A 123,473-nucleotide genomic window follows, 5' to 3' on the forward strand; every position below is an offset into this window, starting at 1 on the left:
GTGGATGGACCTTGAGGGTGTCATGCTGAGTGAAGTAAGCCAGGCAGAGAAGGACAGAAACCATATGTTTGCACTCATAGGTCTAGCAGGAAAACAAGAGAGACCTAATGGAGAATCAGGGGGAACGGAGGAGGGAGAGAGAGTTGGGGAGAGAGAGGGATGCAGACCTTGAGAGACTATTGAAAGCTGAGAATGAACTGAGGGTTGGGGGGGAGGGGGGAAGACAGGTGGTGGTGATGGTGGAGGGCACTTGAGGTGAAGAGCACTGGGTGTTGTATGGAAAACAATTTGACAATAAAATATTATGGAAAAAAAAAAAGAAAAAAAATAATGATTGGACCCCTGTACCTGCGTCACAATTTCCTGTAACTCCCCCTTCCCAAACCCATAAAGGCCCTACCCCCACTTTGTTCGGGGCTCTCTGCATGGATCCACTGCGTTGGTGAAGTCTGTGAGCCCGAGCTTAGGCCCGGCCAGCCTAAACTTGTAATAAAGCCCTTTGCTTTTGCAAAAAAAAAAAAAAAAAAAAAAAGTGAACAATGGAATTGGCTTCTGTCCCATCTTCCTTCACCTCTTCCTGTCTTTTCCTCCCCAGTTTTAGTCAATAATATTGTTCTTCTTAGTGTTTACATTTATATTAAAACAGCCTTAAATTTGGACAATGTGATTCATCAACATTAAAGGCAAGGCACCCACGAGCTTATTCAATCTGATTTGTATGTGGCCAGGGCATACAACAATTATATTACGTGCCATTTAGCTTTCTCTGTTTAACAAAACACCTCAGAGCAGAGTGGCTTAAAGCAAGGAACATTCATTATTTGTCATCGTCTGGTGGGTTGGCCAAGCAGCTGGCTCCCCTGGGACAGCTTGGCTACATGGTCAAGTCATGGGGTTGGCAGCAAGACTGGTCCTGAAGGGCCTCACTCGGGGTCTGGCAGTGGCTGGATGTCAGCTGAGGCAATCCCACAGGCCCCTAGTCACCCCGCTGGCCAGCCAGGCTGGCTCAGCTGGCCTCAGAAGGGCTTCAGCGGTGAAAGAGGGCAAGCCCCAACACACCAGGCACTTTTCAGGGTTCCACTCCCACTACCTCTGTTGCTCCGCCGACCAAACAGGTCACGTGGCCAAGCCTAGTGTAGTGTGGAAGAAAGGCCATTTTGCATGGTTGACCCCACACTCTGTCCCCTTCTTTACTTTTGCCCGATGTCTCTTATCAAGTATTTCCAACATTCAATCCTTTTGGGAAGTTTCCTCTGCCCTCTGCCGTCCCTCAGTTGGTTGGAGTTCATCCTCTCATGTTTTCCTGAAGGGAGGCTCGTGAGGGCAGGGGCGGGGTGTGGGGACCCCCACCTTCTAATCTGCTCAAAGGCACTGTATGCGCTACTGCAGCCAGGGCCCGAGTCTCAGATGGAGGAGGATGTAGCTGGAATATACAAAGGCTGGGGAATGAGGCTGATCATCTGGCCCAACTTCTGTTCCAAAGTCAGCTGCCCACCCTCGGGTCTCCCTGGTACAGACTTCCTCATACCCGCCGGCCAGACCTGAGGTCTCAGATGCCCTGAGTGGAATTGACATTCCTGAAGGGGAACCAGCATCATCACCCCATGGTCCTAGAGGAGGCCCTTCCCACAATGCGTCAGACCCATTACGGTTCCAGCTATTTACTTGCACCCCAGTCACAAAAGTAGACATCCACACCCACTGCCTTTGTAACTTCCACCCGACAGGAGCGAGCTATACTTTGCTATCCTTTGACATGCTTCAGTCGAGGGGACATTAGCAGAGGAGATGCAAACAGAGGTCTTGAAAGTGCTTACATGGTTGAGCTTGCTCTCACATCCATGAGAGGGGCATTCTTAGTGAGTCTGTTGGCCCAAATAAGATGAGAGACCTGTGAGCAGAGATACTCCATGAACTCATGGACCAGAAGCAGGAGGCAGAGCTGCCCCTGACACCCCAACCTGAAGCAGGGCCACCTGCTGAGCCTAGATCAGATGAACCCAAGCCAACCTGTGATAGCAACTAAATACTGCTTCAAGCAACTGAGTTTTGAGGTGATTTGTTATATAGCAGTATTATTGCCACAGACTGGTGATACATGTCAGAATTTTGTTTGTAGATGTCGGTGCCTTTACCAGAACCCCTCAAGGGCCCCAATGAATAGGTGACCTACTTTCTGGCCTGAGCCACTGTCCCTCTCAGGCTCCAGCTGGAACTTCTCCTCCCAAAGCCACTGAAAGCTGATGACAGAGTTCTGCCCAAGGACTAGCTGGGAGCCACACCAATATGGGTTTCTTGTACCCCCAACTCTCTTATCCTTTCCCACTCCCAGCCTCTAAAGTATCTCTCCTCCTGCTCCTCTCTCTCAGCATAATACTAAAGATCCAGAGTCCTTTAATACCTGTTATTTGAATAAATTATTCAGTGACTACATTAGAAGGTCATTTTCTAAAGGTGTCATGTGAGTTAAAAGGTCCACCATTTATTCTATCTGACATACTTAAATATATCACTGATCTTATGAATAAATGAGCAAAGTTATATTCTGGTAGAATTTGATTTTGATTGCATTTCATTTAAAATCTAGCTCTAGTATTCAGGCACATTTTAGCGGGCCGCTGGGACCCTCTGACAAAAAAGGGAATGAAATGCCATCAAATCGCCTTTAGATCTTCCAGAGTTGGCGTTAAGGGAAAACCAGTTGGCCTAAAAGGAAACTATCCCCTGCACTAATATACTTGCTTAATCACTCAGCAGAATTAAAACTGGACCCTTTTTCTGCCGGTACTTCTCACAACTTTTAATATGCTAATGCACATTGTAGAGCTCTGAGAGGGGAATTAGCAGGCAGCCTTTCCTAAGCCAACTTGGCCCTGGCACTCTGAGAACTTTTTGTACTTAGGGCATTTGTATGATTAATATCAGCCCATGGAACACAGTTTGAGAAATTCGGCTCTTTTGCAATGACCTACAAAGCAATAAATCATGTTGTCAGCCACACAGCTATATTTAAATCCCATCTTCCTGGCCCTAAATTGACTATCCACCCCCCCCCCCCCCCCCCCCCCCCCGCCAGCCTTGGTAACCTTTTTATGGCTACAGCACACTTGAAGGGAATAAAGGATCAAGGCAGGGGGCGGGTAGGAAGCCACCAAACAGGTCAGAAATAATTACAGTGAAAACGCTTTTTCAGTTGGACAAATTCTCGTGGGTCTCTAAAACAGTCCACGGCTGTCTCGCTATTCACCCTACAACACTGGGTCTTTGAGTGAAGCTTGCGACTGGACCTGCACTAATAAGGAAACGTTTTGAACATTCCAGGGAACGCTGGGGTTTTTTTGGCTCTGGCTGAAGCTACAGGACACCCTTAACTCTTATTGGTAAAAAAGCAGTATCTTGAATCTTACAACCTAGTGTTTGCCACAGGCACGTACACCTGGAGTATGTACATACTCCACACACAGCTGCATATCACTGGGACTATGACAGACTTGCACAGATTCACACTTGTCCTCAGCAGTCATGGGACTTCCGCAGCAAGTTCCCTGTGACCGAAGGCAAACCGCTGAGCCAATCATGGCAAGTTACATAGCACCAAAAACTACATAAGTGCAGGTGATTAGACAACCAAATACAGCACCATTTCCCTCAATTGTACTCTGTTCACAGTTATTTCGAAATATGTAAACACAAAAATAAAACCAAGAATGAACCATGCCTCTAGCCCACTTGGTCCTCTCGACGTCATTGGAACAGCACAAATGATGTGGTGTCCACAGGGGTTGGGTTCTAAAGTCTACGTGTAGGGAAGAAGGAGTGATAATCCAAACTGCCCTTGGAAGTCTTAACTTTTCTCTAAGGTGCCGGACACATAGTGTGTGCCCCTCAGCAATGCTGCAGGACTTTTTTTTTTTAACCTCAATGCCTGGGGTTGTTGTCTGACTGCTTGAAACAAGAGGTGGACACGAAATACAATGAGCAGCAGGCACAAGTTGATTAGAGCATAAGGGAAGATCAGAAAGTATGAAAGCTCTCTTTTCAGAGAGGGGGCATTCAAAAGTGAATGCCCATGACTACAGGTGAGGGTCCTTGTTTTACAAGGTTCTGGTCAGCGCCCACTCCCTTCCCCCTTGTTCCTTCTCAGGTCCTACCCTTTACTGACTGGCTGGACAACTCTAGGTGCTGGGCTGTCCATTCCTGATGGGCTCGACTCCACTGTGTGAGGAGTCAGACTGGTTACACTGTCGCTTCTAGAACATCAGTTTGATGGTCTACTCTTTTTAGTTAGCTCTTGTGACTGTCGAATTCCTGAGGAGAACCCGAGGGAGAGTAGGGTGGTGTCCGTTTGTTCTTAAGAGAGACCTGATGCCTGAGGGAGTTTGCTGAGGTCGGAAGCTCCTCAGCACTGCTCCAAAATATGTGTTCCCAGCCCCTTGCCCCGTACTTTATATAGCCTTTTCCTCTCGGTCTGTGTTATCCTATCTTTCCCTATCATAGCGAGATCCACCCAGGCCAAGAGCTAGAGGCATAGAGAAAACATAATGCTACCAAGAGATATAATGGAAGTCTTTAACGACTGGAAAGGTATGTCTGAATCTTGGACAAAATACTCAATATGATAAGATTATTTCATTTCTCCAAACAATATATTGGGGTTTTTTTTGTAATTCTAAATCAAATGACAAAGTGAATTTTCTTAGACACTTGACAAAATGATGCTAAAATTGAAGTAGAAAAGTTTATGCAAGGATGGTCAAGAAGATATTGAAAATGAAGAGAAACTTATCCTAGCATGAGTTAATGAATATTATAAAGCTATGAGGATTGAAGTATTATGTTACTGTGACAGGACAAACACATGGCCTAGAGGGGGAAAGAGTACAGAAATGGACAGAAGCAAATAAGGAAATTTGATACAGAGGTAAGTTAGAATTTTAAATCAGAGCACTCCAGATGGAGTGATCAATAAATAGAATTGGAATAACTAACTCAACACTTGGGGGAAAAAATAATAAATCTGGATGCCCACGTCATTCTTGACACCAAAATAAATCCCAAATGGGTCAAAAATTTAAGGATTTTAAATAGATAAAGCCATAAACACACTAGAAGAAAAGCTGATGCATTTTAAAAATAATCTTGGGACTGGGAAAAACATTTCTAAGCATATTGCAAAACTGAGAAAATAACAAAACTTTTTAAAATTCCAGAAAGTTGAAAGACAAGAGGGAGAGGGAAGAATATTTGTAATGCATTACAGGAAAAAAGTTAATGTTTAATATCATTTCTATCTCAAGCTTAAATGATAAATAGAAAGCAAACCCATAATAAAATAAAGCAAATAAAGCAATAGATAAAATATTAAAGTAAAGCAAACCTGTAAAGAGAAATGGGCAAAAAAATTGGACAAGAAAAGCTACAAAAGAATAAATACAATCGTATGCAAAGATGTCCAACTTTATTAAATAGTAGAAGCAAAAATAAAAACAGGATAACAGTTCTCACCTCACAGAGTAGCACAGAGGAAAGCACACAAGGGCTGGGACCGGTCAAGGCAGAGACGCCATCTCCGGTGAGACGGGAGCCGCACTCACACACCCTGTGAGCGCAGGCTGCTGGTAAAACCCTGAGTGTCAACTCTGCACACCTTCACAATATCCAATGGGAAAAGAGCAGTTTCTTCAACAAATGGTGCTGGGAAAACTGGACAACAATATGCAAAAGAAAGAAAATAGACCACTTTCTTACACCATACCCAAAAACAAATTCAAGATGGATTGAAGACCTAAATTTGATACTGGAAACCATAAAAATCCTAGAAGAGATAGGCAATAACTTCTTTGGCATTGGCCACAGCAACTTTTTCCTAGGTATGACTCCTGAGGCAAGAGAAACAAAAGCAAAAATAAATTATTGGGACTACATCAAAATAAAAGGCTTCTGCACCACGAAGGAAACCATCAATAAAACTGAAAGGAAAACTATGGAATAAGAGAAGATATTCACAAATGACATATCTGGTAAAGGGTGAGCATCCAAATCTATAAAGAACCTATACAACTCAACCTCAAAAAAAAAAAAAAACCAAATTATCCAATTTAAAAATGGACAGAAGACATGAAGAGACATTTCTTCAAAGCAGACATCCAGATCGCCAACAGACACATGAAAAGATGCTCATCATCACTCATCATCAGGGAAATGCAAATCAAAACTACAATGAGATACCACCTCACACCTATCAGAGTGGCTAAAAGTAACAACACAAGAAACGAGGTGTTTTCAAGGATGTGGAGATAAAGGAACCCTGACGCACTGTTGATAGGAATGCAAACAGGCGCAGCCACTCTGGAGGAGGTTACTGAAAAAGGTAAAAATAGAACTGCCCGACAATCCCATAATTGCACTACTGAGTGTTTACTCAAAGAATACAAAAACACTTATTCAAAGGGATACATGCACCCTGATGTGTACTACAGCATTATTTACAATATTACAATTATTTACAATATTACAATTATTATTTACAATAATGTATACACAAACACACACATATACACAACCGTAAAAAAGAATGATATCTTGCCATTTGCCCTGACATGGATGAAGCTAGAGGGTATAAGTAGGTCAGAGAAAGACAAATACCGTATGATTTCACTCATATGTGGAATTTAAAAAACAAAACAAATGAGCAAATGGGGGAGGAAGGAGAGAGAGAGAAAGAGAAACCAATGAACAGACTCTTAACTATAGAGAACTACAGAGAACAAACTGATGGTTACAAGGTTGGGAAGTGGCATCTAGTTCCATGTCCACAAAGAAGGGAAAAAGGATTTTGGTGTGTAGCCGCCTGTCACGGACCAACTGGAAGTAGAGTGCAAACTTATAAAAAGCAGGACATTAGTTCCTCCAGATGTTTGGAAAATGGAGTTCTGAGCAGCTAACACTCAGTGGGGAAGGTAGCTCTGTGCTGAATGAGGTGTCTTGGTGGTGAGAGAGGGCTACACTGCCCCAGGGATGGATAGGAGGCATCGCCTGCAGCCAGGAGAAGGAAGGAAAGGAAAATGAGAAACATTGTTTTACACGCACTATGTGCTATCATAGAATGTGGATTCAAACCCAGGCAGAAAGCAAATCCACTTTCTATCTCCAACATTAAGTCATGGAAACAGAAACTTTATTTGGTTTGATTCGGATGAAAATTGTTAGCGGCATCACAAAAGACTTTTACAACCGTGTTGGCAGTAAGAACAAAGGAGGGAAAGCTCTGGAATAAGGGAAAGGCAGTGAAAACAGATTAATAGAAGAAAGAACTAATACATGCCATTATTATTTTTCTTCAAATCTTCCTCAGAAAAGAGAATGGTTTTTCTTTTGTTTTGTTTTCATTTTTTTAACGTTTGTTCAATTTTGAGAGACAGAGCATGAACAGGGGAGGGGCAGAGAGAGAGGGAGACACAGAATCTGAAGCAGGCTCCAGGCTCTGAGCTGTGGGGCTCGAACCCACAGACTACGAGACCATGACCTGAGCCGAAGTCAGATGCTTAACCAACTGAGCCACCCAGGTGCCTCAGGAAAGGGAATGGTCTTAAAATGAAACCTATATATTGGCAAAGTATGTAACTGGAGTCTGAGCAGGAGAAAACATTAGACATACCTAAACTGAATGACTATGAAAGTACTGTCCTGAACTTTTCAAAAAGGTCAAGGTCATGAAAGGCAAAGGAAAGCTGAGGAAATGTTCTGCTTCCGCAGAAGCAGACTAAAGCAAGGAGAATAGATACGACAATAAATGCACTGTGAAAATTGTATAAAGGGCAATATAAGGGCTTAGGCATAAAGTTATACAGGTCGTAGGTACAATAAAAGTTTCATTATTGATATCAAATTTCCTGATTTTGATAATCAATCATACCATGGATATGTAAAATAATATTCCTGTTATGAAAATTATATGTGTAAGTGTTTAGGAGTAATGGGTCATAATATGTGGAGTTTATTCTTAAACATTCAGAAAAAAATATATGTGAAACAAAAGTAAAATTATATATGTATATATAAATTATAAATATATATGATACGTATATACACACATAATATATATACATAGAGAGAGAGAAAGTAAGTGTGGCAAAAAGTTAATAACTGGTAAACCTAGGTGAAAGATATATAAGAATTTACTGTAATATTCTTTTTTTATAAATGTTTATTTTTGAGAGAGAAAGAGAGAGAGACAGCATGAGCAGGGGAGGGGCAGAGAGAGGGAGACACACAGAATCTGCAGCAGGCTCCAGGCTCTGAATTATCAGCACAGAGCCCAATGTGGGGCTCGAAAACACAAACCCTGAGATCATGACCTGAGCCAGAATCGGATGCTCAACCAACTGAGCCACCCAGGCGCCCTTGTAATACTCCTGAAACTGTTTTGTATGTTTGAAATTCTTTCAACATGAGAGGAGAAAGAGAAGGACCCCCAAGACAGGAGGATGAGAGTATCCAACCACACTAGAGGGACTCAGAGTTGGTCAGTCTCCTGAGAGGCAGGTGTCGTATAGATCCAAAGTGAATTATGATCATTATGGATTGATAAACTTGAACTTGATCCTTGGGGAAATCCTAAATGTATTTCCAAATAGATGGGCTATGAACATTTAGAAAAGACTGCATGCTCTAGCAGTCAGTATGAACTCCCCCACAAAAACAAATAAGTCTATGCAAATTAGGTCAAACGAATCTCATTTTCTTTTTCAAAGTAAATTAAAGAAACGATCATCAGCACAGTGTATCCCGATGCAGGTGAAGTTTTTGACTAAGTTAACATCTTCGTGGGTAAGAAGACAGAGAACCCTGGAGGGCCCTTTTACAGCAGCCTGAACACCACTCACAGTATAGACCAAATCTGCCTGGGGGCAGGGATGGGGGATTAGTCTCCCAGGGCCGCTATAACCAAGTACCCCACACTGGTGGCTTGACCAGCAGAGATTTACCCTCTCACAGTGCTGGGGGCTTCAAGTCCAAGATTAAGGTGATGAGGGCAAGAGGGTAGGGTCCATTTAGCCCTCTTTCCTTGCCTTGTAGACGGTGGTCTTCACTTTGCATGGCTACCTCCCTGTGTGCATGTCTGTCTCCTAGTCTCCCTTTTGGATAAGGACGCCAGTCATATTGGATTAGGACCCACTCTAATGACCTCATTTTAACTTGATTACCTCTGTATAGACTCTATTGCAAATAAGGTCACATTCTGAGTTGCCAGGGAGTTAGGACTCCCACGTATGAATTAGGGAGACACAATTCAACCCATAACAGTGGATGTGGGGAGAAGGAGCTCTAGCAGAGGGCCACAAAGCCCTGCTCTGTTAAACTCTATCAAGAAAAGACAACATGAGACCCTCTTCTCACACCTGGGGGCTACCCAAAGGTGCCAAGGGGAAATAATCAATAGGATGCTGAGACAGCTGGTATAGCAGATAGGGAATTAGGGGGCGGGGTTCCGTGGCCAGCTCCCTCACCAGCAGGCAGCACCGCCCTGTCATTCCCCACGGACTCCTGGGTGGTGTGAGGATTCAGCAAGAGCCAGGCAAGAGGCGTTATGCAAAATGCAAGGCTCACAAGACTCCTAATCATGTCTCCCAACTGCAGACAGAGTCAGAGCCCCAGCATGGACATGTGTGAGCGACAGCCCTCTGTCATTTCCTTTACTGCTGTCTGTGGCAAGGCTGGGAAGTGTTGGTGTCACTTTGGTGTCCAGTTCCCTCCCCCCTCCCTGCCTTGATCCCATAACTTCCTATACTCCTCTGACGTTTGGAGTCTCCCCACTTTCCAAGGGTGTTCCTCAGTTCTTGCCTTCATATAGACATACAGCTTCTCTCTGGACATATTCTTAACTTACCCTGAGCTCCTATTTCCCAGGCGTGCCCCACAAGGTCTCAGCATGCATCATACCCAGACCCATATTCACAATGCTTAGGAAATGCCTTGCATCTCGACTGCAGGTTTCATCAGGACCTTTAATCCTGCATTCTGACTCTTCACCAAGGGATATGGAATGAAGTATTTCCCAAACTGTTCTAACTCAGAACTCCATTTTCCAAACATCTGGAGGAACTAATGTCCTGCTTTTTATAAGTTTGCACTCTACTTCCAGTTGGTCCGTGACAGGCAGCTACACACCAAAATCCTTTTTCCCTTCTTTGTGGACATGGAACTAGATGCCACTTCCCAACCTTCCTCAAAGCTAGGCATGGCCATGCACCCTCATCCTTTCCAATGGGATGTGAGCAGGTGTGAGAGTTGGGCCTGACTCTCAAACCTGCTCTGTACCCTTTTCCACATCCTTTCCCTTCTGGCTTGCCAGGAAATGAATACCCAGGAGCCCTCGGCAGTGCTGCCATCAGCCAGGGTCCTCAGCACCACGAGATGAAAGACAGCTACCTTCGTGATCTGAATACCTGCCTAGAATTTTGCCTAAGCCAAAGATAATTCCTATGTTAAGCCATAAAATGTTGAAACCTGTTTATTGCAGCCTAACACACTGTCCCATTTCCTTCTTCACTCCCTGTAATAGGCACAAAAGAAAACATAACTTGCTTCTTCTTTAGGGAACCATCATTCAACTCCTTTGTTAGAGCAGCTATAGCTTAACTTACGCAATGTATAAATAGTGATCGCTACATAATAACGCAACCAACAATAACGATTAGTCATGCTGTATTAAGAAATCACTTGGGAGTTTGCCTAAAAAGCAAGAGTTGATTATTCATATACTCAGGATGGGAGGATTTCATTGCTGGGGAAAATGAAATAATCTTGGGATACAGAGAAGGAAATGCGTCTTCCAGAAGGTTCACGACCTTTAAAAAACCCTCAGATCTATTAGGTTGAGCGCACAGTCTCGAACACCTGTGGGCTACAGGCTGCATTGTCTGAGTACTACTGCAGGCATGGGGAAGCAGGGCTTCCCCGTGCTTCCCCGTGATGCATTCTTAAAGTGCAAGACCCTCCAAAAGAAATACCATCCAGTCTCTCCCTCAAGACAGGATGCGATAAATATTAACAGGAAGAAATGCATTTCTGCCCCATTTTCAAGATCTTTGGGGAAGGGAATTTCCATTTAATAACACATACCTCATCAGGGAAAATGACGTGGAGTTACTTGGTTTGTGAAAGCCCTTGTTCACATCTGTTAGTTGTTTTCATTCCTCCCCCGAATAAAATGGGCGTGAGATCTGGTCAGAGTGGCTAAAATGAACAAATCAAGAGTCTATAGCTGCCGGCGAGGATGTGGAGAAATGGGCACCCTCCTACACTGTCGGTGGGAATGTAAACTGGTGCAGCCGCTCTGGAAAACAGTGTGGAGGTTCCTCAAAAAACTTTCACTAGAACTTCCCTATGACCTAGCAATAGCACTGTTAGGGATTTACCCAAGGGATACAGAAGGGCTGATACATAGAAGCACATGTACCCCAATGTTCATAGCAGCACTGTCAACAATAGCCAAAACATGGAAAGAGCCTAAATGTCCATCACCTGATGAATGGATCAAGAAGATGTGGTATATGTATACAATGGAGTATTACATGGCAATGAGAAAGAATGAAATCTGGCCATTTGTAGCAAAGTGGATGGACCTCGAGGGTGTCATGCTAAGTGAAATAAGTCAGGTGGAGAAGGACAGATACCATATGTTTGCACTCATAGGTCTAACAGGAGAAACCTAACAGAGGACCATAGGGAGGGGAAGGGGGAAAGAGAGTTGGGGAGAGTGAGGGACACAAATCATGAAAGACTATTGAATACTGAAAACGAACCAAGGACTGAAGGGGGCGGGGGAAGGGAGGGAAGGGGGTGATGGTCATGGAGGGGGGCACTTGTGGGGAGAGGCACTGGGTGGATATGGAAACCAATTTGACAATAAACTATTATAAATTTTTAAAAAATGGGTGTGAGGTACATGCATTATCACCTTGCTTATTATCATACTTCAAGAGTCTGCATTACATGAGGCCATGAGGCCTTCAGAAGCAGAGCCAGGTTAGCATACCAGGTGTCCCATCCCCAGCCCCACTTTCCTGTCACTTCCCAGCTTCACCCCTGGGTCACCCCTATCAGTGAATGTCCCCTGACCATCTATTCTCTGGAGGGCCTGAGGCCGGCATGTGAATGTGCCACAAAGGTGAATGGGACAGAGCCCTTGGCCTCCGAGAGCTCTGGGGCTTGATGGGAAAATATGACAGGTGTATACACCTGCAACAGTGTCAAGTTCTGTAGGGCGGCACCATGTGACAGCCATAGGCAACAATGCACTGAGCCCTTCAGACCAGAAAAGCCAGTAAGGACAATAAGATGAAGGTGTGGCAACTGCCAGGACCCACCCTCCCATGCCCACAGGTGCTGAGCCTGAAGCTGCAGGCCAGAATGTCCTGCCCTTACACTTACCTCCTGCCCTCTTGGGGGTGGTGGCTTAGATCCTCACCGCCCATAGACCTTGACCTCAGGATGAGGAGGTGTGGCAACACATGTCCCAACCCTCCAACTGTAAGAGCTGGAAAGTACACAAAAAAAATTTTTTGTACAGATAATTTATTTTGAGAGAGGAAGAGGGAGCAAGTCAGGGAGGGGCAGAGAAAGAAGGACAGAGAGAACCCCAAGCAGACTCTGTGCTGTCAGCACTGAGCCCGATGTGGGGCTTGAACTCGTAAACTGTGAGATCATGACCTGAGCTGAAACCAAGAGTCGAACTCTTAAGCGACAGAGACACCCAGGTGCTCCCCGCCCCAAATTTCTTTTTATTAAACTTCCATTTCTCAGACCATCTAGAAGTCAGGTGACCTGGTTTCTGTCAATCACAGGCATCCACAGGACACCTGGAGGTGGAGGGGGATCAAGTCACCTCAAGGTGACTCCAGGTCCTCTGGCAAGCTGGGGAGGTTTCTGAAGTCCATCCCCTCACAGTGCAGAACAGCAGATGACAGGAGCACTTCTTCTGACTGTTGCCCTGGAACACAATGCCGCCCAACCCCCCCCCCCCCCCCCCCAGCGCTCTAATATCCAAGCCTGATCCAGGGGCACTGACACACTAGCCAGATTGAATTCCACTACCTGCACCAACAGCTCTGACCCACTTACTCGTTCTTTCACTGCACAGATAAGTACCGAGGACCGATTGTGCGCCAGGCACTTTTGCAAGTACTGAGGATCCAGCAGTGAGGGAGAAGGACATACTGCCTGGCCTCAAGGGGCTAACATTCGGGGCGAGAAGGGAACCAGCCACAGACAAGACAGATGTCGATGGTGTGAAACAGTAGTGGTTTCTCTGGCTCCTGTTTCCTAGCTCTCCTTTTCAAGTTGCTCTTTGCTGCTTTTGCTAAAACTAAAGCTGAATGAACAATCTCTAGGGGCTCCTGGGCAGCTCAGTCTGGTTGAACTTGATTTCACTCAGGTCATGGTTTCAGGGTTCATGGGCTCAAGCCCTGCATTGGGCTCTGCACTGAGAGTGTGGAGCCTGCCTGGGATTCTCTCTCTCCTTCTCTATCTGCCCCTCCTCTGCTCACATGTGCTCTCTCACTCTCTCTCAAAATAAATAAACTTAAAAAGAAAACAAAGAGCAATCTCAAGGTTCTGTGCATTCCATCCCCCATAGGGTGGTGACAAACCACTTCTGCTATTGCTCATTTTTCTGCACCAGACTTTGTGTATGCCAGGCCCTCCGTTGCTACAGTCCACAAGCTACAGTGTGGGTGAAATACTACTTCAGCAATGTCAACATGTTCTAGTTGTAGTTCCCATGCCGCCAGGATGGCCAAGCCTTCCCTTTCCCCAGAGTCCCATCTAAGTTCTAGGGCACAGGGGTGTCTAACCAATGTGCTAGAGTCAGGCAAAGGGGCATGCCTCCCCCTGCTCCAAGTCTGCCACCTATCTATACTGGCCCATGGAGAGGTCTCCTGCTCCTAGGTCCTTGGTCTTGCAAGAGTCTCCATGTGCCTGTCTGCATGGGCCTCTCTGGTTCAGGGGCTTTCTTCACCACTAGGCCCTGTGGGCCATGCAGGCCTCTGGAAGGGTTACCCGAAGCTCTTGCTATCTGGCTGCCTCCCCGCAGCCCTTCTCAGGGAAGGAGACATCAGCTCCCTGTCTTCTCAGATCTTGCGAACCTCCCCACACTTTGTCTGGCCACATAGGGCATGGGTCTTCTCTAGAACTTCTCCAGAGACCTCTTTGTTCTCAGCTGGGAAAAGGGGTATGGGAAGAAGATCATTAACATCATTTAGGTTTCCTCCTAATAATTCATCCCTTTCATGAAAGAACCTAAGCTTCTGGAATCAAAAGAGAGTGTTTCTTTAATTTCCCTCCCACCAGGTTTTCTGAGGTCTTGATTCCCTCACCCCCAGAAGGCAATGAGCCTAGAGCAGTTTTAACTTGGAAATGGCATTGAGGAGCAAAGCATCATAAGGATATATGCTGAAGGAAGGAGAGTGGGAAGAAACAGGTAATATTTCAAAAATATCACTGCATGGATGGGAACATACAGCAGAAGAACTACAGCAGGAAAGTAAAAATGAAGACATGGAAAGGCAAAGAAAACTAATCCATGAATGGGTACACTCCCCATTCATCACTCGTGTGGCAGGCTGTTTTGGAGGTTGGATTAAGTCTGAAATAATCAGGTTGGCTATTCATTTTTTCACTTCAAAGAGTCGTTTCCTCCAATCAAAGAACTGATCAAGCCAAGTTATACACATAGTTCAAGATAGGAACCAGTATGCTGTGTCAGGAACAGTCGTTCAGATGTATGTACTTTTCCTGTAACAGGTGAAGAGGTCATGGGGCGCTAGTGGATATGTAGGGAGAAGAGTGACTTCTCAGGGCACCCTGGTGGCTCAGTCGGTTGAGCATCTAACTTCAGCTCAGGTCATGATCTCACAGTTTGTGAGTTCAAGCCCCACGTTGGGCTCTGTGCTGACAGCTCAGAGCCTAGACCTGCATCTGATTCTGTGTCTCCCTCTCTCTTTGCCCCTCCACCACTCATGCTCTGTCTCTGTCTCTCCAAAAAGAAAAACAGAACATTAAAAATTAAAAAAAAAAAAAAAGAAAAGTGACTTCTGTATCAAGAAAAAGCTGCCCAGAGGCAAATCACAATGAAAAGAAGCCAGTCACTGGTAGATGAACTTCAAGGAGAAATAAATTAAACCAACATCGCAAAATATACCCAAAGGAATAGGGAAAGCAACTCAGCATTGTAAGAAAGTGAAGGCTGAAAATGAAGCAGTAAGTCACTGATAAACAAATATTTATATATAATCGATTCAAAAAGCATGTTCCTTAAAATAAGTTTTTGGTTAATATATTTCATAATATGAATCCTTTCTTTTTTTTACTGTTTTTATTTATTTTAGAGAGAGAGAGAGAGACAGCATGAACAGGGGAGGGTCAGAGAGAGAGGGAGACACAGAATCTGAAGACAGGCTCCAGGCTCTGAGCCAGCTGTCAGCACAGGGCCTGATGCAGGGCTTGAACCCACGAACTGTGAGATCATGACCTGGGTCAGACACTAAAGACTGAACCACCCAGGTGCTCCTAACAATCCGTTCTTAATGGTCTGGGAAATCATCTGAAAATCAGCTAAAGTCTCTGAGAGCCCAGCTTCCAACTTAACCTCTTGATGGACCAGAAGCCCTGGCCCTTCATACCATGTTCCACTTCTCCAGAGACAAATGAAACAGGTGAAATAAAATAACCACGTAGGAAATCAAACAGGGTTTTTAGAGCAAGCTGAGAAAGATTCATTAGCTTCACATAATCATCTGGTAAACAAAACCAGAAGCAGGAATAGACTTAGGTGTAGAAGGACCTGAATGGGGCTCTCAGATCAAGAGACTGGGAGAGAGGAGTTTTATCAAAGAACTATAATATGTACATGTAACTACAAATGCATTGGAAGGATTGACATGAGCTTCTAAAATGTTTTAAGGAATTTTACTTATCAACATGAAATGTGTTTTGTTTTAAATATGGTATATGAACAGACACACACATACACAATGGAATACTCAACTTTAAAAAGAACAAAATATTCATACAGGCTATTACATCAATAAACCTTGAGGATATTATGCTAACTGAAGCAAGCCAGACTCAAAAGGACAAACACCGTGTGATTCTATTTATATGGGCTACCTGAAATAGGCAAATTCATAGACACAGAAAATGGAATAGAGGTCTTCAGCCCCTGGGGGGGGGTAGGAGAGGGAGAGAGGGGGAACAGGGAAGCAAGGTGAGAATGGGGAGTTATAGTGTAATGGGTATAGAGTTTCTGCTTGGGAAACTTTTTTTCTTTTTGATGAAAAAATTCTGAAAATGGTTAGTGGAAATGGCTGCACACCATTGTGAATGTATTTAATGCCACAGAATTATACCCTTAAAAATAGTTAAAATGGTAAATTTTATGTATATTTAACCATAACTTAAGTTAAAAAAAAAAAAAGAAGAAGAAGAAGAAGAGTAGCAAACAGTTAGTGCAAAGTGCACCCTGAGAAAGACTCAGCTCTGTTTCCTGCTTTGAAAAGGGAGGAGGGGCCATGAGCTGCAGAGAGAATGAGAACAATTAATAGACGCTGGAAAGGCAAGAAAACAGATTTCTCCCTTAGAGCCTCAAAAAAAAAAAAAAATTATAGCCCTGCGGACACTTTGCTTATAGCCCAGGGAGACCCATTTTGGACTTCTGACCTCCAGAACTACGAGAAACAAATTTGCCTAAGATTACAACTTTGTGTTACCACCACCAAAAACAAATTTTGTTTCGTTCTCAACTGGATGACCTAATACTACTGCCTAATCCACACAGTAAAATATTCAGTTAACACTTGTCAGCATGGAACATTCCTCCTCCCCGCACTAGCCCCAAACCTGGGCATAACCAAGGAGTCTTTTCTTAGGCTTCTAGGACACCTCCCATTTGAGGATGAAGGTCAGGGAGCTCCTGGTCTCCAGGCAGACTTGCCAGATGTACCAAATACAAGAACAGAACACAAAACAAGAACAACAACCAAAACCAAAACCAAACCCCAAAACTCCCACATGAAGTATTTCGGACATATACTTAAAAACCTGTTGGTTGAGAATCTAAAATTTACTTAACTGGGCATCCGGTATTTTTTCTGGCAACCCTACTCCTTAGCCATATTTGGTGAGCCCATACATAGTGGATTTGGGTCGTTTTGCATTTGTTTTTAAAGAGTAAACGGAGACGTGTCATTTCTAAAAAACCCCATTTCTAGATTCTCTTTCTCGCCTAATTCCGGAGGACCTTCAGCCACCCTGGCACGCGGATCTACGCGGGAAGACCCGCGCAGGCGCAGAGAAGCGGGGGGGTGTGGGGGGGGGGCGGCGGCGGGCAGCGGATGGCCGTTGCGGAGCCTCGCAGACAGCCCGCGCAGGCGCAGAGCGGCCCATCCCGGGCGGCCCAGGGTAAGCACCTGTCACATTAAAGGAGGTGTCAGCGCCCTCCCTCCCCCTCCGCGGGGCGCTGGCCTTCGGTCTCCGGAGCTCCCAGCGCCGTCTATTTATATCGCTGGGCCCTCACAGGTCCATATTGGGCAGTGCCTGCCGGGCAAGCCCGCCGGCCGCCCCGCCCCGGCACTGGCCACTTGGCCACAGGGCCAGGTCGCAATGACATCGCTGTGGCCTCTGCGGAGCCAGTGGGGCCGTGCCTCAAGCCAGGGGGGCAGCAGCTCATAAGTAACGGTGACAGAGGAAACAGGGGTCCCACTCGAGGCCTTCTTTCTGCTCTAAGGACCAGGCCGGAGTTGGGGTCAGCCTCCCAGTCCCTGGCACTTGCAGGGCCTTCTGCGCTTCCCTCCGGTGGCCGCGGGGCCAGCATCTGTCTTCACAGCTCAGCCCAGCATCCGCTTTCCAACAAGACCGTCTCTGCCCAGCCAGGGGTCTCTCCCCTCCTTCATGTCACAGCATCCACTGTCCTAGCATTATCGTTCTCTGAATCGTCCACGTTACCGTTTGCCTCCCTCCCTAGACTGCAAGCTCCGGAAAGGTAGGGACACTTCGGTCTCTCCCATTTCTGGTTGTCTGCCTAGAGCTATGAATAGTGCTTGGCACTTTCAAAAGCTTCTGTAAGCATCAGAAGTATCCCCAGGCAACTCTCTGAACTTGAAAGCCAGGAAAATAATTGCCCTACATCCCCCCCCCTTGTGATTCTTAAGAGGAACTAATGAGCTACTATATAATGCATATTAAAGCGCTTTGAAAAGTATAAAATGCCCAGAGAATGCAAAACAGTGTGAACTCCTCCAAGGAAAGACAAAAGGAAACTTACCTTATTTAGCTTTATCACTCGTAGGCCTGGTGGTTATTAAACATCTAGTGTGTGGGACGCATTATTGCTATTAAGTGAATCAGGTGTTTTTCCCTACTTGTGGAAGACTCAGAGCGCATTTAGTGTGGTGCAGGTATTCTGAGCCATCTTCTACCAGCCTCTGCGCCTTGTGGTGATGCTGGGGCAAAATAAGGTGTGGGGATGGAACGGGGAAAGCCAGGGGTCACAAACAGTGGCTGTAGGATAACTCTACAGCCAGAGGAGAAAGGCAACAGGGTGAGAAGAATTGTAAATGAGGACACCCAGGTCCCAGTGAAAGGATAATGGGGGCTGGGGAATGGAGGGTAGACGTGCCATCTGAGATGTGGCGATAGACTACTCAGGTCCTGTGCGTCATTGTCGCCGTGGGAATAAAGGGCCCCCTGTTGCCATCTCTTCCATTGTTTTCAGTAGATGCTCCAATGTGTCAGTTTTGCCTGTTGACCGTTAATTTGAAAAAAAAAAAAAAAAAAAAGTCTTTGAGCAGCCAATTTGTGATCTCTGGCTTCAGTTCTCTAAAAACTGGAGCCAAATTCCTGAGAGCACGTGGTCCCGGAATTCATTCTGAAAGTAGAAGTGAGAAGTGGGTGTCACAGTGCTTCAAGTTTTAGGCAAGGAAATCAAGGTAATGATTCTGGGTCATTTGCTTGACGTGGACAATAGTTTGGCAACTTGAAGAATCAAGCACAACTTTTCAATGTAGGGGAAAAAAAATCTTCAAGATCGTGGTTTATTAACAAAACCAGAAGGAAAAAAGGTTATCATGAACTTATAATTTAGGACTAAGCAAAACATTCACATAATTGCAGAGACCTTAGTTGAGCAACTCTAATATACCAGGCATCATCACCGACAGATGTTAAGAATATGGAAATGATTAAAACATGAGCCCCCTACCTCAACGTGCTCATCATTGGATAAATAAATTGCAGTAACAACACTGAAACAATTACTGTGTTCAAGGTACAAGCAAGGAAAGGCAGAGAAGGCTTCGCGGAGAAAGTGATGTCTGAGCTAAGTTTTGAAGACCACTTGCATTTTTTCAGGCGGAGCAGGGGGGAGGGGGAGGAGGATATTCCAGACAGAGAGGACACCGTGTGCAAAGGCATTTGTGTGCGTCAGAGTTGTTAGTGGGTTGGTACTCCTAAAAGATGGGAAAGTATGAGGCAGGAAAGCCAGGAGATGAGGCAGGAAAGGTTGGAAGAGGCCAGATTGTGAAGGGCCTCATGATGTTAGAAGAGGTGTGGCGGTTCTGAAAATAAGCTAAGGATAACTTTTTTATTCTTATTACTGAAGTATGTCTGATGTACAATGTTCTGGTAGTTCCAGGAGTACACATAGTGAATGGACAGTTTCAGACATGAGGCAGTGCCCACCGTGATCAGCGCAGTTCTCCAGTTTTATCCCCCCCTTTGCTCTTCCTGACGGCAACCCTCTCCTGAGTTGGGAGCTTTATACGATGACCCTTCATGTCTCTATATTCCACTTCAGTGGTATGTATATAACGTTCTTAACTTTTCATTTTGAAGTAATTCCAAACTCACAGGAAAGTTTGAAGAATGGTATAAAAAACTTCCCAAATACGCTTTCCCAGATTTACCATTTGCTTATATTTATCTTGCAGACTGTATCGTTTATATTTTCTATTTTAAACATGATTTCAGTGGGATGTCGCACATTCCTCTGCAGTCTTTCGTACATAGCACAGTGTCTGGGAGAGTCACTCATGTTGAAACATGTGGCTCTAGTTCATTCTTTGTTTACACTGTGCAGAATTCTCTTGAGTGAATATACTGCCATTCTCATGTTAATCGATACTCTGGTTATTTCCAAATGTTTACCATTTCAAGCAGTGCCACTATGAAATTTAAACTAGTTTTGACTTCAACACATGGAAGCAAGGTCATGTATCACTTGTGATTTAGGAGAAGAAAATGTACAGAGTATAAAATTAAACATTGTAAAAGCAAATCACTGGCAGTTTGAATTAACATTTTTATGCCACATTAAAATTTGTAGCAGTCCATCTCTCAAAACTAAATATACTGGACATGGGTATAACTGCATTTTGGATTTGCAGAGTAATTAGGCTTTATTCTTGTGATTTGTATTTATCTTTGCTGCTCGTTTTTTCTCTATTATTATGGGTACTATTAATATAAATGTACCAGTTCAGTCTTCTATAAATTGGAGCAGAGAATAATTTCCCATTGATATCATTGAGAACATTTATACAGTTTTGTTTTGCTGATGAAAGGAGAATGCCCTCTCTCCTCATTATAAGAAAAAGTTGCTGTCAGCTCCCTTTTATTTACAGAGCTGTGTCTGTACCCACAAGCAATTGATGTGTGGACCCAAACATCATTATTATTAGAAAATAATTTGTACAGGTGTATCCTGCTTCAGCTTTATCGAGTAGATTTTACCAAGCAAATTACGTGTTATGCATGCATGACCTTATTTAATTCTCTCAACCATTATATAATTCTCAAAGCTAATCTCCAGTTGGAAGACTGAACGAGGCTAAGAAACTTGCTCATGTTACTAGATTTAGATAGAGCAGGGATGCAAACCCAGGCCTCAGTAACCCAGCCAAAGCCCGCATTGCTAGCCTCTGAGCCACACTTTGATACACTACCATAAAATAACTATGATTTCCATTTATTGAGCCCTTGGATGCCAAGAACTAACCTAACTACCTTATTTATATACATTATACCCGTTATTGAACATACCAAGTTTTCAAAGGTTAAATAATTTTAGGATTATAGCAAGTAAGTAACTAAACAGATTCAAAGCCAGGACTGATCTCACTTCAAAGCCATCTCAGTTCAATGCCAATATCTTCTCTGCACCTTAGCCGTACAGGAAACAAAGCTGAGAATGTCTTTGAAGGATGGTGGTGAGTTTAACTGCTTGGGTATTTTTCAGTATTTCCATCAGCAAAGCATTTGGCCTATAAATCCATAGAAATTTGAGTATATTTTAGGAGGTGTATAAAAGATAAGTGGAAGGAGAGGATACTTAAATATTTACATACATCTAAAAAATGCATAAATGTTTCTTCATAGTGTTTGTAACAGTTACTTTTGTTTTAAAAGTGTTTGTTGTTGAAGCCAGTGTTTGGGGCAGATAAGCTGCATCCAAATAAAGTATTTAGGCAAGAAACTGATTTCCATTTGGGAACCTTGGGGACAACCAGATGGTCATTTTAAAATAGGGATCTGCCCGTTACCCTTCTCAGAACTCCTCAGCTGGGTTTAAACAGAGAAGTGGATATCCGGCACCCAGATGGGGTACTGTCCTAGTCATGATCTAGAAAACGGATTTATTTATAACAGGAGCAGAAGCTGTTGACCTGTGGCCTGCTTTTATATAGCCCATAAGCTAAGAATGGATTTTATAATTTTAAATAGCTTTTAAAAATCAGAAGAACGTTGGGGCGTCTGGGTGGTTCAGTTGGTTAGGCCTGGGTCATGATCTCGCCTTTCAGGAGTTGGAGCCCCATGTCAGGCTCTGAGCCTGTTTCAAATTCTGTATCCTCCCGCACCTCTCTCTCTCTGTCCCTCCCCCACTCATGCTGTGTGTCTCTCTCTCAAAAATAAACATTAAAAAAAAATTTTTTTAATCAGAAGAATGTTTCATGACACATGAAAATGTATGAAATTCGGGGCGCCTGGGTGGCTCAGTCGGTTAGGCCTCCAACTTCGGCTCAGGTCAGATCTCACGTTCGTGGGTTCGAGCCCCGCATCAGGCTCTGTGCTGACAGCTAGCTCAGAGCCTGGAGCCTGCTTCCGGTTCTGTGTCTCCTCCTCTCTCTGCCCCTCCCCCTCTCATGCTCTGTCTCTCTCTGTATAAAAAATAAATTAAAAAAATATTAAAAAAAAAAAAAGAAAATGTATGAAATTCAAGTTTCAATAGCCCTAAAACATTTTGCTGGCACACAGCCAGGCTCGTTTGTTTCTGTATTGTTTGTGGGTGCTTTTGCATTACAATGGCACAGTTAGGCCAGAGACTGCAGAGCCTACAAGAGCCTGAAATATTTACTCTCTGGCCCTCGTTTACCCGCACTTGGACTTGCACAAGAGGGAAGGGTTAAGAGTGCAGACTTTGAAGTTAGATGGAACTGGGTTCAGGCCTCCGTTCCTGCACCTCTCAAGTGTTGTGGCCATTTAATGAGAAGAGGTAAACTCAGAGGAGTGACGGAGTGATAGTTGCCTTCTATCAAGAATACATGAAGACAGCTAGAAGTTTCCATGTTTCTTTTACTTGACAGTATAATAATAGAACACATAAGAATATAACAAAAGTGAAATTTTACAAAATACATAACTGCAAGTATCTTAGGCAACCTTTTCTTGACATTTTTGCCCATGCCACTTCTACCATAAGGACCCTTGAGTGTCCGTTCCAGCAGTCCCAATTCAAACAGATTCAAACAGTACAGGAAATGGTTTGTCACTGAAACCTGAAAAATGCAGATGTAAAGCATGGTTCAAGCTGGTTGCTCCGCATTCTCAGCCTTCTTCCCTGTTAGCTTTGTCCTCGGGCTGACTTACGGAGACATGATCTAGACCTCTCATCTACATGACATGTGGACACCCCCAACCACTGAACCAGAGATGGGAGCTTCACGCTATTGAACCAACTTCAGGTTTCACACCGGCCCTGAACCAGTCACAGCAGCCCTACCCCATCGGCTCCAAGAAAAAGCAGATTGGATGCTGGGGGAAACCCAATATTGTCCCCTGTAAACGCGTTTATAAAGAAAACAAATGTACTATACCAGTTAGTCCATCTTTTAGCCCTCTCTGAAACTAACGATGCCTGTGTTTTCATTAAGGTAGTCCCACGCCACCAAGCTCAACAAGGGTGGTTTGGTTCCGGCCTTAAGGATACAAAACCCTAGGGTTGTGGCCATAATGTTTGGGTCCCTAGCATTCATTATACTAGATCTGGTGACCCTATCTGGAATCTGCTCTTGGCTTTCCAGCCCTGGTATTGATTAGCCTCAGAGTGATTCTTACGTATCAGTACAAATAGAATAGTAGAAATTTTCTAATACTTATTTCCTTCAGAGGAAACATTTCTGGTTTTTAGCTCAAAGTAACAGTTTTCATCTATAAAGTTGACTGATGTATTTATGTACAAAGAAGCCCACATAATATTATTTGGGCTCCCTATAACATGTTGTAGGAGAGCTCAGAAATGTGATGACCTCTCAATTACTGATAATTGGATTCTCTTTGTAAAATCAGAAACAAGTGAAGGTAAAAAGCAAAAATTCCCTTTCTACCTGCAAGGCCTCACAAAGGAAGTCTTAAGCTTTTATGGGAGTAAAGTGGAACCGTTAATGCTGGAAACTCTGGCAAAGAGGGTTTCGTTCCTATTTCAAGTCTGTACAGTCTCTTAGATTGGCTGATGGTTATGATTCTACACACTCCAACACAGTGATTTTTAGGTCTTATAGTTGCCACATATACTTAAACATTCCTGTCATGCCTAACACTTGTTTCCTGAAACGAACTTTCATTCAACACTGGAAAAAAGGGTCCTTTCTCATTGAGACACAGTGAGAATTGGGATGGAGAAATCTCATGGAGATTGGATAGGATTACAGAAATGTAGAAAATTTACAACCTTTGCGGCTGACAAATCATGATCCATGATGAAATAATCACCTCCCTTCCTCTCTTAACTCCTAGTACTAACTTTTCTACCATTGTTCATTCGTATTGCTTACAACATATAGCCAAGTAAGAACTGCAGAGGGTGACGGGGCCTGGAGATCTGCTGACTCTAGGACAGCCTTCTTTAAATCCAAACAACTAGTTAACTCTCTCAAAATACCCTGTTTCCATTCCTCTGGGCAAGGTAAAGACAGACAACCAGCTTAAAGAGACTTCTAATTAGGCCAGTGCTTTTTAAGAGTGGAAGTGAGTCCATCTACATATGATAAAGAAGAGAACCAAGGGAAGCTGAGCAGGCAGTGGGAATAGAGACACAGGCTAGCTTTGGGGTCCTTTCTAAGTTTAAGATGAGTCCATTGTAAGTTTCAAGTACTGTGAATTCTCAGATCAGCAGACACTGGGTTGCACTTTGCAAAGCACTGTTGTGAGTGATTTGCCTCATAGCCAAAGTTTGTGCAAAATTTTAATGGGCTTTTTTTCTCAGCCAGCCTGTTTGGTTTTGTGGCCATTAAACATTCGGGTGCGTTTCTTTGGGAGGATGCACATAACATTTTCAGTGACGCATCTCCTTGGAGAGAAGATTACCTAAGGGCCGTGCCTCCTTTGCTTGCTGGCCAGCTGTATTTGGTAACTGGAAATGTATTTGCAAAACATGCTATCTTATCACCTCTTTCCATTCACCTTGGAATGGAGGACTTTCCAGCCCTCCTAAAACAATCTCTGTTGCTGATTAGGTTAGTGTTGTTAGTTAATAATTCACTGTTTATACAATCCATGGCGTTATTTTTAGATACAAAAGTGGTTGTCTTAAAGTACTCTGTTTGGAATGGATAATATTTATTTATAAATACTTCTTAGTACTCATGCTCTGTATTTAAATTACAGGGGATTTTTTTCTTACAAGAAAACGGATTCTTCTCTCTCCCTCAGGAGTATTAAGGGACATCCCTGTTGCTTTGTGACTCATCAGACATGCAAATAGCCCCACAAGAATCAAGCTAAATTTAAAGAAGACTTAGGTAGAAACATTGAAAAGTGTACCATGGAATGCAAGGCTGCAGGAAAAGAAAAATACCAACATAGCTTGAATTTACTGAATAAAGTTAAGAACATGAGAGAATTAGTGGAAATGATTGACGTAGTGCTCATAGCAGAAGGGGAGACGTTTCCTTGCCACAGGTTGGTCCTGGCTGCGTTCAGTCCTTATTTCAAAGCCATGTTCACCTGTGGACTACTTGAATGTACTCAAAGGGAAGTCATACTTTATGATATTACAGCAGAAAGTGTGTCAGTGATATTGAACTACATGTACAATGCGGCTTTGGAGATCAATAATGCCAATGTTCAGACGGTAGCTATGGCTGCCTATTTTATGCAGATGGAAGAAATCTTTAGCGTGTGTCAAAAATACATGATGGACCACATGGATGCCTCGAATTGTGTAGGTATCTATTATTTCGCCAAGCAGATTGGCGCTGAAGATTTATCTGATCAATCGAAGAAATATTTATATCAGCACTTTGCTGAGGTGAGCTTACACGAAGAAATATTAGAAATTGAAGCACACCAATTTCTGACGCTCATTAAGTCAGATGACCTTAACATATCCAGGGAGGAGAGCATTCTGGACCTAGTCCTTAGATGGGTAAACCATGACCAAGAATTGCGCACTGAGCATCTTGTTGAGCTTCTGAAGCAGGTCAGGCTGGAACTTATAAATCCTTCTTTTTTAAGACAAGCCCTAAAAAGGAACACAATGCTTCTATGCGATGCAGCTTGCATTGACATCATTCAGAATGCATTCAAAGCCATCAAGACCCCCCAGCAGCACTCTCTAAATCTTCGCTATGGCATGGAGACCACTAGTCTCTTGCTTTGCATCGGCAACAATTCTTCCGGAATCAGGTCAAGGCACAGGAACTACGGGGATGCCAGTTTTTGTTACAACCCCGCCTCACGGAAGACCTATTTCATCTCGTCTCCCAAGTATGGAGAGGGCTTGGGAACCGTGTGTGCTGGTGTCGTCACGGAGAACAACACTATAATCGTAGCCGGAGAAGCAAGTGCCTCCAAGCTTTCCAGACAAAAGAACAAGAATGTTGAAATCTATAGGTTTGTGTCTAGCAAACTGTTGTAAATTGGTATTAATTATCGTGCTTTAATTATCTCGACTCTAGCAACAGTAGAAGGAAATACTCCCCAAAGAGGGATCCTGTCTTCAATTACATGTCGTCAAAATTACCCCATAATTACATATTTTACATATATATATATATATATATATATATAATTCATAATGAAATTGCCCACATTCTAAAATTACTTTTCTCCTTTTATTTGTTAAGAGCAAATATCCACTGCTGGATTCCCGTAAGGTAAATGTGTATATATTACGATTCCATTGTCTATTTTCATGCTTCGCCTTCATTACTAATCTATAAGAAAGGGTGTAATTGAAGGGCTCCTGGGTGGCTCAGTTGGTTAAGCGTCTGATTTCAGCTCAGGTCATGATCTCTTGGTTTGTGGGTTCTAGCCCCGCATCAGGCTCTGCGCTGACAATTCAGAGTCTGCTTTGGATTCTTTCACCCTCCCTCTCTTGCCCCTTGTTCTCTCTCTCTCTCTCTCTCTCTCAAAAATAAATAATAAACTTAAAAAAAGTTTGTAACTAGGTTTTGAAGAGCTTGATACAACTTAACAAGAAGAAAAGTTTATTAATACTAATTCCTTTGAACAGATATTTTTAGTTCATAATTCAGAGTAATAAGTAACTTTTTTCTCAACCAAAAATTACTAATTATCTGTCAGTTTTCATTCTGTATCCTTAATTTGTAGATCTTTCCTAAACCTCCAGTAGTGCAAAAGGTTTGTGGTCTAAGAATACTTCAAATCCTAGACTCATAAGAGGAATGAGTATCTGCTAAGAAGTAGCTGTTATCTAGGTGTTGTATGTGAGAAGGATACATCTGTTTACTGTTTACTCAGCAAGTATTCAGTACTCAGTGAGTATTCAGGCCTTCAGCTAACTGGGGAAGCAAGAAATATGTACTTAGAATAAATAGTAGGTAGTAAAGCTCTCCTTCAGTGTCCTCCCCCTCTCAGCTCCCTCTTACAAGGGTTTGTTCAGACTTTTCAGCGAGATAGTATTCTTGGATGGCAAAGTTGGGAGAAAGAATTAAGAAGTCTTATTTTTTTCATCTCTTAACACTCCATTATCTCGTTTAAACTGTAAGTCTGTCCCTCTTTCACTATCACCTCCCCTGGTTGTGACAGGGGAAGGCCTGCAGAGCCCTGGGTGAGTGACCTGGCCCTATGCCCATGGGTGCCAAGCACATCCCTGGGCAGCAACAACAGTCTTCCTTGGAATAATCAGGTACAGACCACAGAGCCAGGATAGCCAAGCCCTCGGTGCCCATCCTGTCATCATAGAGCCTCTGGTACAGGAACCTTGGGTTCTTTAGACTGCTACTTTTCTTCCTCCTCAATATAGTCTGCCATTCTGTCATTATGTTTTTAAGTATATTTACTTATTTTAAGAGAAACCAAGAATGAGCATGGGAGGGGCAGAGAGAGAGAGTAAGAGAGAGAATCCCAAGCAGGCTCCACACTGTCATCACAGAGCCTGATTCGGGGCTTGATCTCGTGAACCATGAGATCATGACCTGAGCCAAAATCAAGTGTCGGACGTTTAACCCACTGAACTGCCAAGGCACCCCTAGTAGGTCATTTTGTTAAAAAAAAAAAAAAAAAAAAAAAAAAAAAGGTCTGCCTTTCCATCTCCTTTAACTCTCCCTCATACTTCGAGATACAAACAGCTGAGGGTCTAAGTGCTGTCTCTACCCTGTCACCCTCTGTGAATGCTGACCCTCTTTGGTCACAATTTTCTTTTTATGTCCTATCCATTTCTCTTAATCCTGTGTCTTATAGTTTTATCTGTCCTTTTCTCCTCCCCATTTTCACTTTAAAATGTTAAAACAAAAACAGATTAGCAAGCTTGCCCAGCAAACATGCACTTCTCAACCCTCATTCTTGGCCTATTTTCCTAAACCGTGTCTCAGTAAGCCAGAACCCCATTTTTTTGGTTCTATCGATATACTTGTAAACTGGCTTTATTTCAGCATCCCCCACCCATGACACCTGATCCTCCTTCCTCTTCTAAAATCCAGTACAATCAAAATACTGGATAAAATGCCAACTGTGATTCTAGGGACTGGTGTCCTACCTAGAATTACACAGACGACACTAGCATGGCGTTTGTTAAGTTTCTGCAGTCAGATGGTGACAGACTAGACATGCGCTCCAGGAAAGGAACGCAGTCTTCCCACTTCCCCATCAAGGTCAAGCCCGAAGTAAGCAGTTATCTCTGGGGAAGAATATAAGAGTTGGCCCAGAACATCAGGGGACACTCCCGTAATCCAATTAACTGCCAAATGTTTGATACAAAGTGAGTAGTCTGTACTTTAAAACTGTACTCTGTACTGAACACTCATGGTGTCTTCATTTGTTTTCCAAACAGAACAACTTTTCTTATTTTCTTGGTTTTGTTTTAGTTTTAAATTCCAGAACACATTCTGGGATTTCCTGGGACAGATCTAATTTCACATCTCACTGTCCCCCTAAGTACTTTTGTACATCTTAGACTCTGTGTCCCAAATCATGATTGGAGAAAACAGACTTCCTATTATCAAGAGGCAAGACAAAGGACACCCACAAGATCATATATTTAGTGACTACATAATGTGCCCCCCCCCACACACAGAGCGTTAGACTCTAGGAGGCATTGCAAAACCAATATCCTGGTGTCTCTACATTCCCAAACCCTTCTCAGATTGATATGCTTATTCATGGAAGAAATTACTGAAATTGCCATACCCAGAGCATTAAGGTAGTTGCTAAATGTTATCAGACACCTACAGGCGCTCTTGACTCTGTTCTCAGCCAGTGAGAACTACAAGAAGAAGCCTTAAAATTCTATACCACATACATTGTCCCATTAAAAATCTCTGAATTGAGATAATTCAAGTTTGCTGGAAAGCTGCCTCCTTTAATGTGGGATTAAAGTGAGACTTCTACTCCACAGACCTTAGTCTTAATATTTTGGCATTTTTCATTTTTACTTATTCCTCCTTGATAGTAAAATTACAAAGGATTTGCTGAAAGATTTCCTATTCTTGATTTGCTTTCCCAGAACTAGGAAATGAAAGCGAGTCCTGGGTGACCTATACTTTGTCAGTATATAATTCCTATAATTCTACTCCTGAAACCAAGACTACCCTATATATTAACTAACTTGAATTTCAATTAAATAAATAAATAATAACAGCTACAGAAATAATCTTCTGCAGCAGAGAGATACGGTTAATTATTTCTATGCACATTGTAGTCTGTCAACCCTTGCGGGAAAAAGGAGCACAAACATCTATTAGTCTCTTAAATGAATGTTCCCTCCTCACGCCAATCGGAGGACCCAGATCGTGTTGTTTATAGCTGGAAAAGAAGCTCAAGTATGTTTCTTGAGTAAGCTGGGTTCCAGTGAACGCTGATGCCGGGTTCCCTCTCTTTATTGGCAGGTATCATGACAGAGGAAACCAGTTTTGGGAGAAGTTATGCACGGCGGAATTTCGAGAGCTCTATGCCCTGGGCTGTGTCGGTAATGACCTCTATGTCATAGGAGGACAGATGAAAGTTAAAAACCAGTATCTCATCACAAACTGTGTCGACAAGTACTCAGCAGAACGGGACAGTTGGAGAAGGGTGTCTCCCCTTCCGTTGCAGCTGGCATGCCATGCCGTAGTGACCGTAAATAATAACCTTTATGTGATCGGAGGCTGGACCCCTCAGGTTAAGGAATTTCCCGCATCCCTAACTGGCATGGCCGTGCTGCATCTGGCTGCTGTGCTGAAAGATGTAGTCATGGAACACCAAACGAGCATGGCTTACATTTGGGTAAAATGCCTTTTATTTTGTAGAATGTTCAACTTAAGAGGGTAAAGTGTTAAAGCCGTTTAGAAGAATGAGTTTTAAAGTGTGTTATTCATAGATATGACTTCATTCAGTATTCATGCTCTGCTCTTTATAATCCTGCCCATTCTTGCTAACTATGAAAGATGCTGATGCTGCGGAATTATCTGTAGGGCATCTAAGTAAGAGGCAGAGAAGCTGGATCCTCAGGCTGCTTCTGTCTGCTTAACAGTTGTGTGAGTGGAGGCCAGTAAACTCTTAGGTCTTTTGCGAGTTTAAAGTTCTTACTCTGACTGGGGAACCAGAATACCTGACCTGTGAAGGTACTATCATTGCCACTAAAGTATGTTGTCATTGTAAATACTTCCTGCCTTTGCTGGGCACCGGCAGGAACAGGGATACCGTTGGCACTAAAGTCCTGCCCGGAGATGGCAAGCCAGGATTGCAAAGTCAGTGGAGTGTGACCACAGGGGCCCTTCCTTCTGTCCCTGGCTGTCCCTTCCAGTGCTTTGAGCTCTCACCGCAGTAGCTGCCTTCTGCCCTGGCCTGCCAGTCATCCTCGTAAAATCTCCTCTCTCTAGCCTGCTGTCCATCCTCAGGACAAAACACCAACTTCTTTCGGCCTCTGTGACTCCTTGGTTTGAAAATTCCGTTCAGGATCACACTGATGCTTTCTGCATTCACTTCCTGAGCTTGGATTTTGCCGTGTATCATACATGTTTTTAAAACTTAAACCCCACATTTAACGCTTTGTGAGATGTGTCCTGCGCATCAAGCAGCAGCACAGATTTAATCACAGCGAGTAGCAGCGACCTGGCTGATTATGGGTAGTTAAGCTTTTCAGAGCGATCCATTTTATAGTTAACAACAATAGAAGCTTTCCTTTGGTTTTCTTTCGACTAAAATAGAGAACAAATACTTAACAATGAGAAGGAAAATTAAAACAATAAAGTCAGCATGTGTTACTGTGTAATGTCTTCACACAGTGGCACCAGAATATTTACTGTGCAACAGAAGCGCTGGCCTGCCCGTAGTAACACAGTGCATTAGACTGCGAGCTAGCACTGGGTTTGTGATTGCCTCACAGGGATCGTAACCCCTGGAGGAGTTAAAGTAATTAAATTAATTGCAACTTTCATAAGTACAGAAATTATTTCTGTGTCAAACACCTGCATCCAAAACAAAAGCCATTTAAGCTTCCTTAGACCGGGGCCATAAAAGTTCTTGACACATTGAAAACAAAACACATCACTTCACCTGAAGTTTATGATTAGGGAAAACCATATTGTCATGTCTAAGAATAAACAGTTCAATTTGTACTTTCTAGTCACAAAAAATATATATGTACATAAATAGATACATTAAGATAACTGCAAATAACTTATATTAATCCATAAATCTTAAAAATTGAGTTCAGGGGTGCCTGGGTGGCTCAGTCAGCTAAGCATCTGACTTCGGCTTAGTCATGATCTCACAGTTTGTGGGTTCGAGCCCCACGTTGGGCTCTGTGCTGCCAGCTCAGAGCCTGGAGCCTGTCTTCAGATTCTGTGTCTCCCCCTCTCTGACCCTCCCCTATTCATGCTGTCTTTCTCTCTCTCTCTCTCTCTCTCTCTCTCAAAGATAAATAAAAATAGGGACGCCTGGGTGGCTCAGTTGGTTAAGTGTCCGACTTTGGCTCAGGTCATGATCTCATGGTTTGTGGGTTTGAGCCCCACATCGGGCTCCGTGCTGACAGCTTAGAGCCTGGAGCCTGTCTTCGGATTCTATGTCTCCCTCTCTTTCTGACCCTCCCCTGCTCATGCTGTCTCTCACTCTCTCTCAAGAATAAATAAGACATTTAAAAAATTTTAAATAAATCAATAAAAATAAAACATTTAAAAAAATAAAGTTTAAAGAAAAACTGAGTTCAGACCATCCTCATATAGGTCATAATTATAGTGTAAAAATACTCTAATTACTAAAATACTAAAATATCTTCATAATTTTGTTCCATTTGGATTAGAAAAATATTACAAAGAAACATGCCTTATGAATTATCAAAATTAGTCTCTTGCAAATATTTTTAAATGCCAGCACACCAAAGTTTGCTGAAGTAAAATTGCACTTTAAATACTATTCAGGAGGGGCATTTGGGTGGCTCAGTTGGTTGAGCATCCAAGTTGGGCTCAGGTCATGATCTCACAGTTTGTGGGTTCAAGCCCCACATCGGGCTCTGTGCTGACAGCTCAGAGCCTGGAGCCTGCTTCCGATTCTGTGTGTCCTTCTCTCTCTGCCCCTCCCCTGCTCAGGATCTGTCTCTCTCTGTCTCGCAAAAATAAATAAATGTTTAAAAAAAAAGTTTAAATACTGTTCAGGAAAGTTTGGTTTCATTTCTAAGGGCTCTGCAGTCCCTTAATTGTCTAAAAAAGTTCGGTCTTGTCTCATTGCTAAGATCACAGATTATTCCTGTAACCAGACACCCTAGCTCCATTACTACAAAATACGAATTCCTCCAACATTGACTGAGTGCTCTTCACCCCACGCCACAGGATCTGATGTGTTTGCAAGTGTGAGTCACAACAGCTAACTTCTATTCATCTCCTTGGCTGCCTGCTTCGAAATATTGCATTCGCGTACTCACAAAGGTTCCTAAATGGCATGTTATCCCATCGGCTGTCCTATTTCACATAGGTGGATCTTCCCGATGAAGAACCAGACCGACTAAGCAACCGAGTGCTGCGGTATGACCCCAGCCAAGACCAGTGGACAGAGCGGGCGCCCATGAAGTTCTCTAAGTACCGATTCAGCACAGCCGTCGTCAACAGTGAGATTTATGTTTTGGGTAAGAAGAAGCAGATTGCTAAAAGAGTATAACTATGTTTATTTTCCTGAGCAGTTCGCCTCCGTAGAAACGACATGGTCTTCCTTGCTCTTGTATCCCCATTCAGATGTCTCTACAATAGCCAAAAATGTTCTTTTGTTTCTTGTTTTCCTAGCGCATGGTCAGATAAGACTAAATGAAAGTCCACTGACTTACCAAAAGCAAATTTATTTGTATGGAATTTTCAAGTCCCTTGGAATGCCAGAACAGTAGTGATACATCTTTATATATACTATCTACTAAGATATTTGAAATGGGAATAAGCCTTTGCCCACCTTTAGTTGATGAAACTTGGGTTTTCGCAACCAGCTGTGATTATCTGTGCTACTAGAAGATTCGGCCACTATAGGTAAGACTCCAGTTATGCCAGCCCCCTGTATTGTGGCTCTCCCATCAAATTCCTGGAAGGGTGTTACCAAATGATTCTCATCTGAATGCATTTGTTTCTTATTTCCTAAATATGTGTGCTCTTGTCCTAACCAGTAGGGATTGGTGAAAGACTGGTTCATATCCACTAAAGGGGGTAGAAATTCTAGGATATCTCCTATGTTTCCCCTATCCTTCTTCACTCCTTGTTTTTTCCTCTTTCATTATGTCCTTGGCTCTTCTAAGTACATTCCATCTCCTCCCCAGCACCCCCGCCCCCCGCTGCCCTGCTCCTGTGTGGGAAGGGGTGAGACTGGGACAAGGGAGCCAACTGGGCTGGCACCTGACTGGCATGCCAGTATTCTTTACTTCACCCCACCCACATTGACGACTAACTGGCAGAAACACAGGGAAGGTGATGGGCACCAAAAAGATGACAAAGAGAAAATATGAGATATGGGCTCAGAGCAGACCAAGTATTTGAATAACTCTTTTTTTTTTTTTTTTGCTAAAAGGAAGCCGTTATCTCTTGGCTGCGTGCACAGCATGAAGCAAAATAATTAATGCACTCAAATATTAATAGTTTTATAATTTTAATAACATTATGCAACATAATTTACAACTACCAACTTAGTTATGAGACTCATAATTATAATCAAGTTTTTCCTCTGGAAATATATTTGTTCCTTGGTTATAACCATATGCTGTGCCATAGGCCCAGAAGAGACCATCTCTAAACTAGAATAGATTGCCTAGGATCGATATGTAACTCTGGGGAGGGAAGGGCCGATCTCCTAATTATGTTAAAGTTAGAGGTAGTCAAAAGAGGGATAAAAATGATATATTAATTGAACAAAAATGAGATTTTCCCTAATGTGGAGCCACAGCTAGGCTAGATGTTGAGATAAAAATGTAAATTTTTGTTTGTTTGTTTTGGGTAAGTTAAATAGGGGAAAGGAACCTTAGAGACAAACTCTGGAGCTTACGCTTCCTGGCATGAACAAATGTCCACTAGCTGAATGAAAGGAGGTAGATGTTAAAGGACCCGTAAGATTTGGGTAGGTTAGGAGAGAAAAGAGCACACCCAGGAAGAGAGAGCATGCGGAGGGGCAGGAAAGAAAACGAGTAGAGAGAAAGCAGAAGGAGAGGTTTGGAGGCGAGAATGAAGGTTGTAAGAAGAGAGAATGAAAGGAGAGTGAGTAAATGAGCCTGTGGGGGGCAGGGAGCTGTGGGACATAGAGGGTTTACAAGTAAATTGGGAGCCAGTTACCAAGACCTATAGTAGAGAATCAAGAGACTAATAGTAAGTGGTGAGAAACTATGCAGATGCAACATGACTAAAGAATGTCTGGGGAACATTGGTGAGGCAAGGATTAGAGAACACATCAATGGTGAGAGGAAACTGGATATGGAAAAAACCAATCCGGAAGGCTTTTGGAGTAGCTTAGGATCTAGTTTCTGAATATTCAGAACAGAGAACCGGACTCATAATCACACAAACAAATGTCACCATCTTGTAAAACTCAAACCAAAAGAGTCAACATTCCCAACATTTGCTACTTAAAACCCAAATATACTTACCAGTTTTGAAATGGAATGAAAATTCAGCTGTTTCAGTTTTTCTGTGGTAGCTTTAGTTCAGATATCATTGGTCACAGGATGTGTAACTGGAATTTGGGCAAATACCATGGAGACCCCTAAAACCTTGTCAGTTTCAGTGGTTCACACAGGAGCCTCACAATCATTTGTTGTTTTAGCGAAAGCCCTGTCTGCTTTCGGGAGTCTGCATGTGCCCCACTGTGATGGGAGTCACTGCCAGTTATTATAACAATAACCCCCCCTCCTGGTACCTGTAATGGATTTAATTACTTACTATCTCCTAGGTAATAGGAAGCCACCCCAAAATAACAACCTCTGAAATCTCCTTTCCCATAGAAGCTGTGTGGTAAATTGGGGAAGGTATTGGAATTCCTTCCAGCTTTGGAATTGAGTATATCTGCATTGAGATCCTGGTCTCATCATTTATTACCTCCTTGTAATTGGCCGAGTAAATATTTTTTTCCTAATATTAAAATTAGAACGCCTACCTCTTATGAGGGTCAAGTGTAAATAAAACAAGGTATGTAAAATCCCTACAAGGTAAGTGTTCAGACATTATTATAACTACTGTATTTTTTTTTTAGCTCCTTTGTTTTAGAGACACTTCACTGAATTCTTTGCATAAAAAAGTTCACTTAATGGTCATAAAAAACTGATAGAGTATTAACTATTCTGTATGGCAGACTAGATATCCAGACTGATTCTCCCACTGAAAATACCAAAAAAAAATATTGAGAAAACATTTTTTAAATTTTCTGAGAAGCTTCTATGCTCTGTGTGGCCATAAGAATGGAGCAGGCCAACAGCAAAGGGAAAGCAGGAGGCTGCCAGCTACTGAAATGAGTTGACACCCTCTCCCCACAAAGCAATGATAAAACCAGAGTTTTCAAAACAACCATATCAGGTCTCTAGAAACCAACCAAAGACAGAAAAATGAGAAGAGCTTAGCTTCTCAAAACTGCTGAACTTGACGTGAGTCTTCAGGCCATCCTTGGCTTTCTTTCCTGAACCGCCCCAGTTCCCCACCCCACTTGATTCAGCACGGTACTTCTACCAGACTGGGCTGTCTATGGAACCTAGCAGCTTTGTTGGACAGAGGGGGCTGACACATTTGGGAGTGACGGGTGGGAAACCCACACTCACAGTGACAAATGGGGAAAGCCTACACCTTTCCTAAGCTAAGCTTTTAGTCTTGGTTGGGACAGCAGCAGATAAGAGAATTAGCCAGAAATTTAATAGGGATCGTCCATGGAAATCCTGGAAATGAGAGTCATAGAGGGGCTTGATAAATTCTCCACACATCCCTAGAGACTAGGGACAGACATGCAGCCCATAAGAGGATACAAGTTCTTCACACATTCCTGGGTGACTGGGAGGCTGAGCACATGCGCAGAGATGGGAGAAAGCCAGGCAGAAGGTAAAAGTCATGGCAGGCTTGAAAACTACCTGAGCTTTGAATGTGCTCCCAGCCTTCACATAGACCCACCGAGCAAGGCTGGAAGCCTTACCAATGATTGACTGCAAACAATTAGCCATTGACTAGACCTGAGCTCTGAAGAAATAAGAGTAACCCCAATGCTAAAGAGAGTGAGAATTTTTAAAAATGAAGCAGAGATGGAAGCAAACCACAGGGGAGGCATATTCAGTCTGAGCAAATTACTTAAAAACAAAAACAGCCACAACAGCAAAAAAAGAAAAAAAAATACCCCGGGGAGGGAAATAAAATTAAAAGTGGCGACAATATATTATTTGAAATGTCTAGTTACCAACAAAAATTTACAGCACATTCAAAGAAAAACAAACAGGGACGTGAAACCCATGCTGGAGCGGGGGCATGGGTGCATTAAAAAAAGTCTGTCTCTGAGTGGATATGGGATGTTGGATATGGGATTTCATTTATAACATTCCAAAAAATAAATCGCCAGGCTTAAAAGCTTTCACTGGCAAATTTAAGAATGAAATAACACCAATTCTTCAACCTCTTTCAGAACAGATAGGAGGAGGAAACACTCAACAACTAATTTTATGAGCCAGCTTTACCTGATATGAAACCAAAGATTACACAGAAAAAGAAAATTACAGACCAATCTTCCTCATGAACATAGACACAAAAATCCTCAAGAAAATAACATCAAGTTAAACCCAGCAATACATAAAAACAGTAACAAACCATGACCAAAAATTAGTATTATCCTGGAAAGGTGCAGTCCGTTCAGCATCCTGAATTTAATCAATGGAATCTACTGTATGAAGTCTGTAAAAGAAATCTCCCAATCATGTCAACAGATGCAGAAAAATCATTTGAAAAAATATATAACAACCATTCATGATTAGAAACTCTCAGGCACTTGGGTGGCTCAGTCAGTTGAGTGTCTGACTTCAGCTCAGGTCATGATCTCACAGCTTGTGAGTTTGAGGCCAACATGAGGTCCTGTGCGGACAGCTCAGAGCCTGGAGCCTGCTTTGGATTCTGTGTCTCCCTCTCTGTCTTTCCCTACCTTGCTTGAACTGTCTCTCTCCCTCAAAAATAAATAAACATTAAAAAAAAGTTAAAAAAAAAAACTCAGCAAACTAGAGAGAGAAGGGAACTTAATCAGCTTCTCAGAGAAATTACAGTTAACAATTATTCTAAATGGAAGAATTAAGTGCTTTTCCCCTAAGTTCATGTTTAAGGGAAGGATGTCCACTGTCACTCTCCAACATTATACCAGAAGTCTTAATGCAATGAAGAAAGAAAAACAAATAAAACATAGGCAAAGGACAAAGAAGAAAGGATAGTCTTTCAACAAATAGCATTGGTGTGCTAGTGAATGTTGAGAGATTCTGTCTTTGAAGATTGGGCATCCATTGGTCACGGAGCCAAACTAACTGCCCAAGTTTATGTCTCTCCTGCATTCTGGCTGTTGTCATTGCTTGAAAATGATATTACAAATCTCCAACCACAACTCCTAACATCTGTGTTTCTCTTCCTGCCAAATAGAGGCTATCTCTACCTAACAACTTCCTGCCATCGAGTAAAAAACAGAAGTTCTATCCATGCTTTCCCTTTACCTCTTCTTCCTCCTGACAGACCCTGGTTCTTTTCTCATCTTTGTGGCATGACATGCCTCTTTCTCTCAGGAACTGTAACTAATAAATTCTTATTTCCATGCCATTGACCTCTCTATATCATCACTCAGTTCCCACCTCTATAAATCAAAATCCTATACAATCAAGACAGTTGGAACAATTGGATATGGAAGAGAAGAACAAAGAATTTCAGTCTAAACCTCAGAACTTACCCAAAAATTAACTGAAAATAGATCGTATATATAAATGTAAAACACAAGAATTTAAAACTTCCAGGGTAATAGGGAAGAAGATCTTCATGACCTTGAGATATGCAGAGTTCTTACATCTGGCATCAAAACCTCAACTGTGAAAGAAAATACTGATATATTAGACTTTTTCACAACTTCAAAGCTTTGCTCTATGAAACACACTGTTAAGAAAATAAAGACACACTGCAGAGGGGAAATATTTATAAATCACATGTCTGACAAAAGAACTTTTGTCCAGCATATACAAAGAATTCTCAAAGCTCTGCAACAACAACTATAACAACAAAAACAACCCCCAGAGACAAAAAAAAAAAAAAAAAGAGCAAAATACATGGACATATAATTTGCCCAAAGAGGATATGAAGATGGCAAATGTATGATAAAATTTTCAGCATTATTCATTAGGAAAATGAAAATCAAAATCAAATAGGAAAATATATCATTTACAATAGTATAAAAATACAAGTGTTCAGGAATAAACCTAACAAAAGCAGTACGAGTCCTCTTTGGAGAAAATTATAAGACTTTACTGAAGACCTTGAGGAACACCCCAATATGTGGGGGAAAAAAAACACAATACTCATTAACCAAAGCGCTCAATCTTATAAATATGTTAATTCTTCCCAGAATATAGAGCACCCTCAAACTTTGAAATGATTTTTTAACTTGACAGGCTGATTCTAAAACATTAAATTATGAAGGATAATAATAGTTAAGATATCTTTAAGAAGAAGAAAGTGGTGGGCCCCTTCCCTGGGTGGCTCAGTCGGATAAGTGTCTGACTTTGCTTTGTCTCAGGTCATGATCTCGCACTTCGTGAGTTCAAGCCCCACTTTGGGCTCTGTGCTGGCACCTCAGAGCCTGGAACCTGCTTCAGATCTTGTGTCTGTCTCTCTTTCTCTCTCAGAAATAAACACAATTTTTTTTAAATGAAGAATGTGGGATGGCATCCTGTATCAAATATTAATACATATTATAAAGCTATAATATTTAGAGCAATGTAACATTTGTATAAGGATAGGAAAATACTCCAGTGGAACAGAAAAAAGCCCGAGGAACTTGACATCACAGACACAGTATTGAAGATCAGCAGAGAAAGGTTGATAAATGGTGCTAGGACAATTAGGTATATGTATGAGGGAGAGATGAAATTACAGCTCTATCTACTGCTATTCATGAAAATTATGTATATTTTAGATTGAACAAGACCTAAATCTGAAAGGCAGAATTATAAGGTGTATTACAAGTGTGTCTTTTAGACCATGTACATTTCACATAATTAGTCATGTAGTTGAATTTAAGTTAACATCTGGCAACTTGGTTTTATATGTCCTATCTTTTGTTTATTTCATTATTCCTCTTTTCTTGCCTCCTTTTGGATTATTTTTATTCTTTTAAAATTATACAGTCATATAATTTTTCAGTACTGGCCCAGGGAATTTAAGATGTATTCCAGACATTGGATTCTACCCTTACCTGAATCCTTTTACCACTTCTGTAAGAACCTAGCCATAGTTTAACTTCATCCCCTCTACCCATTGGACTTTGGTTGTCATGTGCTCCAGATACCCTTATTTTGTGGTTATTGTTGCTGCTGCTGCTGCTGCTGCTGCTGCTGCTGCTGCTGCTGCTGTTTAAACAATCTTTGGTAGCTGTTCACAAAATTGCTAGATGCAATGCTCTTCATTCCTACCTTACATTACAGGCTTCCTTCCAACCTTCCAATGAAGAGCAATTATTTCAGTCTAAAGAATTGTCTTTAATATTCCTAGTAGTGCAAGTCTGCTGGTCATGAATTCTCTTGGCTTTTGATTGTCTGCACAGAGTTTTATGTTGTCTTCATTTTTGAAGCAAATGTTTTGCTGGTTAGAGAATTCCAGGCTGGCAAGTTTCCTTTTAGCACTTTATGTCAGCATCTGACTTTCATCGTTTCTGTTTAAAAAGCCAATAGTCTTACTGTGGTTCCTTTAAAGGTAATGTATGCTTTCTGGCTTCCTTTAAGATTTTCTCTTCACTTTTGTTTTCAGGGATTTCACTGATATCTGCCTGAGTGTGATGTCTTTTTTTTTTTTTTTTCATTCTGTTTGGGGTTGACTGAACTTTTGGAATTTATAGATTGATGTTTTCATTGGTTTAGGGGAAATCTTTGGCCATTATCTTGTTGAATATGGCTTCCATTTTGTTCTCTCCCTTCTTTCCTTTTGTGAGACTCCAATTAGCTGTACGTTAGACCTTTACATGTGGGCCATGTGTCTCTGACGATCTTATCTGGATTCTCCTTTCCTACTTTTTTCTTCCTGTACTTTAATTGAATAATTTTATTGAACTATCTTCAGATTCACTTACTCCATCTTCCACTATATTCAGGCTGCTATTAACTATCCTATGAATTCTTATTTTCTGATATGATTTTTGGTTTGTTTCCAGAATGCCCACCTTATTCTTTTTCATAAATTCCAATTCTTTGGTAAATTTCTCCAGTTTTTTCATTCTCTTTGTCAAAGATCTTTTCTTCTATTTAATCTTATTAATAATTTTATTGATCTGCTGATTCCAAGATTTGGATAATTCATGAATCTGCTTCTATTATGTTTTTTTTTCTTTTATCAATCCTATTTTCCTGCCTACTCACATGTCTGGTAATTATTCATTGTATACTGAACAATGGGAAAGAACCAAAGAGGTTCCCAATGCTGTCCTCCACCAGGCAACACACTGCCCTTACAGAGCAAGGGACCAGTCACCTCAGTCCAACCAGGGGTGAGCAGGGCCAGGGCTGGGTTGCAGCCTTCGTAACACTCAGTTCACCTGTTGTTTGTCCCTGTTCCCTGGTCATGGTCCTTCCAGGCTTTGGACTGATAGCTTCATGGATCCCTGTGTCCTCTCTCCTGAAGGACTGTAGAGATTCAGCTCTTCCCTTCAGATTGTGTTAGCTTTGCTAATTTGTTGTTGTTGTTCTTGTTGCCTTTCTGAACAGTTTCAAAAGCTTGATGGCATCTCACAAGAGAGACTTCTGGCTGGTGCCGGGCACCTTGCTTCAGTCAGATTTGGTCTCCTACCCCCCATGCAGCTCCAGGAAATTTCTCTCTGACCATAGAAAGTATTTGGCCCAGAATCCCAGACTGCCTTATTAACTCCACATTTTTGAGTAAAGAAATGGCCATGTGTGGGAAATTCCTCTTTGCAGATCCTCTAATTTTCAGTCTGTCACGTGGACCCCACAAGGCTGCCCCTGCCCCCCACCTTGGTTTCTCTTTCTCTCCCTATAATCTCTCTGTGTCCATTCCAGTTCTTTGCCTCGGTCCAGAATTAGCAAGTACCCCAGGTGTAGAAAATGGCTGGAAAGGGCTCGTTCCTCTCTGGCATTTTAGTTCATCAGTCCTTGTTGTTTCCACACCTCTCTAACATCCTTAAAAATATGATTTCTTTCTGGGGCACCTGGGTGGCTCAGTCATTTAAATATCCGACATCAGCTCAGGTCATGGTCTCACCGTCTATGGGTTAGAGCCCCACGTCAGGCTCTGTGCTGACAGCTCAGAGCCTGGAGCCTGCTCCAGATTCTGTGTCTCCCTCTCCCTCTACCCCTTCCCTGCTCGCTCTCTGCCTCTCTCTCTCAAAATAAAAAATAAAGACATAAAAAAATTTTTTTAATTTAAAAAATACTATTTCTTTCAACAACTCATTTTTTACTCATTGCATTAGGATCATAACCTGCCATGACCTACTGCTACATCTCACCAGGAAATGGAAAAATTATTGCTGTGCTTCGTTTTTGTAGATGCAGTTATGTTTGTAGGAGATGTTTGTGTTGCACTTTTGCAGAAGGGAAAGAACAAGATCTCGGGTAAGTATCTTATTCCCACGTACAGCTCTCAGAAGGCATAGCAGAATCAGAACCAGTCATGTGACAGCAGAGCCTCACTTTCGGCCACTGTGCTGTTCCTTCCTTCCTTCCATCAAGGTTCCTGATTTCGATCCTGCCATTCAACTCAGGCTGCTTCAGTAGCCATCATCAGTGGTTGTCAGAGGCCCTTAGGGAAGTGCCTCGTTCTGTCTGTCCCTTGAGTCAGCTGAGGGCTCCCCAGCGAGTCATGTGTTGGACGGTGCTGGCCCTGCAACTCTCTGCTTTCAAGATTAAGGCTGTATGGTTTCAGTATTTCCTTCTCTCCTGGCAAAAATCCCAAGCTAGAGTCTCTCCACAGGAGCTGCCCTAGGAGATCTGGCTCGCCCTTGTGTAAGCATGTAAGATCTATGATATTTCTCCATACCTGGAAGAATGAGGTAAATCAGAAACTCACATGCTCTAGCCAAGATCACGACCTCTCATCTGTAAGTCCTGAATGAACAGGACCTGCAAGCGCTTCTCACAAAATCCAAGCTGAGAAACAGAATGATTGAATTTTTTCATTTTTTTTTTTTTAGAGAGAGAAAGAGTGTGTGAGCCAGAGAACAGGAGAGGAACAGAGGGATGAAGGAGAGGGGGTGGAGAGAGGGAGAGAATCTTAAGCAGGCTTCATGCTCAGTCTGGATCTTCACACAGGACTTGATCCCATGACCCCAGGATCATGACCTGAGATGAAATTAAAGTCAGATGTTCAACCAACTGAGCCACGCAGGCACCGCCAGCATGGTTGAATATTTGAAGTTAAAGTTCTAAGAGGGTCTTTTAAGGAATTCTCACTCTTTAGAGACTGAAGCCAGGGAGATCTCTGCTGCTTTTCAGCACCTGCAGTTTCATCACAACACAGTTGATGTCCAAGCCAGATGGTGAGCCAGAGAAAGGAGAGGAGCTGAAAATCAAATTATCTATTTTTGCCCTCTGACTGAATAACTTTTGTTCATGGTTTGCCAGGGTAGTCGCTACATTATAGCCTAGGTAGAATGTGGATTTTTATTCTCTGGGCTTGCTTTCCTCCCTCTTAGCATAAGAATTTAAGAATTAGCTTTATAGTTTGAGCCGCTGGGTTTGAATAAGACTATAATGTGGTTTTTTGTCACCTTTGTAGTGTTTCTAAGCCTGATAGAGTAATATTTGCAGTATGTACAAAACAAAATTATAAACTCCTTATCAGACACAGTGTTTGCTAATATTTCCTCCTGTCCCACAGGGGGCCTTTTCACTCTGTTAATTGTCTTTGTTGTACAGAAACTTTTGGCTTGATGTGGTCCCAGCTGTTTATTTTTGTTTTGGTTGCCTATGCTCCTGGTGTGGTACCCATGAAAGCGCTGTAAAACCAGTGTCACGAAGCCTTTCTCGTAACTATCCTTCTAGGAGTTTTATGGTTGGACAACTTACATTTATGTCTCTAATCCATTTTGAGTTTGGTTTGGGGTATGGTATGGATGATGGTTTAATTTCAATTTCTTGCATGCAGATAAGTATTGGCAAGGATGTGAAGTAATTGGAACACTGGCATGCTGTTATTAAGAAGGCAAGATGTGTAGCCACTATGGAAAATAGTACAGGAAGTTTTGTTCCTCAAAAAATTAAAAATAGAAATACCAGGGACACCTGGGTGTCTCAGTTGGTTGGGCATCTGACTTTGGCTCAGGTCGTGATCTCACAGTTTGTGAGTCCAAGCCCTGTGTCGGACTCTGTGATGACATCTCAGAGCCTGGAACCTGCTTCAGATTCTCTCTCTCTCTCAAAAATAACCATTAAAAATTTTTTAATAGAAATACTATGTGATCCATCAATCCCATATCTGAGTATTTATCCAAATATTTGAAATTAGAATTTCAAGGGTGCCTGGGTGGCTCAGTTGGTTGAACATCCGACTTCAGCTGGTCATGATCTCATGGTTTGTGGGTTCGAGCCCCGCATCAGGCTTTGTACTGACAGCTAGCTCAGAGCCTGGAGCCTGCTTCAGATTCTGTATCTCCCTCTCTCTCTGACCCTCCCCTGCTCGCACTGGCTCTCTCTGTCTCTCAAAAATAAATAAAAAGCATAAATTTAAAAAAAAGAAATTAGAATTTCAAAAAGATACTAGCACCCTAATGTTCATTGAAGCACTGTTCACAGTAGCCAAGATATGGAAACAACCTAAGTTTTCATTGAGAGATGAATGGATAAAATGTAGCACATACACACAATGGAATACTATGCAGCCTTTAAAAAGAAGGAAATTATGTAATATCAAAAACATGGATGAACCTTGAGGATATTATGCTAAGTGAAATAAGCCAGTCACAGAAAGATTTCACTTTTCTGAGGTCTCTAAAATGGTAAAAATCACAGAAAGAAAGAGTGGAATGGTATGACCAGAGGCCAGGGGGTGGAGAGGGGGATGGAAATGGAGGTTATTAATCAATGGGCATAGATTTTCAGTTAAGCAAGATGAATATGGTATAGAGAGCTACTGTACAGCAGTGTACCTAGAATCAGGAATACTGTGTGGCACGCTTAAAAGTGTGTTTAAAGGATAGATCTCATGGTAAGTGTTCTTACCAAAATAAAAATTTCAAAAACCAAAATTACAAAACATGCCATTGAGCTAAGAAAGATGTAAAGGGGTAGGGGAAACACACATAGTAAGGAAAGAAAATATGGTATACAAATTCAAAATTAGTACAGTGAGGGAAGTGGGGAAGAGGCAGCAAGGCCTGGGCTAAGGCGGAAGGAGAAGCCTCAAGAGACATATGAATTAAAACAGTTCTTAGGAACTAGATAAATGAAAATGAACAAACAACCAGGGGAAGGTAAGGCTTTCTAAATGACAGATAAAATTCATCTAAGTAACATTGGCATCAGCGAGACTAATAGTTTCCACTGGAGAGATACTGCATTTTCTCATCATACTGTAATTTGATTCAACAAATACTTGTTGGGCATAGAATATGTCAGACCCTGGGCTGAGTGCTGAGGATCTAGAAATGGAAGACAAACCCTATTCCCAGAAGGAACTCATGGACCAGAATTAGATACAGTCAGATTAGTCATGCATATGGTTAAGTGCACACCTATGGGGACATATGGAGGGTCAACTCAGTCTCTGTACAGGTAGGACTTAGTCAGAGAAGGAACAGGGGAAGGAGGCTTGGCACTAGGGACAACAGAAGTCAAAGCGTGGTAGAGAGAGATTTGGTTGAGTTGCTCTAATTGTTCATTTCATGAGTGCATAGTCAGTCTGTTTCTCAAATGTCAATTACTGATCACTGTTAAAGGATGAGACCAGCACTCAGTATCTTGGAATCAAAAAAGCTAAATATATTGATTACATTCCTGCAGGAACAGTTAACTGGTGGGAGAGCTTCTCAATGAACAAAGCTGACTGATAAATCATTTAGGATGGTGGGCAGGAGCCCAAAACACTATTTTGGATTAGTGTTGTTACCAAGGTGGGGACTGGTTCAGAAGGATGGTTTGTGTCCATTACAGAGGCTGTGGTGGGTGGAGTCCGTCCTGGCAGAGGAGTCCCTAGAGTGAGTCAGCTTCAGACTGGCTTCCGCTCAGAGCGCGAGGGCCCAGCTGCCTGTTTCCAGAGCACGTTCAGTGAAGCAAGTTGTCATTGACTGGTTAACCAGGTTGCAAACCACTTCCAATACTGACTTGTTACCACGGCTCTAGAGCAGCTGGGATTTTCCTCGCAGTGTGGAACTTCGATATATTGTCCCTCGTCCCTTCTAGTCTTATCAGCCTAAGCAAAAGGAGAGAGCTTCAGGGCTGTCCAGACAACCTGCACTATTGTCGATTCTTCTTGAAGAGGTTTTACTTGTGGGTCTGATTTCTAATTTGCTTGTCAATCAGCCTGAATTCGTCCTGTTTTGGTCTTCAAATCATTTGTTGAAACGTGGTAGGACAAGTGGCCGTGTAGGTTTAAGACTGGATACATAGCAAGCTATGTGATCTACAGGTATAACGAAGTATTACAAAAAGGGAGTGGAAGGCATACTCATGGCACAATCTAGACTCTTCTAGGCCTGGCCATCCAAACAAGGCCCAGCAACTCCCTGAATCTTAACAGTTCAGAACAGAAATTATTCTACGTCTCCTGTGGTGTTAATTGAGGTGCAAAATGAAGTGTTAGCAGTGGCACAGACTCTTGTTGGTTAGCAATGGAGAAACCAAAGACTGTGCTAATTTCCACAACTATTCAGCAAAGTAATTTTAACCAGCTTGTTTACTATTTTCTGTATCAGACAAAGCAAGGGAGAAATATTCAAGGGTCACTTGAGTTGAGCAGCACCTGGGGATGGGATTGTCATCCTCAGAAATCTGTCCCACCAGTGCAGGGAGGGTTCTAGCCCTTCAGAATCTTTACAAGAAGACATGGCCTCCAGAGAGTGGTACACCTGGTCTACCTAAAGGACTAATAGAACAATTGGTCCTGGTCCTGGATCAGCATCGAAGTTCCTACACAGAAAAAAGAACCTGAGTGCTGCGGTAGAGATATGATCAGAGGTTGATTGGGGCTGGAGGTAGTTTGTCTTTAGGGCTCATGATAAACAGTCACTATTCCTTCCTGTTAAGTAACAGAATTCAACCAGTAAATCTGACGATCTAACTGGCTTTATTAAACGAATCCGGCAGCACCGTATCTCCCACGTGGAGAGGCGCTAGGAGAGCGGGACTGAACGGAAACTTGTTCTAGCCCAGCATGGGGGCAAGAAAGTTATTAGCTTTCTAGGGGTGGGAAGCAAAGTGCCCGATCATGCAGATGACCTCCTCTTTCCTTGGGGGCTGGCGAGGACTTGGGTGCGGACTCACTGGCAGGGACTGAAGAATTCTTGACTGCCCAGCTAAGACTACATTTCTAGGGGAGGTTGAAACTGCAATTAGATTATGTGTTCAGCCCTGATGGGAGAACTTGGCCTAAATGACACCATTTTGGGCCTTGTGTTTTGTGTGGGTTGTTGGTTCAACAATCTCAAGAACATTGTTATCCCTCTCTCTCAGTGCAAGGACTTTTTTTTTCATTTTTTTTATCATGTCCTTATTGGTAACATCAGTTTGACATATCTGATAGGAATACCTAAAATTCTCTGCAAAAGCAGTAGTTTGGGAGAGGTAAATTAAAAAGTTAGGATGGTCATCAGCCCTTAGTAAACCAGTAAAGAGGGAAAAAAAATGTGGCGAAAGGGATAAAGAAGTGCATAAAGAAGGGCCTGACAGTGGTTTTAGTAGAGTCTGGTCCTGATGGTCTGAGTCTAAGTGATGCAGTTTTGAGTGGTGGTTGGGGGTCCAGAGCTGATGGCTGAGAAAGGATTCTTGAGACATCTTTGGTACAAGAAAGGTGATTGCATTAAAGTACGGGGACAGGACCCATGGGTAGAAAGAGCAGCACTGAGATGTGTTGGGTGACTGATTATATATAAACCTTCAGGTTGGGTGGGGGTTAGGGATAGCAAGAGTCTCTAAGGAAGTTTGGAAGCACAGTTTCCAGGACTTTGATGGGCTCGCTGTTGCTAGGGAAATGCCACTTCTTACTGTTTAGTAAAAGCTCAGTCAGATAGTTGTATGTCTGGCGGCCATAAGCTTGGAGTACGACTGCCAACATACATGGGAGGGGGGCAGGTAGAGATAAAGGAAGTTTCCAAAGGAATATTTATATGTTAAAGTAGACTTACAGGACCCCAGGGGGCCAGGATAATGTTAAGCTAAGGTTGCCTTTTGGCCTGAGCAAAGTGTCATCATCATCTAGGCAGCTGAGCTCCGAGAGGGCAGTCCCTCTGCCTGTTTCAAGGACTTGTCAATGGGCTGCAGGCAGTAAGGGAATTTTTCATTTGCCTTAGTTTCCCACATCCTAAGGAGGCCCCAAGGAGTAAATGCTTCTGGGTGTTATCTGGAGAGCCTTACTTTAAGATCCCCAGTGGCTGGCTCTCCAGTCCTCCTGCTCTTTCTCAAGCTCTTTGAAAATGGTCAGCCCATCTTAGAGATCTTCCAAATCAGCAATTTTTTTATTCCAGTTTATTTTTCTGAGACCCCTTTTTCCTGTTTGAGTCCATTCACAGAAAGAGAAGACAAGCCTTACTTTACCTTAACTAATGGATGTACTTCTGAAAATTGTTTGGAAGTTTCCTAAAAGTTTTTTTTTTAACTCTCCTATTGATTCTCCTTTATGATGTTGACCATTTTACTATTACTTATCCAGCACTATTTAGATAATTACACGGACAAAGGCCCTGTCCACAAAAAGTTTATTACCTTCCTTGTCGAGTAAAATATACCTTTAAATAAGTAGGTAATCCCCCTTGACAGCCCATGTCCTGAGCAGTGCCTGTACTGTTTCCCAGGCATTGGAAAAGGAAAGACTCTATCGAGTTACATTTTCCAAATAATTGGTGCCAGCACCTTTTCGTGCCAACATCTGATAACATTTTTAACTATACGAAAATGTTTCAAGTTATCACACTTTTCTCTGCCTCCTGAAAAACAATTTCTTTGGAGGAAAGTAATTTGTGTTGAAGAATTACTAAATGCTGGTGCCTTGCATCGTCTGAGTTCTCACAATGTCTGACAGAGGTGACATCTCTGCTTATTTTTATCATATGAATTGTGCGATTAAATCTGGGGTTCAACCCCAAATCTGCCCCATGTCAAGGTTAAAATAACTTGTATAGATAATTATTACGAGCATCAAAAACTGTACCAGTCTGTACGTGATCGGCCGTGAATCAGGTAGAGCTAGAAGGCCAGCGGTCACTGTGTTGTGACGGTCCTTCTTTCCTTCCCATGCTCAGGTGCCATTTCTTCTCCTCCCTTGTCTTCCCCAAGCTGGGTATGAAGATCGCTCGGGCAGACGATTGTGTGTTCACACGGATTGTGTGGCCGTGGGCCTTTGACAATGTCTCCAGTTTTCTTCAGAATGAAATTCAAGGCCCCTATCATATACCACCACTCACTCACTTTACTCTGTTCCACATTGGCATTTGTGTTCTGCGAGGTGACTTGAAATCTGGCTTCCGGTTAAATGAGGGGTGAGTGTGGCAGGTGGAGGTCTGGGGGCCTGAGAGTCCTAATAAGCATCTAACCACCCTGGGGAGAGATTTAGGCATGAGGCGGGCATCTGGCTCATTTTGGTTAATAATGGCCCTACCTTCACTTTTTTATAGTTTTACAAATCTGAGTTAACGCCGTCTGTAACGAGATTTTCCAGGTTTCTTCTTTACCTCACATAAGTCATAGAAAGGCAAGGTCCTTCTGCAGACACATCCTATCTCTGCAACTTACTAATGCCATGCCCTTTGGAGCAAGTTGCTTAACTGTTGGTCTGTCTTCTTCATAAAATAAGGATGATAATAATACACCATCATCTCATGCAGTTGCGAAGCTTGAGAGTGTCCTGTCAAATGAAGACTACTGGGCCTGGCACAGTGTGCAAGAAATCAGAGTTTTCATGATAGTTATTATGATTAGTTGTAATAAGTGACAAGCGGCCCAGTTACACCTCAGTCCCCCGAAAGGTCGGCCCAATCCTTGCCTAACGTCAGTGGCCTGAGCTGCCCCCGCTCCCCCCTGACAGGTCCCCGTGCTGGGCGCAGGGCCCAGCTGAGGAGCCGTCCTTGGGATGCGGTCACTCTGGCCTCACGCACTGGGGTCAGAGGTCTGTCTCTGTCCATTTTTCCCATCCCCTTCCTTTGCAAATACACACCAATGACACTGCATGTCCACACAGCCTGCTTTTCTGTGTGGAGCAGGTACACATCTTCATGTGAGAGGCTCTTGGAAAATCCTGTCCAGAATGAATTCTTTCCAGTTGAATGACTGCACATTGTGGCCAAGGCGGACCCCAGGGTTTGATATGAGCTATTGGCTTCTGTTAGCATCTGTGCCACATTTTTGCAGGAGTATCTTTGGAAAGTGTCTTACCACAGATAATGACTTGAAATTAGAGAAAATGGCTCCTGGAATTAGGGCAAATGAGCCAAGAGGCATATTAGTCAGATTCTGGAGTTTTTCCTAGAAATCTAGAAATTGTGTTCTTAAAATAAAAATACAGGAAAAGACACGGCCAGATTGTTAGCTTAAGAGATTCCACTGTCCAGTCACATGTGGATTTTATCAGTTTTGCACACTGTCTTTGGCTCTTCTGTTGAATAACTTCCTGGAGAGCTTAAAATAATTTAAAGAGTCTATAATAAGCCTTATGAGTATGTGACACCCTATTGAAAGCCCAGGTATTTAAACCTGGCTCGTTTTCATTTTGGCTTTTTCTCTGAGGGCTTTCTCTGGAATGTAACCATTTTTGTGCAGGAAGGAACAGGCACTGAGCTCAATGGCAAAACCATTTGAAACCCTCTGGAAAGAGACCAGGGGTGCTGTTTAAAGCCATGCATTTTAAAATGCTTTCTTTTTTAAGAACAATCTTTTGTCCTTTGTACTGTGAGTGCTCATTATAAGAGATAGTTAAGCTTCTTTAATCCCAAATACATCCTAATCTGCCAAAAAAAATGTTATTTAAACAGGCAGCCTAAAAAATTTAGGTTAACCTATCCCATCACTGTGAGAAAATATCAACTCCTTGTTTTCAAGGTTTAAACTCTAATTTTTATGAGCAATCAAGGAGAAGATGGATTAAATGCAGGCTCCGATTAGTAAAATTTTGAGAAAGATGGAACCTTCCAGCCTCCACCTCATTAATCCCTGGCTGTGAGGTCTCGTGGAGTGGATTTTAAATATGGTACCAGGGGTTGTCTTTGAAAAAAGAGATTTTGTGAAATAAACTAGCACACCTTTGAGCTCTCCTACTATGAATTAGGCTTCTGAATAAATTATGCTTGATTCTGAAATGACCATGGATGCTTATACATATGGATTTCTGGCAAGTGTTTTTAAAAAGTCAGTTCCTATCCAGAAGTTGTTTCAGCTTGATGGGTCAAGAAAATCAAATACAGAGTGTGAGCACCAGCATGTATTTAGGGAAAGGTTTAGACCTTTCCCGACCTGCCCCCAGCCTGCCTGTGAGGCCTCATCCCCTCTGGCCTCTCCCCTTTCAACCCCACAAAACCTAAGCCCCAGCCACGGGTCATTTCATGACCACACCTCCGCCCTGTGCCTTTGGTTCCTCTCCCCCCTCAGCTCCTACGGCCTCCTCCTCTGTTTCCCTAACTCCTATACATCCTTCAACGTCTGGCAAGAAATGCCCTTCCCCTTGGCAGTTGTGTGGCCACCAGGTCAGAGTTAATTGCGCTATTCCCTCACTGCAGGCTGTTCTGTGCCTGTCATTGCCCTTGTCACGCCACACTCAGACTAACTAGGACTCATTCATGTAGGTGTCTTTTCCAAGAGCCAGCCCGGGGCCTGGCGTCTGTGATGGCTGCTTGGCAAATATTAGCTTACTGACCTGACTTCTCTCACCTCTGTAGCCTGTCCTTGTCTTCCATCATATAAAGAGCCACACACATAACCACACGGGTGTTGTGGAGAATTGTTTCAGGTAGGACTCTTCCTGTTGCTTTCCGGGGAGCCAGAGAACAGGAAGTCTTCCCACACAGCTGATGCCCCCAGACGTCGGTGTCACTTTCTCCAGGAGACCACTCTGTCCCTCACCGGCTTACTGAGGGCAGCCACACTGTGCAGTCTCAGCTCGAGTGCCACTGAGGGTGACGCAGGGGAGTCCCACAGAAGGTTCCAGTCCCTAGAGGAAATGCACTTCAAAGATCACACTAGAGGTAAATGATTTTATGAGGTGAAAGAACTAAGTTTTATGATGGTAAGATTTTGACTTTATCTCTCTTCTGATAAAATTCAAAGCGCCTTTTTAAAAGATCGAAGTGTTTCTCAAGTTACCCCCATTGGTTGTTAAAATGGCAGATCCCCGGCCCTCACCCTCAGCAGATGCAGAGTTAGAGGTCTGAGGGGGGACTTAGGAATCCGAGTTGCCAGAAGCATCCAGGCAGCTCTGGAACGACTCATCATCGGACGACACTCTGAGAAGTACAAATATGGTGAGGGCAGTGGAGAAGCGGCATCATGTGGGTGGAGGTGTCACACACCCAGAATACTTACTGAGCTGGCTCTTGGGAGAGCTGCAGAGATGAATGGAGACATGTCCCCACCCCTGGGCAGCACTGTCTAGTCAGGCATCCTAGGGGGATGTCGAAGTTATTTGGTCAAAGCATCCTGCCATTCATGTTACCGAGCAGGCTGTCAGTGTGTCCTGATCTAATTCCAGAGTGTTCTGGACTTGGGCATTTCTGAAGTTCATGCTGGAATGAGAAGGCACTATGCTTTTACAAGGGCCACAGACATCAGACAAGGCCTTTTGAGTGCCATCTTTCTCTGAGAAAAGGCTGGCTTTAGAGATTCACCAGCTGAGGCTTTGAACTGGGACGAACAGCTCTTCTTTCTGTTGTGGGTATCTCCGAAATGTCTTTCCAGTCAATCGTGAAGGATTTTAACCAGGATTATCCGGCACCCTATCAGGGAGCCCCAGAATGAGTACTCTAAGAGACCTAAGCTTGCCTATGGCTCCCAAATTACAGCTTAGCTATAGTAATTTTTATCACTGACATCCTAAAAGTTCACAGAAAGTTGGCAGTCCCCCATTTCATTGACCATTAGTTAGAAATTATATTTTATTTAATTTAGATGTTTATAATGTTTTATTTATATATTTATTTATATATATTTATTTTATTTATTCAATCCCTGTATAATTATAATACTATAGTCTTTATGATTTTGTATTTGCCTTTGGTTTCCCAGTAGGCTGTGTCTTAAGGACAAAAAAAAAATCTTAAATGTGTTACTCTCTGATACCTAGTATAAATACAAAGTGGCTATCCAAAATATACTTATAGATTGCTTAACATTAACTAGAAACTTAAAGTGTTTTTTTTTTTAATTCTGAAGTTGAAGTTGGAAGCTTCTCCAAGTTGAAAGCCCCTGATGAGCAGTGATGATAATGTTCTTGAAAGTGAATGAGAAATATCTCTGGAGAATGTTGTCTTGGCCCCTGATTTAGCTGCATATGTTTTCAGAGAAGGATGGTGTTTCACAACCAGGGGATGTTCTATGCTTTGTTTCTCTGAAAAGAGGTAAATTGCTAAAACCCACACCAATAGCCAGGATTTGCTCATGAAAGCAGGTCTTAGGTCTGTTTTCACGCAGTTTAATGAATAGAGTCATCTTACATCTATGGGATAGTATGACAAGTCGTATTGTTACTCCTAAATCCTTGAGAAAATGTTTAATTACATTTGGTATTTTCAATCCACTAAGGCAAAGAATAACATATGTTTTAAAACGTCATAAAAGAGTAGAGTGTGTGATCTTCAACTGGCTTATCCTGATTCATATATGTGATCATTTTTTTATCACTCTGATTCTCTACTAGTTCTTCGGTAAATATGGCAATGAGCACAAATTATGGTTTTCTGCAAATCAGTTTATTTACACATGAGATAAACATGCCGCAGACTTAATATGACCTTTTTTCTTTAATAGTTATTCAACAAATATTGCCAAGATCCTTTAGGGAAAAACGTTATACTTAGCACCGCAGAGAATGTAACAATATGCATACCTTGCCTTCAAGGATTCACACCCCGTGTGTCTACACTTTTCAGCTGGGGTACATCTGATTAATAGTCCTCACCTCAGGGAAGTGTTGGTGGAGTGTGGGCTTGTGTCCTGTCAGGTCAGGTCCAGCGCAGGTTAAGAGAAGTTACCTGATGTGGGCAGGCTAACCTGAGGGCAGGGATGGGCCCACGAACGGACCCACACCCACAATTTCTCCCAAGACCTGGGTGGACATTCTTGTATCCTTAGGAAGAATGACTTTTATAAACTGGCAGGAAGTGAATTTTCAGCTCTTTGGACTCGGGGCTTGCCACATTCTGGGAAGCCAGTCATCGCTTTTTGTTTTGACAAAAATGTTCAAAAAAAAGAAAAAAGACACCTGGGATGAGTGTGAGGAGCTGCCCATTTCTGCATTTAGTTGGGTTTTCATCCCTTAACTGTCTGTAAAAAGGGTCGAGGGTACAGCTGTGAATTAGACACTCTTCTGCCCTCAAGTGAGGTACAATGTGATCTAATAGGGAGACATAGGGAAAGATAAGTTAGTGCAACGTATCTTATATACAGACTCTGATTTCTGTTCAAAGGACAGTGGAAGACTAAAGAAAGGAATGGCCAAGTTTATGTAGAGAGACATGAAAGATTTTTTTAAGTAATCTCGACACCCAACATGGGGCTCAAACTCACAACCCCAACATCAAGAGTTGTGTGCTCTACCAACTGAGCCAGCCAGGTGCTCCTAGACATGAAAGATTTACTGATGGTAACTATTGAGCTGAGCCTAAAAAGAGAAGTAGAAGTATTTGAAGTGGAGGAGAAGGAGGAGTGGGAGGAGGAAGAGGGGAAGTAGAGAGGCCATTCTAGGCAAAGATCAGCCTAAGCAAAGCCGAGAGCTCCAGAACCTCGCCTTTTTGGGGAACTGCAAACAGCCCAGCACACAGGAGGAGGTGGAGAGCGTGAGCAGAAGGCGTAGCACCAGGCAGTGGCTGGGCCATGGAAGCTTGCATACCTTACAGGGAAAGGGTAGCTAGGAGAAGAGGTAGCTAGGAGATGTGTTGAAGAGGTATGCCCAATGGAATTGGTTGATGGATGAGATACAGAGGCCGCTGAATCAAGGAAGACAGTACTGCTGTTCATCGAGGCTGAGCCCAGTCATCTCTGACCTGGCGTGACATCTCTAGGTCATCTGCTGAGCTTGCTTCTACCTAGCATTCCCAGGCTCTCCCTGGTTCTCCCTATGTGGGCTCAGTCTTCAGACCCGCCAGGCCAGCAGAACAAGCTAGTGAAGAGGTTAGGGGAAGGAAGACAGAAAGAGGGCCCCAGGGCCTGAAAGAGCTGTCCAGGTTAGGCTAGACTTGGCTCATACATTGAAATCCACCAACACCCAATACTGGATCCAGCAAAGCCCAGGGCATATCAGAATCGAGTGGGACAGCAATTTTGTAATTGCAGCTTATCTGGCACCCACAGGCTGTGCCAGAACTTACTATTCAGCTGCCCACATTTCTACTGAGAAATGTATTTCTCTTGGGGGTTTTTTGGGGGGGGAAATATTATTTTTTCATTTTTTTAAGTTTATTTATTTATTTTAAAAGAGATGGACACAGCACAAGTAGGGGAGAGGCAGAGAGAGACAGAGAGAGAGAGAGAGAAAGAGGAGAGCATCCCAAGCAGGCTCCACGCTGGCAGCACAGAGCCCAGTGTGGGGCTTGAACCCATGAACCGTGACATCATGGCCTGAGCTGAAACCAAGAGTCAGCTGCTTAACTGACTGAGCCCCCAGGGGATCACCCCTGGAAATGTATTTTTCGTTCCAGTGGAAATGTAAGACATTTCAAGCAAAATCAAGCTTTAACAAATGGAACTTTGTCTTCCTTTTCAGCTCTTTTATTTGATTTTCAAGCTAATATGTTTTGAGGAACAAATAAAATGCAGACAAATGATTGTTTTCTTAGCCTCATGAGAAAAAAGACTGGCAAAGGGCAGTAAAGGGTTAGCAGGTGAAGAGAAGGGCCTCATTACATGTGAGGATGGTCAGACCATGTTCTGGAAACCAAGACGCACTATAGGTATGCAGTGCTGGCGCCACCAGTAATTTTGTAAACAGCAGATAAGCCTGCTTTCAACCCAGTCCTCAAGGACCTTTTTCTGAAAATACCCGAGATGCCTGTGTTAGACCAAGAAAGGAACAAGATCATGTCTCCTAGGGTCTCAGGCTCCGAATTGGAAACGCTAAAATGAGTGTAGGAAAAAAACTCAGAGAGCAGACAACTCCAGTGAGAACAAAATTGTCGTAGGCATGATATCAGCAGCAAATAGACTGCACTCGACATGCAGGTCAGAAGGCAGCCTATCCACTTAGATACGTGGGCTGGCTTCACTCCTGGACACCTGCTGGCCGCAAAATCCGTTTCTGGCGCTTAGGATGCCACCTGACCGCCCCTCCCTCTCTCAGATGTTCATGACCCAATGTGTTCCTCTAAACCTGGTCAGGGAGCGTTTCTCCTCATGATGGCTGAGTTGATGGCTCAGCCTACTTGACAGCCCTTGGACCTTCAGAAGATGAAACATTTAAGAGAGATTTGACCACATAGTCCAGTCACCCACAGACCTAGCAAATAGGTCTATCAACCACAGACCTAGCAAATAGTTAACTTGAGAATAAGCAAAAATAAGATTTCAGCAACTTCGGGGATCACCGGCTTGCTCCCCCAACATTGCAGAACACGCAAGAAAAAGGATCAGCCCTGCTGAGTACCCTCTACCTGCTCCCCGCTGTGTTTACATGCAGTACATGAGACTGAAGAAAACGCCCATAGGAGTGCCTGTGAGTAGATACGCAGCCAATGTGTCTACCTCCTTACCCTTCTCCCCTTTCCATAGTTACAGAATAACTTAATCTTTGCCCCCAACTTATGAAATTGGTATTAGTATCCTTAATTTACAGATAAGAAAAATTGAGGCTTGGGGAACTTACATGGACCCAAGTCATCCAGCAAGTAAGTGGTGACACAGGCATGTGAGCCAGGGTCTGTTTCCAAAAGCCTACGTGCTTTGCCTGCGTCACAAGGGAGCTTACACTAGAGATACTTACTAAAGCTTGTTTCTAAAGCATCTTTAACAATGCAAGTAACTCTGGGAGCTCATCTGTGCCATTACACAAACCCCTTCCCCTTTTGGATCCAGCCCAGGGAAGAATAGAGGAAGCCTGACACCTGAAGGCTACTCAGCAGGGCAGACACTGGGAGCCAGCACCACTGCAGGCAGGGTGCATGGACAGTGAGTCCTCAGAGGGTGTCAGAGAAGCGCCTCTGCCCTCAGCTGCCTCCCTGCCAGGCTTTGTATGTGCACCCACAGAAGGGAAGGGACCTATTGCAGCCAAACCCAGGAAGAGTGGGTCTTCGTAGAAACAATAATGAAGAGGGGCGCCCGGGTGGCTCAGTCGGTTAAGCATCAGACTTCGGCTCATGAGTTCGAGCCCCACATCAGGCTCTATACTGATGGCTCAGAGCCTAGAACCTGCTTCGGATTCTGTGTGTATGTGTGTGTCTCTGCCCCTCCCCTACTCACACTCTGTCTCTTTTTCCCCCAAAAAATAAATAAACATTAAAAAAAAAGAATAATGAGAGGGAGGCACTGTCCTCATCTATAATTATCGCCCCACCCCCCACCCCCCACCCCCAGAAAAAACCTTAAGGTATACAGTTTGCACTTGAGGTCGATTTGGGTATGACTCACAAAGGTGATTTCTCTTCATTTGCCTGTTCTGAATAAGGAAAAGTCAGGCTGAGAGGCTCTGATAGCATATAAATTAAAGATATGTATCTCATTGAAATTCTAAAGATATGCTGATCCTACCCTAGATTCCTCTCATCAAAAGAGTTCTCGTGTGGTGCTGCTGCTGACTTATTAATAAAGATCATGCTTTTATTTGATTATTTATCTAATCAGGATTCACCTTCGGTTTAAGCCCATTAAGTCTGCTGTTACAGAGTGCCGCTCCAAGTGTGCCTGATGGCGGGATTACATCCAAGTGAGACAGAGGACACACTCACACATTGATGGTCAGGAGCAAAGACAATGCCCTGTAAGCCGTGGCACCCACGAGCCGGGCGTGAGCATAGTCTGTCAGCCAAACAGAGAGGGCACGTGTCTCAAAGAGGGGCGTAAGGACCGAGCAGGATAAGTAAATACACTCAGTACCACAATAACAAAAATGGCAAGCGCTCCAATTATTCCAAACAGCAAGAGAATGCTACCCATTCTTTATACACATGGTGTTGAGGAAGCCTTTCTAATGGGCTCTCACTGAAGCTTGTGAGTTATATTCAGGATGCTGGGTACTCCGTGTGCCCCCCGCCCGACTCCCAGGGCCTCACGCTTAACTTGTTTGCTTCCACTTGCTCATGGGTTTTCCAAAGTGGTTGGAATCTAAACCAGCCTAATAATCTCTCCCCTGGGACTTGCAGAGCTGGCGACCAAGTTGTCTCATTCTTACCTGGTGAGGAGGCACCAGGTTTAGCTGCTGGTGATAAATCCTCTTCTTTAAGGCTGGCTTGCCCTGCACACAGGAAATTCCACTTTTTGTTGGACGAAGACCCTCTAGCCACCACGGTGCCACACTCAAAGAGGGCCCGCGAACAGCAGGGCCTTGCAGTTCGCCAAGGTCAGCACGTCCCCTCCTTGGAAATGCTGCAGCCCAGACTTGGCACTGGGAAGAGCTAAATTATTTATCTGGTCAGATATGAGAGAAGCAACTAGGGGCTTCCTGAGCTGATAGTCACGGTCCCTGGATTCATACTGAGACAGGAAACAGGCCAGGCTCCATTAGGAAAGAGGGAAAAAAAGGAGGGGGGAGCCTTCCTCCAAACTTTTTTGCCATCACCTCTCCTGCCTGACATGAGTCCCAACCAGAGTGAAAATAAGCTGTTCCCATCAATCTCCTTGAATTCACTGAGCACTGTGCATGAGGCGCTGTGAGACAGAAGAGGGGCAAAGAGCAACCTTTGCCCTCAGGGAGCTTATAACACGTCCACTTGGACAGAGAAGGCAGAGGAAGAATTAGATTTCTCATTCATTCATTCATTCATTCATTTCAGGCACACATGTGTCAGACACTGTGCTAGGTATGAAGAGAGACTGAGAAAAAAAACAGGCGTTGATCAAAATACCATCTGACTAGCATAACGATGGGCAAAAAGTGTTAAATAACAGTGAAAGAAGAAATGCCATGAAATAGTATCTGATTAAATTCTCAGTGATACCTGCGGTATATGCCAGGAGATCAGAGCAGCTTGGTTTAGGGTTTTGTTGGTTTGAGGGTTTTCGCTTAGCCCCGCCCCCCATCAACTCGATGCTTCTAGGACCCTTGCAACCAAAGGAGATTGGCCATGCAGAGCTGGGCTGTCGGATTGCATCATGAGAGAAGTGTCTCTCCTTCCAGGAAATTCACCTCTGCCTCATGAGCCGTCCTGCAGGTCAGGAAATATGGCCCTGACGGCAAAGACCCTTTCACTGTGAGACTTTGGGGGAAAGAACAAAAAAAAATCACCTACAAACGTGTGTTCCTTATTACAGTGGATGGGAAATTCTTATACAATTACCGTTTCCCTGAAGGGCTGTGCTTAAAATCATAATTATGTGAGTGATATTTCTGTTACTTGTCACAGTCTCTGGACTTCTGAGTCTAATTTGTATCTCTTCTAAGTTACCTGTCACGATGTTGTCTGCTATTTATTTGCATACATGACCCTTTCTGCCTCATTAATTTCTTTTTAAATTTTTTTAAGGTTTATTTTATTTTTTAAGAGAGAGACACAGCATGAGTGCAGGGAGAGGCAGAGAGAGGGAGACACAGAATCGGAAGCAGGTTCCAGGCTCCGAGCTGTCAGCACAGAGCCCGACGCAGGGCTCAAACCCATGAACTGTGAGATCATGACCTGAGCCAAAGTCCGACACTTAACTGGCTGAGCCACTCAGATGCCCCTCCACCTCATTAATTTCTTAAGAGCAAGACATGCCTTATTTTTCCTAAACTTCTTCCATTTAGCACATTGCCTTGATAAAATAGGCAGCCAGTGAATAGCTGTTGAATGAACTGTATCATCCAAAAATGGAAGATGCACTAGGCATTTGAGTTTGGAGCCTTTCTTTGACCTTAAACTTTAAATTTATCAAAGAATGGCCCTTCCTTCATGGGGAAGAGTTGATGCTAACTTAAGAAGAGAGGAAGAGACAGACTTACAATGATGAGAAATGGAAAGGATGCATCCCTACTAGCAGATCAGTGAAATCATTGCTAACAATCAGAAAGACAGATGTCAGAGTCGAGTTACCCTCACATTCAAACCTGAAATTCTGACTCTAAGGGCGACGCTCAATGTGTGAACCAGTGTTGCAAGTTGTCAAACATAAAGCCTACGATGGCATCAGCCTCCTGCATAGCACAAACAGAACAATGTGAATAAAAATAGTATTAAATTAAATTAAATAAAAATGAGCAGACATCACTATTGCTTAGAAATTATCTGAGGGGTACTTGGGTGGCTCAGTTGAGCATCAGACTTCAGCTCAGGTCACAATCTCAAGGTTCATGAGTTCAAGCTCCAAGTTGGGCTCTGTGCTGACAGCTCAGAGCCTAGAGCCTGCTTTGGATTCTGTCTCCCTCTCTCTCTCTGCCCCTCCCCTGCTCAAGCTCTGTCTCTCTGTCAAAAATAAACGTTAAAAAAATTAAAAAACATAAAAAGATGGGGCGCCTGGGTGACTTAGTTGGTTAAGTGCTGACTTTGGCTCAAGTCATGATCTCACAGTTCATGGGTTTGAGCCCCACAGCAGGCTCTGTGCTGACAGCTCAGAGCCTGAAGCCTGCTTCGGATTCTGTGTGTCCCTCTCCTCCCCTCCCCAACTGGCTCTCTGTCTCCCTCTCTCTCTAAAATATAAATGTCAAAAGAAAGAAAGAAAGAGAGAGAGAGAGAGAGAAAGAGAGAGAGAGAGAGAGAGAGAGAGAGAGAGAGAGAGAGAGAGAGAGAGAAAGGAAGGAAGGAAGGAAGGAAGGAAGGAAGGAAGGAAGGAAGGAAGGAAGGAAGGAAGGAAGAAAAGAAAGAAATCATCTGAGAAGAAGCCCCAGGCAAAGCCAAGTCAAAGGCCTGTGAATGTGTGATAGAAACCGGAGTAGGAAGGGGGTGCTACCCACGATGAAGGTACAGTTCTTGGTCATCTCATTGCTGTGTATCATTCTCTATAGGTGGGATTGGCTGTGTTGGTCAAGACAAAGGCCAGGTTCGAAAGTGTCTCGATGTGGTGGAGATCTATAACCCTGACGGGGACTTCTGGAGAGAGGGTCCACCTATGCCAAGTCCCCTGCTCTCCCTTCGAACCAATTCTACCAATGCAGGAGCAGTGGATGGGAAGCTCTACGTCTGTGGGGGGTTCCACGGAGCAGGTACCGATCCGATTTTAAATGTTTCATAACCTCCGCCGCTGGTGTTGACTCTAAACTCCCTTAACTGACCCAGCCACCAAAGGATGATCCGGACAGCAGTGTGAGCCCTGGGCAAAAGCCTGGCCTTCAGAATTCAGTGTTCTGGAGCAGCTCACGGAAGCTCCTCTGAACTTGGGTTTTCACATCAGCAAAATGGAGCTATTTGCCACGTCCACAGGCTATTTTAAGAGTTAAATAAGATCCAGTTTATAATGTGTCTGGCCTATATCAGTCACTCAGTAAGTACTCGCTGAATACGGGGAGAGGATAAATGGGAGAAGCAACTCTCAGGCCTGATTGTGGGGTTAACATGAGATTCGAGAACGTGAAGAACAGGAAGAGCTAGAGCAGGGGGCAGACTGTTGGGTTTCATCACTGTCTTTATTGAGCAAGAGATCCTGCCCTCGGAGGACATTCTTAATCCTCCTCCTCTACTACTTCATGAAATTAATTGCTTGAAAGCATTACTAAAATAACACCTAACATACATATTTATTACCACACTTAGGTTCCCATGTACCAAATTGTATCATCACTACAATGCCCGGTATGGATTTCTGACTTTTAACGTAACAGGATTTTTAAAAAATACGCACAAATCTAATAAGCAACTGTCTCCAAAGTTATTTTGTTGCGCCAGTAAAGAAGGCAGAATGCAGTTATATTGAATGACTAACTGTTCAATTCTAACATCAGTGATAGGAGCACAAAGCCAGTGTATCTACGTGAAATGCAGGCCTCAAGAGCCCTTAAAACTTTGGAAGCCTTTTGTAAGCCCATCTTCATTTACATAACTGGCTGAACGTTAAGAGTAAAGTTTTCATTACAAACTAAAAGAGATGAATGAACCGAATATAATGAGTGGGCCTTAGTTGGCTCTTGATTCAAACAAATCTCCTGTAAAAAGATATTTTTCAGATAATCTGGAAAATTTTAATATGGACCAGAGTATTAGATGGTATTAGGGAATTGTTCATTGTTAGGTTATGATCATAATGGCCTTGTGGTTTTCTATAAAGGAGAAAGAAAAAAAAGGAAAAAACGTTAACAATTAGAGATCATCTAGAAGTATTTATGGGGGACAATGATAGGCCGTCTGAAATTGGCTTTCATCTACTCCAGCAGGAGTGAATGGGGTGATGGGGGCAAGAACAGAGTTTATAGCATTAGTAAAACATTGGTAATTGTTAAAGCTGGATAATGGATACATTGGGGAGTTATTTTACTACTTTTGTATATGCTGGAGCATTCCTATAACAAAAAGCTTTAATTTTCTTTTCTCTGGACTTGCCTTTCAGAGGACTTTCCAAAGGGGTTTCTTAAAAACTGTTTTAATATCTTTTATATTAAACATCACATGCTTGTGTAATCTATCACGATAGCCAAGAACCCTGGCTCAGCAAGGAGATGTAATAAGTGCCCCCGCATCCAAGCTCTGTGTGTGAGGAAGGATACAGGAGTCAGGAGTGAGACCCTAGCCGCTGGACCCACACCCCCACCAGGGACTCCTACAGCTAGGATCACACGCCTCCTCTCCAGCCTCTGGCTTTTGGCTTCTCCTGACCGGGAGAATACAAAGGGACGGGTGGCAATTAGCATCTAAGGACCTAGAAGACAATTCTGTCTTTTCTTTCTTCGTCTTATCATCCCTTGTATAATACTGAGTTGGAAAACTGATAGCCCTTAACTTTTCAAACCTCTTACTATGAGCCAATCTCTTTTCTTGGCACTACAGGGGACTCATAGTGCTTCCAGCCAGAGGGAAAGGGACTCACCACAGGAGCTCTCAAAGTCCATTTTAATTATTTGGTCCTAACATGGTGGATTGCCTGGGATTAGCTGAATGAATCATTCCGGGGGTTTTATGAAAAATAGAGCAACTGTATAATAGCATGCCCATTACGAACCAGAAACTTCAGCATCAGAGCTGAAAACAGGCACTGAATTTTCTCTCCTCGTATGACACAAACCGAGTCATCCCATTTATTTATTCAGAAAACCGCAGTCAAGAAATGAATGTCTCATAATCTATTTCGTTAATTCAGGGAAAAGGGAACTGAAACATAACTGTTGAAGGCATTTGGGAGGCAGTCGAGATGTCCAACATGTGATGGGAAAGACAGATACATAAACATGCGATAAATACAATAATTTGTCTTTGTTTAACACACCGGTTTGAACACCTTCATTTTCACCCCAGACCCCACTAAAATACAGTGACGAGGGAAAGGAGAAGGAGGACAAGGGCAACAAAGTTTTGGAGGCCGGGGGACAAATGAGTGGTGGCCGTCCAGACCTGAGACAGTTGAATCTGAAATAGGCCACAGGAAAAGCAAACAAACTAACAAAACCCACAGGACCCCAGGCAGCCTCAGGGACTGGCAAGAGCAGGTGCCTCAGAGGAGGAAGGGACAGTGAAGCTGAGAACACGAAGACTGGCTGGGAGGAAGGAGGAGCCCAATCTCCTGCCCCGCTCTCGGCCGGGACCCAGAGCGCCTCGCACCCCAGGGGAGACAAAGCTAAGGCGCGGAGTGGAGGGCAGGCACTAATGAAGGTGTACAGGGAATATGGTACATCCGTGCCGTGGAATAGCATTTGGCAATAAAAAGGAATGGCGTCCTGACATACTACAACGCAAATGAACCTTGAAAACACTATGGGAAGTAAAAGAAAGCCGTCACAGATGACCCTGAATGGCTCCATTTATATGAAGTGTGCAGGAAAGGCACATGCGTGAGGATAGTGGTCGTCAGGGGGAATCAGGAACAAGAAATGACTGCCAATGGGTACAGTGCACAAGTTTCTTTGTGAGGTGACAAAAATGTTTTGAAATTAGATGGTGGGGATAGTCACACAGCTCTGTGAATATGCTAAAATACATTGAATTATATATTTTTAAAGGTGAATTGTAGGGCATGTAGATTATATCTCAGTAAAGCTGTTGTTGAGGATAAAGGAGCTCCCGGCCCCCAAAGTAATGGGCTTTTGTGTTTGACGCTAATAAGGAGAATTAGCTGAATTGCCCACAGGGAGAGTGCAGTGGAGGGGAGTTCTTTGCGTGGAAGAGGCAGAAATGGCTCTCTCCAGGGACAGAAATGTCAGTTTACAGAGACAGAGAGACAGTGGTGGCAGGTGACACCTAGTGGTGGGAACCTATTCCCTGCTCATAAAAGCCTCCAGGAAGAGATTACAACACCGTGGCCTTAGGAACTTGGAAAAGATCCCTGTGTCGATGCTCAACACACAGAAATCCTGCCTTTTCGGGACAGCACCAGCAGGAGGGGGACAAAGAGAGAGGGGGACAGAGGATCTGAAGCGGGCTCTGCGCTGACAGCAGCGAGTCCAATGCGGGGCTCGAATTACGAACCCCGAGATCATGTCCCGGGCCCAAGTGGGACTCTCAACTCACTGAGCCACCCAGGAACCCCCAGGTCCCCTTTTGAGGGACCAAGTGAGCTCGAAGGGCAGGCACCTCATGCTTTCTAGCTCCAGTGAGTCCCCAGGATTCTTGACTATCCCAGGAAGAGGGGCTCCTCCCAAGGCTCAGCTGGCTTCCTGCTGACAGAGCCCCCACTTTGGCTCTTTGCGACTCAGCTGCAACTTCCTTCCAGCCTTTGGTTTTAGTGTTTCCCCCTAAGTCTCTGGTGCAGGGGCCCCTCGCCTTTTACCATGACAGCAGCCAGAGGGCACACACACTGATCTGCAGTCTGCAGCTACTCTTCCGTGCCCTCCAAGGAACACCTTGGGCCAGCTGAGGGAGCCCGCCTCCTCTCCACTTCGGCTCCACACTGGCTACGAGGGGATGAGGGGACGAGGGAGGGGACGGGGCTCTGGACAGAGAGGTTCTGCCAGAGTCCAGCTGCAAGGCCCTTCTGCTTCCAGTCCCCCTTAACCCCCCTGGCGCATTTACACCTTCTTTCCTGGATGATTCTAGGGGAGCTAGAAATCGGCCCCTCCTCCACCCAGGACCAGAGAAGCCCTCTGCCTTTTCTCTGTCCCTGGCAAGAATTTCCCTCACACCACTCCTCTGTCTTCTCTCATTCAGCCGGGGGCCCAGCCCTAAAGGTAGAAAGGCTGCAGAGGACAAACCTGAATAATCAATAAGAGGAAACACATTGGGAAGTATTTCAAAAAAAGTAATTACCTCAGTTAACAAATGTAGAATAAAATGTGCAACTCATAGTCACCTGGTGTTGACTTTGCCAGGAGCTGTTCTGAGCACTTGGCGTATGTTAATTTACACAGTCCTCACCACAACCTGGGAGGTAGACCTTGTTGTTACCCTTACAGACAACTGGAGAAACAAGCCATCTAAAGAGGTCCCACCAGGAGACATGTTGATTCTGGGATTCAAAATTCAGGTAGTCTGGCCCCAAAGTTTATATTGTGTTTTTTTAACCAGGAGTCTAAATTGTCTCTCCATGCCAGACATGTTAAATCAGAATATTTGGGGATGAGGCCCGGACATCAATATTTTATAAAAGCTCTTCAGATTGTTCTAGAATACAGTCAGCATCGAGAACCACCGCCCTGGCTGATGTCCATTTTTCGTTCATTCAACAAACCTTTATTGAATGGCTTCTAGGTAAGAAGCCTAGGCCAAGCCCTGGAGAACCAACATAGGCAGCCCCAACCCTGAAGGAGCTAAGAGAGGGCTGACTAGGAAGTTGCTACATTGGTAAAATAATGCTTTCAGCCAGAGGCTTAGGATGCAACTGTGCCCCTTAGAGAAAGAGCCGATTCCAGGTGTGGGGCACAAAACCTGTGAGCTGAGCTGAGGATACCCTGTGATGCCAGAAAGCAAGTGAACTGTCAGAGACTTAAGGGAGTCCCAGCAAAAGACAGAGAAGCTGGCAGAAAAGGGCAGTCCATGGCCAAATTTGAAATAACTTAAACATCAAAAATCGTCATTGACTATAATTGATTGAATAAATAATAAATGTAGAAGGAAAGATAGAAGAATACATAGAATCATCATGTTGCAACCCCTAACATTGGTTCCGGCAGTATCATCAGTGGATGCTAACAGCATTGACTGAAAGATTGTGAAGAACAGGATATGAACATGGCACCAAAGTATTACTCAATACTAACCACAATACTAATTAATACTAATTACAATGAGGAAAAATATATACTTTTATAGCGGCAAAATGTATGGCCATCATTGTTACCAAATAATTATCATTAAAATGGGATCATTTTATAGTACAGTTGGCCCTTAAACAATGGGGAGGTAGGGTGCCAACTCCCCATGCCGTCAAAAATCCACATATAACTTCTGACTCTTCAAAAACTTAATAGTCTACTCTTGACCAGAAGCCTTACCGACAACATAAATAGTTGATTAACACATACTTTCTATGTTATATGTATTATATGCTAAAATAATTGCATTAAAGTATGCCACAGAAAAGAAAATATTAAGAAAATCATAAGGAGAAGATACATTTATACTACTAGCTATATTTATTGAGACAAGTCTGCATATAAGTGGGCCCGTGCAATTCAAACCCAGGTTGTTCAACAATAAGTGTATTTTCTTTCTGTGTGATACGGTAGGAAGGATTCTTGCCCACCTACCACCACCATATTGATTAACTCCTGTCTAATCAGGTCTCTAAACTTCCCGTTTATAGGGAATACAAAGGAGAGGAACACATTAAATGACCCTATGAGGAAACAAATTCAGAATATAGACATTCAACAAGAAAACTGGTCTGGATATTCAAAAAAGTTAATGTTGCAGGGGGAAAAAATGGTGCCATCCTAAATGAAGAGAGATCAGAGGGACATAAAAACCAAATATAAAGTGTGAGCATTTATTGGATTCTGATCGAAAAGAACGACAATGTAGACATTTTGAGGACAACTGGGGAATATAAGAACAGGATATTATTTAACATGATAGAATTAATGTTTTCTCATACGTATGATAAGGATATTGTAATTATGCAAAGAAATATCTTTATTCTTAGAAAAAGCATGCTGAGTATTTAGGGGTGAAGTGTCATGTCTGCAACTAATTCTTAAGGGTTTCAGAAAAAGAAAGTGTGTGTTCATGTGTACACTTGAGGAAGGCAGTAAAAATATGGGGAAATGTTAATTATGATTGAATCTGGCTGTAAAGACTGCAGATATTCATTGTGCTCTTCTTTCAACTGTGTCAAATTTCTCAAGGTAAAAAGTTGAGAAAGGAATGAACAGCTTTGGTGGGGACTACAGGATCAAACTGTTTTATCCCAGGTCTATCGACCACAGAGAGAGATACAGTGCAATTGAATTTGTCTTTTACTATTGCTATTTCAGTCCTCCCTGGAGAAGTTGTACTGAATATGTACCACATATTTATACTGTATATGTCCTGTATGCCATTTGTATTTCCAAAAAGGATGGAGACAATTTAAAGAATAAGCGTAGGTGCAATGAAACTAAAAACAGGCTTAGTAGTAAGTAAGGGGGTAATTATATCAGAAACTGTAAGTTAAGAAAAATTTCCAGAATTTAGCTCAGCTTCCTGGCCTCCAAGGCAAAGATGGAAAAATGATGGTTTCTGAAGCTCCTATTGAGAGAGGCGTGCAAGTGCCTCCTTCTACTGTTTCTCATCCCAAGTCTGCTTGAATCTTGAATCTAATGGGAGTTATCTGTGCTTCTTGGATTTTGATGTCTGTGCCCTTCCCCAGATTAGGGAAGTTTTCAGCTATAATTCGCTCACATTAACCTTCTGCCCCTTTTTCTCTCTCTTCATCTTCTGGGACTCCTATGATAAAAACGTTATTCCTCTTTAATAAGTTGCTGAGTTCTCTAAGTCTTGTATCATGATCTTTTGCCTTTGTTTCCCTCTTTTTTCTGCTTCATTATTTTCCATAATTTTATCTTCTGTATCACTGACTCGCTGCTCTGCTTCATCTGTTATTGCTGTATGGATCTATTCGGATTGCATCTTGGTTATAGCATTTTAAACTTTGGCCTGACTAGATTTCAGTTCTTTTAGCTCTGCAGAAAGGGATAATCTGGTGTCTTCTCTGCTTTTTTTCAACCTCAGCTAGTATTCTTATAATCATGATTTTAAATTCTAGTTCAGACATCTTACATGTATCTGTGTTGATTGAATCCCTGGCCGTCATTTCTTCTTGTTCTTTCTTTTGGTATGAATTCCTCTGCCTTATCAGTTTGAAGGAAGAAAGAAATAATAAAATAAAATTTTAAAAATTAAAAACAAAGCAAAAAAAATCAGATAAAGAAAGCTAGATTCCAGGTGTATTTTGGTCTGCTTGATGAGGGAAGTGTGCCATGATTGACGGAGTCCTTTGTCTGACTAAGGAGGTTTCATGTCTTCTGCCAGGATCCTTCTTCTCCTCCCAGATTTACGAGATAATAAACTGCCTGCCTGATGAAATGAAGACAGGTGAATGACTCAGGCTCTGTCCTGACTTGTTTTCTTTCTCTTCCACTTGTGCCCTTCCCAGAGACCTTGCATGATACAGGGAAAGATGGTGCAACAGCCATCCATTTCACCCTGCTTTGCCTCTCCAATCATCCAGCACTGTTCTCTAGATGCTAGAGCAATGGAGTGGGCCTTGGCTCATGTGCAGGCCATCAGAAAGGTAATATCCTCCAACAGGTGGGACCTCCTGTCCCTAGAGAGTGAGAGGCTAACATGTCATCCTGAAATCTTGGGGCCACACCGCATTGGCTCCTGTCCTGACCACTAAAGGGACTAACTCCCTGTTTCACACCAGCTTTTCTTCCACACCATTTGGCTTCATTTTCTAATTAAGTTTCCAAAAGTGACAGTAATCATCTGCCATAGGTTGTGCTCCTCCAAAAATAGATGCTGAGACAGGATTTGAGTTTACATAGTTCTGGGAAGCATAACTAGAGGAGAAAGATGGGAAAGCAGGGGGCCACAAGGGAGAATTAACTGATAGGTGACTGCCTTGGACCACTGGCATTCAATCCCATTCAAAACCTCAGAGACAGTGTTGAACAGCCTTTGGGCTGTTCCCTACCAGAGGGTGCAGAATCTGAGGCATTTATTTTCAGATTGACTTCTTGGCACTCCCAACTTGCCCCTCTTGAGCTGAGAGAAGATCCTGAGGCAAAGAGTAGCAAGTGGATGTAATCAGCATGTTCTGGAACAATGATCACAGAGGGGATATGGCTGACAGCTGATATGCCAGTGATCTCACTGATGGAGTCTTCTACACCATCCTAACCACCCACCTTTAAACAAAGAGGGCTTGTTACTTTGAACTAAAAAGATGCATCTAAGCAGATTCAGCTTCTGGTGGTTTTAGCCGACTGTCACTGTTTTCATCTTGCACCAGCTTCTTCTTACCATGTAATCACTGGGTTTGCATTCTTTTTTCTAGAACACATCCAAGAATAGGAATGCAGCCTCTAGGCTCTGTGCTGAGCTGGCATACAGATCTATATATGTTTTATAAGTTTTTGCAAACTCGAAAGATTGACATTGATTCATCAGCATGACATACAATTCTCTCTACAATCTCCAGCAAGCTGGGAAAGGCTGGGGAAGTCTGCCATCAGCTGGAAGCAGGCAGCAGAAAAGGCCTGGGGTCAGTTACTGCCATTTGCAAAATAGATATCACAATGCCCATGACAGAGCAGAATTCAGGGAACCCTTTCTCCCCCCATATTTTTAGTGAAATTCAAGTTAGTTAACATATAGTGTAGTATTGGTTTCAGGAGAAGAATTTAGTGATTCATCACTTACATTTAACATCCAGTGCTCATCCCAGCAAGTGCCCAGCACCCATTTAGCCCATCCCCCACCCACCTCCCTCCATCAGCCCTATAGTTAAGAGTCTCTTATGGTTTGTTTCCCTCTCTCTTTTCTTTTTCCCTTCCCATATGTTCATCTGTTTTGTTTCTTAAATTGTACATATCTGATAAAGGGTTAATATTCCAAAATCTATAAAGGACTTGTCAAACCAATACCCAAAACGCAAATAATCCAGTTAAGAAATGGGCAGAAGATATGAATAGACATTTTTTCCAAAGAAGGGAACTCTGTCCTTTTCAAAACTCAGAGATAACTTCAAACTTACAGACTAGTTGCAAAAATAAAAACAGCACACCGAGTACACAGATTCACCTGTCACTAACACATTACCTTTTTGCTTTATTTAGCATTTGCTTAGTCACTGAATCCATCTGGCCATAGGTACGTATATATTCGTACATGCAGACAGAAGCATAACTTCATTCTAATCACATGTGAGTAAGTGCATACATCATGCCCTTTAGCCCTAAATACTGGAATGTGTGGAATAAGAAACACCACAATATAACTAACAATTTTAGGAATTTAAACATCAATTCCACCCATTTATTTATTCTCTTCTTCGTATTCTAACTTGTCAATTGACGTAATAATGTCCTTCATAGCATTGTTTCCTCTCAACACCCCTCTATAAGCAGGTATTGCATTTTGTTTATCTGTCTCTTCAGTTTCCTTAAATCTGAAATGTTTCCACATACATTTTTTGACTCTCATAACATTGCTATTTTAAAAGGATGCAATCCTCCCCCTTTTTTAAATAAAACATTCCTCTTCTGAGATCCAGCTGGTGTTTCCTTGCAAACTCAGGTTACGCATTTCTGGCTAGAATATTACATACCTGCTATGTCCTTCTCAGGACACGACATCTAGAGGCAAATTAAGTCCATTGCCTCTCCCTGAAAATGTAATTTTTATTCACCTGCTCAAGATATTATCTAATTTCTCCTCTGTACAATTCCTATTTTTCCCTCGCAACTAATAGGCAATGTGTGGGGAGGTGCTTTAAAACCGCACATTCACATTTTTTTCACTTAACAATATCTCCCAGAAATCATTCCATATCAGGTAATAGAGCTCATCCTTGCTCATTCTTACTGGATAGTGTTCTGTTGTGTAAATGTATCATAGGAACTCTGTTCTTTATTCTTTGCTAAGGCAATGCCCCAACATCTCTTTGGACCAAAAGCTAGTGCTATCTCCCTGATTTTCACAACAGGTGGTAAACTGCGTTCCCGTCAAGACGGAGTAAGCGCCTTTCACTCCGTCTCTCCCGCGGAATGTGAGCAACGCCCCTGGGCAGAGTGCTCGGAGCAGGGACCTGAAAACCCTTGAAACTAACTGGTCCTGAGCAGACTGGGGAAGTAAACCAGACCTTGCAATACCACCAAATCAGTAAGTTCCCCGTTGCTCTGCCTTGGCACCCAGTGGCCAAGACTCAAAAGCAACCTGAAACCTGAAATTTTGCTCCAAATGTGGACAGAAAGAGAAGCCCTTTACTTCCGTTTCAAGGAACAAGAAAGAGGACCCCGTGGGTTAGAGAAAGTGGGGGATTTTTTCTTCTTCGTTTTCCATTCTCGCCAATATATATTTTTTTAAATCTTTTCCTAAGCTTACTTATTTATTGAGAGAGAGAGGGAGAGAGAGAATTCTAAGCAGACCCCAGGCTGTCAGCACAGAGCCGAATGTGAGGTTTGATCCCACAAATCGTGAAATCATGACCTGAGCCAAATCCAAGGTCAGATGCTTAACCAACTCAAGTGCCCCAAGATTTTGAAATAACCAGGCAGACACGTTAAAGCAATTAGTATAATGAGGCTCCAACAAGTAAGAGTGACTACTTTTGAAAGGTTTGTAAAGGCTCAATAGAGAAATAGAAGTTATTTCTTAAAAAAAAGAACCAAATGGAAATTTTGGAACTGAAAAATAAAATAGCAAATAGATTACTGAATGGGCTCAATAGCACAAGAGAAATGACAGAAAGAAGTGAGAAGTGCACGCATTTGAAGGTAGTAAATAAAACTTACCCCATAGTTGTAATAAAGAGAAAAAATTGTAAAAGAAAAGACCTCTGGGGACCTTTGAGACACTATTAAAAGATCTAATACTCATGTCATGATCCCAGAAGGCCAGGAGAAAGAATATGGGTGAAGAAAAAATATTTAACGGAATGATGGCTGAAAACCTGCCAAATTTGGCCCACTAACTGCACTTACAGATTTAAGAAACTCAGCAAACTGAAAACAAGATAAACATGAAAAAACTCACACCCAGACACATAACCAAACTTCTAAAACCTAAAGAGAGAGAAAAGATCTTGAAGAAGCCAGAGAAGAACAAAAGATAACATATAAGGGGAAAGTATTAGAATGAGTGTGAATTTCTCAAACCAGGCCTGAAGAGAGAGTAACAAAATTTTTAAGCTCTGGGAAAAAAAAAAAAAAAAAGAATCACCTGGAATTGTATATGCAGCAAAAATATCCTTCAGGAATGAGAGCAAAATTAAGGTAAGACATTTTCTGTTGGAGAAGAACTAAGAATTTATTGCCAACAGACCTGCTCTTAAAAAGAAAGTTGAAGAAAATTCCTCAGATCGAAGGCAAATGGGATATAGAGAAAGTTAGAACTTCAGGAATCAAGGAAGAGAACAGAAATGATAAATACCTGGATAAATATAATGGACCGCTTTTCTCCTCTTCAGTTCTTTAGAATATGTTTGACAGTTGGCAGCAAAACTTTTAACATTATCTGATGGCATTTTCTTTTTTTTTAAGTTTTAATTTTAATTCCAGTTAGTCAACGTAGTGTTATATTACTTTTGGGTGTATAGTATAGGGATTCAACAATCCTATACATCGCTCAGTGCTCATCACAAGTATGCTCTTGAAGTCCCATCACCCACTGAAACCAGTTTTTTCTCTATAGTTAAGAGTCTGGTTCTTCATTTCTCTCTCTCCCTTTCCCTCTATCTCTCATATACGCACACACAAAACAAATGAGCAAATGGGGAAATATATATATTATATATTTTTATATGTAAATTCTTAAATATTTATAAATTTATATAGAGATTTTAAATTTATATATTAACTATACATGTGTACATTTCTTAAATTCCACATATGAATGAAATCATATGGTATTTGTCTTTCTCTGAATTGACTTATTTAGCATAATACTTTCTAGCTCCATCCATGTCATTGCAAATGGCAAGATTTCATTGTTTTTTATGGCTGAATAATATTCCTTTGTGTATAGACAAAAAGAAATATTATATATGTAATATCCATTCATCAATTGATGGACTTTAGGGCTGCTTCCATCTCTTGGGTATTGTAAATAATGCTGCTATAAACATAAGGGTGAATGTTTCCGTTTGAATTAGTGTTGTTGTATTTTTGGGGTAAATACCCAATAGTGTGGTTACTGGATCTTAAGGTAGTTCTAATTTTTTTAATTTTTTAAGTGTTTGTTTATTTTTGAGAGAGACAGAGAGACAGAGAAAGATCATGAGCAGGGGAGGACAGAGAGAGAGAGACAAAGCATCCAAAGCACACTCCAGGCTCTGAGCTGTCAGCGTAGAGCCTGGTGCAGGGCTCAAACTCACAAACCGCAAGATCATGACCGAAGCCAAAGTCAGACACCCAACCGACTTAGCCACGCAGGCGTCGTCCCCAATGTAGTTCTATTTTTAACATTTTGAGGAACTGCCGTCCTGCTTTCCACAGCAGCTGCCCCACTTTGCATTCCTACTAGCATTGCATGAGCATTCCTTTTTCTCTACATCCTAGCCTACACCCATTCATTCTTGTGTGTTTGATTTTAGCCATTCTGATGGGTGTGAGGTGATACATATCCCTTTGTAGTTTTGACTTGCATTCCCTGATAAACACTGATGAGCATTTTTTCATGTGTCTTTTGGCCATGTGGATGTCTTCTTTGGAGAAATGTCTGTTCATGTTTTCTGCCTATTTTTTAGTTGGATTATTTGGTTTTTGGGTTTTGGGTTTTATAAGTTCTTTATATATGTTGGATACTAACCCTTTATTGGATATGTCATTTGCAAATATCTTCTTCCATTCCATAGGTTACCTTTTAGTTTTGTTGATTGTTTCCTTCACTGTCCAGAAGCTTTTCATTTTGATGTAGTCCCAATAGTTTATTTTTGCTTTTATTTCCCTTGCCTCTGGAGACTTGTCTGATAGTGTTTTCAATGTATGTTAATGTTATAGAGAGAGGATAATCTCACCAGGGGTAGGGAGAGGAAGTACGTGGTGGTAAGATTCCTATATCTTGAAATGATAATATATTAATTAATCTGTTAAAATTTAAGGATATGTATTGTAATCCTTAGGACAACTACTCAAAAAAAACTATAAAAAAGGTGTATATAAAAACTCAAGATAAATTAAAATGGATATTAAAAATGTTCACAGATTTCAAAAAGAAGGAAAGAAGAAATCAAGGTACAAAAATAAAAGGGAATAATTAAATAGTGACCTAAATCTAAACATACCAATATTTACATTAAATATAATGATCTGTATCAGATAATTTCATCTCAGAGACTCTCCACTTGTGCTTAAAGAAAGCGTAATCTCATTAAAGAAAACAACAACAATAATATCTTCCTCTTGGGAAAATGAAACTCAAAAAATTTTCTTGGAAGAATCATTTCCTATTTTAACTCCTCCATGAAACTTCACGCATAAAATGAATTCCACATTTCTTATACATAAACCCATACTTGGTAGGAGTTCATTTACAAACCATTACATAGAAGGCCAATTTTCCCTCAGTCAAAAGGGGTTTTACATATCCATTCCTTCAACCTGGTGGAAAACATAAAATCTTTGATTAACTAATTGAATTTATAGACAGAGAAAGAACGTGACTATGCATCATGATTTTATAATTACACTGATATTTCTAGAGGGCTCTCTCCTTTACACAGACAACTCCATAGATCAGCCATTCATTTGTCTCTGTTCTGCCCATTTGAATGCACTCTTGGCCTCCCCCACTAGCGGAAGCCTGCTGGTTATGCCTATTTGTGACATTCATGACCCTCTTCCTGAGTTGGGGGCAGTTAAATGGCCCCTTTCACTGATATGTGGCCCCTTCACCACTATAGAGAGTGAATGTAAAACCCCTCAGCTGAGGACAAGCCATCTTAGCCTGGGGTCCATTACTGATTTTATGATTTATCATTTATTCACACACCTCTTCATTCAAAATGAAATTAAATTAAAGATATTAAAGAGAGAAATTAAATCAGGAAATTGAGTGGAAGGACAATAAAGATAGAGAAAGACAATCAAGAGAGAGAGGTGAAGTCAGTACATAAAGATGCCTGAAATTCTTCTGCCCTGGCTATGTCTGGACTCCAGTTTATCTCTGATCTCACGAGAGGCCCAAGCAAAAAGGAAAGCATGCCCTGTCAGATGTGCAGTGCCCTCTAGGGAAGAGAAAACCGCTACGTAGCACGTGCACATCTTGTAAACATGTGAGAAACGTCTCCCCATAGCCTCATAGAGAGCAGAGGGAACTGTCCCCAGGAATGCTCCCACAATGACAAAACGCCAGGTTAGCATTTCACTGAAGAGCAAGTCAAAAGAAACCAACTCTACAAAGGACTAAAATAGTCAGCTTTTGGTTTTCTGATAGTCGGATTAAATTCAAGGATGAAATATAGACTGAAGAGTGCTTTTCAAATTTTTCCACTGAGGCAACACCAATGACAGAGAACCCCCAAAATACATGGGGTGCAGCCCAAAGCAGTCGACCACACAGATGGAATTTGACAGCTCATTATTTACCTCAAAAAATCGTGTGAATCTTCTATTTACTTCATGTAAAATAATGTTTTACACTGGTGGGCTCAGGGGAGATCCTCTCCAGAGGTCTGAGCCTAAAATAATGTTTTAAACTGCTTACTCTTGGAGGTGTCAGGATGCAGGGAGTTTCCTGACTCCTTTAATAATTAAGTGTTTCTATTTTTGGAAAATTAGCTGAATTGAAAAGGGCTGACATTGAGTTCAATCTCCAGTTTCTTTCTCCTTATTAGCGTGATGTTTCCAGAACCCAAATTCGCATATCCAGGTAAGGACAAATGCCAACCCCTGATTCCTTGCTTTCCGAGCTCTGTTGGTAGAAATTTAGGACAGCATCCAGCATCACCCCACCAGGACGTGGGCATCTGGGGGGCAACTGTAGGGGGGGCGTCTGTGCTCTTCCTGAGAGTTCCAGCCCCCAGATGCATGCCTGTGTTCTAGAACACTAGTTCAAAGCTTTCATACTCAAGAAAGTTCACTGGCTGTCTTCTTCACTTCCTTGTCACTGATGCAGTAATCTTCACCCCACATAAATAAAGTAAGAGATTTCTAGAAAAGCTGGTAATAGGCATACATTGGTTTTTTTTAAAAATGTCTCCCCAGTTAACACTGAAATAAATGAACAGAAGGAAGCAAAATTCGTGAAGAAAACTGCCTACTTCGACATGATAAAAGGCCCCAGCCTGCATTAAGTTCAAGAAGGATGCCAGAAGTCTTCACCCAGTTAAAACAAAGCAAAACAAAAACCAGGAAACATGGTTGTGGCCATGGTAAAAGATGCATTCCAAGACAATGGCAGTAAGTAAGGTGGAAAAGGCCTTTTCATCTCAGTAGGAGTAACAAGAAAGACAGAACTCTGTAGGGCACCTGTCATGTTTTAGGTGCTGAGCGTTTCCAGCAGCCCTGCCCGCAGCCACAGCGGCCAGCCGTGGGAAGGAGCGGTGGTAGCGCTCTGCCCAACCAGGGCCTCCCGCCACGCCTCCAGAGCTCCTCAATCTGTTGAGCTGCTGTTATGCCCAGATTTTAATATCGCCCCCAAAACCAGAGACCGCCAAGGAGACCGAGTCACGCATGCAAAAGCAAAGGGCTTTATCACGGGTTTAGGCTCGCTGGGGCCTAAACTCGGGCTCACAGACCTTACCAGCGTGGTGGATCCATGCTGAGAGCCCCAAACAAAGGCGGGGCAGGGCCTTTATGGGGTTTGGGAAGGGGGAGTTACAGGAAATTGTGACATAGGTACAGTGATCCAATCATTATTATACAATATTATTGACAGCAGGTTTATCCAATTACAACATTTAGAGTGTTAACCAATTACAGAGTAGACCCAGGACCCAGGACCCAGGACCCTCACATAGGGTGTAACTAGCCTTAAGCAATAAGTGATTACCTATAGCTTCTATTTCTAGGCCTGCCCTTAGGAATGTTAAGGGTATTACAAGGGTGGTCCCTCCTGCCATGGGCAATGTGTGCCCTTCTATTGTCTAATGATTAGTCAATTTGGTTCAGACTTGCATCCTTACATTGCCTTCCTTCCAATAAATCCCCATTTTGCAAAAGCCAGCCCAGTTTGGTTTCTGCTGTTGCTACCAAGAACCTGAAATGAGGCACCTGACCCTTTTGTATATAACAACTTTGAAATATACAAAACAGAAATGTATACAAATCATAAGACAAATGGATAAATCCACAAAAGTTGATGGACTTTAAGATACATTTCTCAGAAATTGACAGATCAAATAGACATAAAAAAAAATAAAACCAAAGCAAAAGGAGACTTAGAGCTTTGTGTTAGTTTAAGCTAAGTACAATTAAATAAGAGTTCAAAATCAGTTTCTCATTCCCACCAGCTATATTTCAAATTATTTAATACCACATGTATCTAAAGGTTGCTGTGTTGGACACCATGGATTATAGAACATTTCCTTCATCACAGTAAGTTCTACTGGACAGAGTTGGTATACCGAAAATGTCACACACACACACACACACACACACACACACACACACACACACACACACACTGGAATATTATTCAACCATGAAAAGAAGGAAATCCTGACATTCGCTGAAACAAGGGGGAACCGGGAAGACAATGTGCTAAATGAAATAATCTGGACCTACACAAAAAAATAAGTACTATACCATCTCACTTGTATGTGGAATCTAAAATAGTGAAGTTCACAGATGCAGAGTGTGGAATGGTGATTGCCAGGAACTTGGGGTAGGGAGACTGATGACGTTGGTCAAAGACTTTCAGTTATAAGATGAGTAAGTTCTGAGAATCTAATGTACAGCATGGCTATAGTTAGCAATACTGTATTGTATACTTGAAATGTGCTTTAGGGTTCTCACTACACACACGCACACACACAGAGATACCTATGTCGGGTGATGGATTTGTTAATTAGCTTGAAGTGGAATTCATTTCACAATGTATACCGTAAACATATAATTGTTGTCAATTAGCCTCAGTAAAGCTGGAGAAAACATTTATCTTCATACCTAATTTTGTGTTTGTAATTTTGTGATCTTTTCCTTAAAGAGGACCACCAAATTTGAATAAACTTTAGGTCCCACTCATTGGTCTCTTCAATATACTGTGGAAAATGCAATGATACCATGATGTCCCCCTTCATTCAACAGAGCTTAGTAGTTACTAGCACAGATTTTGAGAATCCTGTATCTGGATGCATATTCCAGGTCGTCCACTTCTAACTCTATGCCTGTAGCCACAGCATTTAATTGCTCTAAGTTCTTCCTAATCTGTAAAACTGGAATAACAACAGTGCTGGCGTACGGGCTTATTATGAGGATGATTTAACATAGTGCTTTAAACGCAGCCAGCACACACAAAGCATAGTGCACAGTGTGCATCCAGGGAGTATCAGCTCTCACTGTTGGTTTCGTGTTTGTTTTTGTTTTTGGTATTTGGGGAGTGAAGAGTCTTTCAAGAAATGCAGGTGAAAAAAAGACATTTTCAGGGAAACAAAAGCCGAAAGGGTTTGCAGTAGATCTCCTCTAAAGTATATACTTCAGGAAAATTATCATTGATGAAAAGTCTGAGATGCAAAAAATAATGAAGAGCAATGAAAGTGTAAATATGTGGGTTAATTCTAAATGAGCAGTTACTATATAAAACAATAATAATGTCCTGCACAGTTAAAAGATATATAGAATTTAAATGCACACACACAGTAGCTAATAAATTGGGAGGGCAGTAAATATAATTAAACTATTCTAAAGCCTCCAAGAAGAGGGTCAAGCATTGATTATCTTTAGGTCTTGATAAGTTGAGTAGGCATGTTTTACTTTCTAGAATAAGCATAAACAAAAAATAGAAACCAGGTTTATAGCTTCTAAATCAGTAGAGGGAAGAAAATGGAACAATAAAAAAAAAATAGCCAATCCAAAAGAAGGCATTAAAAGAGAAAAGAAAGAGTGGTAAAAGGACAATCCAAAAATTAGGTGGTAGATTTAAACCAAAATAGATCAGTAATTACATTAAATATAAATGCACTAAATGCCCCAGTTAAAAGACAAAGATCATTAGAACGTTCTTGAAATCTGACTTTTTAGTATTTAAAATATCAGTCAAAAGAATGCTGATGGAACTCATTCTAGAGTAAGATCAGTCATGACAATAAATTTATAAATGTTAAATTTATATATACTTAATAATAGACTCAAATGTATATACTAAAAATTGACAGAACTAAAAGGAGAAACAGACAAATCCATAATTTCAGTGGGATATTTTAACACAGCTCTCTCGGTACCTGGAAGGACAAGCCCACAAAAATCAGTAAATACACGGAAGTGTTGGCTAACATGACCCAATGAGTATATATGGAACACTGTACCAACAACTACAAAATACATGTCCTTTACAGGCACACATGGACCATTTTCAAAAATTGACTTTAATTTGCCAGGACTGGTCATCTTTGCATATATTATCTCCTCTGATCATCATAAAATTGTGAAATAGTCATCTAGACTGGGCATCTTCCATCTGCACTTCCAGACTCACCCTGCCCATTCTCTGTCATGCTCTATGTCCTATGAAGTTGACATATACTGAGTGCATTCACAGACACCTTTCTCCTCTGGCCTCTGGTTGGATTCAGCCAGTGGGAGGCAAGAGCAGAGGTGAAAGGAGGATAGAGTCGGGATTCACTGTCCCTGCCTCCTCGCTGTGGGGCTGCTGAGGATGGCTGCTCCATCTTCCCCATCTATGTCTGCTCCTGCCAGGCTGCACTCTCCAGACAGCTGCCCCCCACACACACACACAAATCCAGTACCCATTCCTCCCCTTGCTGCCTCTCAGGTCTAGGGATGGTAATAGCCCTTGCTGTTCTTAGTCCTGAAAGATTGTGCCATTTCTTGTGGGTCTTCCTGATCCTGCCCACCTCTTTCCAATAGTTCCTTCACTAAATTATCTTCAAACCACCTAGACAGGGTGAGCCATCTGTTTCCCACAAGGACCCTGGCTTAGTATTAGCATCCCTGTCTGCTTTTAGGGAAACATAAGCCCAGAGAGGTCAGCAACTCATATAAGGTCACAAGCTGTATCTCCCCTCCAGGTGTAGAAATAAGGACAATTTCATCTGTAGCTCCCAACATCAATAAATTATTAAGTTTATATAGTGGTATACCCTGTTAGTATGTCAATTAATTTTTGAATGTGAGTTTTAACATGACCTATTTTAGTTCCTTAAATGTCAGGGACACTGTGTCTTCCATTTAAAGTATATTTATTCAGTTGTTTTCTGATTTTGGTGCCTGATGCCTTTTAGAGGAAGTTGTTTAATAGAGTGAAGATGACCTCTGAATTTAATACCCCCATGATATTTTGTCTTCTTACCTTGCTATTTTTCAGATCGACATGAGGTTATCTCCAAAGAAATATTGGAGCTAGACCCATGGGAAAACCAGTGGAATGTTGTAGCCATTGATGTCCTCATGCATGACAGTTATGATGTCTGCCTGGTGGCCAGGATGAACCCCCGAGACCTCATCCCCCCGCCTTCAGATCTGGTGGAAGAAGGCAATGAGCACTGAAGTCAATGTATGCTGTAGGACCTCTTGCTGTGTCTGCACGGGAAGTGTTAGGAATGGAGAGAGCCCACGGGCACCAGCCAATCACCCTGCACATGTGTGTTGCATGCGTAGTTGCCTATGTGCAAAGCAGCATGTGCTGGGTGCTGTGATAGGGAGTGAGCAGAGTCCGTGCTCAGGGACCTCTGGTTGGCTTGGATGGACAAGACATTACAAGGCCAAGGTTGGCAACAGCACAGGAAGGACACAGGGTAAGTGCCGTAGGAACTGGGATGGAGGAATCTCATGCTGCCAGGACTAGAGGACAGCATTGCCAAGGAGCAGGCCTTTCACCAGGGCCTCGGAGGATGAGGAAGAAGCAGTCCCATGGGTGCAGCTGACGGGGACATCACAGAAACAGCTGAGCAAAGGCCCGGAGTGGGTCAGGTTGCTGGGGCCACAGGCTCGGAAAAGGAGGTTGCAGATAAGTGACCACCACCTGGGAAAGCAAGGACTGTGGACCTGGTCTCTGAGCAGGGGACTTGTCTCAACCCCTGTGATGTTGAAGAAGACTTCTCACTGTGCTTTGTTCTGGTTTCCATCTTGCAAAGCCTTTCTTTTCTCGTGTCCAATACTCTTCTACTGCAATAACATCGGCCAAAACAGGGCTAGCAATGAACCACAAGTTCCCAACAGCCCAGGCACCCAAGCCCCTAACCACAGGAAGCAGGGAGGAAGTCCACCCTGGGCCAGATCAGCATCAGGGACAGAGATGGGGAGCCCTGCTACCCTTGCCCACTCACATTGGCACACAGTGTCCTGGACGAGACTTATCCAAGCTGCCCTTGGCCGGCTCTCAAGGGCACATGCCCTTCGGGACATCAGCCCTGGCTGCATGCAACTGGCCTAGGCCACCCATAGACCAGGCTCCGGAGCAGAGGAGAGAGGAAGTACATCCTTTTGGCTACCTGCTGCCTGCTGTCTTACCCAGTCTTTGCACTCTCTTCCCCAAGACTAGAAGGTAGGGATGGAGCCACTTGCTTCAGCCCACAGTTGAACATAATCAGAAAACAGGAACTCCCAAAATATGCTTTAGGGCTGACACTTAAACAACGCATGGGAAATCCACCTATTTTACTTGCTGTCCCTACTCCCAGAAGCTCAATGGACTCAAAGAATGCATTTCAGTAGCTGTTCTTCATTAACTTCTCCAGGTTGTCCCCAAGTAGGCCAGACTCTAAGGGGGCATGGGCCGTGTCTGTCACCTTGCACCTCGCCACTGTGCTACTTGAAGCCTGCGTTGAGCAAAGTGTGCTTTTAGGCAGTGAGGCCCAGGCCCTTCCCTAGTGTTTATACAGAGGGTTCTAAGAACGCTTCTTTCCACGTGAGTTCCAATGGGCTGATCCTTCTCCCTACTCTGTGGATTTTTTTTTCTTGCTGCAAAGGCAGAGCAGTTCCTGTGAGTGGACGGGACTGGCCATGGCAGCCAAGGTTGCAGAGAACCCCCCACAGGTTTATTTCCCAAGGTTCCTCTTAGCAACACCTGCTCTGCACACACATTAGAAGTTGCCACATTTGCCTGCGTCAAGGAGGTCTTGTAGGCATGTCATGATCCATCCTCTAGAGGCCCTGGGGTCAAGGTCTCAGCTCTGCCACCAGCCTTGCTACTTAGCCAGCTGCATGGTCTTGGCCAACATAAGTAACCTTTCTAAAGCTGTATTTTCACCAAATGAAGAATGGGAAGAAAAAATCATGTCTAGGGTAGGTGTGAGGACTGAGTGAGAAAGTGTGGAGCACAGTCCCTGTCCTTCACCTGCCATTGTTTCTAGTAGCATCATCATTGTAATCCACACTTCCCAAGGCCTAGAGGGCACAACAACTGGTCCTTGGATGGGTGGACTCTTGTGGGATTGTAGGGGAGTCGTGCACATGGCATGAGGGGTTCCTAGGGCCCCAGACCCTTCGCAGGGCATGCAGATACACACACAAGCCCTCGCTTCAGCGTCTATTTTAAACCTGCAGTGCTTTTAGTCTTTCATGTTCATCATTAAAAACAAGGTGCCTCCGCCCTCCTGTCAGTAGATACTGTCAGAGACTCAGCTTTGAACTCCTACCGCTCCTTCCTTCCTCTCGGTGGAGGACTCTCAGGAAACTTGGACTCTTTGCCAGCTCTTCTCTGTGGGACAGGATTCCTGGACACTGAGCAGCAGAACATAGTGGGGAATGCTCTGGATGCTGAGGCCCTTAAGAAATGGCCACTGTCAGCAGATCGCCGCCCACGTCCACCAAGAAAGCGCCACTGTCTTCACTGATTGACTTTATGATGAGCAGATACTTTAAATGGGGACTTATAAAATAAAAGTGTACTAATGAAAGATCGCAAATGACACATCGCTGCTATTGTTTTCATATTGCAATTTCATGTAGATTTCTCCTGGAGAAGTGGCTCTGCACACAGGGAGTACTGAGCATCCCAGGGAGGGCAAGGAGCAAACAAACCCAGAGGCCAGGACATGTGAGGTGGGCGGGGGGCAGGAGGTGACCCCACTTCCAGGGCGGTCGAAGCACAGGAGGATGTCAGGAAAAGGAGATGAGGCCAATCACAAAAGACCTCAAATGCCACACCAAGGAGTTGGTCGCTGCCTTGGCACGTCGGTTTCAGGCAAGGAGGTCCTGTAGGAACAACCCTCCAGGAGGCAGTGTGGACGGGCGGGGGGGAGAGCAGACACGGCCAGGGGCCCCTATCACTGAAGCTGAACTAACCTGGCGACCATGACGTTGGGACAGCAAGTCCATCGCACAGAAACAGAGGCTGTCTGTGGTTTGCTGACAGATTCAGAGGGCAGGGAGATGCTGGGAGCTTGACCACAGAAGAATGGCCAGTGAGCCAACCAGAAAATCTTTCAAGGGGTCCTGCCCCCACCACCAGTGACCCTTAAAGACAGCCACCACCCAGATGGCTTCAGCCGTTCACACTGGGCCCACCTGGGAGTCACCAAGAGAGAAAAAGGGTTTGGGGTGTAGTCGAGTCACCCCACTTCTTTGCCAACCCTAGAGCCCCAGCTGGTCCCCGTCCTTGTCTGCAGCAGGAAAGGGGCTGTCCCAGGTCATCAGGACATCCTGCACGGACAGTCATTGGAGGCACTGCTCATACCACAGCTAATTTAACAGACATATAGCACAGTCCCGGCCAGAGGGAAATTTCTGGAAGGACTTTTGGAAGGGCTTTCTCTGCCAAGTGTTTTCAAGTCACTGCAGACACTGCCCTGGGGTGATGAGGAAGCAGACAGCTGCAGTTGGCCCACAGGTAGGGACGAGATAGGGGCGTGGGGAGACCCAGGTCCTGGGTAGCACACTGGAGCCACTACACAAACCAGCTGTAGGGCTTGTGGCGACATGCCACTCGTTCTGATAAGTGTTCCCTCATGTTCAGACTTCCCTGAGTCACTTGCAGCCCAAGATTTCCCGACACTCCAACCCCCCACCAAAACCACTTGCTCTTGGGATACATTTGATACCCCTGCCCAAGGGGAAAAATCAGACAGTCCGGTTGCCAAGATGTCTGGTACGTATCTTCATTCACTGTGAAATGCTGTGATTTCAACACATAACCAATATTAAAAAATATTAATGGGATATTTTACTTTTTTTTTTTAACTAAGTCTCCGAAATCCAGTGTGCATCCTGCACATCTCAGGACAACCCATGCCGCAAGTGCTGAATATCCTCACTCTCCCTTACTGACAGCCACTCGCACTGTCCCCAGGTCCCCCAAAGAACAATACAACAGCCACGTGCCCACCTGTTTCTACTTGAGGGTCAGTGTAAGCACTCAGGTTCCCCCCCACACACACACCCCAGAAAATCCCCAGTGGGACTTGCTCCCCCTGCACCTGCTCACTCCCTTGAAGTGCGGTGCGGCCACACAGCCCCGCAGCGCCCCCGTCCGCAGGTCCCAGGCTTCCCAGGGACCGCACACCCTCCAGCTCCTTCCCCCCTCCACTCCCCCTCCCTTCCTCACCTGCCTTTCTCTTATTCTCCAATGCTGTGAGAGGACGTTCCCTTGTTATTTTGATTTTCCTTTCTCTTATTACTAACGGTTTGGGGCTGAGCTACTTTAAAAAGGATTTCTCCCACCTAACGGGCATCAATAACAGATTAGCTAAATAAATTACGTTGTCTCTTCCAACGGATGGCCATGGAGTTGTTACAAGGAACGAAGTGTTTGTGTACCACCCGAGAAGATCGTGAGACAGGGAACCAGGGTGCGGTGCAGAGGAAAGGGTTTGATGGCCTGACGCTGATGTAAACAGCTGCGCGTGTGTGGGGTGCGCCCAGCCAGTAAGAGCGGTCATCTTTGCAGGCGTTAGATAATAGGGTATTTTGCACTCGCTCTGCCCAAGGGGTTTCCTGTCATTACGTGCACAACTTTTCAGCCAGGGACTTTTTTCCCTCACTGGGTAGAGCACATGATTCTTGAACCCAGGGTTGTGAGTTCTGGCCCCACGTTGGGTGCAGGGGACCAGCCCACACACCCCAGTCGAAAGGTCCTGAGTAGGGGGTTGGTGTCGGTGCAATATCTATAAGAAAGAAGACAGACAACGTGAATGGTGGAAAAGCCATGTTTTACTAAGATGGCCAGGGTCTTATATACCATGGGTGATTACATCATTTCTTTAATGGTTACATAGTTCAAGGTCTTTGAAGTAAAGACATGCTCCGGAAAGGGTCATGCTTAACAGGACAGGTGTAAATAACAGGAATTATCAAGTCATTGCAAGAGAGGGATTTCATAATAGTCTGGCTCCAAGCAGAAGATGAGCCTGAAGAATTCTATGAGGAGATTTACATTCCTTAAGGCCCCTCATCAGTTATGCATGGGCAAGATGCTTATCCTTTAATAGGCAAATCTTTTGGCAGAGGATTGCGTTTACTCCCAACAGCAGACAAAGAGCTAGTGTAAGGATGCCGGTCTGATTCAGGTTTCCCCTCTGACCTTGAAGGCCAGCTAACACCATTAACATTTCTGGGGGCGGGCCTAAAGATGGAGGTTAAGACTAGTCATGCCCTACCTGAGGGTTCTGGGTCCACTCTGTAATTGGTTAATGATTGGACCCCTGTACCTGTGTCACAATTTCCTGTAACTCCCCTTCCCAAACTCATAAAAGGCCCTGCCCCCCCCCCCCATGTTCGGGGCTTGCTCCACGTGGATCCAGTGTGTTGTTGAAGTCTGTGAGCCCGAGTTTAGTCTGGCCGGGCCTAAATTTGTAATAAAGCCCTTTGCTTTTGCATGTGTGCTTCGGCCTCCCAGGTAATCTCTGGTTTCTTGGGGTGATATTAAAATCTGGGTACAACACTAGAAAGCAAAGTAAGGGGAGGGCTGGAGCCACTGACTGACCCAAGTTAATTCAAAGCCTAAAAGTATATGCCTCTTTACAAAGAAACAAGAAAATCATAGACAGGATGAATAGAAGCCACATGTGCGGCCCAGGAGGCCAAATGTTGTTTCACAGTCTCCAGACTTGTTCCACAACTTCCCAAATAGTTCTCCTGCGCCCCGGAGACAGAGCCATCAATGGTCACTTATATAGATTCTCCTGTGCCCCGGAGGCCTAGCCATCAATGCTCGCTCTGCGGGAGGTTTTTTGGCCTACTGGGCCCCAACAGTTGGGCAGAGATGACTTAGGATACCGGCATACATACATACTCTCTAATCGCCATCAAGCCCTACCAAAAAAAGCTTTCTGTCTCAAAAGTAGACAGCCGAGCACCGCCCTCCCAGCCTCTCTCACTGTCCAGAGCTCCAGGTGCAGGAGGCTGGGTGCAGAGAAAGCCTTCTGGGGCGACCAGTTCCCATCCCAGCCCCCACACGTTCTGTGCAGCCTCGGGCATCCCTCCTCCCCTTTCTGCTCCCTACCTAGGCAGTGGGACTAAGCATTTCTACTTCACTTGCAGGGTGTTGGAGAATTGAAGGAGGTGATGTGCCTATTCGCCTTGGAGGAGAAGCATTTTCGGACCTGGGGGAGTGGCCCTGGGGGTTCTCTTTACCCACAGCTCTCCAGGGCCACACCCCACCCCACCCACCTTATGTGACCAGAAACCTCTCTGCTTCTCTGTTTCTCTGCCTGCAAAAAGAAGGGTCAGGATAGTGGTGAAGACCAGACATGGAGACCAGACCACTGAAGGGATTCTAACAGTCTTCCGTTGTCTCATTTCTCCTGCTCCCCCAGCGGCACCAAGAACTCTTCACTCCTGCAACGCACTCTGGCTGAGGATTTACCATGGTGCCAGCACTGCTCTGGGAACTCCCCTCTTCAGCCTCTCCAGAACAGAGAAAGCTAAGCAAAATGAAAAAGATGAATAAATAAAGATCAGGACATCCTGAATCCCAGAGGGGACAGGTAGCCATCGCTTACTGTTGGCTCAGCTATGACCGGTGTTTACATCAGATTACAATAACGCGATGCCTGAGCCAGAATGAATGGCTGGCAGGGGTGGCAGGGCACCAGCATGGGTGAGGACGGGGAGGAGAGATCCGCAACAAGCAGGCGCCCTCCACTCCGTTATTGCAGGAAAGGGCTTTCCATGCCGGAGTCACTGGAGAGCCGCGGCAGTGCAGGGCCGCTTCTCAGAAGCTAACTGACCCGTGGAAACTCAGAGCTGGCCTGGACGTACCCCAGGCCCATCCCCTCACCCACCAGAAGGGGGACCGCAGGCCCAGGGCCACACCAGGAGCTCGTGACAGAACCAGACACAACCCACTCAGCTAACGCCGGTCCCTCCTCACTCACTCATGTGCATGCAGGTGCTGGAGAACATCGCTGCCTAAGGACCACGAAACAGCTGTGTCCCTCTGGGCCTCTCTGAGCCTCTGTTACCCCATCTGTAAAATGGGGGTATAGAGGTATGCACCTCTTAGGATATGGGGGTTAAAAGACCACATGTAGATGAAGCGCCTAGGGGAATTATCGGCTCACTTAAAAGCAAGGGGTCTGCATTATGATTATGCTCCCTCAACCTCGGTAGTACAATGTCAAGTGAAAAAGGTAAGAGAGAGAACTAAGTATATAACCTGGTTCCATTGGTGGGATGTGGACAAGGCCATGAGCACCACCACACCCCAGACACACACACACCAGTCACACACATACATGTCTGTGTCCATATATGCATGTGTGTATGTGTTTATGAGCATGTATGTGTGTGTACATATGCATGTGTATGTGTGTAAAGGGTGTGTGTGCCTATATGTGTGTATGGGGGGTGAGAGTGTTTATATATGTATGTGTGAGCCCTGTAAGGGTAAATACAAACCCAAAACTAAAGAAATTGAGTCTGATCTGGAGCATACAAGGGAAACAAGACCCTCTCCCCACTTCAGCATTTCCTTTAGAAAAGTTGAGACTATAAATGCCATCTCTGTCTCATTGAGATGTATGTAAATCTCTTTTTTTTTTAGTTTATTCATTTTGAGAGAGAGAGCCAGAAAGCAGGGGATGGAGGGAGAAAGGGAGAGAGAGAATGCTAAGCAGGCTCTGCACTACTAGCAGGGAGCCCCAAGTGGGGCTCAAACTCACAAACTATGAGATCATGACCTGAGCCAAAATCAAACATTGGACACCAACTGGGCCACCTAGGTGCCTGGTATGTCAATCTCTTTTAAAAGCCTAAATAAGGGGGTGCCTGGATGGCTTAGTTGGTTGAGCATGAGACTCCTGATTTCTGCTCAGGTCATGATCTCACAGTTCATGAGATTGAGTCCTGCATCAGTTTCCTTGCTGGCAGCATGGAGCCTGCTTGGGATTCTCTCTCTGTCTCTCTCTCTCTCAAAAATTAAAAAAAAAAAAAAAAAGCTACATAAGGAGGTACCTAGCTGGGTCAGTCAGAAAAGCATGTGACTCTTAATCACAGGGTTGTGAGTACGAGCCCCACACTGGGTGTAGAGATTACTAAAGAAAAGAAAGAAAGAAAAGGTAAACTTTTAAAAAATGAATAAATAAAAGCTAATAAGCTTCTTGAGAGTTTTGCATCCTGGGACCAGCTTTCTCAGAGTCAAGTCATCCTCTCTAAAATGTAAACAGTCAGAAAGTGGGTGCCTGTCTCCCCTCTTGCCAGGCCCCGAGATGCAACTGTCTGCTGGTCAGAGGGTAGGAGGAATCTCGCTTCTCCTCAGGGTACAGGCAGCTAGCACGTGGGCCATGGCTTGTGTCTGCCGGGCTGCGCGAAAAGGGAAGTGTCTTTTTCTTCTCTGGCCCCTCGTTAGCAGCTTGCCCACAATGCACATTGCAGTCTGGTTCGATGCTTCTTCAATAACAAGTCTGTTCTCTCTCTTCTACCATTGTGGAGAGGTTTCCATTATTTTCCCAACAGCATGTGCATGTGTATGCATGTATACCGACTGAGGGTGTGTGTGTGTGTGTGTGTGTGTGTGTGTGTGTGTGCAGGTACGTGTATGTAGGTATGGGGGGTGGGGGGGGGGTCTGTAGCAAGATTCCTAAGAAGCTGGTGCAGGGGTGCAGGGCACCCCCTCCGGGACTCTGGAACTGGGATCAGACAGGGAAGGAGAAACCAATTTTTTTCCTATATACTCTGTGTGGCAACTGAATTAAGCACATGCATTGTCTTACAGAAAAAGGCATAATTTCCAATCACTGTGTACTGTCTGCAGGAGGGTTTTCTCTAGATGGTTAGTAACAGTTAACCCGACCACAGCTGCCTACAGCGCCTACATCCTTCAGTTATTTAGCCTCCAAAGAGCCCAGCAGACCTGCAGAGTAGTCGCTGCTGCTGTGATCACTCCCTTTTAAGAGACAGGAAAGCTGAGGCTTGTCCAAAGTCACAGGGTTGGTGCACACCGGGGTGCGGGTTCACACCCAGATCCATCTCTCTGTGTCAACCACGTGCCCAGTGTCCCTCCAACCCAAGGGTCCAAGGGGCGGCACCCACAGCTGGTTCCTGGGGGCCTCCAGCCCTCAGGCCTGAGGCCCTGGCTCCCTCCTCCAGAAGCCACCCAATCAGACTTCCCACCCTCACCGCCATGAGGGTAGCCACGGCGCCTAGCTGCGGGTCAGACAGGGGCAGGCTGCCAGGCAGGATGTGAAACTCAGAGGGGTCAGGACTCTAGAACCAAAAACACTGATTACATAAGGCTCCCCAGAGAAGTAAGGTCAAGCTTCCAGGATTGCTCTTTGGTCCATTAAAACCAGGAGAGGGGCGCCTGGGTGGCTCAGGCGTCCAACCTCAGCTCAGGTCATGATCTAGCGGTTCGTGGGTTCGAGCCCCGTGTTGGGCTCTGTGCTGACAGCTCAGAACCTGGAGCCTGCTTCAGATTCTGTGTCTCCCTCTCTCTCTGCCCCTCCCCTGCTCACGCTGTCTGTCTGTCTCTCTCAAAAATAAATAAAACATTTCAAAAAACAAAAAACCAAAAAAACCAGGAGGGATGAAGGATAGTAGCATATTGGGCAGGAAAAACCCAAAGGCCGCGGAAAAGGGACTTGGACCTGGTGGCTCGGGCCCCAGACCCAGCGCTGAGGCAGATGGAGGATCACTGTCCCAGTGACAAGGACTGCCCTGACCAGGTGTCAGGTGTCAGCGAGGGCCGCTCCTTCACGCCACAGCTCCTGCGCCACCATTAGGGGGTCTTACTGTGCTTTTAGGGTCAAGGCCGCGCCCCTCCAGGCCTGCCCCACCCCGCCCTCCCTGTCCTTCTCCAGAGGCCGCGGCTCCCATCGCTGCGGCTGCAAACCGGGCGACGCGGTCGGTGAAGCAGCTCCTCCCCCTGGTGGCCGGACCCGGCAGCTGCCGGCCATCAGTCCGCGGGACCGTCCCCGCCCTGGCCCTGGCAGAGGGTGTCCCCGGCACACCCCGGACAGCAGGGATCTGGGGAAGCAGGAGCAGAAGTGACAAAGTCCCCTAGACCTGGTCTAGAAACAGGGTGCGTTAAGAAGCTCTACAGAGGGGCGCCTGGGTGGCTCAGTTAGTTAAGCACCCGACTTCACCTCAGGTCATGATCTCATGGTTTGTGGGTTCAAGCCTGTGTAGGGCTCTGTGCGGACAGCAGAGCCTGGTTCAGATTCAGGGTCTCCCTCTCGGCCCTCCCCTTCTCAAACTCTCTCTCTCTCTCTCTCTCTCTCTCTCTCTCTCTCTCTCTCTCCCTCTCCCTCTCCCTCTCTCTCTCTTGCTCAAAAATAAACGAACAAAATACAAATAAATACTTTGCAGCAACTACATGGAGCAACATGGATGAATCTCACAGGTGAGTGAAAGGAGCCAAATAGGAAAGATTTCCTGCTGAAGGTTTCAATGGATTCAGTTTCAAAACAGACCAAAGTCATGGAGGTCCAGAGAGTGGGTTCCTGGGGGAGGTCTGGAAACCAGGACGAACAAAGGAGCCTGCTGAGTCCCTGAGAGTCTCTCTCTGTCTTGTCCTGGTTGCGGTGACCGGGCATAGGCATATGGACACATGTATCAATTTTCCTATTTAAATGTTGCATATCTTAGTCAGCTACCCACCCCCGGCCTTGTGGCCTATGTGTGACCACAAACTAAATTCTGGCCTATGAGGGGTACACTGAAGTTTTGTGTACGATTTGGAGAAAGGGTCTTTAAAGGAAGGAACTGTGCCCTTTTTTCCTTCCTCCTTCCTGCTGGCTGGGATGTAGATGTAGGGCTGGCATGTAAGCAGCCATATTGGGCTGTGAGGTGCCACAAACGGCAGAGCAATAAGCTATAAAGGGTGCCTGGGACTCTGAGACCATGGGGCACGGAAGTGGACCTGGAAAGGCTACTTTCAGACTTCTTCAAAGGGAAAGAGATTCACTGCACCATGGCTAAGCTGCTGTTATTTGTTTTCTGTAATAAGCAGTCAAACCTAATCATAAGTGAACACAGACACCATTGGGGACCATTGCCCGTCAGACAGGAGAGCTTTAGAAGCCTGTGGAGGGTGGGCTGGGCATGCCATCTGGGAGGTAGGAAGGGCAGTTAGAGATGCCTGTGTCCTGGCAGACGGTGATATGCCCAAGCAAGGGCAGGGTGGAGGACAGGGACAGAAAACTCATGTCATGTCGGTATCGGATGTGGAGTGGACGACAACAAAGGATCGAGGTGGGCTCATGCTACCAAACCTGGGGATTATGAAAGTGACAGCTATGGTAAGCACAGCAGGAAACAGGACAAGGAGATTGATGAAGCATGATCATGACCTAGATTTCTTGATTTTCTCCTTTCTTTTTAGACCCACACTAGTTTCCACCGAGCTAGTGTTCATAAAGAGCTGCTTTTAACAAGACTCAGGGTGGAGGGCACAGAGGAGAGCTATTAATTATGCATCACTTCAGGAAGCACCCAGGAGCGCCTCTGTGGCTCAGTCAGTTAAGCATCTGACTCTTGATCTCAGCTCAGGTCATGATCTCGTGGTTCATTAGTTTGTGCTGGTGGCACAGAGCCTGCTTGGGATTCTGTCTCTCCCTCTCTCTGCCCCTTCCCTACTTGCTCTCTCTCAAAATAAATAATAAAGCTTAAAGACATAAAATAAGATAAAATGCCACCTGACTGATATTTGTTAACAGTCAAAATAGGTACAATCTGTCTTTAAGAAATGTATGAATACGGAGGCTGAGTGAAGCAGTTGCTTAAGCATCCGACTTCAACTCAGGTCATGATCTCAGGGTTTGTGAGTTCAAGCCCCGAGTCAGGCTCTGTGCTGACAGCTCAGAGCCCAGAGCCTGCTTCAGATTCTGTGTCTCCTTCCCCTGCTTTCTCTCTCAAAAATAAATAAACGTTAAAAAAAAAAGAAAGAAAGTAAGAAAGAAATGTATCAATGCAGATCAAGAACTTTAAAAGTATTCATTGCTTTGACCTACCCAGAAATTCCCACTTTGGGGATTCTATCCTGAGAAAATTAATAGGAGACATAGGCAACATTTTCATCTTGAAGATATACATCCCAATGTGATTTATAAGAGGGGAAAAATGTGCACAATCTAAATCTACAACTTCAGGGAAATCATAGTAAACCGTGAAACCTCCCTGGATGTACCTTCCCTAGGTATAGAATTAATATGAGGGTAATGGAAAAAATGTTAGTGGTGGGAGGAAAATACTACATGAATTATTGAAAATATTTAGAATACTTATTTGAATATTTAAATACTTTAAAATTTTAAATGATTTAATATATTATAGAAAAGCAGTATACAAAATAACATGTGGTCACAATTATGTTAAAAGTAGGTACGGAAAAAAGACAATGGAAACTGACCCACATCAAATCCTCCACCATGGGCAGCTATAGCAGATTTTCAAACATGGGTTTGAACTTTCATGTATCTTCCAATATTCTTTAATGTCCTGAATTATTTTATAATTGGAGAAAATGAATCAGCCACGTTCCCTGACCCCTGAGGCCCTCTCATGTTCTTGATAAGATGTGTCCAACTTGAGTGGGTACCTCATGAGACCCCTTGTATCCAGGCCCCTGACAATTGGGCCATGAATGGCTGCCCGGTGGAGGCCGTGCCAGACATCTCTCTCCTGTGAATTTGGAATTAGGAGCTAGTGACTTAATGTACATGATACTAGGGACCCACAGGAGAGACTCACCTAAATGATATACCACTTCGCTCTGGGGCAAAGGGTCTGCAGGAAGAGAAGGAGATGCGAATAGGAAGTCCAGAGAAATGGGCTGCACAACTGTGGCTAATGATGCCCACGCTCTCCTCCTGGCCGGATGACCTTCCTGTCATTTCCTTCTTTGAGTCTTCCTCATGTCCCACTCACACATTATCAGTTTTGGCTTGGGCTCAGTTGGGGGACCTGTTTTCATTCCAATCAGAGAGGTCCAGAAAGTCTGGGAGCCCCCGTCTGGGTCTGTGCCTTCAATGTGGCCCCTCAGATCCTGCCCAGAACGTGGAACACTACACAAGCAATATGACAATGAGCAGACAGTTTCACGCTGTTGTTTGCCACGAGGAAACCTGTCTAAAAGTGTGATGTGGTTAAACTGACCATGCTGCTTGGGATCGAACATGGACAGAAATAAAGGAGCACATGTGACAAGAGGCACACAAAACCTGAGGCAGCCACGTGGGTTCCCAAGTTTGCACATACCTGTGACCCAGCATCAGGAACCAGAATCAGAACATGACCAGCACCCCAAAACCCCTGTGCCCCCTCCCAGCCACTGCCCCGTCCCCCAAGGGTAGTCACTGCCCTGACCTTGGAATGCCACAGATTCACTTTCCCTGTTCTTGAAGTCTACATGAATGACCTCATACACATGTGCTCTTTTGGCTCTGGCTTAGACCAAAGACAAGCACAACGGTACTTCCTTACCACTCCCCCACTGACAGGTGGACCCCAGTATCCCTGCCTTTGAATCCGAATGGGCTCATGCCTTGCTTATAACCAAGAGAAGACACCAGAAGTGATGCTGCATGAGTCCTGGGGCTTCAAAGACAAGGCTTGGTTTGCTGAAACGCTTGCCTATGGAGCCCTGAGCCCCTGTGTCAGGGCTGACTATCCCAAGGCCACCATGCTGCAAGGAAGCCCAGACCACACGGAGAGGCCATGGCCACTTCTCTGTTCCACAGCCCCAGGTGAGGTGCCAGCTGACGGCCAGACAGGTGAGTAGAAAGGAATCCAAATGAGTCCAGCCCTGGGTTGTCAAGTCATGCCTAGCTAAAATGACCTGATTTCAGCAAAACGAACAAATAAATTGTAGGACCCTCAGTCGGATATGAATTTCAAATACAACAAATACCTTTTCATATAAGTGTGTCTCACAATTCTTTGTTGTTCGTCTGAAATTCAACTTTAGCCAAGTGTCTAATATTTTATATGGCAACCTGATGCAGCCACTCTGGCAAACAGTATGGAGATTCCTAAAAAAAATTAAAAAATAGAGCTATCCTATGATCCAGTAACTGCAGTATTGGGTGTTCACCCAAAGAAGACAAAAACACGAATTCAAAAGGATATATGCACTTTTATGTTTATTGCAGCATTATTTACAATAGCCACTATATGGAAGGAGTCCAAGTGTCTGTTGACTGAATGGATAGAGAAGGTGTGATATATGTGTGTGTGTATGTATGTATATATATATATATACATACAATGGAATAGAATTCAGTCATAAGGATGAAATCTTGTCATTTACAATGACATGGATGGAGCTAGAGGATAACACTAAGTGAAATAAGTCAGTCAAAGACAAATATATGATTTCACTCACGTGTGGAATTTAAGAAACAAACAAAGGGAAAAAATATAAGGGAGAGAGTGAGACAAATCAAGATACTGACCCTTTAAAAATTTTTTTAATGTTTATTAAGTATATAAATGTCACTGTGTGTTAAGTCCAACATCCAGGCTTCCTCAGGAAGGGCTTTTATGAGATGCTTCCTTCCTTCCTCCCTCCCTCCCTCCCTCCCTTCCTTCCTTCTCTTTTTTCCTTCCTTTTTTGTAGGGCCTGTTTTTGAATCCTCACTGAAAACTGGATATTTTAAACAATCTAACAGGGCAACTCTGGAAACAGATTTTGCCCCCTCCTTAGGACTTATCTTTATCGTTGTTTGTTTTGGTGATTTGTTTGAACTAGCTCGGTGTTCTTTGCAGTGTATGGCCATTGAAGTCTCTGCTGAGTTTGGATAGTGATCAGCTAATGATTAGACAGAGATGTCCTTAAACACATGAGACCGATATTCTCCTATGGCATGCAGAGGGTTTCACTGCCCTGACGAACCCTTGACACTCAGCTGGTCAGTGGACCAGCTCGAGGCATAGAGTCTCCAGGTCCACCACAGCTTAGCGTCTTTGCTGAGCACATGCATGGCAGTAAGCATGGGCATGCTCAACCATGCATGTGGCGTTCTAGATTTGCAGGAATATTTTTGAGCTCTTCAGAGCTGCTATGGATACCAATTCCCCAGTTCTGCCTTTTATCCTTTCTGGCTAACTTATTGTCTCAAGCATCATTTGCTCTTTCACGCAGTTGTGAGGTGAACCCTTGCCTGCACATGTTACTGGGAAATACCCTTCGGAAAAAGGCTTTTTGCACTGGGTGAATTCTGAGCCCAAGTCAAGTCAAATTAAGTGGGGTCTTGGAGGTGGGGTCTTCCAGAGACCCTCTAGACCAGTCAAATAGCACCAGTTCTCTTGAGAGGGGGTTTCAAAGGAGCTCCACCCCATTCTGCACCATCCAGTGACCACCAGGCCATCAGTGCTCACCATTTGCACCTGCTGGTCTTCCAGGGGCCTGCAGAGCTAGGGGGTGGGGGGCTGCAGGGGGAGGACAGGGCAGGTTAAAGCACCACCAGAGAATCATGACTCTGCTGCCGCTCTTGAATAAATGCTCACCCAGATTGCTGCAAGCCTTTGGCTATTTGCAGAGCTCTGAATAAGTTGATTTTTTTTTTTACCATTGTTGGCAGTTTTGTTTCTTTTATGAAGGAGAAAATGGGGGAGGTCCTCACTCTGTCAATTGCACTGGTATCAATCGAGGTACCATTTTAACTACTGTGGGTATTGTTTTCTCAGGCAATGTCAGGTTAGTAAAGGGGACAGGAAATGACCAGAGAAAGATACTGGTAGCAAGAGGAAGTGAGAGCTGCTTCAGCAAGAATAAATAGAAATATCACGCTGGGCCAGTGGCTGGGGGTAAATGGCTCCTATCTATCAGATGCCCTTGAGCCTGCTATGATTTCATAGACCATGTGGCTTACACAGCAGACATTTACTTCTCACAGTTCCAGAGGGTGGAAGTCTAAGGTCAAGATGCCCACAGAGTTGGTGTCCTCAGAGGCGTCTCTCCTGAGTTTGCATATGGCTGCCCTCCCACCGCCTCTTCACATGGCCATCCTTCTATGCATAGTCATCCCTGCTGTCCCTCTATGTGTCCACATTTCCTCCTCTTAAAAGGACACCAGTTGGATGTTGGATGACGTTCCCTCCCAATGGTTTCATTTTAACTCATCAACACATTCAAGGTCTTATCCCTCAATACTGTCACTCTCTGAGGTACTAGGGGCTAGTCAGGGCTTCCTTCCACATAAGAATTTTGAAGAATGGTCTTGTCAAAAATGGTGCGGGGACCATTGGACATCCACACACAAGGCAATAAAGCTGGATCCCAACCTCACACCATATACAGAAATTAACTCAGAATGGATCTAAGGGATAAGACTATAAAACTCTTTGTAGAAAATGGGTGTAAATCTTCTTGACCTGAGATGAGGAAATAATTTTTTATATCCAAAGCATAAGCAACAAAAGAAAAATAGATAAATTGGATTTCTTCAAAAAAAACTTTTGTTCTTCAAAGGTGACCATCAAGAAAGTGAAAGGACAGGGGCACTGGGTGGCTCAGTCAGTTAAGCATCCAATTTCCGCTCAGGTCATGATCTCACGGTTTATGAGTTCAAGCCCTGCACAGGGCTCATTGCTGTCAGTGTGGAGCCCACTTCAGATCCTCTGTTCCCCTCTCTGTCTGTCCCTCCCCTGCTCACTCTCTCTCTCGTTCTCTCTCTCTCTTCAAAAATAAAAGAAACATTAAAAAAAAAAGAAAGTGAAAGGACAACCTTCAGAAGGGGAGAAAATATTTATAAATCATGTATTTGTTAAGGGACTCGTATCCCAAATATACATTAAAACTCTTGGAACTCCACAGTAGAAAGACATTTCTATTTAAAAGTGGGCAAAGAATTTGAATAGACATCCTTCAGATAAAAAAATATTCATGGCCAATAAGTATCAAAAAGAAAAGGCTCAACATCATTAACGATGCTCACATCATTGGCTCTCAGAAACAGAGATCAAAACCTCAATAAGATACCACTTCACACCCACTAAGATGACAAATTAAAAAACAAGAACAGACAATAACAAGCATTGGGGAGGATGTGGAGAGATTGTAAAATGGTGTAGCTTCTTTGGAACACAGTTTGACAATTCTGCAAATAGTTCAACATAATGATACCCTAGAATGCCACACTATGTATACATAACCAAGAGAACTGAAAACAAATATTGACACCAAAACCTATATCTGAGGAGTCATAACAGTGTTATTCATGGTAGTCACATGACAACCATGTAGAAGGTATTCAACACCCATCAACTGATGACAAGGTGAAAGGTAATATTAAATAAATACTCCAGACAATGGACTACTATTTAGCCATAAGAGGGTATGAAGTACTGATGCAGGCCACACCATGAATGACCCCTTAGCATTATGCTATGTGAAATAAGCCAGTTACAAAAGGCCACATATTATATAATTCTATCTAAACAAAGTATCCAGAAAATATAAATCCCTTAAAGACAGACTAGGTGGTCACCAGTGGCTGGGAATTAGGACTAAGAGTGGTGGAATGGGGATCAACAGCTAATGGGGGTGGGGGTTTCTTTCGGGGGTGATGAAAACGTTCTGAAACTAGATAACTATGTCTGTACAAACGTGAATATGCTAAAGTCTCTGAGTTGTACACCTTACAATGTGAAGGTTGAACAGTTGAATTTTATAGTATTTGAATGGTATCTCAGAAAACAAATACATACACGCACTGTGCTTCTGGAAGAGCAAATAGGTTCTGAAATGACTCAAGAGTAAAGGGAGCTGTCAGGTGGTGATCAGGGCCATCTGGGAGTCTGCTCTGATTTACTCTCAGCTGTGCTCTTGAGCGCTGAGGTTCCCAATAAGTTCTCTGAGCAAGCGAGGAGTCATGCTGAGCATTTTGTAAGACTGATGCTTAGTATCACGCATAGCCTGATGGCCTTGACCTGACAGAGTGCCAGTAGGTGTGTCTCCAAATCTAAGCATTGAAGGCCACAGAAAACCACTTCAAGTTTTGGCAAAACCTGTCAGGAAAGCCCATCAAATAAAACACTGGGTTTATTTGTAACTTAGAAAATGTTTTTCTTTCTTTTTTAAAAAAAATATTTTAAAGTTTATTTATTTTGAGAGAGGGAGAGTGTGCACAAACACGTGAGTGTAGGGAGGGGCAGAGAGAGTGGGAGAGGATCCCAGGCAGGCTCAACTCTGTCATCCCGGAGCCTGGTGCAGGGCTTGAACTCAGGAACAGTGTGATCGTGACCTGCGCTGAAATCAAGAGCCGGACGCTTAACCAACTGAGCCACTCATGCGCTCCTATAATATTTTCTTAAAATATATCTGAAATTCATGGTTTTGAAGTAAACAGCTTTGTGAGAACTTGTGGTCTTCAGAGAGGTGTTCATCAAAACCTTTTTTAGAGACAGAAGACAGCTAACTCTCTAGCTTTCTCAGCTAACTCCGAGGCCAACATGGTTGGAGCAAAAGTGCTTGAAGTCCTTTCCAGAATTACAAGCATTTATTTTCACATGAAAATCCTAAGAAAGAGCACCATCTGACCTTGACGGGCCCCTGGAAGATAATTCTGCTGCCATATTCAGACCATATCTACTGAGTAAATAAATAAACCATATCGTTCCAAAGCTTGTCAATGACACATTTCACGATTGTTATATTTGCTTCAAATTATTTGGAAGAGGTAGAAGATGCACCAGACTGTTTATGTTTCCTAGGAACTAGGGACCATAAATGAGACATCTGGCAATGTTCTCAGTTCCAGGGTTCTGGTAGGTGGTTTCTGTTGGGGGGGTGGGGAGGGGAGGTTGGAGATGGGTTTTTGTTTTTTGTTTTAAACAGTTTTTTGATGTTTATTTATTTTTGAGAGAGAGAGAGAGAGACAGAGCACGAGTCGGGGAGGATCACAGAGAGAGGGAGACACAGGCTCCAGGCTCCAAGCTGTCAGCACAGAGCCCGACATGGGCCTCGAACCCACGAACTGTGAGATCATGACCTGAGCCAAAGTCGGATGCTTAGCCGACTAGGCCACCCAGGCTCCCCAGAGATGGTTTTTAAAAAAGGTAATGGTCTGCCCTCTCCCTCGGCCTCCCCTTCCCTCACTAGGGGACTGTACTCACCGTGGATCCTGAGATTATTTGTATGATACCACAGCAAACTATCTCCAAAGGATACGGTTTCCATTGGTTTGTGTCACTTAGTTGTTAAATAACATGGGGTAAGTTCCTTAACTAAGTGACAAAGGTCTTCACAAAATGGGTTGATAATACCTTTTTTTTAATGTTTTATTTATTTTTGATACAGAGAGAGACAGAGCATGAGAGGGGGAGGAACAGAGAAGGGAGACATAGAACTGGAAGCAGGCTCCAGGCTCTGAGCTAGCTGTCAGCACAGAGCCTGATGCAGGGCTCGAACCCACAAACATGAGATCTGACCTGAGCCAAAGTCAGAGGCTTAACCGACTGAGCCACCCAGGCACCTGATAATACCCTCTTCACAGGGCCAGTGAGGACTGAATTAGTACCTGTGAAATGGGACTGCTGCGTTGCTACCTCTAGGGGGCGCCAGCCTCACTGGCGTTGGGGATTGGCCAGACTGGGGGCTGCGCAGCCCCATGTGTGTGGGCTTGTGACACAGGCCTACCTGACAGTGCATTGGGTGCACAGCAAACAATAAGTGGTAACAAGCCCAATAATTACAGTCACTTCTTTTGCACGAAAGGTGAACTTGCCCCTGGATGCCTCAAAGAGGCTTGGATTGATAGCAAAAAGGAAATTTGCAAACACTAGACTGTCCCAACCCATTATTTTGTTAGGTGTCCTCACATGTGTTATTCCACTTAACCTTCACAGCAAATCCATAAGAATATTAGCACCCCTCTCTGATTAAAAACTAAAAGGCAGAGATTTTGAATAATGTGTATGACTATCAAATATCTGAACCAGAATGGGAATGTGAGTCTGTTGGACTCCGTATCTAATGCTCTTTCCAGTGGCCGGTTGTGGACAGGTGGGAATACATATTCTTGTTTTCTTACCCAGGATCTATGCCTCCTTCTTCTGGAAGGGGCAGCCTGATTTTCTAGGATAGAACCACCTTTCAAACATTGTCCATCAGTAGGGTTTAGAAGAGATTAATCTCAGACCTGACCAATCAGTCTATTTCATCCCATATGGTCACAGGGACAGCGCAGGGACGCATATCTGGTCAAATTCATCCAATGATACTCAAACCCAGGACTTTTGTAAGAACTGTGGGAAAGAGAGAATCTCTCCTGGGGGACTTGAACCAGGAAGCCTGGGACTTTCGAGGAGCAGTCTAAGAGGGAAGCCTGTAATAAAAAGACAGCAGAGAAGAGGTGGAGAGAAATTGAGTCTGATGACATTTTTTGAGCCATTACACCCACCTATGCTTGATGTACATCAGCTAAAAAATTCCAGGATTGTTTTTCTCCTCCAGTGTATTCAAACTGGGTTTTTTCCCCCTGTCATATACAGTTGAAGGAGGCCTGATCCAGGAGGGTGAGGACATTAATGCAGGGAATTCTTAAATCCATTTAAGCACTAAGCCTTGTCTGTGAATGGTCTGTTGACAATGTTAATTGTGAGTGGGAGGAATAAGGATGTTCATTTTATTTTTGCAAACCTTTTTCAACTTGACCAAAAGATTAGAAGAGGTACCACAAACTGCATTTAAAAATAAAACGTTTAAACATAATAAAATAAAATAAAACCAGAAAGGAACAATTTCCCCTGATTGGTCAGGTCTGACCAAATTCCGTTTGGTAGCTCTCCAATCTAAAACCCAATTCCTAGACTTCCATCTCATGGCAATTCCTATATTAGCATTCCAGGCTCAGGCTGTCTCCCCATGTCCATTCTCCCTTTCTTCACCGTAATTCTGATTTTTAGCCAGCACATAACGTTGCAAGATAGAGACTACATTTCCCAGCCTGCTTTTCAGATTGGTGTGGTCATATGACTAGATGATCGCCAATGGGATGTGAACAGAAGTAATGTACTCACCTTGCTGGTTGTGTGTTAAAAGGAAGGGCATGCCAAAACACAGTGGCAGCGATGTCCCAGGATGGACTTTGTAGGCAAGGACACCTCCCTAAAGGGGGAGAAGTGATAAGATATTCGGAACCTGAGTTCTGTACTGCTACCCCCAGACTTCCTCTGGTTTAGTGTACTGTTTTTTTGGAATCTCTGCAGCAACAGCCAAATTTACATCCTAAGTAGTACACCAACAAACTTGCCAGAACACGGGTGCCTCCACTCAACCTTGAACCACTGTTCCTCCTCCTCTCTACCCTTAAATATGGGTGGTGCCCTCACCCTCGAGGTCCTTCCTTAAATCTGGTTTCTCTATACTTTCTTCCTTGGAAATCTCGTCTACTGCCATTGACGAGGGCTTCAAACCCTTCTAACGCTAACCCATCTCTCAGCACCAGTTCTGGTTTTCCGCCCTCTCTCTCCTGATGTATTACCAGCACATCAAACTCGGTAGTTTAAAATCAAGCCCACGGTCCTCCCTCTCCTTCACAAACACACAGTCACCACGTAGCTAAGGGTGGACAACTTGTTCTTTTCCTGATTCCTCTGATTTAGTAAATGGAGTAAATGACACCACCAGCCAGCCAGGAGCCCAGGCTTAACACTCTAAAGCAGGGGCCCAATCTCAGATGCTTTTGGGGAGCTGAAGAGCTCATGATCAACCTAAGAGTAACTGCTATGTGGCTGATTTCTCACTTGTAGGAATGTAGGTACAATGTTGAAAGGTCTGATTTTTCAAAATAAGTAAAAAATTTAGATTTTTATGCTTTATATAATCTTTCTGTATTTGTTCTTAAAAAACAACAAAAGCTCTCTTCCACAGAAATATTGAAAATATTGAACTGGTAATATTAATATATGGATCAATATGTAAGTCAAAACCGTAAACAGGTCTTATGCTATTTTCTAGATAAACAATATGTATTATAAAGTGGCTAATTAAATAATACAACTTGTAGCAAAAACAATTCATCAGGTCATTCCAATAAGGGTAAATCATTTGTTTATATTTGGAAATTATTTATCTTTTGATGCAGCTGTCACTAAATTCTGTCATGATTTGACATAGGGAACAACGTCAAATTCTTCCAATAACTTCCTCATTAAAGTTATAATCACTTAGATGAGCTTTTTAAGTAACCAATTTTTCTTAACGTCAATGACGGTTTACTGTTGAATCCTCAGCTTCTGATGAATAGCAATTATATTTAAACATTTCCCAGACTTATCGTCTGAGGGTTTTATATATTCAATATTTCTTTTATTGATTAAATCACAAAAATCATTTATTGAAATACCTTTTAACCAGTTGGCTTAATTTACTACTTTTTATTCACCCTCAAACTGCAGAACTGCATAAACCCGTTGGGCAAATTTTGGGACTCAGTAAGTTGAAAGTGTCAAAAAGTCCATTACATCTTTCACTTTTGTCCTCAAATACATTTCATATTATCTGTTGGACAATCTTATAGTTTTTCTATTGAAATTGATACTTCATTTAGATTCAAACCTTGTACCTATTTTTTTTCATATCTATATCTTCCACTTCTGTTTCAAAACTTCCTTTATTTGTTGTTATGGGCTGAATGTGTCTTCCCAAAATTCACATTAAAAGCCTTGCCCCAGGGCACCTGGGAGGCTCAGTCAGTTAAACATCCAGCTTCAGCTCAGATCACGATCCCACGTTTGTGGGCTCGAGCCCCATGTCAGGCTCTGTGCTTACAGCTCAGAGCCTGGAGCCTGCTTCGGAGTCTGTGTCTCCTTCTCTCTGTTCACGCTGTCTCTCTCTCTCAAAAGTGAATAAATATTACAAAAATTTTTGAAAGCCTTGCCCCCCTCCCCACTGTGATAATTATAATTAGATAAGGTCACAGGGTGGGAAATCATATGGAATAATACTCTGGTAGGAGTCACTAGAGTGCCTGCTTCCTCTGCTCTGCTCTCTACCACAAGGGCACAAAGAAAAGTATGTGGCCGGCAACCTGGAAAAGGGTTTGTACCAGCACCCACCCTGTCCCAGCACCCTAATTTGACTTCTAGCTTCCAGAACCGTGAGAAGTATGTTTCTGTGATGTGTAAGTAACCAGCCTTTCGTCTTCCATCACAGCAGATCCCAAACAGCCCATCGCAGTTTACATACGCTCGGCTGTCTCATGTATAGAGCTCATTAAAATACTATCAGCGATAATTCAATCATGTTTCTCATTAAATTGAAATGAATTTTGACATTTCCATGAAAATTTCATTTATTAAGGCCAACACGCTTAAAACATGTTTTTGAAACAGCTAAGCACTCTGTCTGTTTCCATGACAGTGAATACATATATACAACATACTGATTTCCACACTGCTTTTGAAGTCTAGCCCTTCAGGCTGTCCATCAAGGTTCAAATTTCAGTATGTAATTTGCAGTTCTTTCTGATCTTTATTTGAGGTGTGATAGTAAATATAGTGTATTAAGCAAAATATGAGAATTACTTGACTTATATCTTGTAATTGCTTTATCCAAAATTAATTAAATTTGGTAACTTCATGCCAAGTTAATACATCCAAATGTTTTCTAAACTTTTGGCTGAAACCCCAGACTCTCTAACATTACACTGGTACTTTCTGTACAAAATCCAATGACTTTTTTTAAATTGCTGTAAAATACTCCAGTGACATTTTTAGGGAAATACTTTTCAGTAAAGTATAATTTTTCTTGCCCATGAACGAAGTTCTTTACATTGTATTAAATGTAGCTCACATCATAAGGTCAACAAAAACCATTATCTTCAAAATCTTGAAATTTGTATTTTAAGCAAATTGTTAAAATACTTTTAAGTATGGGCACCTGGGTGGCTCAGTGGGTTAAGTGTCCGGCTTCGGCTCAGGTCATGATCTCACAGTTCGTGGGTTCAAGCCTCGCTTCAGGCTCTGTGCTGACAGCTCGCTCAGAGCCTGGAGCCTGCTTCCGATTCTGTGTCTCCCTCTCTCTTTGACCCTCCCCTGCTTCCCTGCTCACACTCTGTCTTTCAAAAATAAATAAAAGACATTAAAAAAATTTTTAATAAAAAAATAGGTATAAGTAAAACAAATAGAGTTTCTTAAAAAAAATTTTTTTTCTAGTGTTTACTTACTTTGGAGAGAGACAGCACGAGTGGGAGAGGGGCAGAGAGGGAGACAAAATCCGAAACAGGCTCCAGGCTCCACCCTGTCAGCATAGAGCCCGATGGGGGGCTTGAACCCAGGAACCATGAGATCATGACATGAGTCGAAGTCAGGTGCTCAACCAACTGAGCCACCCAGTGAGCCACCCAGGTGCCCCTGTTTTTAGTATTTTATAATAAAACCTTAAATGTACAAATATGAGACACTGCACACCTACTACTTTCAAAACAATTACCAAGAATAAAGTTATTTTAAGCTAGTGATCCTCATAAAGCAATTAGTGTTTTGTTAACATAAGCTACTCAGCCAGTTCCTTCAGTGACACAGGCCAAACTGTATGTCATCAATATTTCTTGGATATAGCTACATCAGAAGGCCCATTTTCAATGGTACTAATATCCTAAAACTGTTGTCACCAATGAGTTTAAGTTTATATTAACTAATTAGACCACTTATCACAATTAGTACAATTTACCATTACGTAAAATATTCAGTATTTTCACACTCAGTAGGGTGCAGGGTGCAGAGTGGCTACACCAGCTCTGGTCTATCTCCTGGAGTTAGACCAGGGGCTGCCAGTTTTAGCATTTGGCCACAACTCCAGAAGAGATTATCAGTGGGTCCTCGATTGGAAGATGAGGCTGGATTTTGGAAGCAGCTCTGAGTACTGCTTGGTCACTTTTTTGGTGTGGGGGGATGGGTATCAAGTGATGTCACACTTGGACTACTTTGCTAATTGAAGTCACCTGCCTGTCTCTTGCAGTCATTATAATTTCCCAGTCCTGGTTAAGGTTCTCAAAAAAACCCCTCCCGTCCTACCAAAATTTCTGAGGCAAGAATTTGCAAATCCTGTCTGCATGGGGAGGGAAGGGGGAAAGAGAAACCGCAATCCCTAAATTAATATTACAAATATGCATCTTGCCACATCTGCACCTCCAACGTATACCAGGTCCAGGTCACGATTTAGCTCCCGGAAACTCTCCCTAATTCCCAGCCAACATCGCCCATCTCCTCTTCCTCTAAAAGATCACAGCATGAAGTCTCTCTCTTAGCGCTACCCTGTAATTACACATGGCTCGAAAATAAATTCCAAACTCCCAGTCTAGCACACCTTGTCCCACCCATTATCCCCCAACGAACATTAAGTCGTATTGTTTCTTCTTCATATAGCCTTTGCTCCAGACAGGACATTGTCCCCTATAGATGTTAGGCAGTTTACACCGCCATGCCTTGGTCACAAAGGTTTCCTCAACCTGGCGCATCCTCCTTCCTGTCGCCAGAATCTCTCGAGTCTTGGCACAAAAGGAACTCCTCCGGGAGGCCTTCCTGGATTCACTGGCATGCCAGACCATTTTCTGAGCTGCCCAGCTCTTCTCTGACCGTCTGTCTCTCCAGAAACTCTTCCCATTCGTCCTCACACGGCAGGGACACGACAAGAATAATTTCTGGGACCCTGTGCATAGGACAGGCCTCTGGGTTTGCTGAATGACTCAACAAACGAGGGTGTTCGTCGGCCCCACCAGCCGGGCACCTAGTAGGAGTCGGGCACTACGGTCTACGCTGGACACGGCTCCTGATCAAAGGATGTTATGCTGTATTCGTTAACTCAGAGCTATAAGCGCCAAGAGGGGCATAGAAGTGACCTGGAGCTCTGCCTTGCTCGCAGAATTGCGCGCGCAGACGGCTTCTGCCCTTTGCCTCGGTTTCTCCATCAGCCGGAACCCGCCCTCGCCGTCGCCCTCTCGCTTTGCTAGGTCTGCGCAGCCGCACGCTCCCAATCCCGGCATGCCCCGCACTCCGCCCCGCCAGCGAGCACCCTCTTCCCGGCAGGCCCCGGGAGCCCCGCTACATGCCGGGAGTTGTGGTCTCGGCGGAGGCGGCGCCACGGCCGGCCCGCAGCGCGTGGCAGGAAGCGGAAGCGGCCTGCGACCCGCCCTCAGCCCCGCCCCGCGCCGCGCCGCTCGCCGCGGTGCTAGCACTGACGTGTCTCTCGGCGGAGGTGCTGCGCTCCGGAGCGGGCTGGGCCGCGGGCAGTGTCACCTCACTTGGAGTGGAGCGGAGCCCAAGCGGGACCCGGAGCCTGCGCAGCCGCCGCCATGGCTAGTGAGTCCCTCGGGGTAGCCCCGGCGACGCCGGGAAGGATTGGATCCCTCTTCCCCTCACCGGTCCGGGCGAATGCCCACCCACCGGGCCCGCCCGGGTGCCATCAGAACGAGCACCGCGTTCCCTGTCTCCCCTTAGGGTCCTCGCGCGCCCTCGCGCGCGGCCTGCTCCCCTAGTCCCTGCTCCAGCTCGTGCTGGGCGGAAGGCGGCCCCGGGGAGCGCAGGAGGCTTTTACGTGCCCTAACTCTGCTTTTGTATCTCCCATCAAAGTCAAATTTCTGGAAGTCATCAAGCCCTTCTGTGTCATCCTGCCGGAAATTCAGAAGCCGGAGAGGAAGGTAGGTTCCCCATACGGCCGCCAAAGAAGGTTTCATGAAACTGGGCGCCTGAAGTTTGCGGTACAATTAAAAATGGCTTCAGCACGCACGGTGGAAACTTCTCCCGGTCCATCCTCCTGAGCTTTGTCGCAAGTGACCGGGCTGGGCGGGGGGTTGCACCCACATCAGGCCGTGTTGTATTGGGAGCACCTTTCGAGGACGTTACCCCAGTGAACAAAGGCTTCCGTTCTCTCTGTCCCCAAAGTGGATCTCGGGCCTTGAATGAATAAGGCCTCGGAAGCCTCAGGGTACTCGGACCGAGTGACCCAGCTTCCCTTCTTCACCTCGACTGGAGCGCTGTGTGGTCGGTATTTTCCCCGGAGAAGATCTGAGAATGCATGTGCTCCAAGGACCGAACAGCGGTCACTTTTTCCCCCGCACAGATGCCTTTGTACCTTTTACGTAGACTGTCACAGTATTGAGGAAAAAAAGCATTTTGCGAACTCTACTTTTTACAGCAGACACGTTACAACATGAGAAGATAAAACATAGACCCTTAATCAGAATTGGGGCGCCTGCAAGGCTACGGCCCAGGGTAGCGAGTGTCGCAGGTGATTAGTAAAGCTCTTCAACAGCAGGAAAGTTGTATTTAGATTCTTACATTGAAAAGAATGAATAGTGAAATATTTCTGTTTTTAGACTATTGCTCACACATTCACACGTACCTACATCAGTTGACATCAGCATGGGCGCTAACCCTTGTGGTCTTTTTTTTCTTAACTTATAATCATTTTGTGCAAAAGTGCTCCATATACGTGCTGCTTCCAGTGGGCAGAATATAATGCTGTGCTATTCACCCCACCCCTCTGGCATAGTAGAAAGGGACGAGCTTTGGACTCACTCTTCACAAACCTCTTAAAAGCTGTCCAGCCTTGGCCATGTAACTAAGTGTGGTAGATGGAGCAGTGGAAATGCGTGCCAGGAATAGCAGTGGCCCAGGAAGGGATTAAGCCCAGAAGCTGTGGTTTCTGAAGGTGGGTTTAGTGGACAGATAGAAGTTTTTTTGAGGAGAGGGGAAGGAATTCCAGGCCCAAGGAGTACGTGGTGTGCAAAGACCAGGAAGACAGCAGGTGGGAGGGGTTGGCTATAGTGCCGTGTTGCTAGAACATAAAGGGCGGTGGGGAGAAGTGCAAAGGCCTGATAATTAGAAAATTGCTCCGGAAGTAGGTAGAGATGAGAGCGGTTTAGAGGCCTTTGCAGTAGAGGGTGTCTGGGGTAGACTAGAAGATGATGGTTTCAGAGGCTAGTTCAAAGGTAAAGTAGCTAGGACTGGGATAAAGAGCTTTTCAAGTTTTGCTGTTGAACTTGGCTGCGTCCCAGAGAGAAGACTTGGTTCTTAAGAAACGAGGAGTCTCATAAAAATTGTCGATTCTTTTTTTCCCCTAAAGAATCATTTCAGTACAAGCGAGTTGGGTTCCTAGTTAGCCTGATGGGATGTCACCTTCCATTGGCCTAATTTTGTGGTGCAGCAAAGTGCCCGGTGGGTGGGGGAGCATTCTCAGGAGGAAGAAGAGTTCTGCAGATTCAGCTCCGCTTCGTGTGGTGCAGGAGACACTGTATGCCCGTCGCCTTTGTGCCTCAGCCTTGCCCGGGCCTGCCAGAAGCGGTGGTCAGGAAAGACTGCAGCTTCTATTCGGACCAGAGAGCCCGGGCTCTGACTCAGTGCTCACTTAGACTTGACCTCTCTCCCCCTCCTGTTGAAAAGTACTTTTTCAGAACGCAGTTCTGTTCACTCAACACCCCTGCTCACCAAGTACTTCCCTATCAGACTCCTCAGCCCACACAACATACAGGGTGTTTTTTAAGCCTCTTGCAGTACAGGCAGCAAGTCCAGGGAAGGCAGCTGTAGAGGCAGAACACCCGCAAAAGCTGCCACTACTTAGTACCTGGGGGTGGGGGGTTCTAAACTTGTTATTTTTTTATTTTTTTATTTTTTTATTTTTTTAATGTGAATTTAAAAGTGCGAGTGGGGAAGGGACAGAGAGAGAGGAAGACACAGAGTCTGAAGCAGGCTCCAGGTTCTCAGCTGTCAGCACAGAGCCCGATGCAGGGCTCGAACATACGGATCATGAGATCGTGACCTGAGCTGAAATCAGAAGTTTAACCAACCGAGCCACCCAGGTGTCCCTAAACTTTTGAATGGTACTTACAAATTATCTATGAAATGATTCCCAATAGTCACCTATCCTACCTGTGTGCCCAAGGAGATGTGAAACAGTCTTCAGCAGTTGCTGTTAGTAGGCAATGAGTAGGTTCAAGGCGCAACTCTCCCTGTCTTCCTCTCAGTATTGTTTATGACAGTTTGACCCTTAATTCATAGCAAATACACTGTTGAACGATCACAAATTGCAAATTAGTTAACCTACAGAATTGCAAGATTTTACCAATTACAGAAGCTTTTCAAATGAGAAGCGATCGTTCACTGGTCATACGGGCTTGTCTGGTTTCAGAATCCCCTTCTGTTGCTGCCATCTTTGATCTCGGGTCTAATTCCTAAACCGTCAATGCTGGTGGTTAAGAGCATGGTTTTTGTACTCAAACTCATCTAACTGTGGGATTTGGGACACATTAACTTTCCTAGGACTCCATTTTCTCATTCTATGATAAAGATGATAATGCCACATGGCAAGAGGACCAAATGAGATGGTACCTCTGAGGGTCTCTGCATAAGTGTCTTGTGCATAGAAAGCACACAGTACATGCGGTTTGGAGCATTCAGCTCTCCTTTGTCTGGTGAACTGAGAAAGGGATCCAATTGGAATTCATTTCCACTAATTTGCTTATGAAAATCACCTACTGCCTGAATTCCTTCTCTTCCCCTACAGATTCAGTTTAAGGAGAAAGTACTGTGGACTGCCATCACCCTCTTCATCTTCTTAGTATGCTGCCAGGTAAGCGCGGCCTGCACCCCAGAGCTGGCATGGGAATGAACAGGCTGGAAGGAAGTACGCTGACTCCTTTTCTCTGCTTCTTTCCAGATCCCCCTGTTCGGGATCATGTCTTCGGATTCAGCTGACCCTTTCTATTGGATGAGAGTGATCCTAGCCTCTAACAGAGGTAGGACCTTGGCCGCCTGCACTTCCTACCATGTAGACCTGACTGGCCTCCCTTAGTCAAATGACAGGCTTTGGTTTTGTGTGGAATTCAGAGGGTGTTTGGGAAGAATGTTGGCATTCTGTGCTGCGTAGCCTTAGCAAATGCCAAATTCAGCACCGAGGCCTGGTGTCACGTTCAGAATTGTATTTGAGCGCAACACAAAAGCTGTAATAACAAGATAAGTCCTGGTCGTGGAGGGTAAAAACAGCCTGGAAAAACTAGGATGTGTTTGAAACCTCTGAAACGGCGACACTTGTATCAGTCCTTCTCCTGTTTGGATAACATTCTTTGGAATATGTAATTTATTTCTCTGCAATGTTTATTTTCATATCTGTAGTTACACGTATGTGTCAAAGAAAACACGTAATGGTGTTTTGTGTGTTTTAGCCCATTACCTATGGGGGGAGGATTTTGAACATGTACATTGATACTGCTTTTGATGAGCTCAGTTTTAAAATATAGTTCAAATTAAGTTTCAAACCAGTTGGAAGTGTAGCTCATCTTTGCATAATGAAAGTAGAGGTTTATTCCCAACTAGATACAGTGGTACAGACCTTCTTCCAAACTCTGGAAAGTATTGGAATGTTACCCTTTTTTATTAACCAATGAGGAGATGAACCTTACTCATCTCTGTAACACCAGAACAAATCTGTTTCTGGTGAATGTGAATGCAGTCATCTGTGAGAGTGCCATGTGACCTCCTAAACAGAATAAGACGCTGCCTGGCCAGCTGAACAGAATGAATGGGATTATACTCTAATCACTGATATTTGGGGATTATTCTCAAAATTAACCGCCACTAGCAAACTGAAACACATTGGATTTGTATACAGGGCTCACTGTCGAATTTTGCTCATTCAGTTCTAATAATGGGTTGCTTTTCCAAGCTCATACCGAGTGTGCTTTGCCTTGCCCTTTCTTCAAGGCACGTTGATGGAGCTGGGTATCTCTCCCATTGTCACTTCCGGCCTCATCATGCAGCTCCTGGCTGGCGCCAAAATAATTGAAGTTGGTGACACCCCGAAAGATCGAGCCCTCTTCAATGGAGCTCAGAAGTGTGAGTGGGAATTTGAGTAATGTTCGGATGTCTATTGTTGGGAATTCAAATTTGCTATAACGTTTAGGACATCAAGACAGGTTTTTTGGTACCCTTAACCTCTTTGGCCCCCCCCACCTTGTTAGGTGTACTGTGGGCTGTGTTAGTGAGAGAGCTCTTGGATGGGTGGGATGAGGCAGGGGAAAGGCGCCAGACACCATGTGATCGTGTGGAAGGAGTGGGGCTTGGGGTCTCTGTCTCCCCAGCCACAGTTCAGAGTGTGGTAAGAATTCAGTTGAACAGTGTGTGCAAAACATCTCTCAGTGCCTAGCACGTAGTAGGTGCTCTACAAGTGTTGTTTTCTTTCTTCTGGGAGTTTGAAAGGCTTGAACTTGGGGGAGAAGGATCCTCTCAGTCCAGCTCGGCAGCCTCACACAAAGTTAGGTCATAGCTTTGAAGTCTCAGTTTCTTCATCTGTGAAAATGAGAATAATGGTATTTGCTTTATGGCAAATAACAGGTTACTGTGACAGTGACCGGTCCTCGGAATCAATCACATTCAGCCTCTGACTGTGCAGTGAAATGTGTTTAATTAGGAAACAGCTTCTTCTGCAGCTCTTATTTCCTTCTACACCAGCATGTTTTACACATCTTGAGTTAGGAGGTTAAGTGACTGAGCAAAAAAGACTAAAGCAATACAGACATGTCCGTTTTAGACACACATCAGGATTTAAAAAGATACATGTAAATTATTTTTCAAAAGTACAGACCAGCTATTTTCTCTTCATTTTGAAATTTTTCTGTCTTGAGATCTCAGTTTTATTAGGCACTCTTTAAAAAGTGCAGTGGAAACTATATCTGATAGGTACTTTGGAATAAAATTGTCTTTTATGTGCCAGCTAAGCAGAAAAGTGAAATTGAATCTGGTTTGGTGGAACCAATAAAACCATGCTGATCCCACTGTGCATAACAATGGAGTATAATGAGATCCAGGAAACAAAGACATCCGAATACAAAAAGAAAAGTATCTTGGGCCAGCAGAACTTTGTGGCAGAGGAAACTGGTAGCTAAATTGATGGCGCTGTGAGGTGTTTCCTAAAAAAACACATTAACTGCAGGCTGGGAAAGGATCACTTGATCCCAGGGCTAATATTCGGTGTTCTGGATTAGACCCAAATGAGCCTGGGGAGGGCCTAGGCATGTATGTCAGCTAGAGGGCTCTCCCGAGCCCCAGCGACCTGCCCTGAGTTTGGGTGCAGCGGGTTGGCACCGTCACCAAATCACATGCCTCTGGACGTCATGTCCCCCTGGCTCCCTGACTCACCTTTCGTTAAGAACTAGATTTGTCACATTTCAACTCTTTCTCTCCTGCCGTCACTGAAAGGAAAGTGAGTTTCGGAGAAGCGGAAGTTGAGGAGCCTGCATGGTTTTGTTGGAAGGCGTTTGGGTTGCCTGGGCTTCCCTGGGCCCATCTTGCAGGCGGCGCCGAGTTCATCTCCCGCTTCGCTCCCCCGGCGCCTGGCCCGGAGCTGGAGTTCAGTAACTCTCCTCTCCCAGACCACGCAGTGTCCCACTTTGAACGCCGCTTTCTTTCGATCCCCAGTGTTCGGCATGATCATCACCATCGGCCAGTCCATCGTGTACGTGATGACAGGGATGTACGGAGACCCTTCTGAGATGGGTGCTGGAATCTGCCTGTTAATCACCATCCAGGTAATCGCTACTCTGACACATCCCCCCTTCTGAGTCGTCCCTCACGTGCCCCGAGCCTTCCCATGTGACAAACCCGAGGCATGCCTCAAGCAGGCAGGAGAAGAGGCCAGAGTCCCTGGGGTGGCCTTTCCGAGTTCACCAGAGGAAGGCTGTGCTAGCTGGGGCTGCCCTGCCCTTAGCGTTGACACCGGGGACGCCCGTTACTGTGGGGACTGTCCCCACACAGAACAGAACTGCAGCCCCTTTGTGGTTTTTCGTTTTCTTTCTTTTTTACTTCCCACAGCTCTTCGTTGCTGGCTTAATTGTCTTGCTCTTGGATGAACTTCTGCAAAAAGGGTACGGCCTGGGCTCTGGGATTTCCCTCTTCATTGCCACTAACATCTGTGAGACCATCGTGTGGAAGGCGTTCAGCCCCACCACCGTCAACACCGGCCGAGGTGCGGGCCCTGGCCCCTGGGGACGGGGTTCGGTACACAGGCCCAGAGTGCGCAGAGCAGGGGACAGCAGCCCCCGTTCCAAGGAAAAGTCCTCAGTTGTAGCTACTCTCTTCTCATGTTTCTCTGGACCTGCAGACCTGCTTTCGTTGGACTGGTTTGCTTTGGTTCAGAGGAACCTTTGTCTGTAGAAGGTTTTAAACACAGGTTTGTGCTCATACCCGGTTTTCTTGTGATGGACATTGAGCACTGTTGTTACAGCAGTGAGATAGTGCACACCTGCACACATTCATCTTTACATGTCTTGGTAAATCACCATCCAGGTAATTCGCTTGCTGTGAATAAGTTTCTAAAAATGAAATTACTGGACGAATGCACATGGTCCTGCGATGGGCAGTTTTGTGAGCGAGGCCTAAAGTTGGAGCTCACCAGGGTTTAAATCCTGGCTATTGCTGATGGTGGTAAGGGCGCCAGGATTAAGTGAGAAATAACATGAAGTGAGTGACACGTGGCTCAATGTCGATGCGTATTGCATGTAAGTGTTCCATCTTATACCGCTAAGGAAGGGAGATCTTGTTACAGGCAGTGTTTTTAATAAAACTTTCTAAGCATTTAGGGAAGTATGACTTACTAGGAAAGGAAAATCAGATTTTTTTCATCACTCAATATGCTATTTACTCAGAGAGTCTCGTGAGAAGTAAATATTCATGCATATTTGAGTTTTTTTGGTTTTGTTTTTTTTTTAATTGAAATGCTGGGAACAGTCTCTGGCCTCCAGAGACTACATGGTCTCATTTGTGAGACTGAAGGTAGGTCCCTGCACACGTGAGGGCCATATGCGTCTAATAGATTACAAGGAAAAGTGTAGCTAGATACAGGAAACGTCAGAAGGGCCTCCAAGAGGAGTGGGCAGAAGCAGACATGATTCCTCCCTGGGCACTTCCCAGAAGTTTAGGAAATCCAGGGCAAATTGGGAGAAGCTGGAAGGTGGGAAGGAAGTGAGGGTTTTTCAGGAGTGGGTGTGAAAAGGCAGGACAGTGAATGGATGGTCCGGTTCCGGTGTGTGAGGACTCCGCCGCAGGTGTCCTGCAGGAGGAAGTGATGCCAGTGCGGGGAGCTGGGAGGGGAGGAGCTAGGAAGGCTCAGAAGCCACCAGCCAGGGCTTTCTGGCCAATGTTCTGCCTTCTATTTGGGAGCAGGCCATGAGGCAGTGAGAGTGGGGTGTGGAACGAATGATTCACCCTGGACTGCGGGGTGGGGGTTGACAGAGTGCACGGCCAGGTAACTAATCAGTCATTCAGCTTTGAGGAGTTGTGGAAAGCACTGGTGAGGGCCTGAGGAGGAAAGCATGGAAGAGATGGGGCGGAGGAGGCCTTCTTCAAGGGTGATGGAAAATGGCGAATGGGTTTGTTTCGGCTTTAAAATCAGAGTGTCATGCTGTTAGCTGCTAGTGGTTAGGACCAGGCTGGGGAGATGGTGCAACCGGGAAGGGTCACTCCATGGCCACGTGTGTGGGCAGTGAGTGTCACCGTGGGAGCCATGGGGGGAAGGGAATGGGAGAAGGGGGTTCAAGGAGGACTGGACCCCGGAGGTGGGCACAGGTCACAAAGGCCACAGGGCTGAGAAGGCAGCATGGCAGCAGAGCTGGAACTCTGTCAGGCATATGGAAATGCATTAAGCACCATCACCCTCCGGGGTCTGGGAGAACAGCCGGTCCCTGGGCAGGTGGGCACAGCCCAAGTGGGGTTAGCAGGGACCGTGCAGGAACGAAACTGCCTCTGCCCCCAACGTGACACTTAGCCCTTAGAAACTCCGTCTTGTTCCCAGAGATTCAGCAGGTAATGAGTTTTGAGAAATGATTATGTTAAAAATTAGGAGAACTCGAGCTTAACCCTGGCATCACCCTTCACTCAACATGTACTGATCTGTCAAGGACCAGGTGCCATTCTAGGCACTTGGAATATGAAGGGAGCTGAGTGCTGAGGTCAGGTGTTGGGACAGGTACCTTGGGGAAAAACAAGGCAGAGGAAAAAGATGGAAACATCAGGAAGGTTGTCACAGGGTTAGTCTGGGTGATCGAGAAGATTCCCTCACCCCCACCATGTCCATCCCCCCAAGCTTCCATTTGAACAAAGTCCTCTAAAGGTGATGGAGCCCTGTGACTATGTGGGGGAAGAATGTCCCATTTGGAGGGAACAAGCAGCTGCAAAGGGCCCTGAGGTGGGAAGGTAGCTGGTGTTCAAGGTCAGCTGGCACAACATGAACAAGGGGTAGACGAGTCAGAACTGAGAAGGTGTAGGGGAGGGGCAGCATTGAGTGCGGGCTGAGGGGAACAAGTCCTTCCTTCCTGGGCTACTGGGGTGTCGTCCTCTGTGAAGTCGGCGCGTGCCCTGGCTCCAGCTTTCAGATCCCTGAGCTCTGTGCCCCAGGAAGAGGGGCCAGTCCCATCACATGACCGGGAGGAGGGATGCATGGGGACTGAGGACAGCATCATAGGGTAGATGGGGAATTCCCAACAGCTGGGACGACGTGTTTCTTCCACAGTAGCCACGTCCAGAAGAGGCCAGCGGTGATGCCCGCTAGACGGGTGACCTAAAGTGTCGTCTCAAGATGGTCCAGAAGCCAGAGGGAGATAGCCTGTGGCGTTAGAGACTTGAGCAAATGCACAGGCACAGGACCAAGGTGCACCTCACACTAACATGAGATCAGTTAATTTGAAAGGTAGAACGGCATGTTTCCGCAGGGTGTGCGGTCTCTACAGAAGAAACAGTGGTGAGGGTCGAGAGAACTCTCTCCCTGTGGTTACGGGAGCAGCACCGTCAATGCCAGGGCTTACTCTTTCTGGCCACCAGGAACCTTAGAGCCAGATTTAGTTGGTGGCTTGTTTCTTTACCACCTGCGTCCTTTCCTTCGGCAACAGGAATGGAATTCGAAGGTGCCATCATCGCGCTGTTCCACCTGCTGGCCACCCGCACCGACAAGGTCCGGGCCCTGCGTGAGGCCTTCTACCGCCAGAACCTCCCCAACCTCATGAACCTGATCGCCACCATCTTTGTCTTCGCAGTGGTGATCTACTTTCAGGTGCGTCCAGATCTGGCCACAGCCACTTCTGATGGGGTCAGGCGCTTGACCACAGCAAACACAGTTCAGGCGGGACATTCTGAAATCTCAGTCCCTTGAGTCAGGCCTGTCAGCAGACAGAGAAAATCTGTGAGTTCTTAGTTCAGGAGAAATGACAAGTAACTCAACTCTAAACCCTCATCTGCGTCTTACCCAGAGGTTGTGTAGCGAGGGTAGGCAATAGCCACGTCTTGGAAAAGGCCTTCCTCTTACCTTCCAAATTATTAGTCTGTGTCACACGTTTCTGCACAAGAGACGTGAATTGCTATTTCCTGTTCTGTGGTCGGATTAACCTTTTTTATGTTTTGATTGGCTACTTTGTATTCTGATATTTATTGATTTTGGGTATTTTTTAGTTTATTTTTGGGACAGCATGAGTGGGGGAGGGGCAGAGAGAGAGGGAGACACAGAATCCAAAGACAGATTGCAGGCTCTGAGCTGTCAGCACAGAGCCCGATGTGGGGCTGGAACCCACAAACCATGAGATCATGACCTGAGCTGAAGTCGGACGCTTACCCAACTGAGCCCCCCAGGCGCCCCTGTATCCTAGTGCCTATTGATGATGGGGGACAGCAGTTGAGAAAGCGGTTGGAAAGGTATTTAAACCAGGCAGATACTTTTTTCTGAGGACCTAACACTTCTGGTTCTTCAGCAGAGACATGGATGCCTCATTACAAACAAACAGACTTGCTGGCGTCTGACCAAGTGTTTGCATTTGGAGCATGAACATTTTATTATAAATCTGGTGTATTCTGAGCCCTATTCTAAGCACTGAGAGTTTGTGAAGATAATAGAAAAAAAAAGAACCCTCTCCATTCTCCAGGGGCTTTAGAGGGAGAGCTGGTATATCCTAGAGAAGCTCAGCTTTCCTGTTCATGATCAAAAATGCCCTAAAAGGCTATGGTGGGGAGCCAGGCAGAGGCCGTGGTGGCCACAGAAAGCACAGGCCAGAGAGGTGCCACTGGGCCTCCAGCGTGTCTCTTTGGCTTCTCTCTGGCTTCTCTCTGGATCCCTCGGAGAGGGGCATGTGACATGCCGGACTCTGGTTTCCGACAAAAGTGGGATTATTTCACTCCTGGGGTTTGGTGCGAGTCTGCGCCAGCACTTCTGGGAACCTTCTGTTCAGAGCCCGGGTGCGCAGGTGGGTGGGGTCAGGCCACAGAGCCCTGGACCCGGTGCTCGGGGCCAGCTCCCTTGCGGCGGTCCCCGGCCAGAGGAGGCGCTGAGGGCCACATCGCCGTGCTTGGCTCCCCAGGGCTTCCGCGTGGACCTGCCCATCAAGTCAGCCCGCTACCGTGGCCAGTACAACACTTACCCGATCAAGCTGTTCTACACGTCCAACATCCCCATCATCCTGCAGTCGGCGCTCGTGTCCAACCTGTACGTCATCTCGCAGATGCTGTCCGCCCGCTTCAGCGGCAACCTGCTCGTCAGCCTGCTGGGCACCTGGTCTGTGAGTACAGCTGTGCCTGCGCATCGTGCCGGTGCCCAGACCTTTCATTCAGAGCTTTTTTCCTACTCCGCATGTCAGATGTCCTTTTCTGTGAGGGGGCTGCACCGCGGCCTTTTGTCTGCTCAGAGCTGTGTTCCTCCTGATGCCAGGGCGTGACGAGGTGGCACCCACAGTTTTTTCGTGTGTTCTTTCCAGGATACGTCTTCCGGGGGTCCCGCACGTGCTTACCCAGTTGGTGGCCTATGCTATTACCTGTCCCCCCCGGAGTCATTCGGCTCGGTGCTAGAAGACCCAGTCCACGCTGTGGTGTACATCGTGTTCATGCTCGGCTCATGTGCGTTCTTCTCCAAAACGTGGATCGAGGTCTCGGGCTCCTCCGCCAAAGACGTGAGTACAACTTACAGTGGGGGAGGGGACAGGGGCGCAGTAACCCTTACCCGTTAGTGGTGGACTGTCTCAGCTTTTTAGCTCTTCCTGAGAGTGGCCCGCACACACATCACCCTGCTGCGGGGCGGCTCCGAGGCATTGATGGCCAGAGACTAGTGAGTCAGTGGCCCAGAGCTCAGTAGTCAGTGAGCACTGGGTTTGGGAAGTTGGAGCCAAACTGTGGGGTTAGCCTTTGTCACGTGACGTCTTGCAGCACGTGTTGGGGTACCTGTATAAGGGCTGGGAGTGTGGAAGTGAAAGCTGTGAGGGCCGAGTACCACCAGGAGACATCCGCCTTCTCTTCGACTTCAGTGTAAAGTTTAACGTTGCCTCCTTGGTGGGCGTCCTGCAGGTGGCCAAGCAGCTGAAGGAGCAGCAAATGGTGATGAGGGGCCACCGAGAGACCTCCATGGTCCATGAGCTCAACCGGTAAGTGCCGGCCCCATCCCCAGGCTCCGTGTTGGAGATTCCCTCACGCTAACCATCCTGACCGGGCTTAGGGACTTCTGATTTATTCACACTTAGCCTTGGGTAACGGGATAGGGAAGTCCCCTGCGTCTGTGACTCTGTGAGCTTGCTCACTGCCGGAGACCAGAGACAGAAGAAATAAGTACATGTACAGCAGCACGCGGGCCCACCGTCCCAAACAGTGAGCTGGCCATTGGGCACGGGGATCCCCCTTGTGCTCCAAGGGCAGATGAGGGCCAAGGTGGAGGTGAGGCTGGCGAGACCACGCAGGGAAGGGACAGCGCCCAGGGTCCCCTTAGGAAGCTCAGTGAGGCCGACCTCCGAGAGTCCGCTGTGGGAGTTTGGGGAGCATGGCGGTGGGGGGTCCCAAGTGCCGCAGGGACTTGGGGACATGGAGGAGAGGCTAGCTGCGGCACTTGATGACCAGCTGGGTGTGGGGTTCCACGACAGGGAGAACACTCCGGGTGGCCCCTCGGGTACATATCAACGTACCACCGCACCTCTTCCCTTCCTCTGGAGCTGCGGTATGGGTCTCTAGCTTTTCAAGTCGTTAGCCTCTGTTGTGACCACTTATTTCCTCCCCTGCCACGTGGAAGCAGCGTGGATGGTGACACGAATGAGGGAGGTAACTTCACAGAATGAGGTGGCCGACAAGGGCTGTCCTGTGGCCTGTAGCTGGCTCTCCTCACCTAAGGAAGCAGCCACGGGGGAAGCCAGCGCTGAAGTTCCAGATTGTTTCCAGGTCTCCGGCAGGGGCAGTTCTAAGGATTCTCGGAGCCCTCCAGAGTGCTGTCACTGTTCAGGTGTAATACGTCGCAAGCCCCATAGGATTTTTAAAATTTTCTAGTGGTCACATGAAAAAAGCAAGAATATACCTGAAACTAATAACATGTTATATGCAGAGTATATCTTAGAAAGAAACTAAAAAAGAAACTGGCGCAATGAAATTTAATAATGTATTTTATTTAACCCAGTATGTCCAGAATATCATTTTAACTTGCAGTTAACATAAGAAAAAGCATAGTGAGATTTTACATTCATGTCTTCAAAATCTCTCATGAGGCTTGGTGTGGACTGGTCCTGTCTCGCTAGCCCCACACGGCCCTCGCTGGACTGTGCAGCCCCAGTCCAGACCAACAAGGCCTATACTTGGGTGAAGGGTCCAGGAGGTAGCGGAGTGGCCTCTCAGGAGTCAGGTGCCTCAGTCAGAGGTGGGTGTGTCGGGTGGCCTGGCAGGGGGAGTCTGCCTGGTGACGTGTGGCTGACTGGCCCCTCACCCCCCAGGTACATCCCCACCGCCGCAGCCTTTGGCGGGCTGTGCATTGGGGCCCTCTCCGTCCTGGCCGACTTCCTGGGCGCCATCGGGTCTGGAACCGGAATCCTGCTTGCCGTCACCATCATCTACCAGTACTTTGAGATCTTCGTGAAGGAGCAGAGTGAGGTCGGCAGCATGGGCGCCCTTCTGTTCTGAGCCCCATCTCCCCGGATCAGGGAGAAGGAAGGGAGCCACGAGACTCCCCATAGGGAGCACTGCCGTGGCACCGCGACTCTGGTCTCTTGATGGTTTTGAATTTCCTATTCTTGCATTCCACTTTGTAAAGTGCTAGGATTTTTCCAGTTTGAAATTTTGCTTTTTATTCTGGCCTTGGCAGGAGGAATTGTAGAACGGAGGTTTTATTGAGCTGACTGCCAGAGGTGGGGGTGGTGAGTGACCGTCCCCAAGCGTCCACGTCACTGTTGTTTTAACCTTCACACCTGCTCAGTGCCATCGGCGGCTGCAGTGGTCTGAGCTGTGCCCCCGCCGTGGGGCCATCCCGTCGGTTCGAAGCACAAATCCTGTGGCGGCGTCTGCATTGAGGCCGCAGGGCACGAGGCCAAGAGCAAATTGCGCTTTCTGGCTGGCGGGCTCACTAGTGAGTCCTTTTCACAATCAGGGGTAGGACTATCTGGCTCAAAACTGTTTTTCCTGGAAAACACAATTGTTTTCCCTTTTTATAAGTAGTTTTTTAGGACTTCTTCCAAAAGAAAGGGATGGATTTTTCCAGAAGACGCCCACTGTTGATTTTTCTGCATGTGCCTGTTGACTGTTCGCATTGACTGTTCTAGTCGGGCTTCGAGGCTGAGGAGTCGGCTTGGCTGCCCCGTGTCTGTCTGTAGTCGGCGTGTGTCCTCCAAGCAAGCGAGGCCAGGGCTCCCAGCCTCATGGCCTTGTGCCTGACCAAGCCAGGTGGACGTTGTGTAGAGGACCCTTGAAGGGATGTGTGTCTGTCCAGCCCTTCCGGCTGTCGCCATGGGTCAGGCCTCGCGCTGGGCGGAGGGAAAGGTGCACAGATGTGGAAAGGTGGCAGCTGGGCGCTCAGCACCGCCGCCTTCCGGGCTGAGAACTTCTGATCATGTTTTTTTAGCACTTTTTTTAAATTGTGCCTGGGACCAAATGCATGTAGAGTAAGTAAGTGACCCAATGCCACCCATCTCCTGTCAGCTTCCATCAGGAGCACCCAGCAAAGAGGAGGGCCTGGGCCCCAGGTCAATGATGAAATCTGGATCAGGGGGCTTAGGATTTTTTTACTGTTTGGGGTGGGTTTGTTTTGTTTTGTTTTGTTTTTTAGTAAGTTGCTCCAGTGTTTGGTATGAAAAGACTCCCAATTACGTCTAAAATGAAGTTCTGTTTGCAGTAACAGAGGACCTAGATTTTAGGAATTTTAAGGCCTTTAGGAAGGCTCCTCAGGGGCAGGCCGTGCTTGGCAGCAGGGACAGCAGAGTCAGGCACCGTGAACCTGAGGGGTTCTCGCTGGAAGATGCCCCGGTCCTAGAAGGGGAGCACCCGGGGCCCTGTGGAAAGAGCTGTTGCACCAGCAGGAGGCCCACAGCGGCCTCTGAAGCCCAGAGCCACGGTCACGGTGCGGCCACTCGGGTGGCAGGGCAGTCCCGAGTCGGAGCTCCCAGGAGACCTCACTGGCGATGCGAACCAGGACACACACTGACCAAGGGACAAAACGCAACTTGCCTGAAGCCACCCGGCAAGCCAGTGGCAGAACCAGGACGGGCCTGGCAGGCCTGTTGCCCCCCCCAGTCCAGGGCATACCACCGCATCACACGTGGCCTTGTCAGACCCAGTCCTGAGCAGAGACTTGACGCCTCCCTGCCTGTCGCAACACACGGTCTGCGCGACCCGCCCCCCTCCCCGGGGCAGCGCCGTGGGCACCAGCCTGGGGAGGGGGGACTCTCGTGGCTCGTGCTCTGTGGTCCGTGATCACAGTGGGTAGGGGCCAACCCCAGCCTCCAGGGGACTGTCACTGTGGACGCCGCAATGGCATAACTGAGTTAAGGTGAATAAGTGACAAATAAAAGCCAACTTTTTACAAGCCCCTTGGTCATGTTCTCTGGGTTTGCAGTTCCCAAGAAGGCCACCAAGGGAAGAGCTGGGTGCCCCCCGGTGTGCATGAGGCATGTGAGCCCTGCACAGGGTGCCCCGGGTATCCCCTCAGTGGACATTCCTCCTCGGACAGGCATATGGCCTGGAAACGTCCTTCTCCTGGGGGTGGCATCAGCTGCATGCCTAGGGTTTGGTGAAGAGAAACACAGGTGAAGTGCTGGGTCCTCCCGGAAGTGCAGAGGGGTGGGGAGGACTGTCTCACCTATGAAGGCAGCCCTGCCACACCGTCCCTGCACGGCGCCCTCCCGCCCATCCAGGCCCCTGGGTGCTGTTGCCCTTGGCTGTGACAGCAGGCATTGCTGTGCAGCCAGCCGTGACGAGCCAGATGTGAAGCTAAGCCAGAAGGGTTTCCCCCGCCCCAGGACCCCATCACAGGGATGGCGGTGGCCGGCGTGATGGCCGCTCCCTGGAACGGGCACTGAAGGTCTCCCCATGGCTTCCACTCCGGGGAGAATAATGCGTGTTTCCAGGTTGATGGGAGAGAAGAGCTCCCCACTCACCTGGATTTTGAAGGTGACAGGCTTCTGGACATGGAGCCCTCCACTGCCACTGCCGGGCCTGGTGCTTCCTCGGTGACTCCCAACTGACAAGTGGGCGGGACCTTCCTCCTCAGCTGGGCTCCAACCTCAGTGTCCCAAGGACAGCCTTAGACTTTGGCTTGGGAAACTGATTTCTGGGGTGCCTGGGTGGCTCAGTCAATTAAGTATCCGACTCTTGATCTCAGCTCAGGTCTTGATCTCAGGTTCATGAGTTCAAGCCCCTCATTGGGCTTCATGCTAGGTGTGGAACTTACTTTAAAAAAAAAAAAAGAGGTCCACCTCACCCCACTGCCCCAAACATTCTGGGACCTTCCATCACCCTGCCCAGAACCTTTGGCCAGCATGCCTCCACGTTGTACACTCCTTTCCATTCGGCACTCGTTATTGGTGCCCTGGGGATAAATGGGGCAGGAGTTGCCTCAGAAAGCTCACCCCCCCCCCCCCC

The 123,473-nt window shown here is 44.7% G+C and overlaps 3 protein-coding genes and 2 long non-coding RNA genes across 8 annotated transcripts in view; 2 read left to right on the plus strand and 3 right to left on the minus strand.

The window, feature by feature from the left end:
• The window catches only part of MGLL (monoglyceride lipase), a 168,803-nt gene extending 163,234 nt beyond the window's left edge, over positions 1-5,569 (minus strand). The window contains exon 1 of the mRNA XM_029918921.1: positions 5,506-5,569. The gene's annotated coding sequence lies outside the window, so the exon portion shown is untranslated. The remainder of the gene's footprint in view (positions 1-5,505) is intronic.
• A 5,604-nt stretch (positions 5,570-11,173) lies between these two features.
• LOC115275245 lies at positions 11,174-18,812 on the minus strand. The gene is made up of 3 exons (XR_003901439.1): positions 18,323-18,812; positions 12,436-12,541; positions 11,174-11,238 (listed from the first exon to the last, which is right to left on the minus strand). It is a non-coding gene; the product is annotated as an uncharacterized LOC115275245 (long non-coding RNA).
• On the plus strand, positions 17,633-83,161 carry KBTBD12 (kelch repeat and BTB domain containing 12). Of its 4 annotated transcripts, none has more exons than XM_029918916.1 (7): positions 17,633-18,040; positions 19,685-19,854; positions 24,937-26,163; positions 29,619-29,889; positions 32,680-32,830; positions 60,858-61,055; positions 80,617-83,161. In XM_029918916.1, the coding sequence occupies exons 3-7, from the start codon at positions 25,094-25,096 to the stop codon at positions 80,796-80,798; spliced, it is 1,872 nt and encodes a 623-aa protein (XP_029774776.1). In that variant the 5' UTR covers positions 17,633-18,040; positions 19,685-19,854; positions 24,937-25,093; the 3' UTR covers positions 80,799-83,161. The 4 variants fall into 4 exon arrangements, with proteins under 4 accessions (XP_029774776.1, XP_029774774.1, XP_029774775.1 ...); XM_029918914.1 differs by having other exon boundaries at positions 17,638-18,040; positions 29,619-29,994; XM_029918915.1 differs by lacking the exon at positions 19,685-19,854 and having other exon boundaries at positions 17,638-18,040; positions 29,619-29,994.
• Positions 83,162-106,771: 23,610 nt separating this feature from the next.
• SEC61A1 (SEC61 translocon alpha 1 subunit) lies at positions 106,772-122,418 on the plus strand. Its single transcript, XM_029916029.1, has 12 exons — positions 106,772-106,931; positions 107,202-107,269; positions 110,134-110,199; positions 110,287-110,365; positions 111,330-111,461; positions 113,043-113,152; positions 113,436-113,589; positions 116,507-116,667; positions 117,962-118,159; positions 118,355-118,546; positions 118,938-119,014; positions 120,338-122,418. The coding sequence occupies exons 1-12, from the start codon at positions 106,925-106,927 to the stop codon at positions 120,522-120,524; spliced, it is 1,431 nt and encodes a 476-aa protein (XP_029771889.1). The 5' UTR covers positions 106,772-106,924; the 3' UTR covers positions 120,525-122,418.
• The window catches only part of LOC115273128, a 10,448-nt gene continuing 3,270 nt past the window's right edge, over positions 116,296-123,473 (minus strand). The window contains exon 2 of the long non-coding RNA XR_003900704.1: positions 116,296-116,773. This is a non-coding gene — a long non-coding RNA (uncharacterized LOC115273128). The remainder of the gene's footprint in view (positions 116,774-123,473) is intronic.

The sequence above is a fragment of the Suricata suricatta genome, chromosome 12, assembly GCF_006229205.1.
Source record: "Suricata suricatta isolate VVHF042 chromosome 12, meerkat_22Aug2017_6uvM2_HiC, whole genome shotgun sequence".
Lineage (NCBI taxonomy): Eukaryota > Metazoa > Chordata > Mammalia > Carnivora > Herpestidae > Suricata > Suricata suricatta.

What these genes read in the sequence shown, in the direction of transcription:
- SEC61A1 (XM_029916029.1), top strand. An exon ending in GCCTGCTGGGCACCTGGTCT is followed by an intron (nt 118,160 to 118,354) that starts GTGAGTACAGCT and finishes TGTTCTTTCCAG; the next exon opens with GATACGTCTTCCGGGGGTCC. An exon ending in ATGGTCCATGAGCTCAACCG is followed by an intron (nt 119,015 to 120,337) that starts GTAAGTGCCGGC and finishes CTCACCCCCCAG; the next exon opens with GTACATCCCCACCGCCGCAG.
- KBTBD12 (XM_029918914.1), top strand. Translation starts at nt 25,094, where the DNA reads ATGGAATGCAAGGCTGCAGGAAAAGAAAAATACCAACATAGCTTGAAT. An exon ending in CGAGCATGGCTTACATTTGG is followed by an intron (nt 29,995 to 32,679) that starts GTAAAATGCCTT and finishes TATTTCACATAG; the next exon opens with GTGGATCTTCCCGATGAAGA. An exon ending in CAGTGAGATTTATGTTTTGG is followed by an intron (nt 32,831 to 60,857) that starts GTAAGAAGAAGC and finishes CATTCTCTATAG; the next exon opens with GTGGGATTGGCTGTGTTGGT.